The 142,319-nt window shown below is 46.2% G+C and overlaps 8 protein-coding genes across 12 annotated transcripts; 2 read left to right on the top strand and 6 right to left on the bottom strand.

The window, feature by feature from the left end:
* The first annotated feature begins 2,692 nt into the window (after positions 1–2,692).
* Positions 2,693–19,279, top strand: auts2a (activator of transcription and developmental regulator AUTS2 a). 2 transcript variants are annotated; one of them, XM_079738499.1, is made up of 13 exons: positions 2,693–3,479; positions 5,279–5,622; positions 8,665–8,900; positions 10,215–10,259; positions 11,326–11,421; positions 12,024–12,095; positions 12,431–12,460; positions 12,970–13,041; positions 13,539–13,680; positions 13,898–13,978; positions 15,745–15,828; positions 15,964–16,225; positions 16,518–19,279. In XM_079738499.1, exons 2-13 carry the CDS (start codon positions 5,526–5,528, stop codon positions 17,821–17,823), a joined length of 2,523 nt encoding a protein of 840 aa, XP_079594625.1. In that variant the 5' UTR covers positions 2,693–3,479; positions 5,279–5,525; the 3' UTR covers positions 17,824–19,279. The 2 variants fall into 2 exon arrangements, with proteins under 2 accessions (XP_079594625.1, XP_079594626.1); XM_079738500.1 differs by having other exon boundaries at positions 5,282–5,622.
* Positions 19,280–31,996: 12,717 nt separating this feature from the next.
* Positions 31,997–63,960, bottom strand: cxadr (CXADR Ig-like cell adhesion molecule). Its single transcript, XM_079738789.1, has 7 exons — positions 63,826–63,960; positions 45,313–45,482; positions 40,349–40,550; positions 36,766–36,921; positions 35,889–36,011; positions 34,891–35,029; positions 31,997–32,351 (listed from the first exon to the last, which is right to left on the bottom strand). Exons 1-7 carry the CDS (start codon positions 63,875–63,877, stop codon positions 32,042–32,044), a joined length of 1,152 nt encoding a protein of 383 aa, XP_079594915.1. The 5' UTR covers positions 63,878–63,960; the 3' UTR covers positions 31,997–32,041.
* A 559-nt stretch (positions 63,961–64,519) lies between these two features.
* Positions 64,520–67,738, bottom strand: btg3 (B-cell translocation gene 3). The gene is made up of 5 exons (XM_079738597.1): positions 67,673–67,738; positions 66,974–67,180; positions 66,713–66,850; positions 66,044–66,251; positions 64,520–65,507 (listed from the first exon to the last, which is right to left on the bottom strand). The coding sequence occupies exons 2-5, from the start codon at positions 67,144–67,146 to the stop codon at positions 65,301–65,303; spliced, it is 726 nt and encodes a 241-aa protein (XP_079594723.1). The 5' UTR covers positions 67,147–67,180; positions 67,673–67,738; the 3' UTR covers positions 64,520–65,300.
* Positions 67,739–68,438: 700 nt separating this feature from the next.
* Positions 68,439–82,648, bottom strand: cUnh21orf91 (chromosome Un C21orf91 homolog). The gene is made up of 5 exons (XM_079737743.1): positions 82,542–82,648; positions 81,508–81,639; positions 71,719–72,186; positions 71,467–71,529; positions 68,439–70,867 (listed from the first exon to the last, which is right to left on the bottom strand). The coding sequence occupies exons 2-5, from the start codon at positions 81,632–81,634 to the stop codon at positions 70,695–70,697; spliced, it is 831 nt and encodes a 276-aa protein (XP_079593869.1). The 5' UTR covers positions 81,635–81,639; positions 82,542–82,648; the 3' UTR covers positions 68,439–70,694.
* A 10,015-nt stretch (positions 82,649–92,663) lies between these two features.
* ripk4 (receptor-interacting serine-threonine kinase 4) lies at positions 92,664–104,109 on the bottom strand. 2 transcript variants are annotated; one of them, XM_079738909.1, is made up of 8 exons: positions 103,815–104,109; positions 100,449–100,740; positions 98,411–98,559; positions 98,075–98,124; positions 96,935–97,093; positions 96,521–96,627; positions 95,586–95,826; positions 92,664–95,226 (listed from the first exon to the last, which is right to left on the bottom strand). In XM_079738909.1, the coding sequence occupies exons 1-8, from the start codon at positions 103,994–103,996 to the stop codon at positions 93,767–93,769; spliced, it is 2,640 nt and encodes an 879-aa protein (XP_079595035.1). In that variant the 5' UTR covers positions 103,997–104,109; the 3' UTR covers positions 92,664–93,766. The 2 variants fall into 2 exon arrangements, with proteins under 2 accessions (XP_079595035.1, XP_079595034.1); XM_079738908.1 differs by having other exon boundaries at positions 95,586–95,829.
* A 4,705-nt stretch (positions 104,110–108,814) lies between these two features.
* Positions 108,815–122,080, bottom strand: prdm15 (PR domain containing 15). 2 transcript variants are annotated; one of them, XM_079737562.1, is made up of 24 exons: positions 122,032–122,080; positions 121,380–121,420; positions 121,199–121,292; positions 120,548–120,701; positions 119,852–120,004; positions 119,466–119,568; positions 118,998–119,081; positions 118,164–118,439; positions 117,589–117,798; positions 117,090–117,184; positions 116,909–116,996; positions 116,284–116,451; positions 115,639–115,733; positions 114,969–115,100; positions 114,036–114,176; positions 113,661–113,824; positions 113,247–113,326; positions 112,857–112,976; positions 112,345–112,476; positions 112,142–112,225; positions 111,237–111,412; positions 111,063–111,143; positions 110,376–110,606; positions 108,815–110,011 (listed from the first exon to the last, which is right to left on the bottom strand). In XM_079737562.1, exons 2-24 carry the CDS (start codon positions 121,411–121,413, stop codon positions 109,403–109,405), a joined length of 3,504 nt encoding a protein of 1,167 aa, XP_079593688.1. In that variant the 5' UTR covers positions 121,414–121,420; positions 122,032–122,080; the 3' UTR covers positions 108,815–109,402. The 2 variants fall into 2 exon arrangements, with proteins under 2 accessions (XP_079593688.1, XP_079593689.1); XM_079737563.1 differs by lacking the exon at positions 122,032–122,080 and having other exon boundaries at positions 121,380–121,632.
* A 276-nt stretch (positions 122,081–122,356) lies between these two features.
* c2cd2 (C2 calcium dependent domain containing 2) lies at positions 122,357–140,071 on the bottom strand. 2 transcript variants are annotated; one of them, XM_079738555.1, is made up of 13 exons: positions 139,231–140,071; positions 138,678–138,773; positions 137,268–137,381; positions 135,363–135,464; positions 134,915–135,031; positions 133,655–133,763; positions 131,900–132,008; positions 131,487–131,551; positions 130,150–130,265; positions 129,756–129,924; positions 128,136–128,383; positions 127,058–127,328; positions 122,357–125,182 (listed from the first exon to the last, which is right to left on the bottom strand). In XM_079738555.1, the coding sequence occupies exons 1-13, from the start codon at positions 139,510–139,512 to the stop codon at positions 124,956–124,958; spliced, it is 2,025 nt and encodes a 674-aa protein (XP_079594681.1). In that variant the 5' UTR covers positions 139,513–140,071; the 3' UTR covers positions 122,357–124,955. The 2 variants fall into 2 exon arrangements, with proteins under 2 accessions (XP_079594681.1, XP_079594680.1); XM_079738554.1 differs by having other exon boundaries at positions 133,655–133,766.
* A 124-nt stretch (positions 140,072–140,195) lies between these two features.
* On the top strand, positions 140,196–141,732 carry atg101 (autophagy related 101). Its single transcript, XM_079737653.1, has 2 exons — positions 140,196–140,946; positions 141,036–141,732. Exons 1-2 carry the CDS (start codon positions 140,695–140,697, stop codon positions 141,438–141,440), a joined length of 657 nt encoding a protein of 218 aa, XP_079593779.1. The 5' UTR covers positions 140,196–140,694; the 3' UTR covers positions 141,441–141,732.
* Positions 141,733–142,319: the final 587 nt, after the last annotated feature.

A 142,319-nucleotide genomic window follows, 5' to 3' on the forward strand; every position in this document is an offset into this window, starting at 1 on the left:
CCAACAAAGCTCACACACGCACACACACACACACACACACACACTTAGACTCACCGAGGCACCCAGCTGACCACCACAAAACGCGCCTGCTAGCCTTGAAACAAAAGAGGAGAAAAACACAAAACCGATGCCCAGCAGCCTACCACCGCTGCCCACCTTCGCTAACTTTGAGCTCGGCTCATTTCCCATTCAAATCCCCGGCAAGGGCTGTGTGTTCCCGTTGGAACCCAGCTGACAAGGCCATGCAGAAGAGGTCACAGGGGGGGGGGCTCTGGGTGGGGTAGCACAGATCAGAGCCTGGGGGGGAAGGAAACAGCCAGGATTTTCTTTTGGGATGGGGGGTGGGAGGGGATGTGTTTTTGTATTTGTTTTCAGGGATAAAGGAGACTGACAAATGACCCCCCGTGGGAGATGTGCAGAGTTCCTCTCCTGCACCTCCTCCTCCTCCCCCTCCCCCTCCACCTCCTCCTCCCCCTCCACCTCCTCCTGCTCCTCCCCCTCCACCTCCTCCTCCTCCTCCCCCTTCACCTCCCCCTCCACCTTCTCTCTGGGGGCTTCGTTATGGCCAGAACACACACTTTCCTTTTTTAGCATGTTAGCACATTTCTCAAAACAAGCTTGCCAACCTCTGCGATGCTACCTCCTAGCCACAGTGTGCAGTGTGTGTATTCAAGTGTCTGTGCGTGTGTGTGTGCGCGTGTGCTGCAGAAGGTGGTGGGGTTTGAAAATGTGCTATTTCTCTTCCACCCGCCTGTCAGGGCTGTCGTTCGGCCGCCCTGGCCAATGTCCGTCGGGGGGTAATGAGATTCATGAGCTCATGATTACTGCGTGACTGTGTGTGTCCATTACTTTTACTAACCATTACATATAGATGCCTCGCAGGCGGGGACTGCACACACTCAGTCCAGTAACCGACACTCTTCCAACCCACTTCAATCCGGCCGAGTGTGTGTTTTGTCTCCAGTGATGCGGGCAGATGTCTCGGTCCAATTCCCCTTCGAAGCACTGAGCCCGAGTCAATCGCTATTATTGTAGATATCGATCGTGATCTTGCACCAGGCCCGGCCTCCCCTGACCCCTGCTACTGCTGTATGGCATGCACTCCGGGAGGGCCCTGCCAATACCCACTTTGGCATTTGAATGCTAATGGTTAGTCTTGCAGTAGAGCACTGCTTTTCTCTCTCCGCCACTTCAGCTCCTACATCCCCCCCCAGCCCAGCTACTCCCAGTGGGGTTTCCACTCCAACCATCACCACCACCAATTCCCTTCCCCCCCAACCCATCCAGTCCCACTGGGGTTGGAACTGCTCGGAGCCACCCTGGGTCCCTCCGGGCCCTCCCAGGAGACGGGGAGCCGAGGTACCGCTGGGGCCCCCGTCCCCTTCCGAGAGGCCCCTCAGGGGGTGATGGGTTCCAGCTGAAGCCCAGGAGAGGGGGTGGACCCAGAGCCAGACCCGATATAGAGCTCGGTGCCACAGAGGATTATAGCTAGCTAGTCACACCCCCATTCCCTCCCAGGAGGTTTGGCAGAGAGTTAATCACAGCGTATGTATGAACTCATCATTCGGTCCCAGCCTCCCTCCCTCCCACTTTACACCCCAGAGCACGCATCCCTCTTCTGCCTCTGGAGAGCCACACAGGCCCACGGCCCCGGCTACAGCACCTAAAGCAGTGCCTAGGCGCTCCTCTGTGGTGATGGAGAGTCCCAGCAGAGAATACATCCACTTTGCGTGGAGCCTAATAAACATGTTGTTGTTGTTCATTGCGTGAGACTCACACGTCGTGGGTTTCTCTATTATAAGGCCTTAAGGGGGCATGTCGCCGTGTGATCTAGAGACCTCCTGCAGGATGGAGGGGATTGGTGCGATTCTCTGGTCTGCATTCGATTAGGAGGACGCTTTCACTGATCGTGATTTACTGTTTGAGTGTGTTGGTGTTCATGTGTGGTTTTATGAAGGAGTCCTCCGGGCAGGATTTGAATAGTTGGATTGTTTGTTATCCCACGGTGTCGACTATTCACGAATGGAGCTGGATGTACCCCTGACAAAAACAGCTGAAACTAAGCCAACAACAGGGTTTATAATTTTCCTTTCCTATAATTTTCCGGTTTGATTTTCCTTGAGGAAAGGGGCCGATAATGTTGGACGATGAACATTTTACTCCAGGGTCTATTTGTTGCAAATGCTGGAGGAGTTGGCACAGATGCTTCTCCTCACAAGATATGTACCACTATGTGCAATACCTCCCAGAAACACAAACACACCGTGAGAAATGGGAATAAGATGAGTTTTGAGTGTGTAACAGAAGGCCCATGAGGTCCAACTTGTTCATTCACAAGCAGCTCTGCAATTCCCCGCTGTGTACCGCTGCACCGTGTTCCTCTTCTGCGGTTGTTGTTGTTATTTACAGCTACTACTCGGCTCATTAGCACACTACGAACGTACACCGGGTACAACATCTGTGGCTGATGTCTGCACCGTTGATTCACAACTCTCACAAGTCTCGGATCGTTGATGAAGTTCACCGCTCCCGGTCCCCGTGTATGTAATCCTCATCGGGGCCCTAATCTCATTAAGGCCCCGATGATTAGAACCGATTGTTCTAGTCAACAAGGCCGCGAGTGACGAGTTGTTCTCAGAGGGATGCAACTCACTGATTGGTTTGTTGTTTCCCCTTGTCTTCCCCCTCACAGTTCCAGAGTTCGGCGTTGATGTGCTCTCCACCAATGGCAGCCAGGAGCCCCAGGGGCCGGCCCCTCTCAAGGTGTCAGGCCTAGAGCGCAGCCAGGAGCGCAGCCAGGACAGCTGCAGGGAGCCCCCGGCCCTCCCGCCCACCACCGCCACCGCCAAGCCCACCCCTCCAAGCCCACTCCCACCCCCGCCTCCACCACTGCCGCCGCCGCCGCCGCCGCCGCCGTCTAGGCTCCCCGTGGCCACGCCCACTCCCTCCCATCCCCACCCTCCGCTGCCACCGAGCCAGCCGCCCCCCTCACCCAGGCACGCACACGGCCACGCCCATCCCCACCCACACGCCCACCCCAAAGCCCACCCCCACCCCCACCCCCACCCCCACGGCCACTCCCACACCAACGGCCGCGTCCAGCCCCAGAGCTCCGCCTACTTGCCCCCGCGCTCAGAGGCTCCCCCAAAGCCTCAGACGCCCGCAGCCCTGCCTCTCGCCCAGGGTCCAGAGCCCTCGCTGGCCCCCCGGCCCCGGCTCCAGCACCAGGCGGACCCCCTCCTGCATCACCCCAGGCCTCCGCCCACGCCCAGCCTGCATCATCCCAACCCGCCGTCGCCTGCCCTCCCGGGGCACCATCCCCACCCCCACCACCACCACCACCACCACCACCACCACCAGCAGCAGCAGCAGCAGCAGCAGCAGCAGCACCCCAGCCAGGCGGGACCCCACCGCCCTCCTTCACGCTGCCACCCCAGGCCCCTGTCAGCCTACAACGGCCACAGCCTGAACGGACACAGGTAAGACCCCGGTGAAGGCGCGCTCCACCCCAGCTTCTCATGATCATTCAGGTGCAGCGCGGAACAGTTCAGACCTCAGGTTAGAAGCTGTCCGATGTTCACAAAAGGCGATACAATAGGTACTCGACATTAGCACATTTTAGATTTGCTATTCGCTGCACCATAACACCATCGTTGTTTTAAAATTGAAAATAAATCAAAATCATTCAGGCCGTGTTAAGATGACATTGCCAAGGTGTAGCTGCGAGTAAACAAATCTACATAAATATGCGAGACCTACTTCCGAGGTCTTGCGTTGTTTGTTTCAGCTGTTAATCAACTCAAACACGACTCGGTGGAAGGTACCCCGAGACGAGGGGGGGGGGGGGGGAAGTGGCTGATTGTCCACAGTGGGAGGTGAACAGCACCCTGGGACTTATTAACCACCTACACAATCACCATCGCACGCCATCCGCCGCGTCGTACTTTAGCATACGCTGCGGAATCAACACCCCGACTGCATAATTTCTAGTTCATCTGTTTTGTTTGTGTTGAGTTGTGTTATCGCAGTGCTTGTTGGGGCCTTGTCGAACAACGGTCCTCCAGGGGGAAAAGAAGTGTAAAATACTACTTCTAGAAATCAAGGGGTGGTTTCTGCTCCTCCGTTCATACAGTTTTCCTCAGTCACTATGTCTGCTTGTCTGATTAGGAATCATAGCAGCATTATCTTTTTTGTCTGACGTTTAAGGTGAAACACACTGGTTAATCATCAATACCACACTAGCCTAGCCAGGGGCACCAATTTAGAGCAAATGGGGTCCATAACAACAACACTAAACGGTGAAATGGTGACGGATGGGTCTGCAGCAGCTCTCTCTCTCTCTCTCTCTCTCTCCCGCTCTCTTCTTCATCGTCTCCCTCTTGGAGCCGTGAGGCTCTGGCCTCCTGTGGGCCCAGAAACACTCCTTGCCTCGCGGGGCCCCCAGCAGCTGGCTGCGCCTTGCGCTCCTGACGCCACGGCCCCTCCGGGGCCCCTGCCAGAGCTCCGCCGAGGCCCTGGCACCGGCGGAGAATAATCAGGCTTGGCCCGGTGACAGGGCTGGAGCGTAGCAGACGGGCTCCTCTTCCAGGGGAGCTTAGTGTGTAAAGATGCAGAACGACAAGCCTTTCCAAACAGCCTGCGGGAAAAAAAAACCCCCACACACACGTAAAAATACAAACACGCACACACGCACACCCTCGCTCTGTCCCTGTCTCGGCGTGTCTGGGTTTGTGGTGTTGTTGTTTTTTTTAACAAACATGCGCCGTGCCTTGGCGGAGGAGCAGGAAGTGGCGTGAAAGCAGGAGCCCTGCTCAAAGGCAGACGCTTGTGTCGTGAAGCCGGCCTGGCTGGCAGGCGGCGCCGTGTTTTGCGCGTGGAGGTGTCTCTGACAGTGGAGCCTCTGCGCTTGGTTAGGGAGCTCTCCGGTGGAGCGTGGGCCCCGGGGCGGGAGGCGTGTGTGTTTTGTGTGAACGCGGGAGCGCTAAGGCGTGAAAACGAGGTTCCCGGGCGGCGGCGGGGGGGACAGATGGAGGCGTGGAGACGAGCGTTAATCCCATCACACCTGGCCCCTAACCCCCCCCGCCTCTTCCTCCTTGTTTGCTTTCTCCCTCTACACTTTGCGCTCTCGTTCGCTCGCTCTCTTTCGCTCTCTCTCTTACTCGCTCTCTCTCTCTCCTCCCCATCTCTCCTCCTTCATCTCCTCCTCCTCCTCATCCTCAAACACCTCCTCCTCCTCCTCCTCCTCCTCCTCCTCCTCCTCCTGCTCTCGTCCCCACAGCAGCAGCCGGAGCAGCACACCGGGCTCCAAGATCCACGGGGCCCCGCCCGCCGCCGCCGGCCCCCTCCACCTGCCCCACCCCTCGCCGCCCCCCAGCGCAGCAGCAGCAGCAGCAGCAGCAACAGCAGCAGCAGCCTCCTCCGCGTCCTCCTCCCCCTTCCCGCTGCCCCTGGCGGCCCACCAGGGCGCCCCCCCCCACGGCTTCCCCCAGGCCCTGCAGTCCTCGCCGCTCCCACACCACCCCAATATGTTTGCACCTCCAGCTGCCTTGCCTCCACCACCGCCACTGACGTCTAGCGCCCTGCCCGTCGCCGGACACCCTCCTGCCGGCAGCCCCTACTCAGGTACAGGCGCTATACGACGCACACGCCCACACACACGCACGCACACATGCATGGAGTGCTATCCAGTGGTGAGGTAGATGCGTATATGTGTAGATATTATAAACACCCTGCTGCTGGGAGCCCCTACCCAGCTCAGGTACTATACAAACAACGCCATACGCACACACACACACAAAAAATACACACACACACACACACACACACACACCAGACACACATATATGTGTATATATTATAAACACCGTGCTCCTGGCAGCCCCTACCCAGCTCATGCACTATACAAAACAGCGATGGGGTAGCGCATGCATATACGCAGGGTGCGATTTGCCGGTGGGGATGGTGGGGATTATCCCCCCCTCTGGTTTACACGTCCTACCCTCTGCTGAATTATTTTTATCCTCTGTGGGAATAAAAATTATCCCCCCCACCCAAAGTATTTTCACCATTACATCGTAATAATTAACAACCAAAATACACAGGGTCCGTCTTCATTTTGAAACATTTTAAAATGTTTCTCAAAATTATCCCCCCCTCTGGTTTTTTCACAAATCGCACCCTGCGTATACGATATATAGTCGATATTTATATATGTAATACCTGTTGTGCAGAAGAATTGATGACAAATTATCACGTTATTTAAAGGTAATAAGAATACAATAATTCCAATCGTTGGAATGCGCTCGTTGAAACCCTTCGGCGTGTTTCAAAAGCGGACGTAAACAGTTCAAACCAACAAAAACTAAGCTCAGCTTAGTTCCGGGACAGTGAACTCAAATTGTTAAATGTGTTGCAAATGGTGAAGTTAGGGTGTTCTGTCATCTGTCCCACATCAGGCAGCCCACAAACGACCAATAAACAACCGCCACATAACTCCTTCCAAATCCCACATCTGTCGGATCGGGTCAAAACCGGGCTAATAATGTCGTCTGGGGGGTGGCGGCGGGGGATAAGGGCTTCCAGATGCTGGACACGGCCCCCGCAGTGTGTACAGACGGTCTGTCCACAACCCTGCTCACCGTCGCACTCTAACCGAAGCATACAGCTGTGAATGATCGACTCTGAATTAATAGTAAATATATATACACACCGTTTACCGTGGAGAAGATAGCCCTGTCGTTTTACATAAGCGATCACACACACACAGAGGAAATCACTCAGGCACCCTCGCACTCACGCACGCACACTCGCACAGACACACACACACACACACACACACACACAAAGCGTGCGGTACAACTGAATGTCAGAATTGGTTGGCCAGGGGGGAAATAGAAGAGGGGGGGGCGGTTAGTGGGTTGGTGGTTTAACTTAATTTCCAGGGCTTCCATTTTCACCTGGAACAGTGTTCATCTGAGAAATCAATTTGTTCAATACCACACGGACCCCAGTTGGATTCTGTTCAAAAGACACTAATGAAATTTTTATGAAGAGAAAATTCCATCTCTTGCTTCCAACCTAATAAAGCTTGAAATGAACGTAGGAAATTGTGCATTGAGTCACCGCGGAATAGAAATAATACGGTTACCCGGGAGAGAATACAATTTTTCCCCGGCAATTTAGCGGAGGATTTCTAAGAAAAGCAAATGATTAGATTTTTCTAGAAGACATCCGAGGTAGCAGCAAAGGGTTGAAGGGGTTGAAGGCTTCATCGCAACAACAGTGGCCGTCATTAAAAATAATAATTAAAGCGCAACGGAGATAGCGTGTTGCTGGCACGATGTCTCACCTTCAACCCTCGGCCACGCTTGGCCTGGAGAAGAGAGACGGAGTAACGGGACGCGCCGATCAGATCAAGAGTGGTTTCCTCTTTGCGTAAAAGTGTTGTCCTTTTTGGGAGGTTTTTGACATTGATATTGATCGCTGGATACTGGGGACTAAGTAGCGTTTTTAACACTCAGCCATCTGGATATGAACGCTGGCTTTCATCGCGACAGGCCAGATTCACTTTCAATTCTGCGGAAGCATTAAATATGGGCTTCGAGTAAATCGAGTCCACGATAAATAAGGTTTAAATGCTATTGAATTATGGTGAATGCATTGAAAACTAAATTATAACAATGAATTATGATAGGAAAAATTGGTTCTTTGTGTGTTTCTGGGAAAAAAGGAAAGAAAAAAATACAATGGGAATAAAAAGAGGCCAACAAATGTTCAAAGTCAGAAGAGTTTTATTATCAAATGTACTATGTACCGAAAAACACATGGTTGTCTGGACAATGAAACTCTTATGACAAATGCAGAAGTCTGCGAGCGGAGGAGCAAAGAAAAAGCAAACACAAAGCAATAACAAGAAGGAAATTAAAGGGAAGAACATTCTGTACTTCTAAAATTAATCACACACTATTAAATACTGTTCTTCCTTCTAAATAATTAAAGGCAATATATGCATAAAAATCATGACAACTGTAAATATTCACTCAAAAAACAATAAAAATAAAATTACCACGAAATACCCACACAGACAGAGTTGGCAGTCGAGCACGATGTACCTTGGGACCGTGAAAAAGTCCAACAACACTTGGACTAAAACTATTTCTTCCTCCTCTTCCTCCCTCTCCTCCCTCCCTCCCTCTCCTCCCTCTCCTCCCTCCCTCTCCTCCCTCTCCTCCCTCTCCTCCCTCTCCTCCTTCTCCTCTCCTCTCTCTCCCCCCTATCCTCTCCCTCTCCTCCCTCTCCTCCCTCCCTCTCCTCCCTCTCCTCCCTCTCCTCCCTACCCTCCCTCTCCTCCACCTCCCTCTCCCCCCTCTCCCTCCCCTCCCTCTCCTCCACCTCCCTCTCCTCCCTCTTCTCCCTCTCTTCCCTACCACCTCTCCCTCTCCTCCCTCTCCTCCACCACCCTCTCCTCCCTCTCTTCCGACTCTCCCTTTCCCTCTCCCCCCTCTCCCTCCCCTCCCTCTCCTCCACCTCCCTCTCCTCCCTCCCTTCCGACTCTCCCTTTCCCTCTCCCCCCTCTCCCTCCCCCCCCCTCTCCTCCACCTCCCTCTCCTCCCTCCCTTCCGACTCTCCCTTTCCCTCTCTTCCCTCCCCTCCTCCCCCTCACAGAACAAGACCTCCTACGGCAGGAGCTCAACACGCGCTTCCTGGCGTCGCAGAGTGCCGACCGCGGGGCCTCGCTGGGGCCGCCGCCCTACCTGCGCACCGAGTTCCACCAGCACCAGCACCAGCACCAGCACCAGCACACCCACCAGCACACCCACCAGCACACCTTCACGCCCTTCCCGCCCCACGGCATCATGCCCACGCCAGCACCGCCCATGGTGCGTACCCCCACCAGAAACGTGAGGATAAGTAGCTCGCCGTTCAGTGTCCCGGGTGTTGGGGTTGTGGGGTTGTGGGGCTGGTCGGGGTGTGGGGTGAGGGGGCGAGGGTTGATTCGACCGGACGAGGTCAATGTGCAGAGGTCGAGTCAAGGACATACACAGGGGGCTTTTAAGTTCTTGTTTCGTTGTTTATCGGGATGTGTTATGCAGCAACGACTTGTGTTTGGTTCCCAGCTAAGACCGGTTGGTAGGGAGATTGTTTCAGCGGGTTTTGGGACGCCTTCCTAGGTTGTTGCACTTTTGGGGATTGAGGCTTTTATAAAGCTCGCACACATACCCAAAGCTCTGGCAGCCGCGGGGAACCTTGTGGGGACTTTTATTGTGGCAGGGTTTGAACGATGACCATGTGTGCCCCCATACGCGCCTCAAAGATGCCTTTCTTCTCCCGGAATGCGTTCCCAGCGCTGTATTTAGGGACGACCGATTTAGCCCCGTCCACGCACGCACACACACACCCACCCAGCTCTGTAACCAAAAAGTGCTCATTTCCAGAATTAGCCATCGCTTGCCCCAGAGCACTTTGCATTTCAGAGCCAACTTTAAAAGCATAATACACTTAATTCCGTTTGAATTTAATGATATAATTTGGCCCAGTTGGGTAGTGGTGGTTGTGTTTTAGTTTTTTGTTTTTTTACTGCAGAATGCTTTGAATTAAAGGCTTGCTCTTTGTCAGGGCAGACCACAGGCAATGAGCAAGTTGAGGACCCGGGAGAGACTGCCTCACGCTCGCATTGCACGGCTTTTAGCCGTAACGCACCCCGGGGTTGTTTTGGGGTGTTTCTTCTCTCAGCCAGTGCTCTGATGGTTCCTCAAAGGCACCGCTGCAAGGCCCTTTCACAGCTAATGAGACTATAAAGTGTTTCTTTATGGCTTCAGTGTTCAGCCCTGACTGGGGAAATGGGCGCTCCAAGCCCGCATTCAACCACACACACACACACAAAAGGAAAGAACCCGAGCACTCACAAATGAGACACAGACACAAGGCCCCAAACTGGTCCTCAGACGGCCAGGAAAAAAGCGTACAAAAGTGTGTGAGAAAAGAAGGAAAGGTTACGAACGACCACTTTACCGAGGCGCTGAACTTTAAATTGTTTCCTATCCCCAACACGGGGGGGGGGGGGGCGATGTGTGGTGACTTCTTTTTTTATGTTGTTCCCCAGGGAACGGGGCCATTCAACCTGGAGCTGTAAATGTCTCGGTTACTGTGTTAAATCTTTCCCCGTACCCTTTTACCCCTCTGTACTGAGAACTCTTTCGTTTTCTCTCCCACAGTTTGAAAAATTCCCAACGAAGGTGGACCCCTTCTACAGACACAGCGTGAGTGATCCCACCTTGTTCACCGTGTCCGTCCCTCAGCGAACCCATGGCCCTTGCTTTTTGTTGTCGCTGTTCTGTCTGGGGCCGTGGCGCCGTCATGTGTTCCCCGCTTACGCTCATCTGCTACTTTAAATACAAACTGTAAGCCTTGTAGCTATAGTGCTGAAATGATTAGCTTGGCGGCTCATCACACGAGGCTAGCTAATCTAAGACATCACTTTTGGCTTTTGTAACTTATGGCGGGTTTTCAAAAGAAAATCATAATCATTGTCAAATTCATTTTACTCAGATTCTATTTTAAGAAAAGTAGCCCTTTCATCGTTTAATAGCAATGAAAAGTATGTATAAGATGTAAATAATACATGCCTATAATTTGGTGTGACGCAAACCCCCTGCAATCCTTGAATGTACCCCTAGGGAAACAAATAGCCCCATTTGAGAAACACTGGACCAAATGATTAATCAATAAAGAAACATCATCATTTGATTAATCAACAAGGAAAATAATCAATAGCTGCAGACCTCATTGTGACAGATTTCTACTGCTTGTAGCATAAGTTGTGTTGCGTGTCACATGAAAATGGCTGGGCACAGCAACTACTACAGTGTGTAGATAAGAGAGATGGGCTATACCCTTCAAGCCTCGCTGAAAGATTGTTTTGTTGCACCTCATCGATCACTCTATTTTGTATCAAACACGTAGTAGATTGTGACCTTTACACTGTACAGTTTACACACTTCAGCAAATACCAACATCTCCTCCAGAAACTCTTAAAACGTCAGAACGACAAACGTTTAGTCCGGCGTTCGGACGTTTAAAGGGTTTCTGAGAGAGATGTTAGGAATTGTGTAAACTTTACAGTTGAGAGATGTTAGAAGTGTGTAAACTTTACAGTTTACACTATACATTAACGACTAGAACCCCAGACCAGAAAGCCAGAGCTACCGCCTCCATAACCCCAGACAGAAAGTCCCGACCAAAGCCGCCTCCAATGAGCCCTCACCCATCCAAAACCACCAAACTCCTGATCCTCAATTTCCTGCTCTCTTGTTTTTCTCCCTTCAGCTGTTCCACTCCTACCCTCCGGCCATGTCTGGCCTCCCCCCGGTCATCCCTCCAACCGGCCCCTTCGGCTCACTGCAAGGAGCCTTTCAGCCCAAGGTGAGCTCCACATACAGGGGGCGACAAAACACAGCCCACCTTGGAGATGTATAGTGAACAAACCGCTGATTGTTGTTGATGTGCAGGGTACAGCGTCATCGCTGGTGAAAAGGTTGAGGATTGCAATTACCGGTTGCTGATTGGTGGTTGACGTTTTTGCACAGTGATGTCACCTGGCGCTTGCCTGAGCCAATCAGAAACAGAAATTGGGATAACCTGATCCTGATGCTCTACTTGTGGCTTGTTTTTGTTTCCTTGTTCATCGTGTTGTTGGAAGTTGAGGCCCCAAAGGTTTTTTAGAAGAGGATAATGGAAATAGTGTTCTCAGATGGCATGGATGTCCGTGCCAGCACCGGTCTGCATAAAACATAAAACAAAACAAAAGCACAGAAAAGAAACAGTAGGGTCAATGGAAAACACTGACCTGCTCATTTTGAATCGCAAGACCAAATCTCTGTATTGAGCGTGTATTGGCTGTGCTGCACTGGCCTAAACTTGTAAATTAACACTGCATATGTAAGAAACTTTACTTTCTCCTGAATTTCAACTTCTGGAGAGTCTTCTAAACGCTTGTCTCTCCCTGTGTTCCTCTGCTCTCTCAGACCTCCAACCCCCTGGACGTGTCCAACCGGCCTGGAGCAGTACCCCACACACTCCTACAGAAGGATCCCAGGGTAGGAGCAGCATCTAGAGCACTAGTTTGGGCTTGTTGGTTTACCCTTAGGTGGATTCAAATCTAACAGAGACATAACAACAATTATTATTCAGATTGAAAATATAATTTCGATTTTTTATGTTTTATGTAATAATTGGTATAATATTTTGTGTTCAAATTGATAGTTGTGTAGGTCTATTCCATTCCATTCACTTCAATGTTTCTTCTTTTTTGAGCATGAGCAAGTGTAACAAATCATTTCCTCTGGGATCAATAAAGTCTGTATCTGTATCTGTAATTTGAAACACTTGTGTGACAGAATTGTGATTCCTCTTTGTTCCTCCTTTCTGGCAGCTAACGGATCCATTTCGACCTATCCTCAGGGTAAGTGTTTCAGTGAATGCCATATACAAACAGAGAACCCACACAAAAATACAAACAAATATAAACACAGACACCCACCTAACAAAGACACACACCTACCTCTGACTCCAGCTGCACACATCAGGTGGTCTTGCTATCAAAGTAAATAGCGCCCTTATTTGAATAAGTTATGTCCTTGGAGGGAGAACATTCTCGAGTCTACCACATCAACAACAGCAACAACAACAAAGCCCATTTTATTTGAGAACAGGATGCAGCGTTCTCTGAAGGCTTCAAACCATTCCGATCCTTGCCAAACACTTTACAAATGTGTGCAGTGATACCTTCCAGACTTCATAACAAGCTTGGGAATTCCAAAAGCATCGCGCGCAAGCGATGTGTCCTTTCCAAAATAGACAGTACACACACACGCCATGGAGCGACATCGTGGTGGCAGGGTTAGAGTCTGCCGGACCATAAACAATGAGATTCACACTTGTTTTCTTCTCTTTTCTCTCGCTCCTGCGCAGAAACCAGGGAAGTGGTGCGCCATGCACGTCCACATCGCGTGGCAGATCTACCACCATCAACAGAAAGTGAAGGTGAGGACTCAGCCGTGGCGACAGTGGAAACAGGGCACGCAGCGCCACAGTGTCAACACCGTGGCGCGTTTCAGCCCCCTGGGGGCAGTGTCGCATCAGGACAGGCGGAACTAATTAGCATTTGTTTCACATGGACACAAGACGTTCTCGGTTGGTCAAGAGGGACATAATATTGATGTTGCTTTTACTGTGGCTTAACCGGCAGATTTATGAGATTCATAAACCGTTTTTCAATATATATATACTCTTCTATAACCAAAACAGAGAAACAATGAGCTTTCTAGTAATTGTTGTTTCACTAAAGTGAACGTCAGCACTAGACGGTGACCGTGCGTGTCTCCCAAACGCGTCCTGCAACAACTTAGCCCTGGGTGGTCCCGGTGGGGGTCGTTCTCCTGACCCGGCGTCACAGCCGGGGTCACTCTGCAACACGCTGCCCCTGTGTGTGTGTGAAGGTTTAACATGGTGTTTCCTCTGCTGTGCCTACCGTTCTCCAGCAGCAGATGCAGGTCGACCCTCATAAGCTGGACTTTGGCCTCAAACCCGAGTTCATGGGTCGGCCGCCGGGCCCCAACCTCTTTGGGGCCATCCACCACCCCCACGACCTGGCCCGCCCCGCCACGCTCTTCTCAGCCGCAGGTGGGTGGGTGTGTGTGTGTGTATGTGTGTGTGTGTGTGTGTGTGTGTGCGTGTGTGTGTGTGTGTGTGTGTGTGTGTGTGTTTGTGTGTGTGTGTGTGTGTGTGTGTGTGAGAGAGGATAGTTCATTTGATATAACTTTACCTTATTAATATTGAAATAGATTTTCATGTAGTGCGTTTCGTGTGATAAAGCTCTCTCTTTCTCTGTCGTTCCCAGGCCCCCCACACCCGGCAGCGGGCCCCTTTGGCCACCCTCCCCACCACCCCGGAAACTTCCTCAGCCCCGCCTCTCACCTCGGTAAGAGGGCAAGCAGCTTCAGAGTCTGTTTAAGAGTCTGCTTCAGAGTCTGTTTAAGAGTCTGCTTCAGAGTCTGCTTCAGAGTCTGCTTCAGAGTCAGCTTCAGAGTCTGCTTCAGAGTCTGTTTAAGAGTCTGCTTCAGAGTCTGCTTCAGAGTCTGCTTCAGAGTCTGCTTCAGAGTCTGCTTCAGAGTCTGCTTCAGATTCTGCTTCAGAGTCTGCTTCAGAGTCTGCTTCAGAGTCTGCTTCAGAGTCTGCTTCAGAGTCAGCTTCAGAGTCTGTTTAAGAGCCTGCTTCAGAGTCTGTTTAAGAGTCTGCTTCAGATTCTGCTTCAGAGTCTGCTTCAGAGTCTGCTTCAGAGTCTGCTTCAGAGTCAGCTTCAGGGTCAGCTTCAGGGTCAGCTTCAGAGTCTGCTTCAGAGTCTGTTTAAGAGTCTGCTTCAGATTCTGCTTCAGTCTGCTTCAGAGTCTGCTTCAGAGTATTCTTCAGAGTCTGCTTCAGAGTCTGCTTCAGAGTCTGCTTCAGATTCTGCTTCAGTCTGCTTCAGAGTATTCTTCAGAGTCTGCTTCAGAGTCTGCTTCAGAGTCTGCTTCAGAGTCAGCTTCAGAGTCTGCTTCAGAGTCTGTGTCAGAGTATTCTTCAGAGTCTGCTTCAGAGTTTGCTTCAGTGTCATAAGAGCGGTAACTGAAGCCAGGGGACCGGTGAAAGGGCCCCTTCAGCTAGATTTCCTGCCATCCCTGAGTGGGTCTCCAATGGCCAAGCAGGGAGGATAATAATTAAAGGTACTAGGTAGCCATGACAACAAGTGATAATCACAAAGAGTCTGCCGTAAGGAGCTGTTAGAAGGCAATAGAGGTGGACACATAAATAGCACTCAATCACTTGATCCCAGGGTGACTTTTAAAATAGATGAGGCGTTTGTGAGGGGAGCATTCGTTTGTATCGTAGTTGTTATTATTCTGTATGGGATGGGGTCGTGAGAAATATAACACTTACAAGTAGACTTGTAAGTGTTATATTTGGCTGCCATTTCCTGCCCATTGCAAAAGGGTGGAATGAGCAACAGTACACAATGACTCGTATCAAGACAGAAAATGTCATAATAGATAGCTGACATGGATGCCTTAGATAATAACACCTTTTGCAGGGGCTGTTTCAAAAGGAGCCTTTGAACTTGGATGTGCTGAAGACTATTTACAAAATACACATAAAAGCTCATTCCTAGATAACCACATAGCACAGAGGGCAGTTGAACAATGTCAATCATCACAAGAAACACTAAAGCGTTAAGTTGACCTCCAGGGTTGAAAGGAGTAATTCTTAAAAAAATAGCCTTAATCAGTGTTTCTCGTTTTTTCTGATCTTATTAGCCCTTTCATCATTTTAAAAAACTGGAGCAAAATTTTTTATGGGATATGAATAATACATGTGCATGTAATTTGGGGTAAACATGGGTGATGCAAATACTTTTAGTGAGAAACATGGGCTGTTTTTGTCATTCAATTTATTTGTTTGTTTATTCAGATTAGATTGGTATGCAGATTCACCATTTTATATTAAGGCTGTAGGCCTATTAAGATGACATTTCATGGTCAGATTATGATTTAGTACAGTACCCTTGTTACATATTGTGCCTATTTTAAAATGACCAATAGACGAAAAAACGCTGCAACCACCCTTTCCTTGTTAATGTCGGGCTACAAATATGAGACAAAACCCGCACTCTGTATGCTTGAGTTTTAATGTTTGCTTCTCTCCCGCCTCCAGAGCCTTTCAGCCGGCCTCCTTCATTCGGGGGACTGGGCACGCTCAGCTCCTCAGCCTTCGGCGGCCTGGGAAACCCAGCACTGAGTGAGTCTCCTCTTCATCGCCCTCCACCAGACACTCAACGCCAACCCTTGACATCTTGATTCGTATCGCATTCACACGCCTGCGTTTGATACAATCGACCTAACCGTTGGTGCCGTTGTCCTTCCCGTTGCGTAGAATCCCTCACGGCGGCCAACTCCATGTTCGGCCATAAGGAGGGCCCCGCCGGCCCACCGCAGCACTTCAACCCCAACGGGCCCAACAACGGCCAGCAGGAGCCCTGGAACCGGCTGCACCGAACGCCGCCCTCCTTCCCCACGCCGCCGCCCTGGCTCAAGCCCGGCGAATCGGAGAGGAGCGCCTCCGCCAGCTCCCACGAGAGGGACCGCGACTCGGACAAGCGGGCCCCGTCGGCCAGCAAGGACGACAAGGAGCCCAGGTGGGTGCCACGTCCCGCCCGCTCGCAACGACGGCTTTTACTCGGCGACCTTTTTCTTAAAGGGAAAGCTCTGTTGGACCGCGTCCTCAGACATGAAATAGCACTACGCAGCGCCATGGCTCTGCTCTGTAGCGCCCGAATGCAGGGATGATTATGGAGGAGCTTATTTCCTCAGGGAGGGGGTGATTACGACGAGTGAAATGAAAGAAGCGTGATTGTTTCCACAGCTGAGTTTGGGCGAGCCGCGGCGCCAGAGACGTGTGAACAACATACTTTTCTCTTCTCTTCCCAGGGAGTCCACGGAGAAGCGTCACTCCAGCCACCCCTCCCCGCAGGCAGTCAGGTCCCCAGTGGGCTTACTGGGCCACGGCCGGGCCCCTGAGCAGCACCACAGGAACCACCTGCTCCCCGGGGAGCCCCCCCGGGACAAGGAGCTCAAGGCCCCCAAGGAGAAGGAGCGGGAGCACGCCGACGTCTGGAAGGAGAACCACAGCGAGGAGCACAAGCTGAAGGAGAGCCACCACGGCGGCGACAAGGAGGCGCCCGTCATCCACGACGGGCGGCTGTCGGAGAACAAGACCCCCAGCCGGGCCACCCTGTCCCCCTACGTGCGTCAGGCCAGCCTGGAGCGGCCCCTGAACGGCAACCTGGGCCGGGACGTCCTGGAGAGGAAGGGCGAGCCGGCCTACGAGCACCAGAAGAAGAACAGCGAGGTGAAGGTGAAGGAGGAGCGGAAGGAGGAGCCCGAGGCCCCGGCCGCCGACCGGGGGAGCGGGCCCCCGGTCCAGGCGGCGCCGCCGCCGCCGCCGCAGCCGCCCGCTCCCACCCTCCACCCGCCCCCCGTCTCCATGGGGATCCCCATGGGCATGGCCGGCGTGCACCCCATGAACAGCATCGCCAGCCTGGACAGAACTCGCATGGTGGCGCCCTTCATGGGCATCAGCCCCATACCGGGCGCCGAGAGGTTCCCCTACCCGGCCTTCCACTGGGACCCCATGCGGGACCCCTACAGGGGCCTGGACATCCACAGGCGGGACCACCTGGCCCGGGACCTGCTGATGAGGAACGACCCGCTGCACCGGCTGCCGGGGCCCCGCCTCTACGAGGCCGAGCGCTCGTACCGGGACCGGGAGCCCCACGACTTTAACCGGGAGCACCAGCAGTCCACGGTGCACGCCCTGGCCCTGGAGCAGCGGCGGGAACAGGAGCGCGCCCACATGGAGGAGCGCGAGCGCCTGCATATGCTCAGAGAGGACTACGAGCACGGGCGCCTGCACGCCGCCATGCACCACCAGGTGATGGACGGGCACCTCCCCCACGGGGGTCCGGGGCTCCTCGCCCCCGGGCTACCCAGCATGCACTACCCCAGGGTCAACCCCTCGGCGGCGGCGGCGGCGGTGGCGGCGGCAGCAGCCGCCGCCGCGCATCAGAACAGCATGATGAACAAAACCCCGCCCACCGCCTCTCTCAGCGCCCCCCCGCCTCTCATCCCCACGCTCGGCACGCGAGCGGGCTCCCCCAGACGGACTACGCCCCTGGCCACTGACATCAGAGACAGACCCTCCTCGCACAACCACAAAGACATTGAGGCGCGCTGAGCAGATGGGACCCTCTCTCTCTCTCCCTCCACAGACTTGAAGGCGCGTGGAGTGCCGCCGCAGCCTTGTGTCCCAAACGCATTGAACTCACACCAAGCACTTAGCCTTGGGCGAACCACGACTGTACCATATCTGTGAATAACTTATGTAGGCAGAGTCATGCCTAGTAAAAATCATTGTTTTTGGTTGTTTTGTATAAAAAACACAAATAAGGGACAACATCTTATAACAACAACAACGGAAAAAAAACTTTTTTCAGGGTGGCTTTTTTGGCTTTTGTTTGCCCAGTTTTCTCTAGTGTTCTGTGTGCATTGGTTCTCTCAAAGAGTTGGGGTTATATGATGGAGACTGTATCCACCGATCCTCCACGCTGGAATGTGAAGGTACTTGGAAGGAGTGGCAGACAGAAGCATGTAGATACAGTGTACAGTCAATGTGCTCCCCTCTGTATGGATTACAACTGAGGTACAAAATATGCAACGGGGAGTTTTTGGAAAGCTTTACTTTAATTGTACATAGAGGAGTATAGTTTGGAGAATCAGAATGTGCTGTTTTGCAGACAGATATTTTTGTTTTTGTTTTTGGTTCGGTTGACAAACTAATTGAAATTGTACCATACGACATCACCACACCCGCCTCCCTTATCCCTGCCTTCAACTATGCAACACACATCTGGGCTCCCTCTCTGAAAGCTGGCCTTCTCCACACATCTGTACACACCGTGTAATGACCGAGGCATAAACTGCATTCTCTCCCCAACCCAAAAGACTCCACCCCTATGTGGAGATCTTATGAGTAAGGACAAGCTTTATCCGGGCCATGTGGGCTCTGTATTAAACACATCTTCTGATGAATCACATATCGATGTATTTCCAACAGTACATGCGACGCAAAAAGCGAAAATGCAAAAGTGTAATTCTTTGAGATAGAAATTCTATCTCGCAAGTCTAGTTCTGGAGAGAATGAGCAGTCAACAATACAGAAACAGCATACCGCTAGCCCTAATTGAAGGAATGTAAAGTACGTGTTTTCTCTGAGAAAATATTCTGTTGGTTCATGGGCAGTGTATTATTAAAAGTGCTCCACACCTTTAAGTTGTTGTACGTACTAATTGAAAAGACAAAAAAAGGCAGTTTGTTTTCCGATGAGCAGCAGAGATCTATTTTTAGTAGTTCACTGGAGGTTTAGTTTTGCGCTTCAAACTCTGTGAGACCATGTTGTGCAGTGAAGTTTTTTCTTTTTCAATCCAACATTCAAAATGTCCAACAGAGCCATAGTGGTTTTAGTCAAAGCGTATTGCAAAAAAAGATTGTTAAATAAGAAACTTTTTTTTGTGCTGTTAAACATGTACAAGGGAAAAATTAAGTCTTTATAGATCATGTACAAAAAATATGAAAAAATGAAGCGACTGAATCTTCAGCATGCTCCTCATGTAAACTTGTGTTATGTTAATTGTGCCATGTTATTAAAAAATGTGTACTAAACTTGTCTGATACTTACTCATACACAATGCTAATGCTTTGTGCCATGCCTCCTTTTTTATTATTTACAGTATGGGTGCTAATGATAAAAAAAACCCTAAGGATTGTTGGTACATATTTACGCATTAAAAACTAGGACCAATTCAGCCGTTCAGTTTTCCATGATGAATAAAAAACGTGTTTGATTGGAAAGACAGGGTGGTAACGTTGGAGCAGCTGGTTTTAAAATAATTCTTTAGACAATTAATTTAAACCAACAAACTACAACGGCTAGGCCTATTTACTTAACAAAGAATGGATACAGTTCAATAAAAAGCAACGTGCTTTATGAAAGAATAGAAACGTCTTCATTGATGATAGAAACACTAAGTTGTTGACATTCCCAGTATACCGCCACAGGAACGTGGTCATGACTCAGGGAGCATTATCAGTAATTAATGTTGGCTTATCTAACTTCTCACTGACCTATCAAATCAGTTTAACAGCCTTGTGTGCGGTTCTTTTTTAAGGCCAGCAGAGGGTGCTAAAGTCCACTTAAAATTAGTGGCAGGCTATTGGGCTATTGTCCGTATTGATGGTAAGTTTTATTTATGAATATTTCTACCCAGGCCTGTATTACTGTATCTACAGCGCAAATTAGGAAGGGGGACTTAACATAAAGGCCATTATTTATTATTTATAAATAAAATGGCTTTATGTATAAAAGGGCAACACTACCCTACATAACAAAGAAAGGGTGTGGTCCATCATGGGCATTAAGGAATACGTTAATTGAATTTAAATAAATTGAAGGATTCAATCCCAAAAAATGATAACTGTTATTCATATTCATATTAATAGTATTAATATTGTAATAACTATTATTAAAGTTAAATAATATTAATAACTAAGTATTAATAATAACAACGATAATAATAATAATAATAATAATAATAATAATAATAATAATAATAATAATAATAATACGTTTTTTAAATAACTGTAGAAACAAGAGTGAAATCGTTACTAATGTAATAAATGATTTATCTTCCAACTAGCAAAAAGGAAATACATTCTTTGTCCATGTATTAAAACAATCCGCCACTAGATGGCAACAAATCACAATTTTAGAATCGGAGAGGATGAAACTAGCAGGATACATCCAGCTCTCGTTTCGTCCATGATGGGATAAAACTCGTTTTTCAGGTTGAGCTGTTGTTGAACAAACTCATCATTCAAACAAAGCAAGCCTCATATTTGTCGTCAGCAAAAGAAATGCTTCTAAACAGGGTGAGCCACATAGCTAAGACGTTTGTAGCAGCCTAGCCCTCGTGTAGCCTATGTTTTGAATTCCGCAGAAAAAAAAACAAATGGATACAGAAGTAATTTAAGTGAATTCAACAACAATATCGAACAAAAAGTATAAAAGGCTACTTTATACTTTTTGGCTACTTCTCTCTATCTCTATGTGTCTCTCAGTGGCGGTTCAGGACTATTTTTGTTGGGGTGGCCAGAATGGGACCATAACACATCTGCTTCATTATGGATATGAAGAATTGTTTTGGTTCTAGGTTAAGGTTTCGGAGTTAGGGTTACAGGACGGACCCCTGCTCATGTACAGATTAATACATGATTGAAATGTATTAATTTTGTGTTTATTTGTATGTGTTAAATATTTTTTTAAAAGCAAATGCTATTAGTCTATGTATTGGGGACAATTTGGACATTTGTCGATATTATTGCATATCGCGATAACCCGAGCATTCACCAGTCGAACTGGATTCTACTTATTAAGGTAGCAGGTGATTATGAAGGGTAGTTCTTGTTACACAACCATCTGGGAAGTCGTAAGTGTTTGGAAAATCTAATGGAATTGCCTTTTTCTTTTTACAATAAAATGAACCATCTGCATTGGGTAAACCAATTACCGTCTATCACGTGGTTCCTCAGATGAGCTAATTGGTGCAGTACATTCTCGGTAGATCGTGATCTCGCGAAGCAAGCTGCCTCGCAAGGTAAGGTTAAGGTGTCTGTCAAGGTAAGAGTGTGTTTCTGTGTGAAGTTGTAGCTTTTTGTTAGATCCTTGTTTGTATTCATAGTTCCACGTGATCGAATTAGTAGGCTACGTTGTGTTTGCCTGTTGTCTTTTCCTACTTTCCGTTTGCCCTTTGTCTGATTGTTTCTATTGCCTGATGTTTTCTGTTACTGTTTGTCTTGTAGTTTCCAGTAAAAACCTTTTTTTGTTTTAACGTTAAACATGTATCTGAGTATATGCATTTAGGACTGATTTATGAAACCTTGCCACTTTCTCAATGGGGGCAAACTACAAAATGTACAGCTTTAATCTAAGCTAAAGTATTTCTATTTGTTAGTATTTTCTTCTAAGCAGCATTTTCAAACTGCTTTAATTGAGATGCTTGCTTTTAAACTGCCAGGGTTAGACAAAACATAACAGCTTATTAAACTAAGATCCAAGAAGGTCTCGTAAAAGGAAAAACGTCTAGTAAGGAATCATAGATCAGTTCAGCAAATTTTGGTATTAGGTTTGCCGAAACGAATTCTGCTTTTATATCTTGGGAAACTTCATTGGACAAGAGAGAGGACAGATGTTGTGTTCGAGATGCCTCGTACACCATCCGCACGAGTTGCAAAGTGGGAAATCTCCCAGTTTTCTAGCAGCATTTCACAGAGGCACACCCCCTTTTGGTCGTAATATCTTGGGATTCTGAGAGTCCATCGGGTTCACCAAGGTTAACCCTACGACTCGACAAACAAAGATGGCTGCGCCCATAGTGAGATTTATTTTCTTTGTATTTGTGCCACGTTGGTCATTTTAATTTCAAGGTGCATCCAGGGGTGATTTTCAACATAATATGCCATTAATTTAATTAATTTCATTCACATTGCTCATATACATCAAGCTCATATAAGTCGAGTATTAGCTTAAAAAAGCATCACAATGTTAGCGTGGGTCATAACCATGGGGTGAACAAGTACCCATCCTACAACACTCGGCCCAAAACACAATTTTTACGACCTCATTGTGTTTAAATTCCAGGTGAAACAGTAGGTGCATTGCCACTTTAACAGAGGCTAATACAATTTGTATCCCTCATTGCATTACTAACACTAACACTAACCCTTTTTATGGGTATCCTGGACGAAATATGCTTTATGTATGAACATTTGTGAATTTGCTGTAAATCCTTAGTTTTGCTGACGGTCCAACCTCTATACAAATATTCTGCGGGAAAACAAAGGAGAGAAAGTGGTGGTGAGTAGGCCAATGGGGGGGGCGGTAGAGTGGCTAGGCTTGAGTGCAACTCCCAGCTCTGCTATCTCGCACTCTCACTCTCTCTCACTCTCTCTCACTCCCTCTCTCTCACTCTCACATACCCACACACACACACACACACTGCTTAAACTCCATTGATCTAGACACCGTTACTGCGTTTGGTTCTCAGAGAGATGGATTAGGGGGACAAGCTGAATGCCTTTCTCCAAAAGAAACTACGCTCCTTCATGCAAAGTTCACACATCAATAGCAAAACTGGGATAACTGGAGAAAGAGAGAGAGAGAGAGATGAAAAGACCAATCGTTGGCCTTGATTGTTAAACATTGTTATTGGTGTACACTGTGAATACAGCCCTGGTAAATTATCCTAATCCCTGTAGACAACCGCTTATGCATGGACTGCTTCCAGAAATAAGACGCTAAGCCTTGAGGAAATAAATTATAACATGGACTCTGTTGGTTGGTAGGATCCACCAGTTCAGAGCAAACCGTACAAATCAATACACTGATTCAATGGTTGTCACGGTATCCAATTTTCATTCACGGATATCCTGGGAATAATAATCTCTTTATCTCTGACATGGTCATCAGACCTAAGGCAGCAGTGGCACATGCAGTAGCCTCTGGTTTTAGAGTTGTATTTTAGGGTTGGGGTTTGGTTTTAGTATTTGGTTTTTGTGGTTTAGTTTTAGGGTCATTTTCATGCTTAGGTTTTAGGGATTGGGTTTGGTCTTAGGGTTGTGTTTTAGGTTTGGTGATTGGTTATCGGGTTTGTTTTTAGGGATACTGTTTCCAATGGGTTTGGTTTTAGAGCTTGGTTTTTCAGTTTTAGGGTTTGGAATAAGGGTTGGGGTTTAAGGGTTGTTTTTTTGTTATAGGGTTGGTACAAAGGTTTGTTTTCCTTTTTACGGGCCAAACCCTAGAACTCGCGGACAGATGAAATAAATATGACATTTGACATTCAAATCCAGGTAGCACACACCAAGAATAGTTCAAAATAATGAGGCCTTTGATGGGGTCTGTGTCAAGTGTGTGTGTTCGCTGTAAACTTTTCCCTGTATGTTTCGCAAAGAGTATGTTTCTAAACTTCACCTTGGAAATATATATACACACGCACCAAAAATATCCTACAAATAATACAATTTCACCGAGCTGGGGACAGCCAAGTAGGACATCTGGGACAGCTATTTTTTATTCTCTCCATCATTTTCTATACCTCACTTTTTAGATTTTCTATTCTCTCCATCATTTTTCTAGGTCTCCTTCTCAGAGTTGTATATTCTTTATTCCCTTATAATTCATAACTTCTCTCACTTAAAAAACCAAAAAAATGGAGAGATTATTTTTGGGGGAAGAGGAATCAAAAAATGTGTGGAATCTTTTTTTTCATTTGCTGCATCCTTACCGTCTCCACGGAGAGGACTTGAACCCAGGTCTCCAGAGCCGAGGACCAACAGCTGTTTCTGCTGCGCCACTGATAGGATGTATGTGATATGGTGGGAGGTTCTAAAAGTTGTTACAATTTGACAAATAATTAAAAGAAGTGTACTTAAAATACAGTTGCATATTAAAGTATACTTTACATTTGAAGGAACATATACTGTGTGGTCAGATATATATATGCCATTGATAAAGCCCAGATGGACAGTTAACATTATTTATCCAACAGAGCTGGATTCTCATTGATACATGCACTTATAAAAAAGCTCTTACTTATTCGGAGCACATTCCACTTTAAAAATCTATTTTGGTTAGAAGACTGTGCTTGAAATGTTTGTTAGGCTTGCAGCCAAATACAATGCTGTTATTCTATAAAGTCTTTGCTTAGCCATGTCAATACAAAACTGTCCGATACCGTAATAGATGTTTTCAAGGTCTTCAAAGCCCGCATACAGCTATAGTGTTTTTAATAGAATCAAAGCCTGGATTAAATAGTTTACACTTTAAACTTAACCTGAAAATATAGATAGACTAAAAGAACAGATTTGTATTGTATTGCAATTCAACAATGCGTGAATAAAGTCCTCTCAATGTCGGCTTCAACATTGGCAGAGACATTTTGGCCAAGAGGCCTTCGCAAATTCATCTCCCAACAAGTGCTGTTGTTGTCACTGAAAAGATAATTCACATGTATAGAAAGGTGTCATCACACAAGCCTGTTTTCGTGACCTCCAACCACTGCAGCTGCAAAACCACAGGAGAGTCCGACTTCTCCATGATTCACTATGACCTTTTCCCTGTGAGTAGGAGAGCGGCCATAGCTTCGCTGATTCACACAGATGAACTTTAAATAATTAGCATAGCAGAATAGATTGGGCTGGGGGGGGTCTAAGGTTACCCAACTAACTGGGAATTAATAAACAGGGCACACACAGCACATGGACTGCCCATAATTAATTTAGTTTCGAAATACATTTAATTATAATGCAGTCTGCCAAGTTTCGTCAGCCCACTTTATTTGGCCATAAACTGTTAGCCAATGTCTGACCGTGTGCCATGAAACACACACACGTCCGCCAACCGCACACACACACACACACACACAATGATTGCAGTCCAGTATTCATAGTTTTCGATTGCCCTACATTAAATACAAAATAAATTCAATTTCCTACAATTTATTCCAATTTTCAACAGTGCCTTTTTTTTCTCTGGTTCTCACTGCAGGCCGTTCTATTCAACCTCAGCCATATTGGAACTCTCCGGCATTCCCTCCCTTTGCAATTGAGTTCAGGCGGTGATACGACTTCCGTCTGGGTCTCCAGCGTCGGTCCCAGTTAGGTGGAGTGAGGGGTGGGGGTGATGATTATTCCGGGGGTTGGAGGTTGGAATGGGGTGGGTGGGGTAGTAGGGAGGGAGAAGAGAGCAATGACCCCGATCCTGCTACAACCATCCCCATCCTGACCTCCATCTTCCTGGGGGGTGCGGTGCACAGATCCGGCACACGTCCCTGTGGTACCAAAATAAGACAGGAGTGTGTGTGTGTGTGTGTGTATGTGTGTGTGTGTGTCCGTCCTGCATGAGAGTATAGAAGTATGCAGGCCGGATTGGTTTCGACACACACACACACACTAACATTTATCACCAACGTCACTATCATCATGGGTGGAGATGACCCCAATCACAGAGCGGGAGGGGGGGGCAGGGGGGAGAGAGAGAGAAGGCGAGAGGGAGGGGAAAAGGGAAAACTTACCAAGGCTACCTTTTATTGCTGTCCTCTATTCTCCTGGACTGATGACATGGCATTGGAGGTTGATCAACTATAATGGAGTCGACAACGGGTGCAGATTAAAAGTACAAATCACAGTGTAAACGACTGCGCCTGCAGTGCCCTATCAACCCCGCAGCATCTGGACCCGCTCCGGCCGCGGCCCTGCTCACAACCACGTTTTACGTTAGGCTCTTAATCGGGAAAGAAACCCGGACTCGAGTTAAATGAACTCAGCTAACGCAACTCATTGTTTATGGCGTTTTTATTTGAAGGCGCTTCTAGTGCTGAGGAGGATGTTAAAGCAGAGGTTAGAGATCCTCTTAAACACATCTTGTTTAATATCCTTCTCGCACTGTTTGAGAGGTGCAGGAAGGATACTAAAGCAGATGTTAGATATCCTCCTAAACACTTGGTTGTGTGTGACTATTTGCTTCTAATCTCTCTGTTAGAGGGCTAGGGTCATCCCTGGCCACGATTCCGCCGGCCTCATAAGGATGCAGAGCGAGGAGATGGCCCGATACAACATACGGTGTCTCCAGATCGGTTTGACCCAAGCGTCTGCCTAAACCTCCAACACAACGCAATGTTCCCGGTCATAATTCAAATGACACATCCACCAGCGATGGGAGACGGCAAGCAATCCACCGTGAAGCTTGTCAGTCTCACAAGGAGCTAGCTAGCTCATGCACTGCTATCCCAAAGGTCTCCTGTCTCTTAGCATGAGCTGAGCTCATGAGCTGTGCGGGAAACATAGTCTCCTGCAAACCCCCCCCCACCCCCAAATGGAGCAATGATGAGGCAACATCTGCGGCTGAAGGTCGTACATCAAGAGACGGGCATGAGTCATCAAAATGTCTTGCTGTCAGCAGCGGAGAGGTCACCCAGATGACCACCGCGAGGAGCCCTGCCCGGAGCAGATGACTGCTGCGTGACAGGCTCGGAATGGAAGGAAGGGGCCCCCTGACGTGGTTATAAATGCCCTATCCAACCCGCCATCCCCCTGCCTCCACCCATCCATTCCTGCCTCCACCCATCCACCCCCCTGCCTCCACCAAACCATCCCTCTGCCTCCACCCATCCATTCCTGCCTCCACCCATCCAACCCCTGCTGATGAGACGAGATGAGATGAGATGAAATATGAGAGTGCGGCAGATGGGCAGGGCTCCAGAGAGGCCTGGGCTGTCTGGCGTCGTACCCACGCGTAGGCAGCTTGATTGGGGGGGGAGACGGGGCCTTGGACCCTGGGCCCTCTCCGCGGACGATCCGGCTGCGTGCGTTGCGTTCGAGAAAGAACGAACGGTTGTCTCAAGGCTACGGGCCAGCAAAGGCCCTTGGTGTTTTCTCCGGAGAGTTCTGGGACACTGTGGATGTGAAAAGGCTCCACGGTGCTTTGTTTCATAGGAGGTTGCAATTGTGTATTCTACCCCGACTTCTACACCGACGGGGGCTAACCGGCTGTGCTTGCTTCCATTGATTTCAGCTTACTCGGTCGAATGCTTATCGAAAAGCGCTGTGCTGAATAGAAATAGAAAAGACTACGGATAAGCAGAAATTAACCTTAATTTCCCCCAAAAGTCAGAGTATTCCTTTGACGGTTGGCTTTACAAATCCGATAAGGAGAGATGTATATCATTTTCTGTTGGGAATGTGTTGCAGAAAATCAAGATTTACGTTTTTCCCATGGCTTGCATTAAGACCGATAATTTCCAAAACACTGGACTCGGCATTATTTTTAGCAGTCTTAATTTTAGAAGCATGAAATGAAATCACCCCCAAAAACTAAACAGTTGTACACGCTTGTAGGGTTGGAGAGGGTACCCTTAACCTGCATTCCGTCTGAAGCCACAGGAGTCGAAGCGGTGCCCTTGGAGCTCCAGGTTCATTCATATTCCACCAACCTAGATAGAACGCCTTTGACTCAGTCTTCAACCCCAGTCTAAAAATGGAAAGTACTTCAGACACCATGCCGCCGGCGCCGGTGGGGAGCGGGGAGGCGTTTGTGACGAGACCAATGCTTTTAGAGGGGAACACCTTTTCGTTAGCGCCGAGATAATTCTGGTTACAAGATAAATCATCACCGTTAGAAGCAGCCAGCTTAGGCTGAGTACAACCAGATAAGGTTGCCAAGGAAACCCTCCAGGCGAACCAATGAGGCACCCCTCTGTCTCTCTCCCTCCCCCCCCCTTTTCTCATCCTGATCTGTGCAAACAATTAATACCTTACACAGGCACACTGGGAGAGAGGAAAGAGGTGGGAGGCATTCACAAATCCCCAGGTGCTTAGTGTATCTCCCCCTCTCCCCGTCTCTCTCTCGCTCGCTCTCTCCGTCTCGCTCCTTCTGTGGACGAGGACAAAGGGTGCAAAATGTGTCACAAATTGAGATAGCGCCGGAGCACACTGAGGGATGATGTATGACTCATTTTGCATTGATTCAATGAGACCAGAACAACAAAAGACCCATAAATCTCATTTCCCCCCACACCCGTCGTACCCAGTGCACGTGCTGTAAGAGCACGGGCAGTTATGGTCTTTTAATGATGGTTTACAATGCATGGCCATAAATATGCCATTACATCCCGGGTCCCACCCGTGATATTCTTCGCTGGATGTTCTACGACGCGAGATCCCACCGGCGCATCTGCAGCCAACCAATCCCCCGGGAGGTAGGCTCGCCAGAGTCATTACGATCCAGAGTGACTTCCAGCGGCCATAGATCAATGCTCTGGGGCCCTATCCGTTACCCAGTTCCAATTATAGCTGATAGCCTCCTTAGCACTGCTGCTAAGTGTTTTAGTCTTTTTTTATTGACAACCTGTCAACCGGCGTGCGTTGAGCTCGCTGTTGGCAACAGTTGAGGGCATCGAGCCTTCCAAACACACACGGACGTCGCTCTGCAAGGCTTATCAAGTGATGGAAATGTCGAGTGAGATGATCCGACATGATCTATCCTCAGGTTAAGAATTAAAAACTAACACGTATTGGTCCTTCCCATAACACATTCTGTGTAGTTAATTAGCCAGCCAATTCAGCACGGTGTTGATTACCCGTGGCCTGCAAAGCAAATAATTACCCAGCACATTAACTAAGGGATATTGGCTGTAATTGATGGGGAGACACCAAGCTAAATGTGAGGTCCCTTGTGCAAGGTCCACAAATAGCCGGTGGAAATAAGGGATTGTACGTGTGGTGTCTTACATGTGTCAGGAGGGTGAAAGCACATCAGGTTGAAAGAGCTAGCCTGGTCGATGCTCAGGTTGGGGGGGGGGGGGGGGGGAGGAAGAAGATGGCGGCTTTACGTCCGGGTCTGTCTGCATCATTGATTAATCGCAGTCATTAAGTGGTTGGAAAGCCAGCTCACCTGGTGTTGAGGGGGAGGTGGGTGAGATCACTGATTGAAATTAATCACAGTCATAGGAAGTAGTGGGTTGGAGGTGGAAGGAGGCAGGGATGGGGAGAGAGAAAATTGTTTTTTTTTATGGTTAGGCTGCCTGGGTATAAAAATAAACATTACCTTTCTTTCGTTTTTGTTTGTGGAATTTTATTATTCAAAAATACAGCACAAAAAAAGATCAAACACACAAAATAAAAAAAAAGATAAGCATAACAGTTTTCACATGGTGTGCAAACCTTCATGATCTTCATACTATATTAGTACGCTCATTTAGAAGCTACAGTTAATATCGCTAGGATTCCACCACTCTTTACCAGGTGGAAGGGAGAGAGGGAGGGTGGGGTTGTTGTCTATTCCCCAGGGCTCTGTTCAGCTATACAAAACCAAGATGCTACAGCAGTCGGCAGGTTTTACAGCACATCTGGGGCCGCAGTGTTGTGTAGGTGGAAATAGGGTTGGTTACGTGTAGAAAAACGGAGTGACGGTAAGTTAACAGGAAGGATTTCTACAGCCGTCACATTCCCAGTAAGGCAAACAACAAATCAGGGCCCCTTCCCGCTGTAGTCGGAGAGGCATCTGATCCAGGCTGACAGGACCCCCTCCCCTCGCTCCCTCCCTCCCCCTCCCTCCTAATGAGGGTTAGGGTGGGCACAGCACTGCAGAGCATGGTATATACACACAAACATTGATCATCTCATTAAGACTGTTGTCTGGGATTAGATATTATGTTATTTCCATTCCGCAGAATGAAACCTAGAGCCCAGAACCAATGTAGGTCATGGGGAAAAAAACACAGATATTAATGAACTTAAAAATAGGAGGAAATATTCATTTCTGAGGCAGGAGAGGGGGAAAATAAAAGACAATGCCCAAATAAGGCCCAGTGGACCGGAACCATGGACCAGCCGCAGCTGTGTACCGAATAAAATACACAAAAAAAAAAAATAGCATGGCAACGGGGGAAAAGGCACAATGGATATCGAAAAATATGGAAAATGAAAAAATGGTTTATGTGTGTTTGCATGTGTGTTTAGGTTGTGGGGGGGGGGGGGGAGAGATGAGGTGGACAATGTGCAGTGATTGGCCACCATTTTCTTATTGTCTGTGCAACAATACAAACTGATATGGTTTTCAAAGCGAGAATGGAACGAGCAACAGTTTTCTCTCTCTCTCTCTCTCTCCCTTCTGGTGACCACGCCTGCTTCAAACAACCTGAACCGTAGTGTAAACAAACTCAAAACGCCTTACTCGTTATGAAGAGTCTACACACACAGTACACACACGCATGCACAAAACACACAAAAACACTCTGCTGGGTCTCGGTTCACCTTCTTTTGTCAGGCGTCTTTTCTTTAACGTCGTCACGTGCGCTTTCGGTCGCGCTCTTTGTATTCCGCCTTACAAAGTCCAATTAGTGCCGCGGCGCCGGCATGGGGATTTGGTATTGACCGCGGGGAGGGAAGGTTAATCAAGATATTGGCTGCCTGTAATGCAAGTGCAAAAGGGAGGATTAAGTACGTCAGGCCTTTGGGCCGGGGTCGCGGGCGCCCCAGATGATAAATTAACACGGTCCGCGGAGCTCCTGCTAATAAGGTGTGTATCTGCGTGTCTCTGCATTCGCGTCAGATTGGATGGGGGTGGGGGGGGGGCGGGGTCTAGCTTCAGTCAAACCCGCTTAACTGTGATTGCCCAGTGAACCTTGCAGTCTACTTTGTCCCCACTAATTTCCAACGCACTGCCCTCTCTCCCTCTTGCACTGACCCCCACCCCCAACCTCGCGAGTTGCTCCACCTCGCGAGCGCCCAATCCCCTCGGCCTACCCCGCCCCCGTAGGGAACCTGAAACTGGACGAATCAAACTGCTGCTCTCTCATTCACAGCGAGCTGACCTCCATGTCCCAGGGGGTGGTAAACAATGCAAACGCCATCTATGTAGAGAGCGAGAACGTGATCCGACTCCATGTGTGGCTGCCTGGACTCCTTCAGATAGAACCGGTTCCTTCATTAGTAGTCTTACTGTGGCTCAAACCCCTTCATATATTTAAGCCTTCAGTGTTATAAATTGAAAATTTTATAATGCATGGAATAAAAAAAAAAAGATGAATTCCTATGGTTCACAGAGAACATGATGGTTAAAATAATAACATTAAGAGAGTCCTCCCAATGGGTATTTCATCATTGTGGGCAGCAAATCAATAGTTGCTTAAATACACCTAACCCCTCCACTGTGTGCTATTGACATTCCTGCACAAAGCACACAGTTGCAATCTGCATTCCTATACCTACATACATACATGCATAGAGCTGTATACATACGCCTGGCCAAAAGAGGGGCCACGGTCACTTCTGGAACCTGTCACCATAGAAAGGGCCATCTAGAATTGATAAAAATGACAACATGCGTTCCACTATATACAATAAAATCTGAAGGGTACGTTCATCACATCTCACGCCCCTTCCATTTAGTTTCATGTGAGAAAGGTCCCAGAAAGTAAAGAGTGATAAAAAGCAGTATCATTTGTGTTGTCGGTATAAAGTTAATGTGTTCCAATGTGGGTTGTTGTGTTTTTGGAGCTTCTGGCCGTGTTGCTTCTCCTTCACCAGAAAAACACAACGGAACCAGGCCTCCACAGAAGAAAGTCTCCCCGCATTTGGAAATAGACAAAAAAGAGCAACAAGTCAGTCCTAGATCGCCCGGCACTCCTTCTCCGGCTGTCCACATCGGATGGTGTCCCATTCAATCCCCTCTGCCCTCCCGCCCCTCCCATCCCTCCCATCCCAGTCCGTCAGCACATTCTCTCCCTCCCCCCCCGCCCCCCACCTCTGTCCCCGAGGCAGACAGTCGAGGACTCCGGGCCTGGCTACACGATGGAGCCGTCCCTGTTCTGGGCGGGGATCATCACGGCGATGCCTCCCATGCGACTGAGGTTGGGCCCGGCCACCCTGGGCGCAGGGGCCGGGGCCGGGGCGGTGAAGACGGGCGTGGCCATGGGGGCCCGGCTGGGCGGCCTGTCGAAGTCCTCGGACGAGGGGATCTTGTCGTACTGGGGCTTGAGGGCGTACTCGTGCAGGTTGGAGGGCGTCATGGAGCCCAGCGAGGAGCGGTGGCTGCCCACGCTGGTGAAGCTGCGGGCCGTCGACACGCGGCTCTTGGGCGGCGGCACGTCCTCCCTGGGGTGGTGGGTGGTGAGGATGGAGAGGAGGGAGGGGTGGAGGGTGGAGTGGGAAGGATGGAGGGACGGAGAGGTGGAGGATGGAGAGGGAAGGATGGGGGGACGGAGAGGTGGAGGATTGAGAGGGAAGGATGGAGGGACGGAGAGGTGGAGGATGGAGAGAGAAGGATGGAGGGACGGAGAGGTGGAGGATGGAGAGAGAAGGATGGAGGGACGGAGAGTTGGAGGATTGAGAGGGAAGGATGGAGGGACGGAGAGGTGGAGGATGGAGAGAGAAGGATGGAGGGACGGAGAGGTGGAGGATTGAGAGGGAAGGATGGAGGGACGGAGAGGTGGAGGATGGAGGGACGGAGAGGTGGAGGAGGGCCAATAGAGGGGAAAGGGGAGAGGATGGAGAGGGAGAATGGAGAGTAAGAGAGGGGAGAGGTGGAGATGGGGAGAGGATGGGGGGGCAGGGGAGGGCAGGCGGAGGAAAAGACAACAAGACGAAGGTCAGTCAACAAGACCGTGTTTGTTTTCCCTTAACGCTCACTTTGACATGCTCATACGGGAATCAAGAGCGATCGATAGAACAGCAGAATGAAAAATGTGTTGCCGTGAGAGTGAATCACAGGCGTCAACCTGATAAAAGAGAGCAGAGGACTGGCGACACGATTGGCATCTGCTACCAGGCAAGCAGGCAGTGACTGAGACGCAGCCTGCGGGAGGCCATTACAGCAGCACCCTGTACTCCCTCTGGCGGCCAAATTAGTAACCAATAAGCAGCAGTGATGGAGTTAAGAGCTGCACCACGATAGGCCAGAGGGGGCCGTTGGCCTCCGGTAGGTAGACTGGAGGTTCAGCGGTGTGCGCCGCTCTGTACTAAGCTCTGTGCATGTGCTAATCCTCTTTGTGTTACAGTATGAGCGAGCGGCATTGTGCTTTTGGTTCTGATCCAGCCCACAACAGGGCAGCCCATGGCCCGGAGGTGGGTGGGGAGAGAGATTAAGAGAAAGAGAGAGAGATAGAAAAAGAAACGGAGAGAGACACAGGTGTGTATTAATAAAAAGGTCAATGCGAACAAGTATATTAAATGATGATGTACAGAAATGCCTTGACTTAAGTGTCCCTCAGGCTACCGCGTGTATGCACACAATTGTTAAAATCTCTCGAATTCTAGTGTCTAGTGTGCTCTCATTTCGTCAAGCTTTCGTTTCCTTTATTTGATGTTTGACTGGTATAGACCTATGGGTACTCTATTAATTACATTGTCTTCTTCTAGCAGTGGTATAATGGCAGCTGACTGGAGAATTAGTGCAATCTACTGCTTATATCGCTGAATCAACTCCAAATATAAGCATTACAGCAGTGGATGAAAACGTTCAAACATTTTAATTTTCTTTCTGCAGATTTTCCGAAAACTGTAATACTGTGTGTTTCATTTGAATTAAAGCATTCCTCCAGACCGAGATAGACAGAGATAGAGAGTGCAAGAGACAGAGAGTAAGAGACAGATATAGAGACAGACAGACGGAGCTAGTGAAAGAGGTCATTTTGCAAAATAGATGGACGCGTTGCCCAGCCAGACTGAGCATGGGACGGGTGGGAGTGGGTTCACCGGACCAGGCGGTCAGCCACAGGACGCTCAGAGCAAACAAAGCTTTCAAACTGATTACCACAGCTGTTTCTATGAGGATGGAAGGGGGGTGGGGGGGAGGGAAACCGCTGATGGAGCGACAACCCTTTTCATTGCTATTGAAGCTCTGCGAGTATGCTTGGGTGAGAGACATAGAGAGAGGGAGACAGATACAGAGAGAGAGAGAGAGAGAGAGAGAGAGAGAGAGAGAGAGACAGAGAGAAATACTGGACATGTGTTGAACCCTTTTCACAGAAGGTCAAAGGGGTAAACACAGGTGAAGCTCATAAATGAATAGTGGATTTATGAGCGCCGTAAACTATGATTACTGTAATTTGGTTGATTTTTATTGTCTGGCTGTTCACATCCATTTGGTGTTTCAATGTGCCCGATTGCGGACGACATTGTGATCACTGATGGCTCTGCTAAACCAACCTGCATGGGAAAGAACAACAAGGAGGGCTATCACATCCGTCAATCTGTCGGTGCCGCGGGTGTGTTGTATTAATCTAAAGATAATGTGTTGCCACAGTGCAGGTCTTCTGTGAATGAGGCAACTGGTGCAAAACTGAGACAGTAACAAACGAGAGCCGAGGAGTCACCCTGGCCTTGAAGTATTTTGATACTTTAGTGGCTGAATCGCCGTTGGCTCCAGCAGTTCCTCTGTGATAGGACCGACTCTGAACGATAACGCTCGCAGATAAGGAACGAGGTTGAAGTCGGATTCCACATGACAAATCAGACGGCAAATCCGTGGCTTTATACATCAGAAAAGTGTTAATGCAGAAAAAAGAAATCTGCAGATTTTATCTTCTGTTTAATTTCAGATCCCGTTGGAACTATTTATAAAGGGTTCCACGCGCGCGTGTGTGTGTGTGTGTGTGTGTGTGTGTGTGTGTGCGCGTTTGTGCTGGGGTCTCACCTTATCTCGTTGCAGATCTCTTTCTCGTACTTCTTCTTCTGGCGTGCGCGGCAGCAGCAGACGAGGATGACTGCGAGGATGATGAGGAACAGCAGAACGCCGATGATAGCACCTGCGATGATGCCCGCGGTGTTGGGGGCTTCAAACAAAACAGAAAAACAATGTTAGTGTTAGTGATGATGTTTGTGGTGGGTTACAAGTTCTTTTTTTGATTCATTTTTGGTGTACTGGGTTGAGTGAGTTATTTTGAAACAAATCCTGAAAACATTTTTGCAGAGATTGTTTTTCGTTTTCATGCTCAAACATGCTCGAGGATAAAAATGATCAATAAAACCTTCAACTAGATAATACCCTACACATCCCTGAAAGGTAATGCCTGTTTTTAATGCTATGGATTTACAATCAATAACCTAACCTACCCTTGAAACCTTCATCGCTTAAAGGGCGTGTACATGACGTCACATCATAATGACGCCCGCCATATTGGGAGCATAAGATCACTGGAGTGATCGTTAATGTGTTGGTAGCAATGTTTTTTTAGGTCAATGTTTGGTTTATAAATCGTGAGGTGATTTGTCATTACGGGGGGGAGACAGAAGTGGATCATTGCCATCCTCAGCCCCTCTCTGCTCAGGCGACCGGCCAACCGAAGCGCCCGGCTGGTGGGCCACTTGGTGGGTGTTCAGTAGGGTCGGGGGGGGGGTCATTGGGGAGTCGGGGGTTGTGCTCATTAAAGGGGACATATTATACCACGGGTTAGTGATTAGCCATTACAAGCCGTTTTGAAAATGTGCAGGTTCTGACATCACAGGTGGGCGTGTCCACCTGTGATGTGTGCTGGATAGATCAGTCTACCAGCCTACCCAGTGGACCGAAGCAAACGTTGCTCATCTATCCGTCACACATTCAAAACGGCTTGTAATGGCTAATCACACTCACACCTGGTGGTATGATACGTCCCCTTTAAGGAGGGATAAGGGGGAGGTGTGGGTCCTTACGTGGGGTGACGCTGAGGTGCAGGATGCATTCCTCCGAGCCCACCAGGTTCTTGGCCCTGCAGCGGTACGTCCCAGACACGCTGGCCGACGCGTTCCTGACGTTGACGGTGCCTCCGACTGGGTCTGCGGAGAGGGATTTTTGTTATTTATTTAGCGAATGCAAATTTCTCAAGCCAAGCAGTAGGCCACTGATTGGCTTGATCTAAATTGTGGAGGGTGATTAGACCTCCTTTCAGTCTTTGGAGAGGGCAGGCTTCCCTCTTTGCAGAGAGGGAGAGAGAGGCAGACAACTCTGGTGTGAGAGAGAGCGAGCCATGTGACTATTTACATTATATATTTAACGTGTGTGTGAAGTCAACAGATGGCTCACACCCGGCAGCCAAAGGGGTGTTTATGCGGCTGGATGATTTTCCATCATATTTTTTATATTTTAAGTGTTGAAGTGATAAGAGAAAAAGTGTGTGTGTATGTTGAAGTAATAAAAGGGAAAGGGGTGTGTGTGTCATGAGGTTCTAAGAGAGAAAAATATGTGCCTGTGTGTTGAATACAAGAGAAAAAGTGTGTGTGTTTGTTGAAGTAATAAAAGGGAAAGGGGTGTGTGTGTCATGAGGTTCTAAGAGAGAAAAATATGTGCGTGTGTGTTGAATACAAGAGAAAAAGTGTGTGTGTTTGTTGAAGTAATAAAAGGGAAAGGTGTGTGTTTGCTGAGGTTCTAAGAGAGAAAAATGTGTGCGTGTGTGTGTTGAAGTAATAAGAGGGAAAATGTGTGAGTGTGTTGAAGGGATAAGAGATGAGAAGTGTGTGTTGAAGTTATACGAGAGAAAAAGTGTGTGTGTGTTGAAGGGGTTGGCCGATGAAAAGTGTGTGTGTGCGTTACCCAGCACGGCAGAGGCGGGGAGGAGCTTGCTGTCGCTGATCTTCTCCCAGATGTACTGCAGGGGGTTGGTTCCCTGGGCGGACACGCATCTCAGCATCACGTCCTTGCCCACCTCGGTGGGGCCCTCAGCGTAGCACCGGGGCCGGGAGGGCTTCTCTGTGGACACACGGAGGGAGGGAGGGCCGGTGAGTGGGGGCAGACGCCAGGTGGACAACACCAGGTGGTGTCCATATTAGACAACAAGACTCACAGACACATGCCCCAAAACACACACACACACACACGTTGTTAGCACACATGGTCTCTCGTCTCCCCTCCCCCCCCCCCCCCAACACCCACACCCAGTCCTCACAGTGCCGGTCATCAGGATAATGACAGCAGTAATCAGGGTAATTGATACAGCTGCTGTCATTACAGGTGCTGTCACTCAGGATAATGGCAGATTGGCGGTCATGGGACGGGAGACATAGCCAGCAACAAACACAAACACACACACACACACACACACACACACACACACACACACACACACACACACACACACACACACACACACACACACACACACACACACACACAAGAGGCAATATGGGGGAAGGGTTGTCGGTCAGAGTAAAACCTGTGCAAACAAACACACGGTTTCTGCTCTGGCAGGAGATGAAAAGGGAATTTGAAAAACTAACAAACATCCAGAGCCCTAAATTAAAGGCAGACTGACCCCGGCTGAGAGGGGCAGACCTGGGCTGAGCCAAGTTCTAATAGCAGGGGTGGATGGGGGTTGAAAGAGGTAGGAGAAATAGGCGTGGGGGTCGGGGGTGTAATTGATGCTGCGGTGATATTATCTAAACAAACCATACCCTGTGTTGGCGTGCATATCACACAGCACAAAAAAAATTCAATCCATAATGGCAGTGTGTGTGTGTGTGCGCACGCATGTGTGTGTTTGTGCAGGACTTTGGTTTGTGTGGTGTGTACATGTCCACAGAGCGTGAGGCGGTGACATCACGGTGCAGTAATGTGCACTGGATCCACAGACCCCTGGCCAAGTCTGACAGAGGCAGCCAGCCAGGACTGTGTCTGTCTGTCAGCAGTGGCGGCGTCGGTGATGGTGTTGGTGAGGCTGGGGGAGAGGAACTGCAGGGATTATCACCAGACAGACAGCTCCGTCCCCTCCAGTCTCTACCCCCTACCCGCCCCCACAACTAATCTAATCTACACCCGGGAGTGTGGATGGAAGGGCGTGGGTCAGAGTCGAGCGAAAAGAGGAGATATTAAAACAAGTGCCGATGGACGGATGGATGGGAGGGGGGGATATAAGAGGGAACCCCCCCCGGGTGAGCCGGGGGGGTTCAACATAGCAAGGCTGTGTAGCTCATCACTCAACGGCCCGTCATTTTATCATGAGAGGAGGGAGCGGTGGGGGATGTTTGCCACAGACACACACACACAACGGTAAATGTCAGCCGCGATGTTGACATTTTGAATGCTTCTTTTAAAAACGGTGAAAGTCAACTTCGGAGGGGCCATGACACGTGGCTCCTCGCATTAGCACCCCCGTCCACTAGTCCGAATTCTACATGAGATATGACAGCGAGAGGCGCGGGGGGGCGAGGTCAACCACCAGGGGGTCAGCGACCGGGCTTTGGGGTCCCTGGGCTGGGAGGGGGAGCGGAGAGAGAGAGAGACGGTGGGCCTTTCCGTCATCATAAGCTCTTCCGGAGCCATATAGAAATAAATAAATAAATAAATACATACATACATGAACACGAGATGTCCGGGGAGAGATTAACGAGGGGTACGAGGCTGCGGCGGGTGGCCGTGAGCGCCGGGGAGGCCGTGAGCGACGGTTTACCGCGGGCTGATGACCACCTCGAGTCCAATCAACTACCCCCCCTTTTCCTCTCCCTGCTGCTGAAAGAGGATTGGCTGAGTGGCCTGTGCTGCGGCGCAGAGCGTGCTCGCGATGAGCGTCGACCAGTAGAGACCTTAAGTGATTGTGTGGAGCGCACTCGGAATAAGGAAGAGAACCGAGTGTTTGTGAGAGGCTGCCGACGTGGCCCCTGAGTGAAACGTCACGCTGGTCAACAGGTGGGCCCTCGACCGAGGTTAACTTCTGTCTCAGCTCGACCGGCCCGGAATAAACAAACACACGGGGGGGTGGGGGGGGTCATCCCATCTCCCTGAAAGACCGCCGTCCCCCTCCTGCTGTCCCCTTGCCATTGGATCCAAGGGCACCTGACAACACTAGATCCTCACGCGGGTCCATGAGCGTGTCTAAGTGTGCAGCACCGCACGGCTCAGTGTGTGTGCGTCTCGGGGCTCCTGTTGTTGGAGGGTGTCCAACAGGATCAACGTGAAGGTGAACTGCAGAGCAGGCAGGATGTCCTCCCGTCTTCTTGTCACTGTTAATGAATACCTCCATCCCTGGGGTCAATTTCCTGCAGGCTGTCAGCCGCTGTGCCTTCCAGATATCAGCTCTCTCTCTGGCTCTCTAGCTCGCTCTCCCGCAAACACAAACTCTGCAGTGGCGCATGTTAGAGGTCAAACTCTCTCTATATATACACAGACAAATACGTGTCATCTATTATCAATATTAATTCGGCAGTTGAGCTCACCTTCCCCTAAAGGAAAAAAAAAAATCTTCAAGGTTGTATTCAATTTAAATGTGAACACAGATCTATATTGAGCTAAAGCATCAAAACAAGCAGGCTTTCAAAGTCCATTGGTTTTCTAGATTCCAATTGGTGGCTTTTTGCTAAACCCGTCAGTCGAATAGTACAACTTTTGGCACCCAGCACAAATATGAGATCAGGAAGTGCTGGCGTGCTCCATTTTGTGTGTCCAGCTATTGTTACCATATGCAAATGGTGGATGGTTTCAGGGGTTAGAGTGAGTGTACTTCTTTTACCGTCACGAGTCAGGAGATTGAACGAGGAAGTAAGAGAGAAAGAGTGTGTGCGCGCGCGTGCGTGTGTGTGTGCCTAGGGTGTTGAACTTGGTTACGTAACTTGATGATGCATAGCCTTCTCATGCTGCACGGTCCAAACACTAGCAGAGTGTCTCACTCAATGCAAAACATGTCATCATGTGTCACTTCATAAGTGAGCAGGCAAACAAGCCTGAGGAAAACCCAGGAGTGTGTGTGTGTGGTCAATACGCAAACTATGCTTGTGTCATCACCTCCGTCATACATCATAAACTCATTTAACACTCGCGCCTTTTATTTGGTACTAGTTTTGTTTCACATTTTATATCGAGCTTCCAAACGACGCTGAAGTAATTCCACTTGCGGAAGATTCCGGTATATTCAATTTATATCTACGCATGCCAAGTGTAGATACAAGGATAGAGTGTGCTCTACAAAACGTAAAGATGTGAACGATTTCGAGGAAGTTGTGGCGAATTGGACGTGGGAAATATTCTCGGTTGACCTTCCCCAGAAAGAGCGGAGGAGAGATGGCCTTCTCGTCCTCCGATAACAACGGAAAACAAACACAATAAATCGTGATAGGAGCGTAGCATTAAAACCCAGACGGTGAATCTGACTTCCGACGCCCTTCGGCGGGATACAGGCGGCACTCACCCATGACGGTGAGCAGGATCTTGCGGCTGCGGACCCCGGGGGCCTTTTTCACCTTGCACTGGTACGTGCCCGTGTCCGTCGAGCGCAGCCCCGTCAGGTTGATGGAGGCGTCGCCGTTCTTGGGGTCGGCCGAGTTGAAGTGGACGCGACCCTTCATGACAGGGTAGTCCTCGAAGGCCCGGTCGCCGGAATAAAGGATCACCTGCGGATCGAGACCCAGGGGAGAGATAGTGGGTGGATTTAAATAAACAACCTTCTTAAGAGATGCATACAGGTCCCAATGATGATTGGGACCTGATGCCTCGCAATGAACCAACCAAAAACCAACCAGACACAGCCGACCACAGCATGGATATGTATTAGTCTGGAACCGCTCAGTTAAACAAGCTGGACTAAGAGGCCTCTTGACGCTATTGGATAAACCCACAATCAATGCCTCAATGGTGCCCTTTGCAGTCATTGAATTATCCCCCCCCCCCCATATTCGAAAATATGGTTGTTATTGGCCTGACCGAGGCCAGGTATGCTAGTAATCTGTCAGAACGGGAGGGGACCCAGATACATATGCCGAGCAAATAAAACACAAGCTAGCAGTTTGGTTCCCAGGCTACCAAACAAATGCTTGGAGAGAGAAAGAGTAACCGGGGAGAAAAAGAAAGTTAGTATCTCCCCGGTGCCCTTCAGCTTGGCAGCCTGAACTTGTTAAAAGCCAATTCGTGCTGCCCAGGTATGGACATGGAACAAACAAAGCCACCACTGTTGGAGTCAAATCAACACCTGCTGTGTCAACAAAGAGTCATGCCCCACAGCCCCTGTCACTGCCCCGCACCCCCGTGCTCAACCCCCTCCACCAAAACCTGCTTGGCGCCGCTAGGCTACAAGGAAATGCCAGTAAACAAGTGCCAGGTTATCAGCCAACAAGGCCTCAGGACCATTACAAACACAAACACAAAAGGAGGAAAGACGAAAAGGATGAACAATTCCAAATCCTCCTCAGTCTGGCACATATTTCCTATCCATTTTGTTTCTGAAAAGCCCCCCCCCCTCCCCTCCCCCCTCTCCTCGCCGCACCATCATGCTGAGCTCCACGATCAGGAGCCCAAACCTCCACACCCGAGGGTAGGAGAAGAGGAGCAGGAAACCGAATGAATAGCAACTGAGACCTAGCCAAAATGAACATGAACACGCATAATCAACCGGCTGGGGGGGGAGGGAAGGGGCTTTATTAAAGTGAAGGAGGAAAACAGAACCAGCGGGGGGTCTCCTGTTGTGCAGAGGGCAGGAGCTGCCTTCTGCTGCTCCGCTCCCAACGGGAGCATCGGGCCTTTGTTTTGGAGCTCAAAAACAAATGGAGACTGGCAGGCGGTGTACATCTTGTACGTATTAGCCACATAAACAGGTAACAGGGGAAAATTCCACCTGGCTCCCAGAGGACACGGGGGGTGGGTGGGGGGGGGCGCATAATCTCCCAGGGCTGACTGGGAGAGCACGGCAGTATTAATGTCGAGACGAGGCCACGGGAGGAGGAAATGAAATTGCCCTGGAGGCGAGGAGACGACAAGAGCTCCTCCCCTCACTCAGAAGAAGAAATAAAACCCACAGTGAAAAAACAACCCCCGCGGACATGTACGCTGTTAACCGCACGCAGGGAGTCTCCGGTGGACAACATTGGATACCAACACATGCTTCATAAACACACACGCACACGGGTAATGAACAGCACAAGGGCGAGCGCCTGGGAGAGCAGACGTGTGTGGTAATGCAAGGACAGGGTCGGCGACCGCCACAGGTGTCACTGAGGTGGAAGCCCTGCGCTGCCGAGTTGGACCCAGCAGCACACAGCCTTGTGGGGAGAGGGAGTCATAAAGATGTCTCCTCTGGGCGCCTTGTGTCTGGCGCTGAGGACACAACGTGTACACAGACGGGGAATGGAAAGGGAGGCGGAGAGAGGTGGAGGGACACGAGAAATAGGGCGGGGACAATTTGAGAGGCAAAACAGACTGATAAGCCACACACACACACACACACTCTCAGAGAGACCTATTCTATTGACGTCCTGCCTCTTCCTACTTCACATATGACATAGCAGCTCTGCGCCTCCAAGGTTAAAGCGTGAACAGAAAATAAATAAAAGACTGGCTGCGAATGACTGCGGTGACCTCAACGGCAGCCGTGGCCGGTCGGAAACGCTGCAAAGCGCGGCGGGCGAGCCAATTCATCCCCCTGATATGTGACAGACGACAGAGAACAATTCACCCTCGACCGACGCCGTCTGTGCCCAAAACCCTCAGAGGCTCGTTGCATACAAATTTGTGTCGCCTCGTCCTGGGCAATGAAATGGCAGCAAGGCTTTATGTCAAAACACAGCAGCAGCAGCTGGAGGCATGACACATTGTTGTGGAAGTGTTGCCCCGCTGCAACCGACACCACCTCCTATTATTTACCGCATCAGATGGTGGGGGTTTTTTTGTACATTTTTTTCTGTTTGTTTTGATGCATGCCCTCTGTATTGTCCTCCCAGTGATGGTGAACGCCCTACTTTATAAAAGAGAAGTATGCAGCTCAGCCATGAGAACCAAATGCTAATGATGGCTACTGTAGGCATGCCTGGCATCCCGCATTGAAAAGCCCAAACAAAGCGGCCCGCATTAGCCGTGCTCTACTGGCCACCAAAAGACCCTCATGATATGTATGCCATGTCAGATGAAGAGCCCCGGTTATGAATAGACTGGGCGGTGGCTTCGTTCCCCACTGCAAACAAACACTTTCACTCTGATGTATGGCTATATGGTTGATTTTGTACATCTCGAAATGTCGGTGGTATTTTCTGGCTTTTGGACGTCATTTATCAAGTCTGTAGCAGAGACAGATATGTATAAGTTACAGTGAGCAAGCATATGCATTTGTCTGCAGCCCATGTCATTTATGTTAGGAGTTATGAGGCAAACGGCTTTGTTTACTGATGATGTTATTGAACCAGATCATCGCTACGAGTGTTGAACTGATCATAGCTCTGATCATAGCGCTTGCTTGGTCCCCAAAGGCATTTTGTTGTACAGATTAGTGGAATCTCACGCCCTGTGAACAACAGATCATCATCTTCGTCATCGTCATGTCTCTGGGCCTCCGGAACCCTCTGGGTCCTAAATTCAGTCATCCTCCTTATCTCTGTGTCCAGCCAAGAAGCTCTGTGTCCAAATCGTATTGAATGGCCGCTGTCACATGAACTAAGCCGCCACAGGAAATTAATAGGCGGCTAATTAGTTAAATTACTCTACATGGAACTCTGGACTGGGCAATGATTATGTAAATAATGTGTGTGTGAATAAAGTTCAAATCAATGAGCATGACAGTGCTCGGAGGATGATGTTTATCCAACGTGAAAGTCGGCCGTGGTTTTAGCCAGTCCGAGGGGCATCGCGGATGACCTTGAGGATGGAGAAATTAAGAATGCAAAACTCAACGTTATAGTAAATAAAACACACCATGATTAATAACATCTGCATGCATACTCAAAGAGCCTGTGGCAGGGAAATCGCCCATATTGCACTCTAATTAAATAATGAGCACAAACAAGGAGGGATATTACAATAGGGGACTTATTATAATTGATTACTGAATGAAGACCATAAATTAAAAAGCAGCCATGGTAACTCCCTCCCCTTGTAATCTCCCCTCCGCCTTCTCTCCCTGTTAACGTGTGCAGCTTCCTATTGTACGTACAACCAAGTAGGTCACAAGCAACAATAGTGGTGTAATTGGAATAGCCCCTGATTTCCTACCAGGATGGCACCCTGGGAATGAGCTGGACTGGGTCAGAGGGGGAAACATGGAATTAACGAGATATAGGTGTGACGATGAGAGAATCTCCCCCCATGATGGAATGCTGATCCATTTCCAGTTTGGGCCAAATAACTATTGGCCAGACAACCGTCCACCATTTGGGTGTGGGGAGTCCACAACAATCGGTGGTGTGAGGCAGGGATCCATGGGAGGGTCAATGAAGAGAACCGCTCTGTGACTGACGAGGCCACTAGGGGTCCAGAACCTGTAACAGGAGCCGCCAGCATTCCCACTGTGGGAGAGCAACCAAGGTGAACGCTCCCACACACACCCAAGTCAGGTTAGTGTTGCTCTGCATACACTTACGTTGAATGGTTTCTAGGAATCTGCCGTTTATTCATCATGTGAGAAATTAACATATTGTGAGGAAAAAAAGGCCTGTGTAGCCCTGGGGTTGTGTATGCAGAGGTTCCCAACTGGTGGGTCGCGGCCCATATGTTGGTCCCGCGGGACAGCAGAAAGAAGCCCATGAACTTGCAAATGTTTCAATGTTAATTCATGTTTCTATGGCTATTTAATTGATTTTAACCCCAATTCTTGCTGCTTTTTGTTGGTTCAATGTTTTTAACAATACACGATGGAAGTGTTGCTTACTGCAATATTAAGTACATTTCACATACAAGTACACATGTTCAGTCCTGAGGCTAGACCAGTTGAGAACCACAGGTGTGTATTATTTCAAACCAAAGACACTGCCAGAGGTAGTTTCATAACAAGCATGCGTGCAGAAGCATTTAAGACATTTGCCTTCCCTCGAAACATCATACAGTATCAAGTGGGAATTCAAGAACAAAGTCTGAAAAACAATCTTACACATCGTAATCTGTCCCATCCAAACAGACACACATTGAATCCACATGGGAGGATTTCAATTCTTCCTCTTAACAAAAGGAAAGTACACATCCTGGGCTGGTGTATCGAAAGGTTTCTTTTGTCAATTGACAAAAGAAACCTTTCTATAATTGACAAAAGAAACCTTTAAAAAAGGCATTCAGCACCACCATTTATTCGACTGATTGAAAATACTGATATTCATTCTGTTCCTGGAATCTGTTCCTGCACAACAAGACATTCAGGGAGAGAAAACACAACTTGATCATTGTCAACCACACCCGACTCACCACTTTGTCTTCCTTCTGGTTGTCGGAGGCCAGCAAGCTCCACTCGATGTCCAGGGGGGCCAGGTCTTCAGGGCCCAGGGTGAACTGGCACTCCAGCTTCACCGTTTGTCCACTGGCTCTTTCTATGGACGATGGGCCCGTGATGGCCAGCTCCAGACCAGAGGCCAGCCCTGAGTGGACAGAGACAGACGCACCGAATTATGAAATCTTCTTAACAGCCGCATATCGTGATAGATCCACATGTATCATGACAGATAGCAGAATAATACAGATATCTATCAAACATTGAATTACATGAAACATTTTTTCGGAGGATTTTTTTTTTTAAAAAAGAATTTCAGATTTAGCTCTGCAGCGACATCCATACAAAGCAAGCCAGTCTCAAAGAAGCAGATCGGAGCACTGTTCCACACAGCTCACAATTTTATTTTCCATAAAAAAATGAAATGATACCGCTGCTGTTAACAACAGCGTTAAACGAAAAAAGAATCAGAAAAATATATAATAGATATCCAAAAGGGACATAAGAGATATGCCAAGTATGCAGCCTTAGATTAAAGTTTCCTACATCGTAAAACCTGGAACCTGAAATACCCGTCACAGGTAACGATAGTTTATGAAAATATGTCATCCCCCTCTGTAGTATAATCTGCATGTTTCTTAGTTTGTTTTCTCATTAGTATTCATTTTGGCAGTCTGCCTTTGGAGTCCATTTTAGGATGGTCATGTTGATCTTTAACTTTATAGTCAGCCCAGCATAAAAATGTTAAGAGCAAAAGCATGTAATGGCCCCACATAACACATCACTGACAGATTCAGCTTAACGGAGCCGGCCCTGTTTGATTAGGAATGGCTTCATTGAATCCTGAGGCAATTGCTCAGCTAATGCCTCAGGTCTTTCAAGGATATTTAATTTATAACATTGAATGTTTAATGACACCCTTGCATAGCACTTCAAAATTGTGTCATTTTCAAATGTAATTTATACAGTCAGGGGGAAAATAAACCAAAATCAAGTGGAACATTCATGCATTTATCTATATTCAAATACATTTCTGTATGTATCTACATAAAGAGTGTGTCCAATCAACCAAACAGCAAACAGAGGACCCCTGCGCATTTATTCTTAGAAATGCATGCACATAATTTTCTTGTGACATCAACTGGCGCTAAGAGTCTCTATTGAATAAGAGATTTAGGCTGAGCCAAGCAACACTCCCCGAAGAGAATGGAGTTGTCACATGCTGGCTAGATGCACTAAAATCCTTATGACAGCCTGCCGCCATCCACTTAACCAGGGTGGGGGAATACATCATTGCTAAAGTAATGTCATCTTTCCCAAAAGATTGGCTACTGGAGGGGAGCACATACGCACGCACAGTAGCAGTCTAGGCGGGGAAAGACGCTTCAGGTGTCAGATTGTTCTATGTTTTGTCCTACCTCTTTCTCATAGCACAAAGCAGAAAACCAAATGGTATGTGGAAAGAAAACAGAGTTATCTAGAAATAATGATCCCCTCCCATACATTTTTTTTTATAGATGCACCAAAATCACTGAATTGTGCAATGTTTACTTCCTCTGCTAGCAGACTGCTTGAATAAAAAAAGTTGAATCTGCTTTTTAAAAACCAAGTGGAATATGGTGCTTCCAGAACCTGTTGGACTGGCCGTGAGGGGGGTGGACGATGCCGAGGCGGGGGGGCAGGGGGGTGAGGTGAAGGACCCTGCCTGCTCTCATGACCATCAGCCCGGTATACATGCCAGAAAAAAAGATGCAGCATTGCTCTGGGCCATGGCACGGACAGCTGTTTAAAAAACACACCCAAACCCACATACACAGAGTGACAATCTCGGTCACACCCGCCCCGATTTTTGAGGCCTCCCCCGAAGCCTTTGAGCATTTGATACAGTCGCCCAGAAGCTTTTTCCTGCGCCCACTATGAGTGAAACCACCGCTGGCGTCGCATCAGGTCCCGATGACAGACGCCCTTGATGGGAGCCATCCATCGCATTGAGGAACGTGCAGGCGAGCTAAGACGGCGAGAGAGTGAGAGCGAGTATCGTAGTGGAGGAGACAATCCGACATACGCATCCGTCAATGTCAGAAAGGAAGCCTGGGTTGGCATTCCGCGAGACACAGAGCCATGCGATGCATCAACAGGGTTTTTAGAAGGGGAGCTGGGGGAGATTTAGGGCGGCAGCGAACGGTTGTGGAGAAAGAAATAATGCGCCGCAAAAACTAGTGTGACGCTTAGGGTATTTATTTCTGTCACTTTCATCACCGACTTTCCCGTACAATCAAGGAAAGGGCAGGAGTGATCTCCTCCGCCATTTGTTTCCATTACCGGATAAGACGGAGCACCCTGCTCATATCCGAGGTGACATGAAATATGAACGGCATCTTCGGTCTGACTGGCTCACAAAATCTTGCCGTAGGGCTCAGGTAAAAAGGGTCACGATGAAGATAAGCCGTGTGCATGTGTGTCCAAGGGTTACGTTAGATCAAATAAATACCGTGACAATCAGTGATTTAAATATGGTTCACACCGAGTGCACATCAGCCCGTTTGAGACCATTAAAAGAAGGATGTGATATGCATACATTTCAATTCAGACAACAGGAAGAAAATACATGCAGAGGATGAGGCAACATCTGGAAGCAGGCCAACTCCTTGCCACAACACAGCCAAGGTCAACCAGTTCATCGCATGAATGTGTCTGTCTTAAGGTAGACTGGAAGGGATCGAAAATCTCTTTTTTTCCAGCATCAAAAATGGCAGCAGCTAATCCAGTACGTACTTAAGCAGGTAGAAACTAGGCTGGCCCTGATCATTTGAATGTCTAGTTATTCAAATATTGAGTCTCTGGTGGTTGCTATTTCGGTATTCTTGTTTAGTTATTAAATTACAGTGTTCCTTTTTTTTTTCAGTCACGTCTAACAAACAGAGGCTGGTAGAAGGTAAGCCACCTGCCAAAGAACATGACTTCATACAATTAATTTAAAAGAGGATTTTTTAACTTTACAATGTGAAAGCATACTTCATAAAATAAGCACATTGATTTCTACGGTCTAAACAAACCCGGAGACCTTGGTTCAAGTTCATTGAATAATTCATTGTTTAAAATAGCCGAAATTACCCAAAGCTTGAAATCCCACTAAATACAGCCTCCTATTAAATTCAGTAGAATTTTTTTATGAAAGGGATCTTCCTGAAATCGTATCAAGCTTATGGCAGGTAGAAGAAGACATATTAGACAATGCAATTCAGCATGCATGTTAAATATGTATCAGAGTGGGACAAGCAGGTTCTACAATGGTAAACCCCAAGGGTAATGAGAAGCATTTGAAGAGAAAGACAACACACTTTTACCACCTTTACATACAGGTGCACAGATGGCCGCCCATTGGTGTGCTGAATACAAATTGATGCAACAGAGGTTTCACCAAACCCTGAGACAACATTCCTTTAATCACTTTAACAAACTCGTCAAAAGAAGACAGCTGTACTATCTCTGGACAGAGGCAGTGCAGAGATAAAGAAAATAATGAATTCAAAAGATTACGATGTTTTTTCTCCCAACAATATCCGGGCAAAGGACCATCAGCGGTTGCTCTAAAGCGCCCGGTCGAGGAGGGGGCTTGTGTAGACTGATGGTTCTGCAGGAACAAGACAGTAGCACACAGGTATGACTCCCCCGCCTAGTTTTCAGGAAATAACCTTCGAACGTCAGCGGCTGACTCACAGCTGGACAAAAAAAAACATAAATTGAAATAGGAGCCTTAAAAAAAAGTTAATGATTAACGATCCAGGTAGTCTGGGAGAAAAACCGTCAGCCATTGCCTGTGTGGCTAGAATGCCTTCGCTCATAATCTGCAGCAGCCCATATAGCAGGGAGGGGATTTATTCAGAGTAAAAGGCACCACTGCCAAAGCAAACAGACCTTGGTCCCAGACGGTAGCACAGGCTGATACTAGTCATTATTGACCAGTCCAAGGGAATGTGGGACCAATATGAGAAACACGCTCCTGGTAAACAGTGGGCAGCCAGGCTGGGAGGGACATCGCAGTGGGACGGAAATAAATTCACACACAGCATTACAACACGCACACATGATTATACATCAACAGTGTGAGAACATCGAGTGTTTACACTGCTAGACACTACGCATGGGTGTTTAGTAGCAGAGCCGCGCTGCTTTGTGGGGGAGGCATGTGCATTTGTTAATTAAAAAGGTTTGCCTCAATACCCATTCACGGCGCTGTGTGTCTGTGTGTGCATTCCTTGGCCAGCGAGTCCTCTCCTGATCCCCGTCTGACACAGCACTTCCACCGTCAGCGACGCTGGCCCGCAGACCGGGAATGTGGGGGTGTCAGACCCCCAACCTAATGCCCTGCGCCTCATCACTCTTGGCCCATTCTCTCCCCCTCTCAAACCCGCCCCCCACACACACACACACACCCCTGATTGTGACGAGCGAGTCCCTTTGCCCCCAGTTCCCCTCCCCAGTCTTGCTGATGGTACGCCGCCACTCCACCAACCAGACCCCGTCTCCTTTTATCGCCATACAATGGGAAGTGAATCCCGTCTCCTAGCAACCGGATCTTTACACACAAAGACAGGGAGACAGGGAGAGAGAGGGAGAGAGAGAGAGACATAGAGAGCGAGAGATTCAGAAGAGAATAGGAAGAGATTGGTGTTTGGAGGTGTTCTTATGCCACTAGGAATAGACCAAGGACAGACCACTCAATGCAATATAAAGTAGCTCCAGTCAAAAGATGAATAAAGCAAAGACAGAAATATTCCCCAAACCTTAACAACTTAGACTTTCCATGGATAGAATCCGCTACTTGAAAGCCTGCTTGGATTAGTCTGAGTCAGTGAAGTGTGCACATGCCTCGAGATAAACACCTTTTCATACAGGAGTGATTTGTCACAAGGTTTCCAGGTGGACGGTAGGATAAGGCAGGCTGAGGAAGCTGTAGCTCCGTGGGGACGGCCACGACGACCCCACGTTGCGGGCCAGACAGCCACGGTGCTCAGGTCCCTCCAATGAACCCTCTGAGGCCAGGCCGAGGGGAAAGGCCATCCGAGCTCTTGGTTGTGGCAGCGCTGGATCGTAAGCCTCTTTCACCGGGGCTGACCTTTCACCGCAAGAGAGCACTCCTGGGGGTCAGGGGGGCTTGCGATAAAGCCAGGTTATACCAAAAGGAGGAGAGGGTTGGCTGTATCTATTTCTGTCTCGCATGGCCGAACCGTAGTGAACGAGATGAGAAAGGATGACTGAGTGCGCTGGGTCATGTGGGCGGTTTACGGGGCATCCACGCATTCATGACCCATTAACGGGTAAAAGCCTTTTGTCATCCGAGTTCTGACCCTTCAAACTAAAATGCTAGATGCAGCTTTCCAGTGCTTTGGGAGGTGACGAAACTTTAAGGGGGACAGGGTTTCAGTGGAGGGGTTACACTCCACAAATCCATGTGGAAGGGCTAATGAGGAGACCTGCTGAGCTCACATCCTGCCCTCAATAACACCTGAATGGAGAAAGGGAACCAACTAGTGACAGAGTGCAAGTTATTTTTGGGATGAGTGAAGAGAAGTCTGCCGATAAGCGCGTGGTTAGCCGGGCCACGATTCAGGAAAAAAAAGAAAGCAGGGGACTGCTGGTTAAAGGGTTTGAGTGAAACAGGGCTGAAAACACATGCAGTCATGCACCTTTATTGACAGGCGTGCCAGAGGCAGTGGTCACACAAGAACTACTTGATGTGCAAAGCATACCCTGAGAGCTGCGAAAGTAATACATAAATAAATGAATAAATGAATAAAATGGAAGCTGGAATGGAAGAAAAGCTCAATAAAGAAGCAATGAAAAGGGGATTTGGAACGCTCTTCTCAGGGTCCCCTCTGGGAGAACTATTCAATTTCCAACAATCTGCGAGCGCCGAGCTCCGAGGTTTATCAAGTGTTGCGGACGAGGCGGGGGCCCTTCAGCCACACTGATTGCGCTGTAATGCAGGCTGAGAGCTCTGGTCGCCATGTTGAGCCTCCCGTCAATTCCCGGAGCGCACGACCCGACGGCCGTTTGAAAACCCATTGTACATTAACTGAAGAGGACTTTCCCGCCTGAGCTTTAAACAGCCTTTTTTATTTTATTTTTTACAGGGAGCCGGGGAGATGTAAGGGGGGGGGGGGGGGGGGGGGGCTTTGGTTATTGGCGGTGTTATGAGCGTCTAGAGGCCAACCACACTAACCGTCATTATTCTAATCAGATTAGGTCAACATGAATCCCCTTCATAGCTAAATCCTTGACCTACCGGTGGCTTAGGAATCCCAATTTATAAATAAATACAGAGAGATTGTGGTGGCTGCTCATGCAGCGCGACAACAGACAAGGTCTGTTGATATGTGCAACTGCAGGGAATAATATATGGAATGAACATAACCACTGTTGTTTTCCCGGGCAAAGACTGTGTAATGAGCGACACGTGGCAGAGTATACAAGGAAGAGGCGGCAGGAAATGTTTCTATTCCTTAATACAGGTTAATCTGTTCATCAGAATTCATTTTGCGTGCAGTGTTCCTCACGGCTCAGCCTCTGGGAAGCGTACAGGTTTATTTATAGGCAGTGCATTACCATTTCACAAGGCGCAGGCCAGTGGATTGAAGCAGCTGCTGCTTGTCTAACCTCCCTCTCCACCCAAAAGCCACCATCCGGGAGCCTGACACAAACCATTGCCACCAACCTCCTCCCCACCCCCAAGAAGAAAGCTTCTTTATCTGAAAGCACCCTGAGGAGTGAGATAACAATGTCCCTGTTCCTGAGACTCTCACTTGTTACCCCCAGTTTGAGAAACTCAAACCCCGCCCACACAGTGCCCATCACTCACACACACACACACACACACACACGTCTGTGCGTCAAGACTCATGGGAGCTCAGGGATACATACTGTGCTGGCGATAATACAGGGCCTGTTCCCGTCATGAAGCTGATAGGCGAGAGGCCATCTCAGGCAGCAACGCAGATAGCACCTTATAAACAACCTGCTGATAGCAACCCCATAACAAACAGGAAGAAGAAGGAAAAACAACAGGGGGAAAAAACAAACAACAGCAGGAACAAAGAGCCAGTGTAGCAGTGCCAGGAGCAAATTAAAGAGTATAAAAGGGAGAATATGGAGGCGTTGCATAGGAGGTGTCCCCTGAGATGTGTTGCCTTGGCAAATGCACCTTGTAGATGTTGTGCGGCTGGAGGAGCGGCTTGCCAACGTGTTTTCATTTCAGAAAGCGAAGCCGGTTGTTTCATTACAAAAGCATGTCATCCACGCTTCCACGGGGGGGTTGCGTGTGTGTGTGAGGGTTTGCGTGCATGTTTGTGTGGAGAGGAGCTTGTAGTTTGCCCACAAACAATCCCATAAATGTTTATTAAACACGAAGCTGGATTTGTGAAGAATTATAAATAGAAGACGTTGAATCCCACCATATGCATGTCAACATGGACCCCAATCGAAGCCACTGTGTTTAGTTTGGCTCGTAGACCCGAAACCAAACAAGGTTTCAGTTCAGCTGGCTTTCATTAATGATTGACTACTGCTTGGAAAAGAGACATTCCATCTCAGCAGATGGAGTTCACAGCCTGGTGATCCAGTAAATATAAAAATGTACTTTACTTCGAACGGCACAATAATTGACAATGGGTTTTTGATTGGAAAGTGACTGATTGAATGTTTTGAAAAAAGTCTCAGAGCCATGAGGGCTCTGATTGCTCTTGGGGAGCAACCACCTGGCCCAAAGAAAATCCTTAGAGGAGCACTACAGTAGAGCTGGGCACGCTGAAGTGACTGTTGAGAGGGGGGAGTAGGGGGTTGGGACTGATGGGGTCGGGGGTGATGCTTTACGACATTGTATACCCTCCCATTTTCCCAGGGAACCCCTCCTAATCCCAGTGCACAGCACGGCAGCCGACTCAGCTGATCCCTCTCTCACACGGTGTTAAAGGACACTTTTAATGTCCCCTCTTAAAACAAGCGTCAAATAATAATGCAATTTGAGTAAAAACAATAATTAATCAATCAACACTCCACTGTGCATTTGCAAGTTTGTATTTTACAGCTGATTATTTTCTCTTTGGATGCTGAAGCGTGAGGAGGCACTTTAAGGGAAGGCAGATGGGTATTTCTGCACAGCGCTTTCCAAGTGTTCACTGTGAAGCAAGAAATTAAAGCCACATGTCTCACAGGGGTGTAGTCACAGGTCCGTTTTGCCCACCTCGACAAAGGCGGGTTGCTGAGGAAACCTGTCATACTCTATTCAATCCCCCCTCTCCCAAAGCAAATAAAGTCTGTGATATCCTGTCGGACAGACCCCCCGTTTATCACCCGGTTAGACCCCCAGAGTGAAAGCATCTACCCGGTAAATTTCAGCCAGCATGGCTGCACAGTAATCTACTTGGGTCATACACTACTCTGTCAGAGTCTGGCCTTTGCCCGGGCCCCCAGGAGCACAATGCCAGCTTTGATCTGGGGGGCCAGCTCCGCTGACCAAACACAGACAAGCCAACTGCTGCAGAGAGCTGCCACTTCATTCAAACTGCAAATAGACCCACATACACAGAGTATAACACACAATGACATTCGAATAGGGGAACATGAACACAGAGGAGAAGATTGTAGATATCAAATTCAAGTATTATAGGAAAAGGGGCTTCTCACAAAATGTACCAAAATCACTCCTGTATGCAAACAGAGCGATAACATCCCCACTTGAAAAACATTTTTATAAACCTACCTATTCAAGAGAAGATTACTAAAAGAAAGTGGGAGATAAAAACATACACCAAAAAAGATTTTTGACCTCGAAGCAATATGCTAGGCTTATTCTATTCTGAAATGTATCTAATGTAATATTCAGCTGAACTTTAGCTCACTAACATAGAATTGGGCCCGACCAGGAAATGTGAATAAACAGGGACAGGTATGTCCCTCACAAACAGATACCAAAAAACATTTCCTCATAGCATTTATGCAGGGTTTCAGTTGAAGAAACAACCAGATTTGGAATTGTATGTACACACGTACTCAACACAAAGAAGTTCTACTTAAAACCAAGGTGCCAGGGAGGTCGAATTGGCCACACATGGACAACTAATATAAACCAAATGTTGATAACAATGAAGTAAGAAGGCCGGTGGCGGTCGGCCAGAGCACTAAGAGGATTGAGGTGCGAGGGCAGCCTTTAGACATGTAGGCGTATGTGTAGACCGTCTTGTGCTCGGCACAAAATGCCTCCGATGCATTCCACCGTTCCTCCCTGCTGTTTGGAGGAAAGTGAGCTCTCCAAAAAAGGGGCGAATCAAAACAGTTGAAATGATTTTACCTGGAATACCCTTCGACTCCTGGATGCCCGGAAATTCTACCCTTGGTGGCTGTACTCCAACTACCCACTATCGAACCTCCAATAAATCATTGTCATACATAAGACCACATAAACCACAAACAAAAAGGGAAAGCTGGCATTGCAGTCGGGCTGACATATTTCTCTGCAATCTGTCATTGCCTTGGTGTTAACACAAAGCGGCTGTCAATTGATCCGATTATTTTGGTCGCAGCTGAATTCCCCACATTGTGTCAAATCACAAGCACATTTGCTGCACAAAACATTAATGTGCAGATCTAGATGCAGTTTTCACACAATTACCCATTTTCTGTGTAGTGCAGAACCTGTCAGTAGGAATGGCCTAGAGGCACTCAATGAGCTTGTCTTACTCATGTTGCTGTTGTAGTAGTAATAGTAGTCATTTATGCCTCCAAGGTTCTGGTCTAAATTTAGTTCTACTCCTTTCCTCCCAGACCGTAGCATGATGCTGGCACTATTGTCACTTGTAGTAGAAGTAGTTCTAGAAGTAGAGATGCACAATGGCATTGTGTGTCATTTCAAATGGGTTGCCCTTATGGAGACACTGACCCTAACAGACTCAACACAATTTCACTCACCAAATATTGAATTTTCTGATTAAAGTGTCATGGGGACAGTGCGCAAAGAACAAAAAATGATGTATTGATGAAGTACTTTGTAATAACTACAGAGGATCAATACCCCTTTTTAATGCATCTGTGCCATCCCTAAGCCCTTGCCTCCAGGCTGTGGATCTGACCACTGGGCAGAACTCAGCCTGTATGAAACACAGAACAACATAGACAACGCTCCTGTCCTCTGTGGAAGGGTCATGTTACAACAGGACATCAAGATAAGCTAGCTGTTAAAAGATAACACGTGGGATCAGCCCTGGACTCCTTTATCTATTTTCTCCCTCCTCTCCTGCCTTCTCAACAGGAAGTTATATCAGGCCTCTGTTTAAGACAAGTCTGTTTGATCCAATGTGCTTCACAGACGGCAGGTGGGGTAAATATACCTCAATGTTGTGCCCAGCGGGAAGTTAGCTGTGGCAAATGTCAGTTATCGTTAGCCCTCAACGACGACCAGCGGGCGAGGACCAGCCTCCGGCTCATGCTACCAGTGGCCACACAAAGAAGGCGAAGTGATGGCCACAAAGGCCAACGTATTTAATAAGTGGCGTGAAACCACCGTCAAACATTTATAAAAAAGAAAGAAAGAAACAACCCAATTCTAATCATTGCATGATTTTAACAATCATCAACAACAGGGATGCTACTGCAGCAGTACTCCACCCCACCCCAACCTCCAACATTTATTTTTCGTTTTTATTTTTGTCGCTGGGGAAGAGATGACACTTGTCAGGCTGATATAGACTATACGAGTGTCTGGGCGGCAGAGATAAATGTTGTAAGCCCTGACAGCCGCACTGCACAAATACAAGGAGTCTCTTGCTACTGGATGCAAACACTGCAAACCGTGATTTTCAACGCTGGGCTGACGTTCAAAAGGTTGGTGGATTCTGTCTGGCCAGCATGTAGAAGAGGAACTTTGATCACTTGAGCCCCGGAGACCAACCGGACCCTGACCTCCCTGAACAATATTGAGCGTAAATGTGCATCAATGCAGATTACTACCATGCTATATTTGACTTCAGAGCATTAATTGCATCTGCAAAGCTGTGCAGTAGCTGTGCCGTTCTGTACAGCTAAGCAAATCTGACACACGCATAGAAGACGGAATAAGCCACTGCTGAAAAAGAAAAAAACAGATCTGGTCTCAGTTTGTGATGTTGGAAAAAATTAACTCTACATCAACTGAACATAACTCAAAATTAATTCAGTTTAAATATGAATTATGTAAAGTTGCTGCACTCAGGCAATAGCAAGAATAGACATTTGATATGCCCCACAGAGAATGAGAAGATTATGTTAAAAAGGTTTCCAAGGTGGAGAAAACTATAGCATAACTCTTTTAATTCCCATCTTCAATTTGGCAACGTGTATTTGGCTCTTGAAATATATTTGGTTCACAAATCATGCTGTTGGATAGATGCTACAGCCTGTTGCAATACTATTTCAGCCAACACATTAAAGTCGCAATGTGTACCATTTCAACTAGCTCGTAGCTCATTATTTGGACATATCAGTGATCATGTTAATTTATGGAGATTTCAATAATTGTATAAAAAAACATCCTACAGTTAAAACCGCTCACAAAACCCAATCAGCTCGTGGTGTGTTAGTTTGCGTAACACAGTTGCACAGCCAGTTAGAGCTGAACGAACACAGTTATTGAGTTTGTTTTGATTCTGAAAATCTCCTTCTTACTCACAGGGAGGGGCTGAATTAAAAACATTTCAATTAATATTTGCTTCAACAAAGACAAACAGGAGGATTATCTACACATCTAAAAATAACCATGTCCCAAGTGGCTCGGAATCAGTTTTTACTACTTATGGACCTTCTTGAAACATCGGACTGAAATTATGTAATTTTGGTAAATACAGTCAAGCCCAGTTGGCCCAATTAATCACTTCAAGAAAGAGACAGTAAGCCTGAGTGGGTGTCTGCAAACGTATGGGTGCAGTGTACTTGGGAGCAGACATCCTAATAATTTGTCTCATCTCCCATGAATCAAACTTTAGAAATGGGTTTGTTTTCAACTCGGTTGGTATATTTGGGTCAGGTGTATCATAGCTACTGACCTCACTGCCAGAGGATCATGGAGCACCTATTATCGCCTGTAAAATCAAACAATGGTATTCATGCATTTTGAAAAGGTAGTTTGAGGTTGCATTCTGCCTCGGAGACATAACGACTTCTGTAAAGGAGCGTTTATAGGTTCAGAAAAGTGTGAATGGGTTCTCCCATAGGTGATTAAAAACTACAACTCTTTCAGTTTAACTATTTTAATGGGCTGTGCAGTGCGTGCCCAGCTCGAACGTGAGGGTACAGCCTCTTCTCACAAGGTGCTGGATTTCACAGGGAATAAATGTATAGTTAATGTTGTGCCAAAGCCTGCAAAACGATGGTGAAGCCATTTGGGCTAGTCTAGAGGGGAACGGGGACCTCCCTATGCAATTATCGTCCACTTGGAGGGAGCCAGCCAGCTTTGCAGCTCTGTGTGCGGCCATGAATTATACATGGTCTCCATTAAGACACTTAACAGCTGTTTCCTCGGGAGCCAACACACACACAGCAAGAGCTGCTGCAGTCAGGGTCCTTGTATGCTTTGCATGCTTATTAAAATGGGACTTCATGTGATTACGGTGGTGCAGTAATGGTCATGCTGACCACCATGAAACAGCCAGTGTCAGGGCTATTTTCAGTCCAATCCAATTTCTGCAGGAGTATGACAGGGAGCTCTGCAGGTTTCCACAGGTTCAGGAGATGTACCATGGTAATTAAACCGGTGTCAGTGGTGGCTTGTTGACCTTTCTATGCCTTTTGCAGAAGGGACTCTAGCAGATGTCCTGGTCATCGTACCACAGAGAAAGATCCTGCAATATCCCTGCGCAATAAACCAGGTGGTGAGGGGGATTGGCCATCTAGCGAAGGTTAAGGACCGTGATGGAAGGTGGCCGGACATAACACAGGTTTATATGACACCTGTCCGTGAGAGCAGGGCAATGGGAGAAGCCATTACAAACGTGGGACCGATAAGAGACAAGCTGTGTTAATGGACAACTACAGAGTTGTATGTTTGTCCGCTATGCCAAACCCAGCTGCTGTTTATTACTTCCTATATGTCTGCCTGTCTTGGTTAACATACCATATAGCAATACTTGACTTTGTATTCACAATTTTAATAAAAGGTTTGACACCACAACGAAACAATAAAACATTGAAAGACATTCATTGAGAAATATGATTTAGCTTTTTAGTAGATGATGTGTAATGTTTTACAATGAGGTAATGGCTCTATAAAATGCTCCTCCAACAGCTGCTACAACTTCCCCCTCCTCAGCCCTTTAAGTTGCCCACCACCTTCAGAAGAAAATACACAGGCCATTTTCAAGATTAGAAGTCTAATTAGCCATGGTGTTCAGGGGAAAAAGAAAGAAGTGGAAGCAGTAGTGGTGGTGGGCGTACCACAGGAGGAGACAAATTAAAACTGTATTCTTACAGAGCCATGTCAAGACAATGGCTGGATGTCAGCCGTTAATAACGCATTACAATAAATAAAACTTATCTCCGAGACAAGTGTAACAGCCTCAACTGGGAACAAAACATTGTCTTTCGGAGTAGCATAGGCTCTGACTTTGTTCAGTAGATAAAGTGAGACAATTACTCCCCCGGCGTAGCAATCTTGAGAACCTAATCCCTCACACATTGGTCCATAGACACGACTCGCAGTGCGGTTTAGTGTTGCATTAAGCTGAGCTGACACCCACCTAGCTGGTGGGGAGCGTCGGGCTTCGAACCAACACCTGCAGAGGCAGCACCCTGGGGACCAACCTGCCACATCGAGTACCCTCGCACAGGGATGGCTAGCTCGCATGCCGTGAGAATAATATGCAGGAAGAACCAGAATACATAGTCATGAAGATCAAAAACGGAAAGCAATTTAACCAAGGAGAAGAACTACTTGTCAGTGACTGATCTTCATGTCAGTTGAGGCCATTTCATTAGTCCATTTAAAAACTTGAAAATGGGGTGTAGTAGTGCTATGCATGTGTTATGCAAAACAAATTTTTACTCCATCTGTTACAAATCCGTACTTGATTGACGAAATGTTTCGGAGCTAAAAGAATTCTCCAGACATGCCTTCTCATTCAGTTCAGGGATGAACATTTCGGAGATGAATTGTCGGTTATGGTGTATGTAGAATCTAGGGCATGTGCAACGATCGTCGAATAGTTGAATAGTCGTCGTCACGTAGAAAATTGAATAATGAATGTTACTATCGTTATCTATTACACGGCACTTCTCAATGCTGTTGAACGCTCCGTTCACTTGCAGGAGCCTTCACAACTTCCGGTGGTGAATAATTTTTTGATAATTCAATGTTGCTAAGCATATAATGGCCGCTGTCAAGTAAAGTGGATTTCTTTTCTTTTTCTGTCGTATCACTCCGCAAGTAGTCCGGCAATTTATCGATCCCAGCGTCCTTGGTTGCTAAGCAACGTCAACGTCTTTGGCGGATTATTTCTCTGCTGATCAACACTATGAATGCTGGTAACAAATAAATTGTAAAAAGACACCGTGTGAAGTTATTTTTTGGCCATAGTTTCCATATGCTAAAGACGTGTCTAGTTCACCGTCATGCAGGTTGTGTTCGGTAAAATAAATAGCGATCTGTTTTTGGCGCATTTAGGCCTATCTGCCTAAGTCCACGTTGAAATAATGTTGATGTTAATGTTGATGGTGCAGTTGTTGAAATAAACAGATTGATTTCATACAAATCTTAAAGCCTCTCCCTGTGTCATTGTGTGTGCGTGTATACGAGTTGCGTGTGTGCGTGCGTTGGGGGTTCTTGATTGACCGGTTTTCGAAAATTATTCTTAATAGTTCTCAGCGAATATTGTATAGTATTTTTTGCCAGAAATGCACATCCCTAGTAGAAACCTCTAATGCCATCAGATTGAAGGGAAGGTGTCTATTTGTCACTGGGCCCATGATGCCTCATTAGGAGAAGAGGGTGTTAAGGGACTGAGCCGGGCACAGCGAGAGGCTAAATGATGAATGGGATATTTATCGTTCAAACAGAATGTTGCCTTGATGATGACCGATGGCTGAGAATCAACGCCATGGTGACCTTGTTTTAACTGATGGGTACACATGAGAGAGTGGGTGCAACAGACAGCGTTAAAGAGTAAGAGATTAGGAAAGACAAGACAACATTTTTAATTGCTAAAAGTGGAGGGTTAATGAATGGTAAATCAACATTGAGACTAGGACGGCCACCTCTGTCATTGCCGATCCATAGAAATAAAAAGCACATATCACACTTCTAAATTTGACTTCTTTAGGCAGAATTTTTTAATGAAGAAAGACTGCATTCAGCGGCATCATCACACAATTTATTAATTTCACTACTCAATACTGCACTCCTTCATACTATATGGAAGGCTAAAACACAGGAATACAGTTTGTACCTTATCAAACAAATTGTAAATAAGCCAAATGTAAAACACACATGTTGGGTTGTAGACTTGCTTTCATGAGTTTTGAGCCCCGATAGCAAGTTCCCAATATCTCTTATTCAGTGTTTTGGCTTCATTCCCACATCGGGCAGTAACAACTCTCTCAATCTGTGAATAAGAGATGGCCATGGAATACAGAGTGGACACACACTCATTAAAACCACCATGAAATTCCTTAATTAGATCTCTCGCCTGCAATTTGCTCATTCTCTAAATGAGATATGAGAAGGACAAAGCCGCTCACTGCGCGGCTGATGAGTTTAGGCACACTCTGCTAGGGGGGGAAACAGGAGCAGGCTTGTACATCTTCAGCATGCTAAAATATTGAAGGGAGGAGCCTCTGAATATTCATGGTCGGTCGTCCCCATCGTCAGATTGTGGAGGACAAAGTGGCGTCCCCAGAGTGTAATCTGATTCTACATGTTTTCACTTTATGTCCAAGGACAGGGGGCTCCGGGGCTGCGTGCAGCCGGGTGGGAGGTGATGATGCTGCCGTCAGGGTTGTTGGTAAGCCAACAGGAGGCCCGCTGGACCACTAAGCCAGCCATGCCATGACAAACTGAATGTTGAAATTGTGGTCCAAGAGCCGGGGCTGGATTAGAGCCTTGATGATGGCACATGTAGGACTGCTCATGTCTGAAGATTACTGTGAGCCTAAATAAATATCTGCAAGGAAACCCTCTCAATATTGATACATAAACATGGACTGGACTGTCTGCTTAAAATTGCAGAAGACCTGTGTATAGCTGGGCATTCGGCCATCCATGGAAAGGCTAACGCGTTAAAAACTGCAACACCTCAAATACACAGATCAGGTTTCAACACACAATAAAGAGCAGTTCTACTGAGAAGACAACACAATGAAGACTCTAAGGTGGGGGAGGGTAGCTTTATTTGAGCAACACCACACACACACACACACACACACACACACACACACACGCATGCACACACACGCACACACACGCACTGTGTTATCAAAAGGTATCCTAGCAACCAGCTCCCTGCCAGGGCTCTTGAAGTGTAGGATTACCAGGTAACAGCAGCCACTGCCTGCTATTGCCTTTCCTTAACCTCAACCAGTTGCTTCATTTCCCCCAATCAGCCACAGCTGAGAGGTTATAGGAGAAGATATGGGAGAAGTCTCGGACCAACTGCAGCAAGGATAGGGCTCGGGTGAAAAATAATCTGGCATCAAATCAAAACTCCCCCATCCAGAGCTAAGGGGATGGTGAGTTACAGCAGGCATCTGTTCCGGCACCGTTCAAAACGGACAGACGTGCCAGGCTGGGGAGTATGAGCAGCAATAGCTCAGGAATTTCCTTTTAAAACTGATGGAAACTGGGAGTGTGAGTGTAGCAGACTCGATATATGCACATAAACACAGATGATTTAACAAATTCTTTAAATAATCTGCCGCCTGGATTTCAAAGAACCACTTGATTTTATAAAAGTCGAATTCTACCAACTGTAGAGCAAGGGCTATGATCAAGATGTGTTTAGTCTGGCATATGGCGTTTTCATCCAATGGCACAACCTTAAGCATCCTTAAACATTTTATCTTTAAATAAATATGTATACATAATAAACATGCAAGTCATTATAGAGGTTATGCATGGTTAGCATTATTGTGTATTTGTAACTGGATGAAACCAAATACAAGTATCATTCACATTCTTGATGTCTGACAGCACTGTAAGGGTGGGAAACACATAAAGTCGACAAAAATACCACGCCCTAGACCCCAACTCTCTCTCGGGTTTACATAACTGGGAGGATTTGATTAAAGCAAGCATCTCATTATACAAATAAAACACGTCCTCTCATAACAATGCTGTAAGGTAAGTTAGGCAGGACCTGGTAGTTTCAATCAAGATTCCAGGGCACTAAAGGAACAACACACCCATATATAATAAGATAGGGATAATCATTTCCCGTTTTTAAGATTAAAGCAGTACCATATGTAGTTCATGAAAAACTTCTTAATCAATATCGTGTTAATCAACAAGCTTGTCTATTAACTACAACAGAGGATATTTTTCGTATAGGCCATTATTTTACACTGCGAATGGGTCAACATAAGGGGGTATCCCGCCATCCCAAACACACAACTGAAGACAGAACAAATCAAAGTGTAATCTAATTGGATCGACTTATAGTCGTACATCTTTGGCCCATCGGACTAGGGTCTTCTGCGGGAGGAGTGGGGGAGGGCTGCGCTGGCAGATGGCAGACACAAACGCAGGTCTTTGAAGTCCTTCTTCAGCTACAGGTTTTAAAGCGGATCAAGCCATTGTTGGCACAAACAAAAAAAACTGCCGACCCATTAACACGTTGAGTTTCTGTAACTTACATTGGCCAGTTTCTTCTAAACGTAAACTAACTTTACCACAAAGACACGATGAAGCAATAGTGTCGATCCTGAGTAAATCCACCTGAATGGCACTCTTTGCGAACCCCCGCTGTGACGGATAGCTAGGCGGTAGCCTATGTCCGTCTTAAATAATAGTCCTGGCACATAGCAAAGTCAATTTAAAAAGCATTTCCTTTTGTAGAAAACTGTCGACCTTGAAACAAGGCAACGAGGTAGTTAGTCGACCGAGATCCCACATCGTTGATTCGTTTTCCATCAAAAAAATGTTTTATCCTCGACTCTTTGCATTTACACTAACGTTGAGCCAACCAACACAACACAATTAGTTCAGAAACCAAACAATTAAAACGCCTGAGTTAGCCTATCTCTCCGTGGGGGAGTGATGCCTGGTAATAAAACTACGTAATATTTAACAGATTTCGCTCCCGTCGATCGCATCGAACACGAGTTATGTCCGTAAACAAGTGACCCTGTGGGGCTTGAGAGCCGCTGGCTCGTTGTCCGCGGGCCATGGAAGACTGCCGTTTTCCCAACGGGTTTCGCCTATAAATTCACACAGGGTCGCAAAAGTAGCTCCGTTCAAATTGTTAAGAAACACTTACCTGTCATTAGAGCAAATATCACACAGCAGAATCGGGGTACGACGAACTCCATAACTTTTGCTCTATTCCCAGACTCTCTCGAAACTTGGTCAGACGGACTTATGGTGAATTTGAAAGAGCAGCTCACTCCTCTGAAGCATCCGAAACTCCGCTCCCTCCCTCGGCAGGTGCACACAGGAGGGCGCATGAGTGTCACGTGACCTGTTTTCATATTAGACCCGCGGCTGCCCCCTCCTGTTTGTTTTGAACGAAGACAAGCTACATTTTCCCTTTCCATGTCATTATTTCGTAAATCCAGTGGGTGCCCCAACAATTTTAACGTTTTAAGTTTTTTTAAATATAAATATATTATATATAATTAGTTGTTTTTAAACTGTAACATTACAAACAGAAAAATATGATTATTTAATAGGTCAGAGCATAACTTCTCAATTTGTTTATGTAACTTTGATTTATCTTAATTAGCTAGTTCTGACTGAGAAACAACCAAACACAATTATTGAACTGTACATTGTCTGTTAGTCTCTGCAAGGCAATACAGTTTTATTATCAAAGGCACAGTATAACATCCCGTAGTACATCGGAATTCTTATGACAATGCAAGGGTATATCTGTTCTAGAAAAACACTTAAAAGTGAGGCAACCTCTAGTTCTATTCTATGTATAGTACGTGTACCTCCATTGTGAACGTTAGCCTGACAAACATTTAAAATGCCTACAGATAGGCTGCATAGACTGCCGCAAAAGCCACAACTATTCTGTCCTGCATATCAAATATTTGTCACATAATGAATGAAAGTTAGGACTACAGATTGAACTATAGAAATGTTTAATTGATACATGGAAACAAGTAAATATAGTATCCTTTTAAAAAGTCTATACATTTGATTAGCCAACACTGAATAAATAATAGCTGACTCAAAAAGGACGGAAGCATGTACAAAATTCGACCATAAAGAAAATTTACTCACTACCTAAATGCAATTAGCCTTTAAATACACCTAACATGTTCATTTTAATATTCAATCTAGGGCTGGCGATATGCAAACATTCATTATCCCAACTATTGTAGGTTTTTAACACCATATCAATAAAAATTACGACATGCTTAAGAATTCCAAAAAGGTATACGGCTATGTAAAGTATGGCATCAGTGTAAAACTAGTTTTCTTTTCTCTATGTTTTCCCTTGTCTCCGACACTTCAAACCTCATAGTGGATAATTTTAAAGGCATATCTTTTCATGCCAATTTATTTAGACTGAATTTAAACACCAAACTAAGATAAACAATACTATTGAATTGTTGCCCAGCACTAGTTCTAACTATTATAAATGGTCCAAAGTGCAGAAAACAGTTAATACAGATCAAAATTCTATCTAGAATAATTTATTAAAATAATTTGGTCAATCCTCTAGTTTGATGTTACTCCCTAAAAGATAGTCGTGATTCTCCCTTCTAAAAATCTCCACACTCACTAGCCGTAAGAGTGTGCCATTTTGTGCATTCCGCCCCAGTATCCATGCCCAGCTCTGTAGACCTCTGGAACCCAAACGTTGTGCCTTAAGGGGTGCTGGAGTCGGCCATTGGGTCGGACGCCGTAGTGAGGCCCAACAGGTGGGTGACCCTTACCCACCGCCATCTTTTTCTTGGGGTTCCATGTCGGAGCATTTGGGTTCATCACCTGTGAAATCGAAATAGCAATATTAGGTTCCTCAAAAACAGAGGCAGGCTGGTGTGTTGCGTTGCGTTTGACTCTCAGCTGGTGGGTTCAGGGTTCCCTATGTGTGCCCTCAGACACCCTTGAGCAATATGCCCAGGGCATACCTGCTTATACTCAGTAAGATCCTAACTAAATATTTGGAACAGGTAACCATTTAAGAAATGGTCTCCGATGGCCATTATTTCAACAATTTGGCAACTTCTCGATAACAAATCCTGGCTCCAAGCTGCAATTAGGTTGCAAATCGACCAGCTTGCACCAGCACTTCCTTGTTTAATCACTTGGTGATACAACAAATAGTGCTCTAAGTGCAACCAACAACCTTATGAACAGAATGTGTCCTTAATAAACCTTGTGCAGCAGATATTTTGTAGTCCAATATTGATTTTATGCTTCAAATGGTTCTCAGCCACACTGCGGAGCCACTCTGGATAAAAGCACCTGCTAAAGGACCGAAGTGTAAAATGCTCCCGTAAACAAGGGTCAATAGCGTTCACCTGGTGTGTGGTGCAGTCGAGGGGTACGGTGAGGGGGGAGGAGCCCGGAGTCTCCCTCAGGGTACAGTCTTCGTCAGAGGAGGACCCAGAGCTGTAGTCCGAGGTCACCCTCTCCAAGGCGCTGGTCACCTTCCTCGCGACCTCCTTTTCCTCGGCCTCTCCCTTAGAGAAACAGGCCACTGAGAAATAGGGGTTTGTCTCACCGTACCTAAGGAGGAAAACAAATCATCAAACAACCAATATTGGTCGCTAAATGAGCCAATAAGGCTAAACTAAAAGACAGAGATTATATTAATTGTTTGGCAACAAGGAATGTGGACATGCAAAAATGACAATGTTTACTGGTGGTTCTTTGAACATCCAGTATTTTCACAGCAAAATTCTATTTTTAGTGGGATGGTCAAATGATTGTTAAGGAACAAAAAAATTCATACCAAATTTGTTGTTCCCTCATACAAAAGAATAAGGTTAACTATTTAAAAAAATACAGCATCTTCTAATTGCAGGTGCTTTAATTCAAATTAAAAATAAAACATGGCAAGCAGGATTCTACAAAATACTAAAAGCTACTGCCATGTAGTAGCTTGTAGTATTTTTGTATACTATAAATGAGAGAAAACGATTGTAGCAGTTCTAAAAATAACAATGCACCAATCCCTCCAGACTCACCTACAACACACCTCTCCAGGATCCATCCACAAAGTGAGTTCTCTGGGCAGGCTCAAGTCAGAGTACTTAACCTCACTCTCCTGGCAGGCCCGCAACAACACTGGATCATGCATCTGGAACTGATTCACTCTGATGCATCTAGAGAGTGAAAAATAAAAGCTGTTATTTAGTCTACATTACTTCAGTGGTGTTTTGGTTAGTTTGAGCATCGTTTGAGACACCAGTTTCACGTGATTATATTTGAGCAGCAAAAAATATTACCTGAATGCTTGGCCCTGACTGGGGTTCTCTGGGTACCAGTGCCCTCTGAATTTCTCCTGCAGTCCAGCCGCCAGCCTCTCGACCACTTTCTCAATTTGAGCAGAATCCAACTTTTCCCCCTTTTTAATGAGCCTCTTCAGGAAGAAAACCACGGCAGCTATTTCTTTCTTCATGTTTCACATCAGCTTCTTAACAATTTGGCAATCTCTGTAAATGATAATAAAGATTTAGGCAAGTGACCACCAATCTATTATTTAGGATAACCCGAAAACTACAAAACATTGGAGTCTGGATGACGTCATCCGCCAACGGAATTCCAATGTGGCGGCAAGAAGTGATCCAGCGAGGCGGGCTGTGACGCACTACTTCCGTTTATCCATGTGGCACTTCAAATAGTTTACTGTACTCTGCCAGTTTGCTAAACATTGCATAAAGAGCTGTTAATAGCTTTCGGTTTCCATAAAAGTTACATTATATTACAACGTCATCAGCAACTATGTGACAAGTAAATCGCGTGAGGTCAGAACAGCGTTGATATAGCGCTAAGGCCCTAGCTCTGTCACAGCGTTAAGACAAAGCAAAGTCTATAATGAACATTTATCAACATAATAATTTGTTCGTCGCTTTAAGGCGGTGTTTAGGACAAAGAAATGCTAGCAAAAATATTACCGTCACGCAATTATAAGAAGACAAACTTACTTTTCCCTGAGTTATCCAGCATGTGGGCACGATAGGAAACGGTGAGGTCCTGGAAGCTCTTGCTAGGACCTCACGTTTGACGCTCCTCCGCCCACGAGGCTTTCATTCCTGCCCATAAAACGTACTGTGTATTTCCATTGGTTTAGAGGAAACACATGGATTACACCGATTTCTGTCGAAATAGATTTGCATAGTTAATCTGCTTTAGATAATTTGTTGTATTTTATCATGGTGGGTTCACACGAACAGCGTCGTATGTGTATTGATGAGGTCTATGTATAAGACTGGTGGTTATCTTGGATTTGGTTTGAGAGATGTAGATACATTAATTATTACGTTTCATTAAATCAGTTTTTGTGTTCAACGTAAATATTCCAGTATTTTTCTTCTAATCCCGCGTTCAGCCTGAAAAGAACAGGGTTTTTTTCAGTAGCAGGTTTATAGTTGTTCAAACCTTTCCCCACAAGAGGGCACTCTAGCTCCAGCTACTACCTAAATGAAACGAGTATGTTTAATGAAATGTTATAGTTTACTTTATTGTCATGTTACTTTACTCTAAAATGCTGCTCAGTTAAGTAAATTCAGTTGGTTTGAGCGTGTATATATGAATATTCAGGATTTAAAGATGGCATAATGGATTATAAAAGTGACTTTTGGAGGCCTTGCTGAATGAAATATTGTATATGCACATACACAGTATGTCCTTTTGGAAAGTTCTGCATTGTCATATTTAAATGGGTAACGATGAAATGAGACCGACTCTGAATCCATGTTAAAAAAAATATTTATTTAAATGGTTTAGAAAAATAATCGTATGAACAAGTCACGCAGGCTGCAAGCTCCATGAAACACACAATAAATACAATTTGTAATTCAATGCACAAGTAAAACCATACGCATCACAAGTAAAACAACAGGCTGTATAATCAGTTCAGAAGGAGTACAGGTGTAACCAGTATATGCAAACAAGAACTGCAGCTAATAAAAGGGATGCACCGCAGGCAACTGATGGTCACGATCTGAAATGTCCATATTTCCTCTGTAAACAAACCATAACAGCACTCAGATTCAAAACTAAAATGCAAGTCCCCAAAAAAATCAAGAATTTCATAAAGGATAAAAGCTAAAAAACTAAAAACTAAAATATAGATAACACAAACACACTGAATAAATCTCTCCAAACAGTTTAAAATTGACCAAAACAACCAGACGGAACCTCTTAAGACCCACAAAGGGTCAAACTTATTATATCTCTTATAAAGAGAACTTAATTTATACAGTGACAAATGCTATGCAAAGCATCGATTGGTATTCAACCCAAGGGTTTCCCTAACCTATTTCTTTCTGAAGTAGTTCATTGTTCTGCTTAAGGGAAAGCTAAAAAATATATATTGGCCTTTAATTCCATATGTTCTTCTTATATAATTTAGCTATATAAGGCCTTTCTTGCATAGGGGCACTACACGTTCCAAGCACAAATCTTTTTGGTTTCCTCCCCAGAACATCCTTCAAAACGAGACAGATGAAGATGGATGTTATGCAATCAAACTGGGAATATTTCCCCAACTGATCCTATGCTTGGCACACCGTAGTTTAATTGCATCCTGACAGTTTTACCGTCTTTTTTAATTGTAATTGGGAAAACGAGGCCAGGAAACTATTGCCCAACTTAATAGTATTGCTTAAGATTCAATTGAGCCCTCAATACAAATGATAGACATTTGACCAACCGCTTGTATAAAAATGACTTCTGATAATATTGCATGAATTACAGTTTCACGTGACAAAAACAAATAAAATTAAATAATCTGGTTGGTATTGCATGTGCATTTACACTGGATTCATCAAGCTTAAGCAAGGCGGGTGCTTATATTTCCAGACACAAATGTATCAACAACAGCTTTGGTTTGGTGAAGGGAAAGCACTAGTATTGATAGAATCCTTCCTCTGTCACTACAGCGTTACAGATATCCACATCATCTCAAAAGAATATGCCGCACAATTGAAATGAAAATAAACCATCACTTTCTATCTTAAGCTGCAGATGCTTTACCAATTCTGCATGAGCAATCCTGCAAATACTGCTTGCCAAGGTCACATGTGAACTCAGGGAGATCAAGTGTAAACCTTTTTTTAAACTGAAAATGTTCCAAATCGATCATGTGCTTTTTTTGGCTGACAATCACCACCAGCCTTTCAACCTCCAATTCCATCTTGAAGGCAACTCGATCCCTAATTTAATAGTTCTAGCCATTAAATAACAAAAACCGAGCAAACTGTGACTGCTCAGCAGTTTAGAACCGTATTAAAATGCATCACCATGTCAATCCAAAGGTTTAAAATACTCTTAGGCACTTCTTCATTCTCTATCCAATTGCTAAAGCAACAAAATGGGGAATTTAAAGCAAATATGTAAATATACAGATTTCATCTCCCGACCAAAGTTCTTTGAGATCAAATTAAATCTTAAGAAAAACAATTCCCAAAAGAAAGAATAAAAATTTCGGCAAACAATTCAATTGTAAAATGGAGACCGGATGAACAGATGTCCCCCATTAACACCGTCGACTGCATAGAGGGAAGCATTGCCTTTGAGGATATCACTTCATCTAGTAGCCAGACGACCCACCAAGGGTACTATTTACAGCAACATGTACAGCTCTCGTTGTACCACTTATGAAGGACAACAGGGCCTTACAAAAACTCTACAACCTCGTGGTGGTCCAAAACAATGGCCTTGTCTTTCTTTTCCAACCTGGTCCCACCGTGGCTGCCAAGATGCAGCCAGCTGCCGTTGCTGGGGGCAACCCAAACACGGCACAGCGTCGCCGTCTACCAAAGTCATTCAGCGTTCAACAGGAGGCGTGCTTCAGCCCGTTAAGTGGTGAGATGTAGGGGTAGAGCCCCCCGGCTCGCCAGGCTTCCCCTCTCACAGAGAGATGGAAACAAAGAAAGGGAGAGAGAGAGAGAGAGAGAGAGAGAGAGAGAGGGGGAGAACAAGGAGAGAAGGCGGTGTTGCGCCTCACTCCACGGGTGTGTTGCCGCTGCTGGCCTTGACCGCGGCCCTGCTGATGTGCAGCCAGGGCAGCTTGGCGCAGTTCTTGAAGAGCTGCTCGATGGCCACGTGACGCACGTGCAGCTCCGACGCCAGCGAGTCCTTCTCCTGCACGGCCGCCGTCAGCTCCTCAAACACCTCTGGGACGAGCGAACGAGAGAGAGAGTCAGTAAGAACAGAGTCCTTAGTACTTTCCTTTAGATACGTAAGGTCACACACACACACGCACACAATCGATCACTAAGTGAACTATAATGTGCCAGATGCCAACTTCCATTAAGGTGATTCAGGTGGGGATACACTCGAAAATGCCAGAGCTACTGTTCTGTCGAGACATGCTCGAGAAAATTGATAATCTTCATGCCTGAAGGGCCATTCTTGCTGAATGGGGAAGTAAACAAACAGGACTGGAATGTGTGTGTGTGTGTGTGTGTGTGTGTGTGTGTGTGTGTGTGTGTGTGTGTGTGTGTGTGTGTGTGTGTGTGTGTGTGTGTGTGTGTGCAGTCACATTGGGAAAGCTGACTTTCCAGTTATCATTCAGCTCCATCCCCCTTCAAATCGAGTGAGGCTACAAGCCACTACTTGCACAGTGTGTGACCTTGAACGTGCATACTTCAACAACAGTACATAATGCTCACCACAAAGCAATAATACATTTGGAAACTATAAACATAAAGGAGACGTTCATTGTTCGGACGGTTCAGATGGATGCGTCTCACAAAAGACAAAGACTTCTTACTTTGAATCTGCAGCAGTAGCTCGCCATTCAGTTGGTGCAGTTCATCCATGTTCATTTTAACCACTGAAAGACAAGAAAGACCACTCCCATGAGAACATGCAAGCTTTTAGGGAACAGATACTTGTACCACTAGGTGACATTCAAAAACAATACCATTGCCGTTTCTGTACAGCAGACAATGACCATCAATGAAAAAATATAACTACAGTAGATAATATTCTTATTCAGGGTGGCTAATTGTACTGTACTCACGTTCCTCGCTGCTGGGCCCATGGCTCCTTCCCCGCAGCACCTCCTCCCCGCCGGCCCGCTGCCCCCTGTGGCGCGGTTGACCGTGGGGCAGTGTCAGCCCCAGCTCCTCGGCGGCGTGGAACTCCAGCATGCCGGCGGCGTAGTCCGGCAGCCCGTGCTTCCCGCCGGCCCCGTCCCGGCGCGGCGCGTAGCGGGGCACCTGGGCGTCCGAGCGCAGCGTGGGCTGGCCCCGGTCGCCGCTCTGGCTGTAGCAGCAGTGCTTTGCCCCGGGCCGCTGGGCATCCTTGTTCTGGGCGTACTGGATGATGCGGCTCAGCTTCTGGCCCAGGGCCAGCTTCATGCCCTCGTAGGCGCTGCGCGTGGCCTTGGAGTGTGACAGCTTCTGGTCGGCGATGAGGTGGTACTTCTCGAAGCAGTCCCGGTGGCCGCGGAGCGACTTGGAGTGCAGAAGAGTGGCGGTGGACACGCCTGCGTTCACACACACACACACACACACAAGCAATGAGGTGAAGTAGTCAACAGAGATGAACCAACGGGTCGATGAATGGCCGGGGAGCGTATGTGTCTGAGGTAGGGGTGCTGTGTTTCTATTAAGATGAATCACTGGATTCTTTTTCAAATAACGTCAATAATTGCTTTGTCTGAAGCCACGAAAAGCTGTAGCTGTAGAAAGCATTTTCACTTGAAAATAACTTAATTAAAACCCATTCATTATGTCCATCCGACTAATCAGTTGATTCTTTCGGTACGCGTATGAGTCAAGCCACCTACTGATCCTTCCAGACTGTAATAAAGCCAGCACTCAGCTAAAACAGGCAGACTGACCTACAGTGTTTTCCTCTGTGAAAGCTGCTTAGCGTGAGGATTAAGCGCAAAGAGAGAGCAGTACATTAAACCAGTCTTAATACATACACGATTTCAATGCATTTTATTGAAAAACTAGGAACACGAAGAGAGGAACTCGAGTTCACTAGATGGAATTAGATATTCACAAAGCGAATACACATAGGGGGTTTGTTTTTTGTTTTTTTTCCACAACAAAAGACGCCATTATCAGAGCATTCTACGTCATAGCTATCTTCTTTAGACTAATGAAAATGACTTGCAAGTCATTGTAACATGTGGTTTGTCAGTCGGCTGCAGAATAATTGTCCAGGAAAAACACACACATCAAACATCATCCATTATTAAGCATGTCTGAGATTTAGCCAAAAGCCATCCTGGGTCTAGCACGAAAGATTTCCCTACAGCTACAATATGGTCTTCCAGGAACTTCCACTGCCGTGAGTGGAACAGAAATGGTTACGGCCACAGCTGTAGTGGTTGGGAACCGCCACCACAAAACTAAGTTAGAATGAGGTCTTACACCGAGAGGCCACTAAACGACACACTCCGAGGAAGATAGAGCACAGCTGGTCAGACCAAAAGTAAAAAGACCTTAGAGCAAGGTCGGACAAACTTTTGGAAGGAATGGGGCCTTCAGTATTATTCAAAGGTTTGATTAACGCTGGAGAACTGAAAGGGCAAAAGAGAAAGTAAGTGTGTGTGGGTGTGTGTTAAGAATCAGGTTCAAACAAGTCAGAGGCTGTGTTTATGCAAGTCTTTGTTCCCCACGTCATGGCTTTCTTCTAATGGTCCATGTCTCACACAGGCAGGGACGTAAACTATGGAGCTGAGCTATAGGGATTAGTCATTCTCCTCTACCTACACTACAAAGACTGCAACTGAGCACTGGTTTAACCAATACGCGCAAAACTGGCCAAATTGCTCAGGGAGGCACCCAGGCATATACTTATTGCATCGCTAAAAATATATATTAGGATAGGAAAATAGCCGGTTAGCTGGATTGCCGTTGGCCCCCCTGGGCCATTTCCTCCCATTGAACATTGATGTCAGGGCCAACAACAGGAAGCTGATACTTGTTCTCGCTCTACTGTGACAATCTGATCCGCCTCCTGCACTGACCCCCCACCACCAAACCCCACAGGCACACAAGATACGCTTTATGTTTGGTCATCTCTTTATCGTTTAAGTGAGGAAGTCTGTGGTATCACGCTCTCTATACATCTTGGAAAATGGAAATAAGGTCATGGAAGCTGAGTGTGTGGGTTAAGTCCAAGCCCAGGTTTAGAAATACGGTTTTTTTCCCTCTCGTGCCACTAATGCGGGAGTAAGATCAAATCACTACATGCATCTTATAAAATGTACCTGACACAACTAAAACCCTCAGTGGAGCCAACGGTTTTCAAGGTTCAAAAGGTTGACTCTAGGTAAAACAGGCGGTTTAATGACTGCCTGCCACAGCCAACAATTCACCAGGATTAAGTGTGAGGCTGGTGTTCATTTCCTTACCCTTGTATTTTATAGCACCTCTAAAGGGAATATGGCTGAGATGTTTTTTCCTGAGCTTAGCTAGAGTGTTGGCATAACCAATTTAGATAAATGGATCACCAGTCAGGCTTGCAATATAATACATTTTCCAACCTCACTGCATTACTAGCCTCCTATTTATGGTGTAAGAATATTGAGTCGGGGGATCTTTGGTCCTTCCTCGCTCCATGAATGGGTTTCAGGCCCTGGGCTCATTGCATAGCATGAAAGCATCTATTTTAAGCTCTTCAGTGTCTTCACATGCTTGCAACAAATGGCAATGCATACAAAGGCTTCTCACACACACACACACACACACACACACACACACACACACACACACACACACACACACACACACACACACACACACGAAAGTGGATCAGTGTGAACTCACACACCACCTCGCAGGCTCCATTAAAAAATAAAGACCCCACAAGCCCAGCAGACACGATCACAATCCCTTGACCGGGGATGTTTACTACTATCACCACCACCAGCAGCAGCAGCATCAACAGCAGCAGCAGCCAAAGACCTCACCCAGGCTAAACAGCTCATCACTGCAGTTCTTTCACCGTCGAAAGCCGTAGCAGACGCGTGCACAACAGGCCACTCTCCAACCATTTAACAGAGCTGAATTCACATTGTCTCAAACAGCAGAAAGGGGACGTGAATCATCACGATGCTGGTGCGCCACAAACAACCAGTCCCCCCCCCCATCTCCGAGCCTTTTGTTACGATTTACGGTTGTAACGGCCCCTCAGTAAACAACAACACCACCCAAACAAAGAGCATTCTTCTCGTAGCGGCACAGTTTGGCATCATCACATTACGTGTCGAGGCAACGGGACGTGGCTCAGACATGGTAAATGAGACTAGAGATAGACCCATATGGTTTTTTCAGGGCCGATACCGATTATTAGTGGTCAAGGGGGCCGATAACCGATATTTGGAGCCGATATTAATTTACAGAAAAAGGGAAAAGATTGGCGTCAAAATAATACAAACTCCAACACCTAACTCCATTTAAATGCCTTTAAGCATATGTTAAATAAACACAACAGTTTATCAGATTTGCAACATAACACAATTTAAACAAATAAATGGCTCACTAAAGTTTTCCTGAACTGAAATGTTAATCTTTTACTTGTCTTTCTTTTAAGTTCAAACAAAAACAAAAAGTGCAGGGTGTTCTAATGAAGTTAACTGAAAATTGAAATAAATAAATAGTTCCCTAGTTAAACAGCCATTATTGCCCGACAGTTTTCTCTCCGACAGACGGTGCTTTGCTGTCAGTTTCTGCAGCTTCTCATGTGGCTTACACACACACACACACACATATTCTCTAGCCATCCCCTCATCGTGCTTCCCTGCAATCAAAACTGAATTTCTCTCTCTCTCTCTCTCTCTCTCACTTCTTACTTTTACCACTGACTATTTCCCTATCAATTTTATCAATAACCTTGTTTGAAGTGATTAAACCGTTAAAAAACACTAAATAGCCTACAGCATCTTCACTTTAATAATCAGTGTTAATCATAGGAACAGACAGCTGCTGCTTACGTATTGGGCCTCACAGTAACGTTAGTAGTCGTGAGTTGTAGTTTCGCTACAGTCTGCTGAGCGTCTAGAGCCAGAGAAGGAGAAAGCGGACCGCTGGGCTAACGTTACGCTAGCTAATCAGCCTTCACCTTAAAGCCTAAGGGCTCGAGGGGCTCCGTGGTTACGCAGTTGGATAGTGCATTACGCAGTTGTAGAAGTATAACCACCGCTTAACGTGCTTCCCTGCAACAAAACTGGACTGAATTGAGTTTATTACGTTTTTACTCTCACTCACACACAGACTTCTACTATCACAGACTATTTCCATATCGATATTATCAACAAACCTTGTTTCAAGTGATTAACAGGCATGCCTGGACGCCGGTCTGTAAGCAGAGCTGCCGCTTATGTTTATATAACGTTAATGGGCTCACACTAATGTTACTAGTAGTTGTGAGTTGTAGAGGACTGGGATGTTTATTACAATTTCGGGAGAGTCTGCTGCCTTAACTTACCTCGAAACCAAACCAGAGAAAACCTTTTCTCCTCTCCGCCGTGTGTGTGTGAGCACTGTGCATGCACAGCTTTCACTGCTGATTGGCTGTTACCCGGCGTGTAACCAGAGCGTGTAACCAATCAGATGGTGCTGTGGGTGGGACAATGCTGAAGACAGCGTAGTGACAAAAGACAGAGAGGCGCGGCTGCATCAGAGCCAAAATAACCCAGTTTTAAATTGATCTCTTAACGGCCGAAATGTGTATTGCATGACAGGGACCCCTGTTGAAATGGATAACTTAGGGCACCATAAGGGCTGATTTCATAGGTACCCTCTTTTCAATGTATTCAGTCTTTCATGCAGTGGTTAAGACTAAAACAATTTGAAAAAAAAAAGATTTTTCCTGGCCTCTTGGGTGCCGTCGTGCAAACAGATTAATCTTATCTTCGAATCTGGTCTGAGGCTGCTCGCTATTCACTGCTCTGCGTCATGAGTGAAGCTACTGCTCAGCTTAGTTCACTTACTACGCTGGAGGCAACAAACGAGAGCTAATATAGTTAGAGGCTGCCTTTAGTGTCTGAGGATCAATGCGCGCACACACACACACACACACACACACACACCAGAATTAGTTTTCTCTCTGAGCTCTGTACCAATATGCTTAGTACTCTTATTTGCTCCTTTTTTAACTGGTACTCCAGTCTATTAAATATACTAACTTTTACTCCAACAGGCATTTTCCGACCCATTACCATTGCTTAAATGGTAATGTGCCTTAGCACATTTCCATTGGAGCTGGCAGCAGGGAAGAGTAGGACAGAGGTGACAGGGGGCAGAATGTCCACATGCAGCAAGGCTCAGTATGGAGTTCCATCAACAGCTGCGTGGCTCCAAGTGGGACACCAGACACAGCTCGCGTGACCTGTGGTGCACCTCTATGGTCTAGTCAACTTGACTGGAGACTTAACCTATTTAAGGGAGGTATAACCTAAAGGACGTGACTCATTGCTTTGTTTCCTTTAAATAGCAATACTGCTGGGGCTGCTCGATTATGGAAAAAAATGAGTCACGATTATTTTGGTCAATATTGAAATCACGATTATTCAAACAATTTTTGAGTTTGAAATCATGATGCCTTTATTCAGCATTTCTCTCCAACAAAATAAATGTTTCAAATCAATTACATTTGTATGGAGATCGACATAAATATTGAAATCACGATAAATTTGATTAATTGCACAGCCTGCTGCCAGACTCTGCGAGGGTTCGAGGTATTGCGAGCACAATCAGCAAATACCTGGACCAACAGAGTGCTGGAACAGAAGAGCTGCCAGCACCGTCGACGCCATTGGCTCGCCTCAACCTGCATTGTGACTGGTTCAGCCGGAATACACATGCCCTATATGGTAACTCTGCGTCAGAAACAATGGCTTTCCAAATAATAGCACTGATCCGCTTTAGAATCAGCCCTGTGGTTTTGTGTCGCTGTTGGGAGTTTCCCTTACTTCCTCCATTGGGTTTTTCAGCTGGGTCTGATCTCAACCTAGCAAGCCTGAAATAATCCAGACCTCCGGTGCAGAAGTCAGTCAGTGGTAATAGGAAAAATGTATTGCGGTCGAGATTGGCTGAACCTGATCCTAAAGGTACCGAAGTAGGTCTTTAAGGTCATCTGCACAACAAAGGCAGGCTCAAGATGAGACTGGCCAGTTCAACTACCTGAACCACCACACCCTACAATGTCACATTCTGAAAGAAGAATCATAATCCTACAAAACTTCTGTTCAATGAGATACATTTCTTTAGAAGTGTCTGACTCCCTTAGATGTGTCATCAGTTCTGCTTTCGATACAGTCTGCACTAGGGCTGCAACAACAAATCGATAAAAATCGATTACTAAAAGCGTTGGCAATGAATTTGGTCATCGATTCGTTGAGTCGCGTGATTAATACGTCACTCATAGGCGCGGCACTGTTTACAGCCAGCCGCCGACAGGTTGGTTCATGGTTCATGCACGCCCACAGCGAGCTTTAGTGTGAGGGACCACAGCTTGTATTTTGGTCATATCTTAACACTGGACTGTAGGCCTATATAAAAGTTATAAAAACGATATAAAACGGTTAAAAATCGTATCGGTTAACCGGTTAACCATGGACATCCCTTATATACTGTATATATATATATAAATTTATATCATACATTGTATGTTTTTTTTGTGTTATCCCAGTTATGTTTTTTTATTTTTTTATCATTTAATATTACTTATAATAGTTCCGGGACGTTGGAGCAATAACCTGGTGTATTTACACTTCAGTCTGCACTGTGAATTTGAAGTAATGTTCAGTTTTTGAAAAAAGATGCGACAATTACAAATGTTTCTTTTTTTATCAGATTCATTGATTAATCGAAAAAATAATCGACAGAATAATCGACTATTAAAATAATCAGTTGCAGCCCTGGGTATTGAAGCCGTGCCTTGGACATAAACTAAACGTATTGGGTAGGTCCTCACATTCGCGAGACATTTAATGGCTATCCTGAATTCCATTGAAATATTATATTACTATTGCGACTTTGCTTCTATACAGTCACAAGTAAAACCCATCGAACCCCTAATATTCCATTTGGATTGACAGTGTGTGGTGTGGAAATTTCACATTTGTGCTTGCCGCATCGAGTTGACAGTCAAGGCCATAAGAGCATGTGCAAGAAGTAATTTGCCGTGCTCCAACAAAGGGGAGAAAATGCCCACCTACGTGTATCAGGCTGACATCAAAAACCCTGTGTGTTGGGCTGCTTATTATTGAAACGCTCCACAGACGGCCTCAAGGGGTCTCTTCCAGGAAACCAGCTGCTTCAGCTAAAACTAAAGCCTGCCCTTCCTGTTGAGACTAAATCCATCCGACGCTATCGGCCATAAGTACATGCAACAAATGCTGTTTGGGGGACCTGAGTGCATATTGATGTGTGTGAACCCTTGCCTCAACATGAGCAGGGCAGGTGAGGCCTGGCGAGAGGAGCTCATTAGATGCGTTGAGACTGGCATTAGGAATCACCTAAGCAGGCAGCTCCTAGATATTGTAGACTGCAGTCTGCAAAGCCCTGAAAAGCTTGCAAATGAGTGTCTGGTTTGTGAGTAGAGTTGCATGACAGCATTGGCTTCAGCTTGACCTCTGGTATAACACACTGATTTTAGTGTCCCGTGTCTGTCCATCGCTGGCCAGGAGGGCAGTGAATGTGTAAACATTCCAACCATGGCATTGTATTGCTTAGTTCTGAGGCAGCGCTTGATGTTGGATGGTTAATCATCTCTCTTTTAAGAATTTGCTTATGGAGCACCAAAGTAAAGAATAAGAATGTGTGTACGAAACAACCACAGTTGCCAGTAGCTTGACACTCGTTCTCAGGCAATTTAACTCAGAATGCTTGCAAAAAGAAGATGAATATGTAAATTAATATTCATAGCAGCAGCCCGATATATTATTCAGAAAGCATGAATATTCAGTTTTCGACAGACGCAATTCACCTCCAAGCAACGATGATACGCCATTGGATCCAAAGGCACAAAGCACGTGTTTGGTTATAAAAGTGAGCATGTGTGTGTTTATTTATGAGATTGGGGGACATTCTTTCTCCATGGTTTCCTGGCTAGTGAGCAGGCTTTTGTATCCCTCTCCTCTGATGAAGCCATGCGGACGGCGATGATGTTGACTCGGGAGCATAGAGCATAGTGATTTGTCTGTTAGGACTCATAGCCTGGCCTAGGAATCCAATCGTAAGACCTAAGGCAGGCGCAATCCGTACATCGACTGAGCACTTTATTCCTTCTCACCAATTTAAATTCAACAACTGACCCCCACTACAACCCTAGGCACAAATTACAAAGCAGACAATTTGATTGCCCCACACACACTACATCAATGATCATGGCAGTAAAACTATTCTGTCATCAATTGACCACAGCCATACCAAATGTTTGACCATAACAAACCCCTACTTGTCGACATACATACACATGCCAAGCATGGATACGTTTTTTAATGCGGCTTGTTTCTTCACAGTGTGTTGAACATCAAAACACTTGTGTTGTGTTTGGCCTACAAATCTTCTGTTTATACCCCTGCTTATATTCTTGTATTAACCTTACTAACAAAGAATTACTCTTGCCCTCCAACACACAAGGAACAGGTGAGGAAGGACAGGTTTTTCTTAATCTTTCTGTTTCTTCTGCGGCGAGTGCATCCAGACAGTTACCCTGTCTGTACTGGCAGGCTCAGCATTTTCCAATAATTATCCTGCTTTTCAAATAAAGTCATCCTGCTTCCGCTATAAAAAACCTACAAGCAAGGCAAGACACACTTATCTTGGGCAAAGATACAAAAGATTGTTCCCCATTAAAAAAGGAGAAGAGAGGAGCCTGTGTGCATGTAGGAGCCGATCTGAAAGGGAACCATATCAAATCCTGTGGTAGATGTAGGAGCCGATCTGAAAGGGAACCATATCAAATCCTGTGGTAGATGTAGGAGCCGATCTGAAAGGGGACCATATCAAATCCTGTGGTAGATGTAGGAGCCGATCTGAAAGGAAACCATATCAAATCCTGTGGTAGATGTAGGAGCCGATCTGAAAGGGGACCATATCAAATCCTTTAGCAGACGTCTGCACGCTGCCTGACCGTCTTCCTCCAATAGGAGGCTCATCAATTAAGTGCTATGGAAAGAAATCCCATTTTAAACATGGCCACTTATGCATGACCGAAATGGGGAGGCAGCTTAGCAGCCTGCCCTGGTAAGGAGGTAAGCCCTTCACAGCCATTAACGCTGCACAAAACTGACACACTTGGGTGCTGGACGGCATCCGTCACGAAACATTTACAGGCTATATTTTTCAGCCAATCTTGTTTACACCTTTGTGATCGGATTCTGCTCTGATGGATGCTCTGAATAATGGATTGAGACATTATCTGGTCTACAGCTGTGGCAAGCAATAGGCTATACTAATTGTATATTCACTATATTTCCTAACATATCATCTCTCCTTATCAAATAATTTGGAAGCAGGACAGAAAGAAAGGACTAAATTATCTGACTGTGTATCAAATTAATGTTTAAATATTCTAAATCGTTCATATTTCAATTTTTTGCAGTAAAAGGTATCTCAAGCTTTTCTTGAGTGTATTTAGAATTGCAGAAACTTTTTTGGAGTGGAAAGTACTTTGAAGAGCTTAATTGAAAACATTCCTTCTTTACAGAAAACAGACAAAGGCAATGCATCATGTGTCTGTTTGAGTGCCACGACAGACCTTGAGATTTTTGTGTTTGCTCTTCAACACACCGTGAGCAAACATTCTCCTTAGAAAGAGCAGATAATTGTCACTATCTTACCTTCAATAGTGAGTTCAAAGCAGACATGGCAGAAAGACATGGTCCCGGTGTCGGTCTCCAGCTTGCAGACACTGCAGATGTTGTCATCGTTCAGGTCAATGTTCACAAACTGCTCCTCTTCATACATAGTGCCTATGGGAGCAAGGGTCGGGGTATCAGTTACATAGTTAGAATCAAAAACAAGGCAAAACGGACTACCAGAAATGGTGGATGCTTCTTAGATTACCCCTAATGATTGTTGGATTGGAGCCTAACTGTGGGCCGAAGATTATGACATAACTGGTAGGAGCCTCATGAATCGAGTTGAGGATTTAGTGATCATCCTCCAAGGACAATAACAATGATGAGACCTTAACCATCTGTAATGGATCCATCTTTTCGGTGGCGTTACTCCATGCAAATATTAAAATAAAGATGTCCATTCATTCATGTAATATTTTACTATCGATGCCTTTAAAAATGTAGCTTAAATATCATTATAGTGCAACCTAAACAGGAAATGTTATAAAGGGTTTGATTGAAAAGTTATTGTACAACAATAGTTTGGACGAGTTGTTTTGAGTTATTCTAATGAACATGTATCTTGACTAGAATCTAGAAAATGTTGTTGCTCCACGAATGGCCATGCCCGTATATGTGCCCGCACATAAAAAATGCTCCACTAACTCAAGGGCATTTCTAGACAAAGCTAGAAACTCCACATGCTTTGTTTTTTAAAAGTTGAACTCAGTTTAAGGAAGGCTCTTTGACTCACACTCAAATATATTTCCTCTCGGTACATCTTTTTGTACATAGATTTGGTTATTCTACTATATGGCTTATTTACAGTCGTAATACCTCTATTTGATGACTTTCCCATAGCGTTTGGTGTCACAGCAGCTGCTAACGTTGAGCAAATGCATGACAAGCTAGCGAGTTAGTGCCATGAAGCCTCTATAGGTGGCTGTGGACCGTTATTTGACGCTTGTTTCAGGAACAAACAACATTTGACTCGAAAAAACAAAACAATAACGGTAATATAGTGTGTAACTTACCGAGACAGTGAAAACCGTTTGCCTCCTTCTACAGTTGTGTCTCTCTTCACCGACCCCTTCCTCCCGCCGTACAGCTGATACCCAAATATTAGCCTCGCTGCGCGTCACGGACGACAGAGCGAAGGAAACTCTGGGGTTGGAATGAACCATTAGCGTCCTCTGAGGGGGGATGAGCAAACTGACAAACTCAATTACCGGTACAAAATAACACGTAAATTATCTATTGCATGTTTCTCAAAAGTAATACTGCTACCTTTTGAATGGTTAAATTTCACATTTTTTGACAAATATGTATTTAGTATCCGTTACCTTAAGGAATATATCCGCACTGAACTCCAATGGTCCGAAAATAGTTTATCCTTACTACGTCATCAAAACAAAACATTTCTACAGAAAATGTGATGCTTTCGATTTAAGAATAGTTACTGTGAATGAGAATGATTGACATTATAATTTAAAACGTATCTATTCTAATCGAAACACTATGGTTTGGAACCGCAAAGCAAACAGAGATAAATGGCACTCGATTCCCGCAGAGGCACACTCATTTAAATAACCACACGTTGGAATTCCCCGCGTAATCGGGAATCATGTTCCTCTGCGTGCATGACATATTTTCCCCTAGATATTGTCATATAGAAATAGATATGTACGACGTCATAAAAGTTAACCAATAGACCAACAGCGTTTTGTTGGATGATGTAGTCTTAGTTCAGAAACGATGGTTGGCTAAAGAGTTGCACAAAGTGTGAACACTCTACCAGGCCCAATAGAAAATGCTACAAAACAGCTAATCTTATCCATAAACAAATCGGTTGGCTCGTACTCTTTTTTTTTATTGGAGTACAAAAATATTCTAGTGGACCCGGTTGCTATATGGAGGGGCCATGGGACGCCTTCATCAGGCTGTTCTGAACCAGAAATCCCCCAGCTGGGACAAGGCAGACGCCGTTAATTCTCCTCAAGGTCACTCATCTGGGAGAGCGGAAGGTTAGAGTGGAAACGAACGGGAGGTCAAATAAAATCGGAGAGGATAAGAATTAAGGTGGAGAAAGTAGCAAGGTGTAGTAGCCCCTCACCAGCAGGTGAACGACTCGTACACTTTATATTTATTTAAAATCTTGTGCCTTAATAAGAACCATCCTTTGGGAATTACTATGTATCACGACATGTGTTCAATCATAGTATTTATAATGACTTGCAGAGCCACCTGGTGGCCAAAGGACACTAATACATTTGCTGTCAACACGATCGAGTGTTTAGTGCCCCAAATAATAGAGCTGTGGTATAATTAACATTTAGCCGAAAACGATGTGAAATAAAATATGAAATGTATGTCAAAGCATTTCATCAATATTCTTCTGATATGAACAATATAATGATCAATTGATAACTAGGATTGGGCCTATTCATAACACTAATTCACACAACTGCTCCTAGAGAAATGCAAAATATCAATAATGAGGGTTTTCTTTTGAGTTCTGCGAGTCTGGGTCATTTGTATTAGTATTTTATAAATGAGCATAACGATTGCAATCTCCCGTTGTGCAGACTATACACTCCATAGAAGCTGAAGGTTGCACAGTGGAACGGTTCCTTCGGGGTGGGAGGTATATGTAGCCGAGCTAAATTTAATTTGATTTTGTTTTAATTTTGGTCAATGTTCATATTTTTTTGTTTTATTGTGAACTTCTCCAAAGATTGGATCCTGTGTAAGTTGGTTCCACATTGTCGTTTCTATGGCATGCCTTTTGTTTCCCTGGGGAGTGGTTTGGCGTTACAGCTGTGTGTCAAGCTTCAGTGGGTGCTGCACGGGGCTGTTTAGTTGTGTTTGTGTCTCTCTCCCTTTGATTTTTTTGTAAAACTTTTGTTTGTTGCCCATGGACGGTTGTGGTGGTTCACACTGCTTTGCGATGTGCTTTTGGGCACGTGGGTGAAATTCCCTGGTGTGTAGACAATTTTCAGTCATTTAATTGTTGGAAGGGCAGATTTTTAATTTGTTTAGCTTTTAGGGGTTTTGTGAACTAGCTTGAGCCGGTGGTAGTTTGATACGGGGTTTCATGGCCCCGTGAGATTTAGCATGGGAGGAGGATCGTTGCATGTCCTGTGTTGACGTTTCAAATGCAGTTGTGTGATTCCCTATGTGCGGTCAATTGTTTGTTTCCTTTGTTTTGTAGAGTGGAGAGAGATATCTTGGATTGTGTGTGACGCCCGTATTTCTTTTGTCTCCTATAAAAGGTATGCCTGTGATGTGTTTTTTTTGCTTATTGTATGATGTAAAATGAGTGTGAGAGGAAAATGACAATTCTTTATTATATGTTATTACCTTATTAGTGTATATATTTTATATACTGTTTTTTATTTAATTTCTTTGAGATCGTTTTATGCTTTGTTTACATTTTTATAATTTATCTACATGTATTCATTATAAGTCACTGGATATGTTTAGCTTCAGTAGGTGCTGATGCACGGAGCTGAGTGGAGAGAGATATCTTGAATTGTGTGTGACGCCCGTGTTTCTTTTGTCTCCTTTAAAAGAAATAAACCTCCATAACTCGACTCCTGTGTGTGCCTCACTCAACGAATACCAGACACATCGCAGAAACCCATCGGTTACAAATGGTGCCGTGACCCAGATTCTGTAGATCGCCGAGGTTATGCTGTGAGCAAGTAAGCGTATCATACCGCAAGCAGGAAGGATCCGTTGATCGTTGAGACCTTTCATAAAAAGTGTTTTTTGTTTTTATTCTGGCTGTATTTTCCCACAATTTATCATTATTTTTCCTCAAATACAGTGTCTCTGTACAGTTAAATATTATTTTAACATCATATTTCCACTGTTATATTCCACCATATTCATTGTGTTTGAATTATAATGGATTTTACACCATTCAGAGCAAACTAGGAAGCCAGGCATCAGCAGCCCTCAGAGTACAGATAATGGTACGCCTGTAGCAAGGCAGATGTTTTCTACTCCCGCCACTGCTAGTAATGACACTCTGGCACAACTGCATGACCTTTTAGGGGAGCTAGGAACCCACATTGGTGACACTGTTGTGAGTCGCATATTAGCCAGCCAAACGCCTACCCCCACACTCAGTAGCCCACCCCCATGACTCCCCCTCCATTCGATCCCATGCCCTCCCCAGTTGATATGTCTCAACTGAACATCATGGTAAAGGCAGCCGTCAAGGAACTAGTGATGTATAGAGGAGATGGCTTGGACAAATACACAGTACAAGAGTGGAAAGACGTGATGGACACTTACCTGCATAAAAAGAACTGTCCAACTTCAGAGCAGGCCGATGAAATCCTCAGTCACCTTTTGGGACGAGCAAAGAGTATCGTTAAAGTGGGGCTGAAGAGTAGTGCTGATATCAACACACACCCTGAAGTGGTATACAACATACTCTCAAGATACTTCAGTGACTCTCCCATGTCCAGCTTACCGATGGCTGATTTCTATTCTACACAGCCTGATGCAAATGAGAACCCAGTGGATTACTGGGTCCGGCTCAATACAGCAGCTGAGCACACTGACCAGCATCTGCAGAAAAGTGGAGAAAAGATGGAGAACATGTCAGCGCAAATTGCTATGATGTTCATCAGGAACTGCCCCAACCCTGAACTCTCCGGTGTGTTCCGGTGTAAGCCGGTCAGCAAATGGTCAGCCGTGGAAGTGCAAGAGGCTATCGATGAGCACCAGAGGGAGCATCAGGCAAGGAGGAGGCCCATTAAAGCAGAGAAGTTCAAAATGGTGACAGCAGCTGCCACTACCTGTTTACCTGTAGTTGAGGAGCTGACTGCAATGAGAGCTGGAGTTCAAGAACCTCCTACACAGCCAAAGGTGAGTGCAGTCACCACTTCAGAAGCAGGGGCCTTAGAACGAGTATTGAGCATGTTGGAAGGCGTTCTGGCCAGGGCAGCTTCACCAGTCCAACAGCCGACCCAGTGGACACGCCCCACTTCTTGCCGTGTATGTGGTGACAAAACTCACATCACACGTGAACACTGCATGAAAGAAAAGAGGTGCTTCGGGTGCCTGGAACCTGGCCACGCAAGGAGAGATTGCACACGAGCCGTACCACGCCAAACCCAAGCAGAGAACCACACACCCAACCAGGGAAATTGGTCGCTCACACTACGGAGGGCAAAGTGTGAGTACGTCGTGTCAGACCCTCAAAACCGAAGAAGACTTACGCTCAATATATGAAGAGAGCTGCAAGGCTGCACCGAATGGCAGCGTCATGATTTTCCAGAATATACACAAGCTTGAGAGGGCAGATGATCTATTCTATACTGATGTGCGGGTGAATGACCAAGTTGCACTGCACGCAATGCTAGACACTGGTTCAATGGCTTGTACAATGAGTGAAGAAGCAGAGGAGGAGCTCCACAAGGCAGGGTTGTTGTCAGAGGGTGCTCAGCCCAGCGAAGACATCTTTCTGGTGGGTTGTGGTGGTGTGCATGTGCGGCCCAAGTGCATTCACCAGTTAAAGTTGAAAATCTATGGACAAGAAGCAATCGTGCCCACATTAGTCGTGCCAGGCCAGAGTGACCAAATGATAGTCGGCACCAATTTGCTGAAACACCTGCTACGCCAATTCAAGCAAGATCCCAGCTATTGGCGCATGATGAGTAAAGCTGACTCCACTGGTGAACCAGGCATCGAACAGTTCTTGAGCATGCTCTCGGGCATAACAAGATGGAAAGGTGACATTATCCCAGACGTCATTGGAACTGTGAAACTTACTAATGCTGTGACACTGATGCCCAAACAGGAGCACATAGTGTGGGGAAAGCTTCCTGGAAAGGCTCCTATCTCAGAGGGAAGTACCATACTGGTGGAACCTTCAAAGTCCCACTCAAACCGGAAAAGCATCATGGTAGGGAGAACTGTGGCATCAATGAATGGAGACAGGTGGGTTCCTGTGAAGGTTGTGAACCCAAGTGACAAGCCTGTAACACTGAGGAGGAACATGAAGTTAGCTGATGTTTCACCATGTGTGGCGCTTGAAGACTTCGAGGTTGGAGTGGACTATGTCGCCGACAAAGAGCTAAAAGTACAAGGCCAAAGTGTAAGAGTAAACACTGACCATGTCCCTGTTACTCCCACCCTTCAGGATAAGCTTGCTGATCTTGGATTGGACGATATAGATATCAACTCTTCTGAAGTGACCCCTTATTGGAAGAGTCAACTCGTGGAACTCATACAGCGGCATGGAGATGTTTTCTCCAAGGACAAGCTAGACTGTGGCCTGGCCAAAGACTTTGTACACAGGATCCATCTGACCGATGAGCGCCCCTTCCGTCTAGCATACCGCCGTGTCCCACCAAGCCAATACCAGAAACTAAGGGAAGTCCTCTCTGATATGGAGGAGAAGAACATCATACGCAAGTCATCAAGTGAGTGGGCCTCGCCATTAGTATTGGTTTGGAAAAAGAATGGAAAGCTACGCATCTGTGTGGACTACCGGTGGCTTAATGCACGCACAGTGAAGGGTGCCTATCCAGTACCCCACCAAGCTGACTGTTTGGCTGCGTTAGGGGGAAATGCCATATTCAGCGCCATGGACTTGACATCGGGGTTCTACAATGTCCTCATGCATGAACAGGACAAAAAGTTTACTGCCTTCACTGCACCAGTAGGCCTCCATGAGTTCAACCGACTACCCCAAGGCCTGTGCAATAGCCCGGCGAGTTTCATGCGCCTCATGATGAGTGTCTTGCATGCGTGGTCGTCACGTATAAGGTGGTTGGCTTCGTAAAGGCACTTGAGGAATTTAACAATGAGGAGAGGCAAGCGCACGCAGGGCAGCAGCTGGGCCAGATGCTGCCGCCTCTCGGCCACGTCGTACTTGATCCAGGACTCCAGCGCGAAGAACACTGACTCCTCCGCGACCACCTTCAGACGGTCGTTGGATACAATCTCGTGCAGCTCAGCCCGCATCAGCTCGAAAAACTCTTCTGTTTTGCACACTTTCTCAAAGTTCTGACAGATGAAATTGGTGGCGGCCAAACACACGTCGTGGCAGACGTACGTCTCGGCAAAGCGAGAGATGCCGATGCAGTTCCCAACGTCCAGCTGGCTGTCAGGGAAGGAGCAGCACTCCTTGAGCACAACTTTCACCTGGAGCAGGTTGGCGGCAGGCAGGAGTAACTCCACCGTCTCCTGGGAGATGAACACTGTGGCCGTGTAGGCATACTCCACGATGGCCTGAAGCGCATCCTCGTCGATACACTGTAATTCAACTTCCGACGTTTCCTTTTCGGACAGGTTCCCAGTGAACATGGCTTTGAAGTAGGGGCTGATGCTGGCCAGCACTACTTTATGGGCATGGATCTTAGCATCATCCACACGCAGTACAATGTCACACAGTTCATGATCCTGCCGCAGAAGCTGTAGGCCCTGCAGCAACTGCTCCGAGTGAGGCCGTGTTAAATTGGCAAGCATATAGGACTGGGCCTGCTGGTCCATCAAAATCAGCGAGTCTGAACTTTGAGGAAGTGTGCAAAATGGAAGAGTTTGTGTGATTCGGTATGTGTGGTCAATTGTTTGTTTCCTTAGTTTTGTAGAGTGGAGAGAGATATCTTGGATTTTGTGTGAGGCCCGTGTTTCTTTTGTCTCCTTTAAAAGGTATGCCTGTGATGTGTTTTTTTTGCTTATTGTATAATGTAAAATGAGTGTGAGAGGAAATTGACAATTCTTTATTATATCTTATTACCTTATTAGTGTATATATTTTATATACTGTTTTTTATTTAATTAATTTCTTTGAGATCGTTTTATGCTTTGTTTACATTTTTATAATTTATCTACATGTATTCATTATAAGTCACAGGATATGTTTAGCTTCAGTGGGTGCTGATGCACGGAGCTGAGTGGAGAGAGATATCTTGGATTGTGTGTGACGCCCGTGTTTCTTTTGTCTCCTTTAAAAGAAATAAACCTCCATAACTCGACTCCTGTGTGTGCCTCACTCAACGAATACCAGACCCATCGGTTACATATATACAGGAGTGGGCGGATTTTATAACCAACCTTGGGAGACAAAGTTTAGTGGCCTGTATTTATGGTTGTTGTGATTGCTTTTAAATTGTTGTATTTGACACTATGTTAAGCAATTTCAACCAATTGTTATGAAACATACGTAGAACATTAAAATGGTAACATTATAACACGCCTGAACTGCATCTTCTCCCACACACACTGACTTTAGTTCATTGAATGTACTAAAACATTTGTACTAATATACTTGTACAAGAAACACCAAATATAAGCTTTTCTGTCAACATGTGCAAAGTTTCCAAACCCACCCTTTTTCTTTTTCTTTCTTTTCCGTGAACCAGAAACTTTATGTTATCGTTATCTTCACCATTATACATTAGCCAGCCATTAATCTCATGAATCCATCTCTGCTAAAGAACAAACACACAACAAACATACACCCACACACACTACAAACCACACACAAACACACACCCCCACACTACAAACCACACACACACACACACACACACACACACACACACACACACAAACACACACCCACACACACACACACACCCCCACACTACAAACCACACACACACAAACTCCCCACACACACGCACACACATGCCCTGGGGCTATATCCACAGGTTGCTGCTTGCCTCGTGTCTTCGGAGGCCTCTCGGATCTTGTTCGACAAGTTTAGTAAGGTTCAACTGAGTGGAGGAAAACAGCCCGTAGCATCGTCATTACACCACAAAGCCAGCTAGTCATAGGGTTGTACAACAGCTGTGGTTACTAAGGTGTTGCTGCTGCTGCTGTTGGAACATTTCATCAGCAAAACTCTTAGATCATCCATGCATCCGGGCCTGTCTGTATACCGGTTATGTGTCCGATACGTGACCAACAGGCTTTGTTTTCAGTAGTAGTATGTGTTTAGGATACAGAGTTGGTATTGAGGACGGTTGGTTGGTTACGTGGATTAGGTATGACTAAGCCTAAAGAAAGGCGAAGTACCTGTCGAATAGGAAGGAAACGTTCAAAAGCTTGATACAGTCACTGCTTAGAGAGCGACACATTGTTTTTGTTGTACATCATTCTTTTTCGAAGAGTTCCTAATTTATAGGCCTGCAGTGAAGTTTGGTTATGAAATGTAATCATGCAGATTATGAAACAGGCCTCAAGTAGTCCTGTTTAATTTTATTATTGCCCAGTTCAGAATATAATCTAGGATTCATAGGATTTGTATGTTCATTTCAAGAAGTAGTAGTAAAAGTAGAAACATCATTTCTATTTTCCCATGCCGTATATACACAAATGTTTCTTTGACTATCCAGAACACTAGAACTAAACGCAATGGACCATAGAGAAATACAACAAGAAGTACAACCAAACTATGAGTCAGCATCTCTCAAATCAGCTGGTGTATTCAGGTTTGCGTCCATCTTTGCTAATATTCCATGTTTACACTTTCGTTTGTTTTAAAGGTTACTATATGCTCGGACTTCATGATATACATACAGCATGATGCATTGCTTCATTGCAGCCTATAACATGTGACAAAGCAGCTTGTCCGCCCCAAATACGTGACCCAAGTTCCAGAACTCTCCGGCCCTCACAGCCTCCATGTAGGGTTACTCACTTGCTGACATGGAGGACATGAGGGCCAGTTTCAGCCTTCTCTGGCCATCACGGCAACCATGCAGGGTTACGCCCCTTTTATTCACACATGCCCATCATCCCCACCCCCCTTCAGTCCCCTAGGCCCCCATGGGTAGTTAACTGTACAGGGCCCCGAGAGGTACAGCATGAACCCTGGAAGAACCTAGATGCTGTGGGTTGTGGTGGATAACAGCATCTATTAACACCTCCTGGTTCTTAAACCACCAGCACCCACACACAGGCCTGCTTTCCCCCAGGTTCGGGATGGCATGTGTCAGGCTGTACACCAGCACCCTAGGGGTGGGGCTCAAGATGAACCCCTTTGCTGTCAGGGCTGCCACCTCTGCGGTGGCATGTTTGACAGAGGTCCCGGCCAGAGTAATGGTGCCCATGGGGGGAGGGTGCCGCAGGCTTCCAGAGGCGTTGGCCCTGAGGAGGCTATGAGAATCTGAAACTGTGGGCCTAAGGCCACAAATCAGGCTGAGCCTGGAGGTCGGAAGCCTGGCTCTCGTTCTACGCTATCGGAAGGTGGGTATCTAGTATCTTCGTACATTAAAGTTAGTTGATTTTTACAGGCTTGAAGACCTGTGCAAAAGACCTACTGTTTATACAAGACAAGGCTGAGTCTATCTCACCCGCCTATCCATCAGACGGTTCACCACCATGACAAGAAGATTGGGCATCAGCGCCATGCTATCCGAGCCTCCACATAGCAGTGGTGAATCAGTGAGGGATCACTGGGAAGCAGGTAACATGGCCCACTACTCTACTGTGTACACAAACCCAAGCGCCCAGGCTTCTAATTACACATTTCACCAGTTAGTTAGTCAGTTCACCGGTTCCATCCACAAACATGAGTGATCTTACTACACCCTCAGAGCACCGCCGCAGCCCGGCTTAAGAGCACAAGAGGGCTCGGGTTACAGGGAGCTGAGCCCTTAAGGCGTCAGCTATGGCATGTTGGTTTTTTTAGCGGCTGATGAAAACTTCAAGTGGTCTTCTAAAGAATTAGCCAACAGGCTGGAATTGCAGGTCTTGCACTGCCCGCCCGCCCCCCGCCCCCTCAACTCTCTTCTCACAAACCTTCCCTGCGATCCCCCTGCAGGGCCGTTCCCATGGTCTTTGCCAACCTAAGCGTGCTGATAGGGGTCTGGGGCAGCCAGAGACGTAACATTTGACTCTACAAAACAGATGCAGACATGTCCGCCTCTGGCACCAAGAATACTGCCCTGATGTGAAGTGAGCCTAGGAGGCGTCTCGGTGAGCATTTTGGCGATGTATCCGAGATTGTATCCTAGGAGGTGATGATTGAATGACATTACATTTGTTTATCCGTTTTTTGAATGAATGTCGAATGATAGAATTATGGGAATCTATATTTCAAGAAATATTTACGAGGTGGTGATCATCCGGGAGGGGCGATTTTCAGGGTTGAGACTTCTAAATAATGAGATAAATAGTTCTTTATAATGATTGTAAAAAAACATTTAATGTTTAACAATGCACAGCAAGAATGCATGGACAAAACAAGAGTTTGGAAATCGGCAAATATGGCTTTTACATTTCTTTGGATGTAGAGGATAAATGAATGCATGTTTCAAATCGATCATAACTGCATTGGAAGCGGTAAATGATCAACTTGACAGTGTTTAAACAAAGCTACCTTCCTTGTCATTAGGTTGTTTCTTTAAATTTGAATGAATTGACCTGTAGAGTTAGATCAGACATTTGTAGCAATGTGATAATAAAACCTTACTGAATACATGTTCTATTTGATCAGGCACAACAGACAGTAAAAAAAAAACAATGATAGAATACAATAATTCAAACCCATTATCTTATTTTTCTTCACTAATTAATGCAAAACATGTGTTTTTACAAAATGTGTCATTACTTTAGGTCAATGATATTTAAGAAGTCTGGTTATCTAGATTAGCATTGAATGATGCTTTTTAGATTTATCCATGTGAAAAAATAAAGAAATGGTAGTAGGTGAGAAAGTAATATTCCACATTCTTAGATGGATTTTTAGAAGACCATCTTTGTAGTTTAGACTTATTTTGGCAATGATGCGGTACAAATTCATCTAACACCAGCAGTCAAAGGTAAGATATGTCAAAATCCTTTGGCCCATATCATCCACAGTATTGGGCTTTGTATTTATACCTTATGGACATACTGTTTAAGAAACACTGAAGAAAGGGGTGTATAGGAGGGAAAAATACTACTGGAAAATATCCAAATACTTTCTGATTACAAATGCACTTCTTTAGGTGAAAAAAGAGGGACTAAACTCAAAATATTTTGGACTATATACACATTGTATTTACATTGTACATATTTACATTAAAAAGTTTCCCACTGATAAAAAAAAACTAAATACAAATCTGAAGCCTTAAAACACCAGAGAATCAACCCCTTTGGCCACAACTATTTTCCAGATGCTTTTGACAGCAATAAAAAATGCGTCCATCAAAGACGTGATCTTTTCAACCGAGTGATGTGGGATCCTAGCAAAAAAAAAAAAAAGTTCCGATCTATACAGTCCTGTACAACGACGCGTCACACGGCCATCAGAGCTCCGTGGACCACCGATGGACGGACGTGTCCGGGGACGTTTCCTTGCGGTCGTGCTCCGTCAGTTTGAGTATCACCACCTTCCTCAGGAGCGGCTTGGCGGCCCGCGTCTTGCGGGGGCTCTCCGTCGGCGGAGGCGTCGCCGGCATCTCCTCCTCCAACTCCTCCTCAGAGTCCCGCCGCGCCACCGGCCCCGGCGCCACCGGCCCCGGGGCCCGTGGTGCGGCGGGACTCTGAGGAGGTGGTGGAGGAGAGGCCGGCGACGGCCTCTCCTCCACCACCTCCTCAGAGTCCCGCCGCGCCACCGGCCTCTCCTCCACCACCTCCTCAGAGTCCCGCCGTGCCACGGGCCCTGGCGCCAGCGCCAGCGCCTCACCCTCCGGCAGCAGCAGCGTGATGACGTCTGTGTAGCCCCCCTGCAGGGCGAGGTGCAGCGGGGTGAGGCCCTGGTGGTCCGACAGGCCGGCGCCATCCGGGCAGCAGCTCAGCAGCTCCTTCACCACCTCGCAGTGCCCGCCCTCGGACGCCAGGTGGCAGGGTGTGCGCAGGGCCTTGTCCTCGACGCGGGGATCCGCCCCTTCCTCCATCAGCATCTTCACCGTGGCCAGGTGCCCCCGCTGGGCGGCCAGGTGCAGGGCGGTGCGCCCCTGCGCGTTGCGGCCCCGCAGGTCGGCCCCGTGCTTGACCAGGAGGCGCGAGGTGCTGGTGTGGCCCGTCTGCGCCGCCACGTGCAGCGGCGCGTTGGCGCCGTCCGCCGCCACGTGGATGTCGGCGCCCAGCTCGATGAGGATGCGCGCCACGCGGTACTGCCCCCGCTGCGACGCCAGGTGCAGCGGCGTGCGCCCGTCCGCCGTCTGCCCGTCCACGTCGGCGCCGGCCTGCTTGACCAGCAGCTTGCTGATGCCCAGGTGGCCCTGCCAGGCCGCCAGGTGCAGCGCCGTCCAGTTGTCCCGGCCGCGCACGTGCACGTCGGCGCCGCGGCTCAGCAGCACGCGCACAACGTTCTCCTGGCCGTGCTGGCACGCCACGTAGGTGGGCGTGCGGCCCTGGCCGTCCGTCTCGTTGAGGGCGGCGCCGCGCTCCAGCAGCAGGCGGGCGACGGCCTCGTCACCGTTCTGCGCGGCGCAGTGCAGCGCCGTGTGCTGGTCCTCGTCCTTGGCGTTGACGTTGGTGCAGCGGCGGTTCAGCAGGAGCTCCGCCAGGGGCTTCAGGTGCTTCTCGGTGGCCAGGTGCAGCGGTGTGGAGCCCCGGCCGTCGGCCAGGTTGGGGTCGGCGTTGTTGAGCAGGAGGAACTTGAGCGCCTCCTCGTTGGCCAGAGCCACGGCGTGGTGCAGCAGGCCGCCCCCGCCCTCCAGCTGCAGGTCCACGTCCTGGGGCTGCAGGATCTTCATGAGCCGGGCCGTGTCGTTGGTGCGGATGGCGTCGCACAGCTTCCGCTTGTGGGTCTCTGTTGACTCTGGAGGGGGGGGGGGGAGCAGGACAGATGATCAGAAACAACTAATATGTACATTATATTATATATATACAATATATACATAAATTAAGGCCCCCGCTGGAAAAGGCACTGTTAATGATGCTTTAAAAACAGAACTACCAGTTAAATATATAGATGTTTAATAGCCGTTTGCCCGCATGCCAATTTGCATACGTGCTCATAATTAACGATGCTCGGAATTTAGAACGTGGCGTCTCCATAGCAGTAAAAGCATTTTAATTATTGAGCTGATTTAATTGCCGTGTCATTAAAGGGTCGTTAATCTAACCGGGGCGCGCTGAACATAGTGGATGACACGCCCGGTTCTAAAACACACGCACCACACGTGCTCTCCTTCTCGAAGGACAGGGAGATGGAGTCCTGGGAGGAGAAGGCAGAGTCCACGGAGGAGATGCCTGACAGCCTCTTGCAGGTGTCCTCCTTGCAGTGGCCGCCCTCCTCCTTCACCCGGTCGAAGCTCCGGGAGATCCCCGAGTCCACCTGGCTCAGCAGCTCTGACAGGCTGAAGTCCTTCTCCGGGAGCATGGCCGACTTGGGCCGCACCGGCCTGTTGTCCTTCACCTGCTGGAACACAACAAAACGACACGTTAGCAAAGATAAAATTAATAAATATGTTTTGATAAAATGTAAAAAAAACGACCCTGTGGTAGCCGGAAGAGATTTGGGGGAAAAGTAAGACATTGAAATATGTAAGCACAAGTGATGCTAATAATTTGACGCATCTTGTGCTCTGAGATTTGATCTGAGGAGGTACAGAAATAGTTTGACGCATTTTAAAAAGTGCATTGTTGATGGATGATTACGGTTCAGTTAAAACATTAGCCCCTTACCGGAAAATGCATTCCCAGTTCTTGTAATGAACAACAAATATGCGATGACAAAGCAAAGACGACAGGTCAAACAATGTCAACGGCCTACATTCTTGGCTACCAATGTAACTGTTTGCCAGGATCAAATATTTACACAGCACATGTTTACCATGTCTAGGGCGTTTCACAGATGACAGATGGAAAAATTTGATCAGCTCTTCTCTGTGAAAAAATTCATGATGCTTAATGTAAAGCTGGTTAAGTGGCCAGGTTAGCATTTTTGAATGAATTTGTTGATGATGTTGTCTCCCCTCAGTCTCATAAGGTCTATTGCGTGTTAACACAATGCACATGCTTTCATGTGAAAACTTCTTTCAGGTGGTGGCTATGTTTGAACAGTCAAGTAATGTGCAGCCATCCAGGGGTAATGCCTTGTGGTCTTCTACCTTATCTGTGAGGAATTCGTTACAGGAGGCCTGCTCCGATTCTGTGGTGGGGCTCTTTGGTTCCTCCTGAGGTTTGGAGCAGAGGTCTTCAGCTTCTGATGTGATTTCTGTGGAGAGGATACAGTTTCCCGTCAGGTTTTCAACAGGGATTGTGATCCATAAACAATAGCAAAAAGAGCAGCGAGTACGTCCACATTGGAAAGAAATATTAAAATTCTTAATTTAAATGTAATATTTGGCGTTACAATTTAAAGCAACGACTCCAACTCCAATCACACATTTGCTGCGTCTCCGACACTGATCAACAACACACATTCACCCTGAACATTGAAAACCAGTTTGAATATTTTCAAATCGAGCCTTGACAGCAACAAGAACAAGCAGAAGAAGAAGAAGACAGACTGCTGCACCCACCCTGAAAAGTGGGCCTGGCCCCGGGGGAGGTGGCCCAGCAGCGCTGCATGAGGCCCAGGAACCCCGTGCAGGCCTGGGGTCGACTGCGTGGCACGCACCCCAGGTCGGGACGCACCCCTTTCACCACCTTCACCATGATCTGGAGGATGTTGTTCTCTCCTAGGGAACAAAAAAAACAAACAAAAACGTTGTTAATAAATCGCAAAATTGGATAATGCTGATGATCTATTCCGAACAAAATGTCCCTTGTTGATCAAATTGGATTCCCTTGAGAGGCGCTAAGGCCCGCATGGAAACAAAGCACTTGCCAAGAATCTAAACTCAGATAAAAAAAAAAGAAAGTGCATTCCAGCGAGCTGGCATGCAGGTATTGGAAGTGCATTAGCGGCTGGCTTTATCACAAACTCCCTGGGCACCCAGATAAGCCTGAAAGGGCTGAGGTGATTTCCCACAGAAGTAAGAAGAAGCAAAGGAGGCGGTGAAGACTTACTGGGTAAGACCCAGTGTGTGTCAGCATGAGCAATCAGCAGCGTCAGGGGTTCAAGGCAAATGGGTACAGGCCCTCCGGCCCTTACTGTAGCCTGTAATCCTCCCAGTACTAATCCCAAAGTGTGTGCGCGTGTATGTGTGGGGCCCTATAGCCGACCCATTGTTGTTTTTTAATTAAGTCGGTGTTTGGGAACGTATGGGTTGCCGATACGATGGCGGTGGAGACGCCATTCCCCTGCGCTGGTACCTGATACGCCTGAGAAAAAAAAACAATAACCTCCACCTGTCCCTTCCACCTGCTCCTTCCTGAAATTCCTCAGGTAAACACACACACACGCACACACACGGTTTCTATGCACCCCACTGCAGAGGCTTGACACATTTACTCACATGCACTGAAAACACACACACACACACACACACACACACACACACACGCACACACACACACACACAAATAGGAATAGGATGTGGGTGTGTGTGTCTGCGGGTGCTTGCATTAAAAGGTATCGTCGTATCTAGACAGTGTTTTAAGGACAAGGGCCTGTGTTTGTGTAACAACTTGTTCCCGATCCATTTTGTGTCAACAACAACAGTGGGAAATATGCATCCAGTTGAAATCATTTACAACAACAGCCACGTCGGTCTCACCTTGGTAGGGCTTCTTCTGCGTGAGAACTCCCCAGATGACAATGGAGAAGCTGGAAGAGGAAGCATAGGAGAACAGGTCAATTACGCAGGGACTCTATAATCCACCTTTTGCACACTTTAGTTCACCTCCATTCGGCGTGAGCGTCCACAATGGAGGTTTAATGGTGACTCAGTATGAGTAAATTGCCGTGGAAGAAATAAATCCCAAAAAATGGCTTGTACACAGAGGGTGATGGTGGTAAACGCCTATGCCAAGAAAAACAGCCACACCTGTGCGTGTGTTCCCACACACACACACACACACACACACACACACACACACACACACACACACACCTGTAGACGTCGTGCTTGGTGTCCGACACCCGGTCCTTCTCAATGATCCTCTCCGGAGGGAGGTACGCGATGGTCCCGCAAAACCCGTCCCTGCTGATGTCATCAGCCCGCGACAGCCCGTTCCAGCGGGCCAGGCCGAAGTCTGATATCTGGAACACGGAGATTAGATTTATTAGTTCAATAATGAGTTCACTGTGTTACGGGAATGTCAAAAGTGCTGTGGCAACAATGATGAATGTGGCCCTTTTCTACGAACAGAGCCTGCGAAAGCCCTTATTGTATACATTTTTCATAAAGCAGGGCAGGCCATGTCAAGTCCTGACCCGTCATTCTTCTTCTTCTAAAAAAAAGGAGAGTCTCTCTCCTGCTTGTGTGAAGAGCACACACACCCACTGGCTCAGTCACATGCGTGTACAGGGAGGGCGGGATCGAGGGAGGGAGGTGACGGAGTGAATGACAGGATCTGGATGGGTCCTGTCTGAACAGGCCCGGCGGAGCTGTTTACATCAAGGTATTAAGCCAGAGACGCGATGTTTCCCACCCTATTTCCCTACAGTGATCTACAGTTAAGTGATTTTAAAGGGCCCCCATCGGTGCCCCCAGCTTGTCAGGAGCAAAGCTGTCATTAGGAAGAAGAGATGAGAGTTGAAGGATCAGCAGCTGGCAGCAGAAAGTCTGATGAAAGGATTTAACAGATGGGTTGAGACGATAATGGCCCATGTGCTACAGCAGAAATTTACAACGTGCTTTAGGGTAATCATTGTACCACGCTACGCAATTTATGAACCCATAAAATAACATGATTTATGCCGCTGACCGAATTTAATTCACTTTGACACAGGGAACCAACCAAAAGTGAAACAAACATTTGTCAGTCGTTTATGATCTGTGTACGAGAAGTATGCCTTAGTACTGCATGTGTGTCTTGAAGGGCCGTTCCTAATAAACATTTAGCCAGTTCCTTCAATTTGACAAACTGTAATTTACAATGCTTCCCATTGGATCAGGGCATGTGTGTGTGTGTGTGTTTGTGTGTGGGGGGGGGGGGGCAATGGTTGTTAGCCTTACCATACTAGGACTTTAAATTGTCTGTGAACTTTGGTTTACTTGTATCTAGCTGGCCTAACACTGTGACTCAGCACAACATAGCGTGCTATAATCTACCTCGCACACAGATGCAAGGCTAGACACAGACACGAACACACCTGTTTATAAGCCAGTGAGTAAGGACTAAGTCACTGATTAGGTACGTCTTTAATCAACAGGTTTTGTTTTGGAATTTTTCCAATTATGCTCCTTAATAAAGAACAGCCACCAACAACAACAACACGTTCTTGGGAAAATAAGAATTTCATTTAAAAGGGGTAGTGTATAAAGGGATAAGGATGTAGGAGTATGCTAACTGTTGGTTAGATAAAATTTGATATAGTTTAACTTGACAAGTCAATTTCAAACTATTTTGACCTAAATAAAGCACATTCAGATCAAGTAGTATAGAAAATATTAGGGATATGCTGTGCCATTCTCAGCCCAAACACATGTCTGTGTCTGGACTGACACAAGATAATGTTTGGGCGTTTCTGTGAAAACAACTGATTAAATCTATCTGGCCAGGTTTGGTGACAGAATTTTTTTTAACTTCTAAATCAATAATTTGAGACAACATCAAAAGAACGAACAATGGCTGGCTGGCAACCTCTTCCTCATAGTCATATAATTTTACACACATACCAGAAATGTCACAACCTCAATGGAAGCACAAGGGTCTAAAAGTTGTATCCAGTTTCCTATATAAAAAACAACATTCAGGTCATAATCCCAAAGCAAGTATTGTATCTCAACAAGAGAAATTATGAGGTGTTGTTACCCAAAAAATGGTGGTGTTTATTTATTCTGTGTATTGATTCGAGTGTTGCCCTCTTGTAAAAATAACATTCCGTTTTAAAGGGGAATCGATGACAGCATGAGGATGTATTCGAATGCTAACTGCTGGTCAGCTACCATCATCACGAGACGCCTCCATCGCCACCAGACCTACCTTGACGTGGTAGTGCGCGTCCAACAGGATGTTGGCGGGCTTCAGGTCCAGGTGCAGAAGGGGCGGGCTCATGCAGTGCAGGAAGTTCATTCCCACCGCCGTCTCGTGGATGATGCGGAAGCGCAGCTCCCAGGGCAGTGGCTCGTCGGCCAGCAGGGTCTCCAGGGAGCCCGTCTCCATGTACTCCATCACAAGGCCCTGGGGGTCCTCGCAAATACCGTACACGGGCAGTATGTAGCGGAACTTGGCCGCCTCCATCTTCTTGGCCTCCGCGAGCAGCTCGGCCCGTTCCCTACGAGCAGAAGAGTGAATGTGGGGTTATATTCGGGACTACGACAGCACGGGTGTGCCTGCTTTTTGATGATGGGCTGATTAAAATCATACTAAAGTCCTTGGGATGGTGAGATTGCCATCGTTGATAATAAAAGCAAAACAACAATACACATTCAATGTACCTTTCTTAATCACTGAACACCAGAATTCTAGGAGTAAATATTCATGCTGATTCGTATTCAAAAGTGTTTTTTGTCAACCAAAGTAGCAGTCTTGGCCTGTAGTTTAAATGTCCTTTTTGGACAATGGCGGAAATCTATTCCAATTACGTGCCACCTTTCACGTGTCACCTTTTATCAACATGCAGAAGCTGCAGGCGTGCATACCTCAAACACCAACGCACCGTGTACCACAAATGACCTCCACGCAACACATCTTACAAGGAAGTAGCCGGAATCGCTGCCAGACTTTAGCTCAGGTCAGATGGGTTACCGGACACACAAACATAGAGGTTGAACAAGGAGGCGGGTGTTAGCTCATTACAGACTCCTGGGTGATAAACCAGACACTCTGCTTTTTCAGCACAGCTTACGTAATGTGCTTAGATCCTTATTCCTTTACATTTTGATGCATGTTGAAATATCACTAAGGGTACAAAATGTTCCACCACAAGTGTGAGGAGTAAGGGGACACTCGCTTTGCCCCATTCCCCTAAACTTTACACAGCCAAACAATTGTCCTTTGCTCGGCAGACACGGGGCCGGTGAGACCGGTTCCACAACATCTGCATTGTCTGAAGCACACGGCGGCAGCCTGAACCCAGTCGGACAAAAGGTGGCTTTGACCCACGGAGATGGACGAACGGATGTGATGTATGTTTGTATGTGTGCTTGTGTGGGTGGGTGGCTGGCTGTGTGTGTAGGTTGAAGGACTATTGATATGCTCTGCAGATGTGGGCTGCTGATAACATCACTGGCCTTTGTTTATCTAAGGAAAGTGGAGCAACAGGTTGAGAGACAACCGGTGGGAGACAATACGGTGCCTTTACCATCTTCCCCCCCTGCCCCCCCCCCCCCGTTAGCCATTGAGTCACCCAAGACGTGGTTGGTGGCGTGTGTTGGCTTGGAGCGTTTACATTCAGGGTCCAATTGTTGGATTGAGTAAGCTGAGCTAGTAGTTACCCAGCTACTGAAAAGTGGCTAGCTACTGTCAGTCATCTCCGATCAACTGCTCAGTCAATCAAATCCTGTCGCTCCTACAATTGGCTCCACGTTAATATTCCCTTATGTTATTGTAATGAACAAACATACACTCTGATCTTCGCTTCTCAATCGACCAATGACGGAGGACGGTAATGGAGAAAACATACACATTTTGCGTGCACACACACACACACACACACACACACACACAATAGGGGTGAATTACAGGTTTACATAATCGGATAGGAGAACAAAATGCCCTTCCCCCCCTACACTAGAGTCAGGTGTTGGAAAGCAGAGCTGCACGTATGACATAGGCTTTACATCACCTGGAGTGAGAAAACAACTCAATCCCCAGGTTGCTTCATTTCAATTATGTCAAAGGGTCTCTTACACCGGGGGGGTTAAGCCATTTAAGAAATTGATTGTGAAAATCAGAATTACACAGCCCCCCCCCCCCCCCCCCCCCCGCCCGGGCATTGTCTACCACAACAAAAGAAGAAGGAGGTGAAGAGGTTTATGTAGAGCTTGAATGCATGCAGCGATGTGCCCTGTGATTTTATTCTATTTCCAAGAGTAGGGTAGTTTATCTTGTAAATGTAAAGGGAGAGCAGCTACAATAGATTGCATGCAAAGAGAGGGAAGAAAGAAAATGGAGGGCATTCATTCTTGCACGTCTAGTTTTTAATGATGAGTTTAATGACCCTCATTCGGCCCTCATTAAAAGGGAACAATCTAGGTCCAGCACAGAAGTGGAAGAAGTGTGAAACAGTGAGATAATTGAAGGTGTTTTTGTCACTATGATGGAAGTAACTCCCTGGGTTTGCCTTTTCAGACCCAGACTCATTTTTTAGGGGGAAATGCAACAAACACAGAAAGGCCATTATTGCCTAAATCGACCCTGAGGTTATGGTCAAAGATGCATTTGGCTCCAGGGCTGAAATGTCCTTAAGAGGTCATGATTGGATATTCGTCTGTGACCCCTTGGGCTTGTCAGACAGAGTGGAGTTCTCCATGTGGTGAAACAGGTTCTGAGGCCTAGCCTGAAGTGTTTGTATTGATTCAGCTTCTGGTTCACAAATATTCAACACGCATGAACAAGCAGCCATGATAAAACACACACACATGCACCTGCACAACCCATGAACAAATTACCAACACATACACACACTGGCGGGATCGAATGGAGTCCAACAAATCAAAAACAATCTTCTTTTTCGACACACACACACACACGTTTTTTATGCATAACATCATGGCGCATCAATACAATACATCACCTATTGCAATACACCGGAGCATTCCAGAGCACTGTGTAACATGCCCAGGGGTGCGTGGGAAGGCGAAGGAAATGGCATTAACTGCCCCCCCCCCCCTCACAAATGGCTCTTTATTAAAAACCTGCCACTACCGGCACACTGGGCCAGGGGTGAGGCTGATTGTGGGGGGGTGAAAGTGGCTTTGAACTGCTCTTGGGTCCCTTTGGAATGTAAATAAGCAGCAAAGGACTGGAGGGCCACGACTGGTCGCATATAAAAACTGTCTAACAGAGGACTCTGTGTCTCCCAACAGGCTTTTAATTGCAGGTAATGGGAGCTGGAAAACGAGCGTAGGTAATTAGAAGTAGTGGACATCTAAATGTTGAACTTGTTAACCCGTAAAACAACAACCAAGAACGTCTATCTTGATGAGAACTAGACCAGAAGCCACCAATGGAGCAGGCCTATCTGTCCTAAACACAGAGACAACTGAGTTAAGATGTGGTGACTTCTCCACTCCAAACACTTAACAAAAGCCTCCTGCTCCACTTCACAAACTGCAACACAAAACAAAACCTCAGCACACATGTAAAGATACAGTCGCTCTAGATGAAATCTCTCCCAACACTTACTTGTCGTCCATGTGAAGGCAGGGAGGGCACTTGATGGCCAGCCATGTTTTCCACTGTACATGACGGACTTTGTATACTTGTCCAAAGCCACCCGAGCCAATCTTCTCCCAGCTGCCAAACTCGGGGGAATCAAAGTTCCTCAACAGCCCCATATTCCCATGGGGAGCGTCGGTAAGGTCCATATCCAGGTCTGGAGAAACCTTTCAGTTGAGTGTGAGGGAGAACAAAAAACTCTTCCTTCAAATGTTTCTGCTACAATCCTGAGAGCTGAACACACACACACCGACACGCAGACGAGAACTCCTCAGTATGACTTCTTCCTTGTTTTTGCTCCTGGTCTATCTTTGCTTGCATGGCTCCACCCATAATATAGCTCTGCCCCCAACCACCGATTACCTCAGGTAAAGAAATATGTGGGCTGGGCTTACAGTGTGACATCATTTCCTGGATGTTGCCAAACCAGGAAGAATCTCACCAGAATCTGCACGGTGTACACTACCGGTATTATACTCATATATTATACTCTCTCCACAAAGCCTACCTCCAAGCAAGAGGCTGGCTCACGTTTCTCCTCACAATGAGGGAGAAACGTCTTTGCACTGACACAGAATATAAGAACCCAGGAATGTGATGTATCACAACACACTCCTTTGTTCCTCTGGGGAACGATATTCTGAAAATGCCCCCTAAGGAAAGAGAGAAAATGGTTCTTAACAAGAACAGCCAGTTATGTGATATTGACCAAATGGTTTGGCCTTTGGCTAGTATAGTGGATTCAATAACACAGCATCAGCTATGTCAGTATATCTGGTGTGTCCACCTGCCTGTGGGGAGAAAATGTGACTAGGTGTATCAATTAAACTGACCACAAAAATCACCCCACAGACAGGAGAATGCCTTAAAAACCTGGATAAGATGTTTTCTTAGGCCTAGAAACAAACCAAACGGAGCTAAGCAAATGCAATGTCAATATAGATTAGGTATCAGGATGCACTTTACTCTTTTACAACACTGTAATGTATTATTTGGTGATTATGAAACTAAATTATGAACCTTGGGCTATGCTGATATCTTCTTAAACATGAGTTAATCAGAGATGCAGCTTCGATGAAGGCATCAAAGTAAACAAGCACATCACACCTCTGTCGAAAAAACGATTAACGTTATGATTTCAGCAGCCACTTTTATCAACAGTCTTTCAAGTGGGCTGACAGTCCCAAGCGTATTGGAGTAACCCAAGCCAACATATATTATGACACATTGCAACCTCAACATACGCTGGTTAAGCTAATAATTTCCAAACACATTTTTTGCTATCGGGGGCCTGAATGAACGTATTTCTTCCACTCTGCTTCATTCCTTAACACTTAATAATTGTAATAATAGTAGGCCTCTCAGCACACTTAAACAAAATGTTCCAAAGGCCTCTGTGAGACTACCTGCGCCGTGCGCCAGCCGGAACCACCTGCTCGAGGACTGTGGTTGAAGCGGGGATGAACATGCATCGACGTCACCTCCGGGTCCTGTTTTGGTGATGCGATTCACTCGTCAGTTCCGGACCAATGGTTCTCCTCAATCATTATACATGGCGGTTAGGTACTACTACTTTTCGATACTTTTTCAAATGCAATTTGAAACGAGATGTTTGTCATGCAACATATTTTATAATTATTCTACCAAAGCAAGTGGCCAAATTACCAGTTCATGTCGAATGGATTACACTTGTATCAATCTTAATATACATGGCTAATTGATCTAACCAGAATAGAGTGGCGAAGTCGCCCCCCTTCCGGTAGAGCCATGAGATCGAAAAATATGAATGGGTTTCAATGGAGAGAAAGTAATAATCTTCTGGTCCCATTCATTATATGCCCCGGATTACACATATGTGTATGTTTGTGAATTTAAATTATAATTTTTCATGTCAAGAGTGTGACCGTTTATTGTGCAATTGTTCAGTTAAAGGCTGTAGAGAAAACATAATGAGAAAGACTACATGTCTCGTATGTGCCGTCACGCTCCCTGCGACTGGCGTGGACAAGACCGACAATCTCCCCATCGGCATAACTGAAACTCTCCACATGCCCCGACTTATAATGGTTTTCACCTCTTTTGATGCTTTTATCCTCCCCTTGGAAAAAAACTAACATTATCAAACTTCTTCACGATAATGTTTAGTTTTCTTAATTTTCCATATAGATTCCACTTAGGTTTTGGATTGTCGGTGCCGTTAAAGTAGTTAACTATCCGTTAAAGTATTTAACTATTATGAAGAAGCATTAACGGCACCGACAATCCAAAACCCAAGTGGAATCTAGATGGAAAAAATGTGTGGTTCAAAAAGTGAGCAGCTTTTACTTCTTCGCCACCTACAGAGTTTGAACAATCATGTACAATCATTCAAAAACACCATTTTATTTCCCATAGACATTTGACCGATGGAACTTGAGCCTCGGAGGCGGGACTTATTCTTCAGAGGTCTATGTACAGCAACGCAGATGGGTGATGTCGGGTTGATGACACAAGTCATCCAACTAGCTGTACATAACGCCAACGTTGGGGATTTGCTTCTATATTATGGAACTAAATCTGTGCCATCGGATTTTGAAAATAAAAAGCCATTGAATATCTCTTGAATGCCTCTGAATTTGACTCTTTAAATTTTCAACAAATCATTTTCACCGTTATTTTTCAGTGTTAAAAAATTCAAAAACAAATATTCAACGTTAAATAATTAAACTTAAATATTGACAACGTTCCCAAATTCAATATGCCAAAGTAACCTGCAAAATTCTATGTATGAAATTCAATGTTTACATCCGGGGACCCAAGGAAGAGCAATTGATCCTAGATGCTAGATCACGGTCAAGCAAGGAGAGCTGGAATAAGAGCGTCAATCGCTGGTTCTTTCTTTCTTGATACAAACGTTAATTCTAAACAGCATTTTACACAGTAGCCTATAATAGGAAATGCTCAAAGGTAAATCAACGTCATGAAATAAACGATGAACTAATGCCTTATGTGAATAGAGATGGGCGATATGGCCTAAAATCCATATTGCTATATACATTGCAGCCTCTTGCGATAACGATATATATCACGATATAAAATCATAAAATAACCGTTTCAGAACAGGTTACATAGACCCTAAGGAAAGCCAAACTGCTAAATGTATTTAAAAAAAGAGAAATATAGTATGTCATTTCGAGAACATTTATTGTGAAACACTGTAATCATACAACATAATGTTGCAGATAAATACAATTTGTATTGGGTTTCTTTCCTTTAGTGCAAACCATTCTAAAAGGCACTACACTTAGTTTAAGTCCTTGGTTCTTAAATGCCACCCAAGATGCAGAGAACAGGAAAAACGGGTGTCTTTCTAGATAAGGAACAGACACTGTACTGACAATTAGGGATGAGCATGATTAATTGATGATCGATAATTGATTGTTAAGATTTTTGTCGATTACGTGATATTTTTAACCATCAAAAGGAGTCAGGATGAGGATGAGGGAGAAGGAGTTGGACCAGTCCGCAGATCAATGTATATCACGCTGGATATCCATGATTGTTTACTTTCACCGGTGCTTCCCCCCCCCCCTTTTTCTTTAACGCTTTACAACGCCCCAGACCTTTTTGTCCAATGATTTAACCCATTCAGACCGGATCACGCATCTGTGCGTGTTTACCTTTAAGACCGGATTGCGCATCAATGCGTGTTTACCATTAATCCATTTGTACCGGCTGCGCGGAGCAACATTGTATCTACTTTGTATCTACTAGATACAATGTTGTGCCGCACAGCAGCCGGTACAAATGGGTTAAGTTCTTTGCACACATGCAGGTTTGTTGACGAATTCTGGCACTGTTGCGAAAATTGCAATGTGAAAAGGAATTGCACCAAACCAAAAATTAAACATTGTATTTTGCGTCATCAACATGCATTATCGCGATAGAGCGATAGAATTAAAATCTCTATCGTAGGCCATTTTTAAATATCGTTTGTATCGTATATCGTTTATATCGCGCATTACTATATGTGAGGTGTGTGCGTGATTGCAGTGACTTGGCTGGATTTACATGCAGCGTAATTGTAGTGGGTTATGGAGCCCGATTTATTAGGGCACTAATCTGGGGCGATCCGAGGTCCCTTTGCCTTCGTTTGGTTTGATGCAGGGGCGATCTGAAGCCCGCAGCCCACTGTGTAATGACAGCGCAGAGCCGACAGTATTGCGCAACTGAAGCGGCAGCATCCTGTAGTTCCAGTGGAAGCACGACGTTCCTCGGGAAGAAGCGCCAGATAGCGACCTGCTTTTAATTTGTCATCCTCATATCTGTATCATGTCACTCGGTGCGGAATAGTGTTGGCTCTGCGCGCTCGTTGCGCTCTTGTTGTGCTACGACAGAGGCATATCAACCGTTTTGCTCCAGCCACTTAACGTGCGCCCGGCGTCACCAAACGAATATCCCCCCAATCCGAGTGATCAATGACGATACAAACGTTACGTTTTAAGCTCGTGCATGTTTCCGCACGTGAACGACTTCATGACTGCTATGCTTCAAACTCGTGCATATTGCAGGAAATATGCAACAACCCTAACAACCCTGGGGTCACACTATTCGGTGGGTCGCAGAATTCTGTGTAACACCCGCTCGCTCTCCTTGCTTGACCGCAATCTAGCATCTAGAATCGATTGCTCTTCCTTGGGTCCCTCGATGTTAACGCTGAATTTCATACATTGAATTTTGCAGCTGACTTTGGCATGTGGAATTTGGCGACGTTGAAAATATTTAAGTTGAATTTTTTAACGTTGAATATTTGATTTTGAATTTTTTAACATTGAAAAATGAAACTGAAAATCATTTATTGATAATTTAAAGTTAAATTCAGAGGCAAAAAATCCAGACACGTTATTTCAATGCATACATATTCAGTGCTTAGTATTCAATGGCTTTTTATTTTCAAAATCCGATGGCACAGATTTAGTTCCATAATTTAGTACTACCTATTTCAAGAAAGTGTTCTGAAAAAAAAAGAAAAAAAAAAGAAATGCAAAATATTTTTGGGTGAGATTTCTTGAAAAATAATCAATGCAAAATAACTTCAAAGATTTCAAGTACAGTAATTCCCAATGATTAGATAATAAACATTATATATACACACGCTAAATAGAAAATACAAACTTAACGGCTTTCTTCTGTATCCTAATTGTCCATCAGACTTTTTTTTTGTTTTCTGTAGAAACAGTGGAACAGGAGGCAAAGCTGTTTCTATTTCTATGAAGGTACCATGTTGAGTGAATCAAAAGTAGTATTATATTACATGCAGCCGATTCAGTCATCTTGCAAACGTGCGTCTTTTCCCCCTTCAGTTTAAAAAGGTTCATACATTTAAGAGCTTCAACAAAACAATATAAAAAAAGGCAAACATTCATGAGCTTCTTCCAACGTCCATAGGGCTTGACAGGCATCAGGGTGACCATGTTCATACTTCTATAAAAAGTAATTACAAATAACAAGAAAAAAATGACTAAACCTTGATACTAATGAATGTGAGGGGTGACCGGCACCCCCTTCGCTCTTCATCAGTAGCTGTACATCTGCTGACCCGATCCACTCTGCTGCTGGTCCGAAGGTTGGTCCACTCCCCCGCCCTGGCCCTGCTCCGTGTCTTGGCCCCCGGCTGCCTCTTGGCTCTCCCCATGCCCCGTCTCCCCCCCTGGGTCCCCCTGACTCCCCTCCGTCGCCTCCACCGCCGGCATGGGCCTCCACGCCAGGCTGGGGCTCTCCATCTGGTGGCCCATGGGATTGACGAAGGTGGTGAGGTTGATGAAGTGCGTCACCGGCTGTGGGGCGACGGCGCCGGCGCCGCCCGTGGCTCCCGCCCCGATCCCTACGCCGCCCCCGCCCCCCACCACTGCCACCTCCGAGCCCAGCTCCCCGGGGCGGTTGTGGAGCACCGCCGAGCCGCTGACGGCGTCGAAGGTGACGGTGAGGATGGAGTTGTCCAGTGTGAGGGGGCGGTCCCCGCCGGCGGAGGTCAGGTGGCCGACGGCCACGGGCTGCAGGCTGGTGAACTGGGCGCCGGCCGCGTGGGTGCTGATGGGCGTCACCGTGATGTTGGTCAGCGCCACGGAGTTGCTCGGTGAGGAGGAGGAGACGGCGGGGGCGCTGGGGTCGGCCAGGACCACCACCTGTGAAGGGTAATAAGGAAACCTTCATAGATGCCATGCCAAAATAAATACATTTTTGGCCTTCTTAAAGCCACAGAATGTAAAGGTTCTCCAGGGTAAAATGAAACGCAGCGAGTGAAGACACACGGATAAACAGCTGCACCAGATTAAGAGCGAATCAGTGGTCATTTCCTTTATTAATTCAAAACGCCCTTAGCGGTTAATGCAAAGCGGTTTGCTTCACAGATCCCTCTGATCACCAATCAACTCGGTCCTCCACCGAGAATACTCCTCCCTCAGTCGGCTTCATGACCTCAGCTCGGCCGTCTTCACACAGGATTGGTGGGAGAGAGGAATATAAGAGCTGTAACAGGTGAGGGCTAACCTGCTGGATGCTCTGTACCGCCGAGCTGGTCTCCCGCTCGTCTCCGCCCAGGGCGGAGGTGAACTCGGCGATGGGCCCGTCGTGCTGCCGCTGTTCGGGGAAGTCGCCGTACTCGTCTGACGAGGAGAGCTCCGGCTCGGCGGCAGCACGCTTCTGTTTCTTCCGGGCGTGGCGGGACGTGCTGCCCGGCCGCTCCTGGGGCATGCCGTCCTTGTCCAGGCTCAGGGTGGGCTGTGGGGTACGAGACGCTCAGGGTTTATTCAGAGTTCACCTGGACTCAGTATAACTGTGTTGGCAACCAATTTCCATTCTACCTTTCACTATCGTTGGTTTATGACTCATACAGAACTCAAGCACTAGTTTCTCATCAAAGCCCTCAGTAGGGCAAGTTAACTACGGCCTTCTGGGTAATTGAAAGCAAACAGAATTGGAGGAATGAAGCCGTAAATCTCTCTGAGTTTATTTTCAGACTGCAGGCATTAGCTAGGATGAGCCCCTTGACACCTTGGCGCTATGTGGTCTGGCGGAAATTGCCAAAGAATATACTGACTGACCAACCCTGAAGTGTTGCTACAGAAGGCGTTAGCTTGTGTTAATCTAAACAACAACGACAACAAAGTGCTTTGGAACCCTGTTGTGTGTTCTGTGTCACGGCCTGTGTATTAAAAGTACAAAATAAGCAATAACCTGCACAATACTGATCGCAGACTCGTCAATCGTCGGAGGTTCCTGAAGATCGTCAAACTCGTCAATTCTTACGAAAACCACCTGGACACAAAGAAAATTTATTTTATATTCAAGCCGATGACTGTGACCTAACACAGGCTTTCCATGGTCAGACTTGACGGGGGTCCCCCTCACCTCTGGGTGCTTGCGGCGTATGTGGCGGTTCATGGAGGCGCGCGTGGACACCTTGGTGCCACACAGGTGGCAGGACTGGGCCTCCACCCTCTCGTGGGTCAGGTGCACGTGCTTCTGCAGCATGTACTCCGTCAGGTACTTCTTGTCGCACGTGCCGCACGTCCACGTCTTGCCCACTGGGGACGGAGAGGGGCAGCGGAGGGTCACGTGGGTGGGAATAATGAGGAAATAATAATAATAATAATAATAATAAATAACGTTTGTTTGGAATAATTAGGAATATTTGAGTTATTAATAAGGAACATTTGAGGTAATAATAAGGAACATTTGAGGTAATAATAAGGAACATTTGAGGTAATAATGAAGAACATCTGAGGTAATAATAAGGAACATTTGAGGTAATAATAAGGAACATTTGAGGTAATAATAAGGAACATTTGAGGTAATAATAAGGAACATTTGAGGTAATAATGAAGAACATTTGAGGTAATAATGAAGAACATTTGAGGTAATAATAAGGAACATTTGAGGTAATAATGAAGAACATTTGAGGTAATAATAAGGAACATCTGAGGTAATAATAAGGAATATTTGTATCAATAATAAGGAAAGAATTTGTAATAATAAGGAACATTTTCAGTAATGAACATTTGGGGAGGGAAACAAACTAATAATAAAATAATCAATAATGCTTCCTCACTCAGTCTAGTTCTTACATCTTAAGCCTATTCTATTGAACTTCAAGCCTCCGCATCCATCGACTCCTTTTTGGAGGGGAGGGGTTACCAAGGTGTGTGTGCTGTGATGCATGTACTTTTTCCTCATTGATCGACTGATACAGAGCCTGCAGAAACAAACCCTGCGTGTATTGTGAGTCTACCATGCATGGTGAGGGGGATGCTTGCCTGTGTGGATGAGTTTGTGCGTCTCCAGGGTGGTCCTCTCGCTGAACGTCTTCCCACAGAGCTCACACATGAAGTCCTTTATACCTGTGAGGGAACACACACACAAATATCAGAAACATTGTTTCAATGCGTTTGAGCATGGACGGTCTCACACACACACACACACACACACACACACACACACACACAGTGGCCTGACTCACCCGTGTGTCTCTTGTAGTGCTTCAGCATGTTCACCTTCTGGGCGAACTTGCGGTTGCACTCCTTACACTCGTACTCCTTGATGCCCTTGTGGAGCTTCATGTGGTGACGAAGCGCATGCTTCGTCTTCATGCCTGTACACGGGGGGGGGGGGGGGGGGGGGAGGGGACAAGCAAACCAACAGTTGGCGTGGCTTCTGGGTCCCGGGTTCAATCCCCACGTCTAGCCTTAAGCAAAGGCCCAGCCCCTACCCGCTCCTGAATGACAGGTATCTCAAAATAAAATAAAACTCCCTGTAAAGGAGTCCACTAAATAACTAAATAGTAACTCAACTCTCATTTTTGTGTTAGAATAGAATTATCTTCATGTCATTGCATAGTACAGCGAAATTTAAATGTCATCCAGATGAAGCGATTCACAACAGCAAAATGTTAAATATACAAGAACGGTACAAAAATATATGTATTTCAAATAAAGATAAAATTAGGCAAGGTTCTCCGACAGTGAGCCAAACCTTTTCCGCACTCGGCACACAGGAAGTCCCGGATGTCGTCGTGGACCCTGAGGTGTTCCTTCAGCATGTCCTTCCTGGCGAACGACTTGCTGCACTGGTTGCAGGCGTGACTCTTCACCCCTGAGACCACCCAGAATGTTGGCAGCATAGCATTAGCATTAGAGGGTACAGGGAAATACACTGAGTGGTGGTGGCACGAATGCCATTTGTTGGAATGTATGAAATATGGTGTGCATTTATCTAATTCCACACACACCAACATTAATTGGAATTAACTCTGTAATTACTGTACCAGAGAACATAAAAAAAAGTTTTGTCTGTCATGCGTTTCCAATGATTTACTCGTAATAGGTATTGTAAAATAGGATCATTTTATGGATTAGGGTTCACCTGTGTGGATGATCTTATGCCTCTCCAGGTTTCCGATGCTGTTAAATATCCGGCCACAAATCTCACACGGATGAATGTACCTTTAAGATACACAGTAATATTGTTAATATAACACCTTTGCAATCATTAAAAATACCTTGCTATTACTCTACAATAAACAGCTTCATCAGCATTCAGTTTTTCTACGTCTAGTAATATCCATTTACATAATATCTATATATTTAATATAGTAATTATACATTGATTGCCTGGAGGATTCCCAGGAGCAATAAGCCCTAATCCAGCGATCCATAACGAAACTCAATCAGCCCCTGTTCCCGGTAGTAACGCATCCACAGCGTTTCCCAGTCGTAACCCCACCCCTCCAAGTGACCCCCCAGGGCTCCGCCCCAGACCTCGGGCCCCCGCTCTTACTTCTGGACGGCGGGGTCGGGGAGCTGCTCGCGGTGGATGACCAGGTGGGCGTTGTACGTGGCCTTCAGGGCGAAGCGCCGGTTGCAGATGGCGCAGCCGTAGCCGCGTTCCTTATGCTGCTCCATGATGTGCTTCAGGTAGTGCCGGCCCTTGGCGAAGGACATCTGGCACACGGAGACACACACACACACACACACACACACACACACACCGTACAGTGAATTCGGATACCTGCAACATCCTGCTCTAGGATGCATACAGGAAGGACCCATATATGACCCATATTCATACCGAAATAACAAGCTCAACAGGATTCCTGAAAGTTTCCATTACAGTCACTGCAGCCGGTGGCGTTTGGGTCAGGTATAACCTTACTTGACACTTCTTGCAGTTGTATTTGTGGTGCTCTGGCTCATCCTCGTCTTCGTCTTCGTCCGAGTCGTCGCTGTCATCAGCGGAGATTCCAATCTTCTTGATGAAGCCCTGTCTCTCCTGCTCGTCCATCAATGCTATGTCCTGAAAGAAATACCTTTAGTTATTCAGTCTCATCCTCCTTTACCAATCCGTTCCTCTCAATCATGTGGCCTTGCCCCCAAGTACAAAACATATAGACTTACAAAAGCATGTTATTATTATTAACTTTGAAATAATTATTAAATAATTTAGTCAGATATATCGATATTTTGAGACCTGAAATGCACCAAGGTAACGTGAAGGTACTTGAGACAAGACTAACATGTTTCATGGCGCTGCTGGGATATTTGTCTAGAGAGGAAATGTGTTTGACATATTGCTGTGATATTTGTCACAAGAGAATATGTGTTTGACATACTGCTGTGATATTGGTCATAACCTTACATATGTTTGATTTATTGCTGTGAACTTTACCACAAGAGAACATGGTAAAAAAAAAAAGAGGTAAAATGGACTGAATTTATATAGCACTTTTATCCAAAGTGCTTTACAATATTGTCTGACATTCACCCATTCATGCACACATTCACACACCGACGGCGGAGTCAACCATGCAAGGCGACAGCAAGCTCGTCGGGAGCAGTTAGGGTTAGGTGCTTTGCTCAGGGACACCTCGACACGCTAGGAGGAGCCAGGGATCAAACTAGCAACCTTGCGGTTACCAGCTTATCCGCTCTACATCCTGAGCTAGTGGCGCCAACAGAACATGTGTTTGATGTATTGCCGTGATATTTGCCTTAAGACCAGCTTCATGATTGGATAAGATCAAGTGAACTGAGAACTGAAGGGCCTCCTTTCAGTGTGGGGGGCCCCAGGGGGGACCCCGCGGCTCACCTTGAAGTGAACGTGGATGTGGTCTCTGAGGACGTCCACGCGGAAGAACTTGCGGCCGCAGATCTCGCAGGTGTACTTCTTATCTCCGTGGGTCAACAGATGCTTGTTCATGTTGCTGCGGCAGGAGAACACCTGAACACACAGACATACACACACACACACACATATGTATGTATGTACACACACACACACACACGTATATGCATGCACACACACACACACACACATACGTACAGACACACACACAAGGACGAATATTTTAGAGCATTTGTATGAAAATATTTATTTTCAATCAGTTATATTTAGCAATGTTTGCATGCATGTTTGTCTTATAACCTAGCTTAATGTTGTCTGCATACGACTGTAGGTAAACACGGTTTGTGCAAATAATATACATTTTATATATTGTTATCAAAAGAAGGGAGCCTTTTGATTCGATATTCTGTATCGGACAAATTTTGGGACTTGGTTGTCAATAAGTTGTGAGTGTTTTAACTTAAAAACACCTGTAATTTGAACAAAGATACCTAGCATTGGTGAGCAGCTAGAGGTTAGATATCTTGCCCCAGAACGCCTACAAGCAGGGCTGCAGATATGGGGGGAGAAATGGACCCAGGACCTGACGGCTGGAAGTCAAACCCGCCAGCCAGATATACGGTACGTTCCTCACCTTGCCGCAGACGGGACAGGGCGAAGGCTCCTTCCTGTACTTGGTGGCCTCCTCGCCGCTCACCTCCAGCTCCTCTCTCTTCATGTGCTTGGGGCCTGGGCAGAGACACAGGGAGGAGGTCACACCCCAGAGGAGAGATGAACGCACGGTGGGGTTGAACCACAACAGTAGCACTGAACCGTCACTCTGTGGGGGGATCTTGAGGACAGACATGGTGGCCACAGCTCATGGAGAGATTTAAAAATGTACTGATGATAACATTTGCATTTAGGGCATCAAGCAGATGCTTTTATCCAAAGCTACTTATAACCATTCATACACACATTCACACACCCACGGCCGAGTCAACCATTCACTGCGACAGCCAGCTCGTCGGAAGCAGTTAGGGTTTGTTGTCTTGCTCGGAGACAACTCGACACTCATCTAGGAGGAGCCGGGGACCGAACTAGCAACCTTTGGTTTACATGTCAAACTGCTTCCTGTTGTAAATATAGTACATCATTCAGCTTCAAAGAACACATTGGTTCCGATACAATTCTCTACCCTACTAAAAGGCCGTTATTCGAGGTTAATCGTCTATACCGACATGTGCAGCGTGACCCTTCGAGGAAACACTGCATTGTGGGTTAAAAACCAGCGACCGACCCATGCCGTGGCGCCGGTGGTGCTCCTGCATGACGTCCTTGCGGTAGAACATCTTGTTGCAGATCTGGCAGGAGTACAGCTTCTCGCCGTGCTTCTTCTTGTGCTTGGACAGGTTGCTGTTGGTGGAGAAGAAGCGCGAGCAGATGTCGCACTGGAACGTTTTGTCGTCTGCGGGAGAGGAAGAGGAGGAGGGTTGAAGTGTTTGCACAGTTAAAATACACTGATATACACCAGGGTCCAGGCGCGCTGGTTCTAAATTGACTGCAGTTATATAGAGCTCTTCCGACCTGTGGCCACTCAAGAGGTTTTACAATTAGTTTCCAACTCATCGGGAGCAGTTGGGGTTAGTGGTCTTGCTCAGGACCACCTTGACAATTGGCTGATTGGCTGAGCTGGGTATCGAACCGGCTGCTCTACAACCTGAGCTACTGCATCGATATGCCACATTTAATTCTTGACATGAAAACTATGGAACATAAAAATTCAGAATTATTGATAAAAAGAAATGCCCTGAAAGAGACATTTTGAAAACATTGAAGTTTATGACCTGTTATGCAGTTGGGTTAACAACATAAAATGGTTCTCTTAAAAGAGAAGACGTTAAATAAACTTTGAAGACGAGGACCTGTTCTGCAGTTGTGAAACTTCAAGGCGTTCTCCAGGCGGAAGGACTTGTCACACATGTTGCAGATGTACTTGTAGTCGACGTCCGGCTGTGGGACACAACGATAATTCATGAAGGACTTCAGCAATGTGTGTGTGTGTGTGTTGAGGAGCGGCGGGGGGCCCCTGGGGGCCACACTTACCATGTTCTTGCTGTGCTTGTACGAGATGTGCTGCTTCAGGCTCTCCTTGCGGCTGAACAGCTTGTCGCACTCGTCACACTTGTAGAGTTTATCACCTGGGGAAGGGCAGCAGAATGGGTCCTGCTCTACAAACTATATAGTTCACAGGAACATAGTTTCATCCAATCTCACTGCAACATATACCTGTATTAGGCAACAGAGTGATACCATCGTAAGTCATTATAATTATGAGCATTGTGATAACACCAGTTGTAACCTTTTACAGACTTGCTTTGGAGGGTAATTCAAAATCATCACGATTATATCTTTAACAAATGCTTTTTAATCCACTTTAACAGGAACCCACGGACCTGACAGCACCACCCACAACCCCCACCCCTTTACTTAACCACAGCCAATGGGAGCGGGGGAGGGGGGGGGGGGCGGGGCAATGTCTGCCATGGGATCATAAGGACGCCATGGGAGGCGGGCGGGCGGACTTGGCGGCGCTAGGTCCTACCGTGGGACCGGATGTGTCTGTTGAGGTTGCTGCTGTTCTGGAACACCTTGCTGCAGAGGCTGCAGCGGTACACACGCTTGTGCTCCCGGGTCTTGTGTCTCTTGAGGAGGGGGACGCTGCCCGCGCCCGTGCCCGTGGGCAGGCTGCCCCCGCTCTCCGGGTCCGCCTCCACGCCCTCGGGGGCCGCGGCCTCCATCAGGGGCTTCACGTCTGGGAGGAGAGGGCCGGGGATGTGGGATATGGTTCTTTGATTATCTTATGTCTGGCTCCTTGTTATGCTTTTAAGCATTTGTTTGGGGAAAGGAACCTCATTCCTGACTTTGGCTCATGATCATGGCGCATCAAAGTGTTATGTTATGGCTTTCTTGATAACGTGGAGTGCCAAGCACAGTATTCATATTACGTTAATGTTAAATGGCTGTATGTGCTTGCTAACCAACATATAAAATTGCGTACATAAGGTAAATACATGATTTGGCTGCGTGGATGTTCAACAATCAAATATGTAATTTTATAGATATAACAAAATGTAATACTGAAGATGGATTCCTGTGAGGAGACGCGCGCAGACCTACGGTATCGGTTACCGCTGTGGGCGCCGGTGGAGGAGGAAGAGGAGGTGGAGGAGGAAGAGGAGGACACGGTGCCCGCCCTGCGGCCCCGGCCCCTCCTCCCGCGGGCCCCGGCTCTCTTGGGGGCCACGCGGACGCGGGTGGCCGTGGTCACCGTGGTGGTGGCGGTGGTCAGGGCCTCCTCCTCCTCCACGGTGCTGCTGAGCGCCATGAGGGCGTCCTCGCGGGGCAGGAGCTGGTCCACCGCCTTCCCGTCGGGGAGCTGACTCAGCAGCTGGCCTGGGGGAGGCCGGAGACACAACACTGTTAGGATGGGTTTCTCAGCTCTTTCTATTTGGAGGTATTCTTTTCTATTTGGGAGGTGTTTTATTTCATTTTTTCAAATGCAGTTTCCCAGGTGATAAACTTTCAACTGCTGTCTTCAAAGTACAGTTTGATAATGGGTGGGTGGATAAATAGATAAGACAGCTTCTTAATTCATTCCCAGTTTTAGTTTATTAATCTTTTGTCATAACAGCCTATAGAAAATGTAATATCTATGTATTCATAAGTATGTATGAAGCATCACTATAATATATAAGATAGAAAATAGAGTAAGATGAAGATAGGACCTTATTTGTATTTACATTGACAGTATTATACGTACAATAATATTTTCTATATTAAACAATACATCAACACATTTGAAACAGATAACATGTTTTCTATAATACCTCCACAGTTGATATTCCACAATATATCTGTTCAACTCAATAAAATACTTAGAATAAAATAATCGCTATAAATTAACTTGATGGGTTGACGATTGGTGAGACATTATGGAGAGAGGAAACTCACCTGCGCTCATGTTTTCATCACCGCCGGCCATTGTGGGGGATACGGCATCCATTAGGGTTTCTGCCTTGGCTGATGGAATCACATCTATTTGATGGACCGAGAAAGAGACCTGTGATTTCAGTAGCCATTAGACTTATTGTGAATGACCCCAGCTGCATGGAGCCAACCCTCACAGGGTTGCTATGTTTTTTGTCAAGATTAATTAATGAAAATGTGTATGTGTAATACAAATTACTAAAGCTATACCTAAATATCATGATAGTAAGGTAGGAATTGTTTTTAGAAAAAAATATGACATGGCACATTGCTCCCAGTTATAATGGATTTCAAACAAACAGCCAGTATCTTCAATTAAAGTGCATTGTGACTTTTTTTCGTCACAGATGTAAAGCTTTATATACGATTTATTCAGCCATATTGAGTGAGACAGGGCCATCCCTTGGCTGCTCTCTAGCTCCCCCTGCTGACCTGCTGGTGTCGGCAGCATGGGGGGCCGGAGCATCGGCTTGTCCAGCTTCTTGGCATAGAAGGCCCCGTACCAAACCCGAAGCTCGGTCCCCGGCAGCACGTCCTGCAGGGGCCACAAAACACACGGCGGGTTGACGCAGGGAAACCCACCAGACTGGACCATACTGATGTGTGTTAAGAGGGTGTTTTAACCAACCATGTTCTGATTCTGATTACCAGGGTTAAAAGTGCACCACTCTTATAAGAAGAGTTAAATATTTTATTATATTAATTGGTGACTACAAACCCAATGTGGACTATACAAATGAAAAAGGAAATAAAGTAATTAAAAAGGGAAATAAAGTAATTTAAAAGCCAACATATGGAGAGAAATTGGGGCTTGCTACCTGGGAGGTGTTGAAGTACACGTCATCGTCCTGCTGGTAGGCGCTCAGGTTCTGGTGGGCATGGTCACCGGCCGGCCTCACCAGCATCATCCAGTTACAGTCCTCCTCGCTGGACGAGTCAAGACACACCACGGCCCCGTCCCTCTGGAAGATCTGATCCCACAAACACACCAGAGCCGGTGAGAATCTTCACTCCACCTCTGACACATTGTTGTCTAAAGTTACTGGTTTGTAATGAAGACTTTGGCTGAGGTGGACGGCTGTGTAGCAGACATCTCGGGTAGACTCATCTGACTTAAAACACATCTGCTGAAATTAAATCCAAACTTCTGAAGCACAGAAAATATTTTTATCCAAAGATCACAGGGAGCATTGAACAATACTGATATACAGTCAAGATATGCTTGCTTATACATGCCAAAAACCCATTTCAATATATAACCCATATTCCAATACCATATCTATACATTCCAGGTTGATTTAGGGTTAACTAAACAAAAATTGTATTAAACCTGAACATGTGTGTAATATTTAACATTTGTGTTTTTTTTAACTTATTTTAAATAATTGGTACCTCTTACCTTGGCAGATTGCCAAATGCACAAATGCATTTCCGTGCTGTTCAATTAATTACATTTCTCATGAGCAGTAAAGGACAGAGTCAAGGAATCTGCTTCTGTCATGTCATGTCCGCACCTTCAGAGGGAAGGGCCCATCTCTCTCCAAGTGGGGCGCCCTCTTGGCCTCGAACGGCCCAAACCGTGTCCTCTTGACCAGCTGTCGCAGTACGAACACCCCCTCCACGCCGACGGACACCTCTCTGATCTCCAGACTGCTTGGCAGTGAAGACCTTTTATAATGGAAAAAAGCAGCATACTCCTGTTTACCTTGTGATGGACCAGAAGGAAGCCAAACTACAACTCCCAAAATGTTGAGAACAACCAGCAGCGGAACTGCAGTTTTATTCTACTAATGTCATCGTCTCCCTGACTGGAAAATGGATAGCTAAAAAAATAAAAACTTCCTGTAAGGCAGCATTACTTCCTGTCCCATCCAGTAAACTGACAGCTTTATAACAACATCCAGACTTGATAAGACAGTTCCTTTCCTATGATACATTTGTCTTTCCAATTGAGGTTCATACAAATATTTACATAATAACATTTCTTTATAACCATGGAATAACTTCAGTCAACCAAAAATAGGTTTTAGGGATGAAAATTGAAAAGCAAGATACATTGTTCATAACAACACAACCATAACATCCCTGAGGGATAAAACAATTGTCAATATCCTAGTAGTGTGTGTGTGTGTGTGTGTGTGTGTGTGTGTGTGATAGTGGCTCACCTGGCCCGACTAAGGACAAACGAGTCCTCCACGGTCACCAACGGGCCCAGCTCTGGACACTCAGAGTCATGGTACTGACTACAGTCCTCGCACCCTGGGCAAAAACACCACAAGACATTGAGGACGACATGTAAATAGGCTCCCTCTCCCTGTCATAGCCATCAGTTTAAAATATACTCACAGATGAATTCATCCGGTGCCTGGTCAGTCATCATGGCAATCCTGAAAATCAAGAATAAGGTTCATTGCAATGAGTAACAGAGACGCAAGAATACGAGCTAAGATTCAATATGTATTTAACAATTATTTATACACAAACGTCAACTCATTTTAAACAAATTATTAGTTGTAACAGTGTTCACGTGTGCAATGTGTGTTCTTCTGAGCAAGGAATTCATTTAATGTGGGACAATATCAATGGCATTATCCTTGTAGTGCAGAACCTTTTTGGTAACCACAGTGAACAACATGACAGCGGCATCCACCATTCACGAAAACACAGCAGAGCGGCATAATCAAGAGAAAGTATAATGTATGCAATCCATGGCAGCATGAGATCCAGGATTTCGGTGGATTCCCTCTCTTGCCGGGTTTTAACTCCGATCTCGGAGGGCTCAGTGCTCCCCTGTATGTAACAAAGAACAATCGGCATGGCGGATGGAATGGACACGCAAACGGCAACCGGAGCCTGTACACTTCAATGTCAATACCCCGGGGCTAAAAGACACCCAGGGAAATTCGGCGTGGCCCATTTCAATGAGCTGCACATCTTCTACGGACGTGCGTTGCTGTAATGTTAAAAAACGACTCACATAAGTGTTAAAACAGTTTACCTTTACTGTGAAGACTACTCATTTATTGAATCCTGACTCCGGGTTCCAATCCGCTCCAGAGAAGGCGCAGGACCGGAAACAATAGTCGCATGGAAGGCATTCTGGGTAATGTAGGCATATTGCGATCTTCACAAACGCTCACATGTTTTTGTGCGCACTACAAAACTGTTTGCAAGTAGTTGGGATTTCAGTTTATCCCGACGGAGCCGGTTTGTTGATGGCTTTAAAACAAAACAAAAACGAATGATCGTTAGGCCTATATATGGAAATGAACAGGGAATCATGTGTGATCTGTGATAAGCACTGCAAGTGAAACAGGTTCTTGAGTCAATGTTTATTGCTGAATATAAATACAATACAATAACATGTTAGTTATGGGAAGGAAGTTTATTAATCACATAAAAGCTCATTGCTTGAATGTATTACAATTGCATAGCTTACAGGCTGCCATTTCCTAAGGGACAATGAAAGTTTGCATGTATAAAGCAATCCATTTATTTCTCCATTATTTAATCCTTAATGTTGGTAATAGCATAATCGTGTTCACCCTGCTACTTTGCTATAAATTAGGACCTTAGTTTAGTGACAAAAAAAAAAATTCACCCACACTGTAAAGAGGATTTGCTTTGGTTGGGCAGCAGTCCCTTGTAAATGCCTCTTTTGGTACGATAAGAAAAAAGGAAAACAAACATGTCTGCAGAATAGGCCACCTTGAACGACAGGCACGTTTGGGCCACAACGTCCTGGCAGGCAGACGTTATCAGTCTGAGTCAGGTTTCTGATTATGTTCCCGGCCTTCTTATTAAGAAGTCGACCGATTGTGAGGAAAGAGCGCTGGCCGATCAAACGCGTTAATTCAGGTCCGGTCCATACAGTGTCCATAGAGCTTGGGCACGGAGGGGTGAGCTCCAGCTTCCCCCGAATTGAACCGAGCGGAACATCCTTTTGACATCGAGGAGCATCCCGCTTTTGTCTGTTGTGGTGCATCGGTCGTCGCTCCCAGTCAAACGTGTGGTCCCGTTGGAGAAAACGGGACGGACAGTAGTTAGAAGCAGGGGCGTAGGAATGAGTTTAACATTGGGGGGATATCGGAAACCTGACAGATCCGGTATAATTTTTAGGTGGGACAAATGCGCCTGTCTCCGATATTGGAGGGGACACGTCCCCTCCGTCCCCCCCGGTTCCTACGCCCTTGGTTAAAAGTAACAGATTTTCATGAAGAACATCGCTCGACGAGATGTCCACGAAACTAATACATTCATTAGCTGGGTTAAAAACAAACAAAATAAAAATAAGTTCAAACCGTTCAACTGTTACCAAAAAAAGGTTTTCACTATCGATGCTCGTTCAAAGCCACGATACAATTGTTTTAAAAAGAAAGAAAACCACATATTCAAAGAAATTGACATTTCAAATCAATGGAAATATACACAATGCAAATGAGCACAGAACCGGTTTCATTAACAAGCACTGCAATTTGTATGGCTTAAGAGTAGTGTCAAAGTCTCCATTCTGGCCTGTTTGGTTCCCTTTGACACACCGAAAAACCCATCTACAAGAGTAGTGTCCGAGAGAGCATCCTGGAAGACTAAAGAAGTGGATAACCATTTTGAAAACACCGCAAATAAGAAATAAAACATTCAAATGACAATGACAGCCACACTGCGATATTCCCCACAGTAAGAAACAGTAACAATTTCATGTATTGCAATTACGCTTTTTTTGTATTAAAGTTCTTGGGTGACATTTACGACTCATCAATATTGCAAAATATCTTAGCCCATGCCCATGAATAATTAATGAATAATAATTATGAATTCGGATAAAGGTTTAATATTAGTCCTTGCTGCTCAGGTTTCAATAGTTATCATCTTTTTTAAATGTTCTTATATTGTATTACATATGGAATTTGCCACATTAACAATCAAGCAGTACAATCTGATATTCATGTACTTGAATTCCTTATTTCATAAAATGCCAACACAACTAGTGTTTGAGATTATTTCAATACGATAATTTTCTCCTTATCTTGCAATAAAAGATCGAGTCAACGGTCTCCCTTTATGCCCCATTTACACATAAAATCACTAGGTGAATCTGAGCAAAACATTCCCAACTAATACGAGTCTCTTTCACCATTGCACTCTTACATCAAGTTCATGAATGACAAAAAGAAGTCATGGCTGATGTGCAAATCATACCCATTTCACTCCTCGTCACTGGCCTACAATAGCCCGTGAGAATCACGATTATTTCCACCCTCCCGAGTCAGTGGGGTACACAGTGAAGACGTGCACGTCCGCCATATTGCGTAGCACAAGGCCGCTGAACTGCTAAAAGATGACTTGTTGTCGTTGCATACGGTCCAAATAAAATCAAACATGCATAAGACTACGCTTCTGCATTTCCATGAATCTCAAGACCCTCTTCGCAACACAGGGTCGACCAAACCATGCAGCGCCTGTATGTCTCTCTTTGCGCCACGTCTACAAGGCTGGGTTTAAGAAGGGTACTTCAGCAGGGTGGAGTGGATTGGTGGTGGGGGAGTGGGACGCCTGATAACACCGCGTTCACACTGCACACGTCCGTCGACGGATCTCCTTCACTTTGCACGGGGCGCTCTCAAAATGTATCTATACATCAGATCGCGTTACCCATATGTCAGACACGCCCTTGCCGTCCGTCGACGGACGTGTACAGTGTGAACGCAGCGTAAGCGATCGCATTCATTCCCAAAATGTTCATGTCCCATATGTTCAAAAACACCTCTCTATCCCGGCACGTGGAGCACACAGAAGGGGGAGGGGTAGGGGAGGTCAAGGTTGAGGCGCTGATAGTGAAAGGGGGTGGGGGGGGGTGGGCTGTAGGGTCGCGGTGGGCTTTGGAGTAGCGGTGCTGTAGTGGGCATGGGGTGTGTGAGGGGGTCACTGCGTAGGCCCCCCCGGCGGCGAGGTAGAACCGTTGGCTTTGCTCTTGTGCTTGGGGAGCAGCTTGCTGCGCATGCGGCTGAGCGTGGCGGTGTGGCGGGCGCGGTCCACGGCCGCCGGCTGCTCCAGGTACACCAGGTCGTTATGGGACTGGCTCATCCCCGGCTCCTTGCGCTGGTGCCGCCGGCGGAAGAACAGCTTGGCGCTCTTCTGGAGGAAGCTGCCTGCGTCCCGAAGGAAGGGAGAATTGGTTAATAGTGACGCTAGCAGAGAGAGGGAGACTTGAAAGGCAACCGACACCCAGCCCGTCCAGTAAAGGTTGTTCACGTCCTCGGGGGAACGGTTGCCTTCTGTTTGGTGCTGTGTTTATGTGAGTTGAAGCTTAATCTAGGTCAAGACTGAATCCCACAAGACCTGAAGCTGGTCTTCAGAATCAATGGAATTGGTAACAAACCTTTCAGGGGATAACAGCCCGACGTGTATGCCTGTTTATGTTAGACGTAATTGACAGGCCATTGTTGTCTGACTGTCCATTACTTATCACGCTAGATCTGTGGTGAGTCATTTTATGTTACCCTGTTGGAAATGTCCCACAGAATATTCCCCTTCATCCACAGATGCATGCTATTGAAGAGATAGTTGGCCTTTTATTGTCAGATTGTTGTATATGAATCTGGAGTACCTTAAAAGGCCGTTTTTTCTTTTGAGACGTGGGTGGCATAGCAATATATCTTGGCTGTTTGTCCCTGCTATAACATCTTCATTTCGAGAAAACAGGTGTAAAATCCTATGTTTGGGTCAGTCTCCCCCTAGCAATTTATGAACTTTCTACTCTGCTCCGAACTCAAGTTGCTTTGTATTTGTGAAGTCGAAGTTCCTTTTCTAAGGTACATCAACGTTACGATGAAGGGACACCCTTGACGAGGTGTATGGATGGGTGAAACTCCATGTAGGCAGCGGAGTGTTGATGTCTGAGTCGGAGAGAGGTTTAGCTTCTCGGGCCCTTATGGTATAACACCGCGGTGTATGCCACATTTCATTCACAACTTATATTCGCTCCTTATTAAGCTCATACACAAATAAGGTACTAAAAGAGCTTAAAAAAGTAGAAATTGGATCAATCCATGAGAAAACACGCCCCCCTCCTTTCTACAACTCTAAGCCCAAAACACATACTTATACATCTGGGTTTTGGAATATGAGCTGAAACAGGGGGGGTTCACTTTAAAGGGAATATGTAAACTAGTGTTCACTTATGTACAAAAGTTTAAGTAATACCCCATACTACACAATTTTATGTCATTTTGGAGAAATATACTTGTGCACAAATTCCTATGCATTAAATCCCAATTAAAGTAAAATCTTTCATCTGTATATGATTGTATGAATCCATGCCATGATTTCATTCATGAAACCATATCATAGTGCACAAACAAGTAGAAGAGTGTTGCTTGTCCTTAAAAATTAAATTATTAAAATGAAATGTGTGAATAAAAAAACACCTCAGTGCAACATACTACTAAATAAGACTATCATATTCTACCTACCATCTTTCATCTACTTTCTACATACTAGAGAGCCTACTAGCCAGGGCTGAAAAATATATGATTTTTTTTTTTACATTTTAATGTACTTTTAGCAGTAACTCGCCATGTTTAGAAACTGGATGACGATGCATATGACAAACGACCTACAATTTAATCCTCAACAATGTCAAGATGCATATGAACTTTACAAGACAGGAAATTAAATTGTTAAATGAATAATCCAAATCATGTTCATATCATGTCTACATTGTTCAGCCCCGCTTCAATGTGTCAGTGCCGATACAGAGGAATCATTTCATGTCACCACAAAAGGTTCTTTCATACTCTCGCACACACACGTTTTCTAATCTACAAAGTAACTTACTGGTCTGGGCAAAATGGCGGCTTAGTAGCGCCGTTTTCCTCTAAGATGGCATGGTAGAAAAAAAAAAATCAAAGAAGCAAGGTTTGACGAGCATTAGAGGTACACCAAGACCAGGTCAATAACACCATCCATGCATAGCCCCCCCCCCCCAAAAAACCCCAGGCGAACCCAGTCCCTCCGTGGTTCACCTCTGCTTTTCTTGCAGCTGGCCTCAGACACACACATGGACAGGGACAGGTTCTCCATCTCGTCGCCCGCCTGGCTCTCCCAGTCCTGCGGGGGGCGCCCCAGTGCACCGGGGCCGACCGCCTGGGCCTCTGACAGAGGTGGAGGGCTGCTGGAGCCAGAGGCGATGGCAACGGTCATGTCCTGGCTGGAGCTGCCCTCAGACATGGAGGCGTCCATGGCGGCGGCGTAGTCCGCCATCAGGGCCAGCTCGTCGTCCTGGGACAGGGGGGCCTGGGGGGGAGAGAGAGGCCAGCAGAGCTTTAGGAAACAAATGGTTTTACGGGCCTTTGATTTCTATGTAAAATATAAACTTTAAAGGATAAATACACTTTTTGTAATTTCCTTATGTAAAACGACTATACATTGTATGAGCACAGTGAAAGGCTGGTGGCACAGACTATAGAAAATGTATATTTAAGCCTAAAAACTATAAAAAGTGGATAAATTAATGTTCAGTGAAAGACAATTCTGAGGTGGAAAAGGCTGTGGAAAGTTACTAACACATTGTCATTCGTTCTGCAGCACATAAAAGATAATGATCTAGCTCTTCCCAGTAAAAGGAGTCATGCCACAACCAGCCCTGAAAGTGCTGCTGCATGTCCTCGTTGGACAACACAAGGGGGGAAAACCGGCCAACTATTTGGCCTGATCTACCCCTGTTGACTCATAAACTCAGGGACTCTGTGTGAATGGAGTGGTATAGAAGTCCACAAACAGAGACTCTCTATACCCCGTCCTGGGTTATATCACGATCCATTCCACAATCCGTTTGTATACCTTGGCTGTCACTGATTGATGAAAAGCTGCTTTAGAGGAGAGCCATGCCTTATATAATATGACATGGTCATGGCTGCGTAGTTCAAGTTATGTTAGTTATTTTTACCAGTAGACAAAACTGCTAAATAGTTATTGTTCACCACATAAACCCAGAGACTCCCGTCCAAACCGTAGCTCCTGAAGAGCTACGGTTCAAGACTCAAACAACTGTTATTACATTTTAAGTACCACCCCCCCCCCCGCCGGGACCGACCCCGTTACCTTGGTAATGCCGGATATGATGATGGTGCTCTTCTTGACCGGGGACTTGAGCTTCTGCTTGGCGGACTGGTGCAGCTGGCGGATGGCGGCCTCCGCCACCGGGTCCGTGCCGTTGAGCATGAGCAGCTCTGTGTCCGACGACGACAGCGTCTTGTTCACCATGGCGCCCGCCGACCCCGCCACCGGCAGTTCAGAGACGCGGCGCTCCGACAGCTTGGACTTTGTGGGCGTGGCCTTCTGGGTTGACTCTGAGGGGGACGGAGGATGGAATGACTTCCTGTGTGGTTTGACACTGTAACCCCTGCAGAAACTGGGAGCTTTTGGCGCGATTATGTTTCACTTCTGCCCGAGGCGTGACAGAAACTGTAATCGCTTTTCGCCAACTTTCCCGGTGTCCCACCAGGCATATGGGCCATGTCATCCAAAGATAGGAGCTGGTATTCTTTGCCTTTCTTATTTTTAGGAAAACATGTCGTTTTGATTAAACGCTTTGAGAAGACAAGTTATTTTTTTGTCCTAGTGAGAGGGATTCTAAGAGCTTTTTCTGCCAAGTCATGTTTATCAGCGATTGCATAAATAGCATTCAACAAAGAATGCATAGCAGCAACCGTGTCATGAATGCAATGCACCAGGGAGTTCCATCAGGAGCCAAGCATGAACAGACCTCGGCATAATGTACCGGCATCAAAGTGACCTATAAAAACAGCATGAACGTGTTCAGAAAGGTATGTGGAAAATCCAGTTCGAAGTGATTGGCAGACGTTGCATTGCAAAAACAATATCTACAGGTCTGTAATTCTTTGTTTACATGCAGACCAAAATCTAACTTCCAGCGTAACTGAATGTATGCTGGGAATGTCCGCTATACTCCGTGACTTGCTACTCCCTGACTAATTAGGAACCCATCAGCCGCTCACCTAAATTATGATGTCTGCTGTCCTGGCTCCACAACGTTGGAACGAGCCCCCCACTGACATCAGTACAGCTGAGACCCCACTGATCTTCTGCCGCAGGATGAGAACTAATCTTTTCTGACTGCGTCTTGGCCCGTGATGAAAAATAAATACAAAAGAAAGGAACAACTCTCCCCATCTCTTGTTTCTATATTGTAGCACTTACAGCAGTTAGCTTATTTGAACCTGTAGTGAATTGGAATTGTATGTGCTCCAATGAGTCATGAACTTTTTGGGTTGTATCTTCATTTATGAATTTACTTATTCCAATTTACTTTGGACAAAGGATTCAGCTAAATAAATGTTATGCAAGCCAACACTAGAGCAAGAGTTGATTATCAAATCTCAATGATGAGCATTCAAACCTTGAGACGGATGAGGTTTGACCTGCGCCTAACATCCCACCAGCTAATGACGGGCGGCAGCACCATCACGTCGTTATAATATAACAAGTCGGGGAGCGCAAATTACTGCAAACCACGGAGACCCTTAAAAAACACTTAAAAATAAATCGGTCGAAAGGCTCGAGGTGCGGCTCTAAACTTGGAGATTAATCTTGTTTTCGAGCCTTTAAAACCCTATGCTGCCTACTTTCCCCCACACAGGGTTAACCTGCAGGCTAATCTCTGGGCCTCAGGCTACTGCGATGGACCCGGAGAACATGTACCTGTGCTGATTGAGGTGGAGAGCGCTCGGCCCGGCTTGCTCTTCACCGCCGTGATGGTGGTGACCACCGTGCCGCAGGGCATCACCGTGCGGTCCATCTCCACACGCTTGGTCGGGGCCGGGGTGGGGGGCAGCCAGGTGCGCACCTCGCTGGGCTCCAGGTACGTAAACTGGAACAGAAAGGAGGGTCGGTTATTAATAAGCTGCTCATACATCACTTCATGGTTATTATGGAAATCGGAAGCAAGAGTTCAATGATTGGGGATAATTGCCCTACATAGAAAATAAAAAGATGCAGAAAAAGAATATATGTGATGAACGTGCACAATAACTTTATTTCACCCGACATGTCAGGTAAGAAGCGCATCGTGATTAATCATTGCACATCAACTTACCTCAGTAGTCAGTGACCCAGTCACTTGGTCTTTGGTCATGAGTGCAAATGTTTGTTGTCCTTTGGGTTGCATCTTGACCAGATGGAAAGGCACAGACACCTGACCTAGTAAAGAATCTGGAAACACAAGCAGCACATTTTTCAGTCTGATCGCACACTCGGATCCCACTGAAACTGAGCAGCAAGAACTGCGATTAAAGTAGGATTATAGGACAGGATGGATACGCCACTGTTCACTCTCACTATCCAACAGCCTCAATAGGCTGCCAGCTAGTATGGCCATCGCATGGCAATTATGGGTGTCATTTAACAACCAACCCTCTAGCAACACGGGCTTTGTTGACCAATTCAGCACTTGTTAAACAAATGCTCTATGTAAATAAAGCGATGATAGATTTGCGATTCTTTGGCTAAGGTGACAATTGTCATGTCAATGAAAGATCAGGACAGGACAGATATATGGCAGTTACTGCAGTGCAAACACCTCTGATTTATGATCAGACCTCTTACAATGAGTGACTTTGCGTCAAGTATACACAACAGTGTGTCTGCAATCTTTAGGTTACACTTACAGTCGCAAAATGTGTTAACAGATTATAGTTCTTTATGCATCCGCAGCATCTAGGGAAAGGGGATGTACACAGTCAAAACTTGTGCTACACGGGAAGTGGTTTTACCAGGGTTTCAAACTTTTACAGGAGGTAGGAAGATGACTTCAGTTGGTGAACAGATTTTGGCCTACTTCGCCCTGCACCTGTTCATTTGCAGAGCTGCACTTTCTCAAAAAAAGGGTTTGTGATGACGATATGGGCCCTGTGGAGTGTGAACGGCTCACTTCCATCTCCCAGGCTGAGCTGGCTCATCTGACCAAGCAACGACCTCGATGGGACTTTAAAGCCACTGGAGACTTTTTGCGCAATCCGACTGGATGCTAATGAGTGAGAAACACCAAATGTAACCCAAGCCTCGGGACAAATGTACCAACTCATCATGACAAAAACCTCCACTACATTATACAAGTTGTACAATCCATTGGTTTTCCTACTAAACACAGAGCAACAGTAAGAGTAATCCATGCCTACTGACTTTGTGGAACATTACTGCAGTCATTTAATACTGATTGTGTTACTCTGGGATTGCCATAAGTCCTTCACTCAGAGAGAGTCTTTAAAATCGAATGCATTACTATTATTTGTATAAGAGTAGACTGCTATTCATCCAAGGCTACTCATGCACTAGTGGTTCTGCAGTTTGAAGCAGCCTGTAGAATTAACACCGGATGCTAAGCGCCACTCTGTCTCATGCAAAACAGACATACAGACAGAAATTCCGCCTTACCCTCTTGAGGTTGCCCATCATTCAGTAGCTGGATGTTGAGCTCTTTCGAACGCCCATTCAGCTCACTAAGTAAGACAGAGAGAAGATAGACGGACGGGATGTAGTCAAGATTATGAAGAAAATACTACAAATGTAAATACAATTTCAGTAAGATGCATGATGTTGCAGCTATCGTCGAACATACCTTGGCTAGCCAGACGTGGTACCACAGCTATAAATATAACAATAATAGACCTGTAGATCGATTGATTGATAGACTGTCCTTGTTAATGCATCCCTGCCTTTGATTGATCTACTGCTTTTAATTGTGGGGGTTTTAACAGTCTTTACTGAGTGAATGTCAAAGCACCTTTAGTGATTAGGATTATTTTTCTACACTATTCCGTAGTACAATACTATAGAGGTGGACCTACAATATGAAAGGCTGGTCCCAGGAGGGCGAGGTGGAGTTCTTCTGGACCGAGGTAGAGAACCTTTGTGGAGGGTCGTCCATCTGCATGACGCACACAGGATTCATGCTGCCTGCGGATACCACAGACACAGACCCAGTTTAAAACAAAGGGCTTCTCTCCGTCGCTTCACAGGAAACACACAGGGTAAAATCATGTCACAGGGACCTGTAGGAATAAAGGACGAGTTAGGTAGATAAACAAGGGGAATCATGAAATGGAGGGAGGGGAGAGAAGGGAAGGAAGTCAACTGATGACACAAGCTTGAACGTCCCTTTTAAAACGTTCAGACTGTTCCACGTAACCATGAGCCATGTAGCAATTCCGCAACAAAAGATCCCCCCAGACACAGACCGATCCCATATATAAATAAATAACCCCCGCCAGCTCTCAGGACAAAACTAGGGCAGGTCAGGATGACATAAGGAGGAGCAGTTAATGATCTTCAGCAGCAGATCTCCGGTCAAACCGCTTATGCAGGGGGACATCACAAATCGCTGCGACCACTTGCACGTCGTTTGGAAAAGGGAGAGGTCAGCCAAAAGCGTATCCGGGATCGTGAATTATACAACGATTTACCGGGACGGCCAACCGCCCTGGTCTTTACGATTGAACAATTTGCTCGCCTCGGTAGAAAGGGATCATTTATGTCGGACGGGGGGGGGGGTAGGGGTAGGGTTTAGCAGCCGAGAGCCAAGTATCTCTTTGGGCAAAGTGGGCCCAGGCATCTATTCTGCTGAGAGAGATGTGAGCAAGGACCGGAACACAGGAAGGAGTCGCTGTGAGGAAGACTCAGCCCCTGGTGCCGGGCCACGAGCTCATCAGTAACATCCCCATCAGGGTGATTGTCTTCTTCCTTTTAGAGTACATGGCTTAGCTTGGTCAGCCTTTCAGGATTCAGCTTTTTTTCCCGTGATTGTCATGCCCAAAAGAAAACATAATTTCCGGAGGAATATGCAATGCTTTTTGTGGGTTTACTGCGATAAATGTTGCGGGAATACAATTGAAAGAAAATATCCAAATCCAAATCCTTCATCAAAAGTAATTAAACGCGGGACTACGTAGACATCCTTGCTTATTCATGAGCACAGAGATGGAAGGGAGTTTGTTGTTGGACGTGATATTTTTTGTTGGAAGCAAAATAATTGGTCCAACTCGAGGGGAAGCGTGAATAATGTCCATTTCATGCAGAAAGTTGCGGTGAGTGAGCAAATATGTAAGCTTGTGCAATGTTATAGGTGAATATACCCCCCCCCCATATGACATATTAGTTACTAGTAACAAGGACTTAATCAACAGAAAATCACATGATAACTCAATATTAAACTTATGTAATCTGGGTGTTAGGCCCACATCACAAGTAAAGGTTGAGCTTTAACTTTAAGTGTCAAGGCTGTGAAGAGGCGTTTTCTAGGAGCTCCAAATAGAGCAAGAGGCGTTCTGTAAGTCATGTGATATGTTTGTACATCTACAGACCAATAAAAAATAATGCAAGTCAGAGTGATGCCCAAACGTGGAGGTGAAGGATGGGACAGATCTACTTGGTCCTTGGTCCTGCCTTGTTGTAATTAATTTTAAAACAAAACCCAACTACATATTTAACTTGGACACATCAATAGGTTAAGTCATAGCAGTCACTGGGATAAACATGTCAAAAGAAACACTTAGTCACAAAATACAACACAAAAGCCCACAAAAACAAAAACAAATGGGCCCCACCTGCAGATGCTCCGTCCTGATTTAGAGTGACCCGGAAGTTCTTGACCAGCAGCTTCCATTCGTGTGCCCGGGGTGGTTTGGGGGGAGACAACACCTTGTTGCATGACTCCTGCTTTCCAGAAACACAACAGGGAAGAGAGGAGGTCACGTGACCGCCAACACGGATGATAAACCTCTACTTCTTCATCCGGGCAAGGCTGCGTTCATTGTCAAAACTGAAAACTTTAAAACGGTAGGATGCATTGGATATTGGTTAGGTTTCCAAACGAATTCTGAATATTCTGTGAAGAAAATATAAAGAAAGAAATCCCTTCATAGGGAGTCTCTTTCACTGCCTGTAAACGTCGCAGGCGGACATTATTCGAATATTGAATTGAGATTCGAATACCTTCCTAACAAACGAATATCCGGGTATTGAAATATAGGGGCTCAGCCCTACAGCATTCAGACAAATTTAAAACCCAGCCCACTAAAGGGAGTAGCAACATGCTTTTTAGTCCAGCGAGGTCAACATGGCTGACGGCGCAGGCGATGCAGGGCCTTTGACAGCTGAATCTGAATGAAAAACACACTCATTGTGCCCTGTTTGTTTTGACTGTAATTACGGCCCGGGGCTGCAAACGCCTTCGATAGACAAGGGCTTTATTTACGCAATGCACACATAGATTGCAGACGCGTGCAGTTTGTCATTACCCCCTTCGAAAAACTACGTACGTCAGAGTGTGGATCACCAGATATGAACGGCTTGGAAACTATAATGATGGTTCCAACACAGACACAACATCGGAACTATATAATCAAGAAGACTCAACATTTGAAAGTCATGCTTCATAGATATCAGAGAGATATCAACAGCTCGCATCCCCGGGGCAAAATGGCCCTGAGCGAAACACCCAGCCCCAACGGCTCCAAACAGGCAGGGCTGTTCCAAACGGGCAGGGCTGTTCCCAACGGGCAGGGCTGTTCCCAACGGGCAGGGCTGTTCCCAACGGGCAGGGCTGTTCCCAACGGGCAGGGCTGTTCCCAACGGGCAGGGCTGTTCCCAACGGGCAGGGCTGTTACCTCACATGTTGGCACAATAATGGGAAGCTATAAGAGTACAGGGCCGATTGGCCACAGTTTAAAAAAAAAAAAAATGTAAAAAAAAAAAAAATCGCTATATAAACACAGGCCAGGCATTCCCCATTCATGGACCCCTAGCGGCGGGTCACAGGCCCGGCTTCAGACCTGGCCTTGTGGCTCGCTGGTGGCTGGGCTCACCTTGAGCCCCGGGGGCTGAGCGGGCCTGCAGCTCAGCGACACGGAGGGCCGTGCGGCACACAGCAGCCTCCTGATCCGGTCCTTCAGCTCGCCACCGCCGGGGGACGTGCCGTTGTCCTGAAGAGGAGAAGAGAACATGTCTGTGCCACGTGTGCTGTGGTGATACACATGTAGGTAAACTGCAGTCAAAAGGAAAGGCTGCAGAATGGTTTGGTCGCTATTCGTTGGACTCGTATTCGGTCACTATGCTCCAAACCGTCAATTCGGACACAAGGAGACTTCTTGCTCGAGGACGTCCACAGGTGAGGTGGAGGACATGTGGGGATTGAACCCGGTAGCTCTCGGCTGAGAGTCGAACCCCTCCGCCGCTACAATAACCACCTGACCCACTTGGCTTCAAAGCGTTCCTAAAGTCGCGCTACAGTCACAGTGCTCAGAGCAGCGTTACCTGGGTGAGGCTCGGGGTGAGCCGTAGGTCCCGTGTGTCCATGTAGGACACGCCCCATCCCACCTTGACCTGCTCACCGGCCTCCTGGAGGTCAAGGTCCAGCTGGGGGAACACAAAGCACACAACATGCGAAGGGTCAGGGTCATTACTATGGTTCTTTACTCAAAAGGATTCAGGTGAAGGGTGAACCCAACTGCATGCTGGATTCTTTCGCATTAAGGTCATTTTTGTCACACATGACTTTTTCATTCCACATTTTATGTCTTGAAAAGCCCAGATTTGGCTTTCTTACAATAAGACCATGAAATGATACCACTGGGAAAGGCACAAAAAACATTGACAATGAAATCAAGCTGGCTTAAAAACCTCTCAACTCCTTTCCAAAGAAAGACATACTGTTGGCCGGAGCAACAAGAACGTATTAAGGGAACTGACGAACAATGAACCACCTCTGTGGACAAAGCGAAACAAAAAGGGAATTATTTATTGGCCACAATTGGTTGTGAAACAACAAGCACACACAAACACACACCTCCTGCGCCAGCATGCCTGGATTCCACCGGCAGTGTACTACAGTCGCCTCTGTGCTACCAAACAAAGGCCTCATCAGATCCCAATGCCTACATGGATATAATATAACCACACCGATGGCCCTACACTGGGCGGCTGGGCTTGGTCAAATATCTACCAGAGAAGTTACTTCTAAGTTTAGTTCTAGTGAGATTGTACCCTTAAAGCCATGACATAGGGCGGAGGCCATACTCTGGTTTGTTCCGGTTCAAAAGTAGAAAATGTGCGCGGTTGGCAGGAATGTCTGTGTTATTAGCATCCCCTGCAGTGAGGCCTCATGACGCGATACAGTAGCACGGCACAACGCTGTTTGAAAACAAAGTGAGAGCGAGAGCGGCTGGCCGCCCTCATTGTGTGTGTTCATTATTCACGTGGAATAACAGCAGGGGTTCAGGGTTCACAGGCACAGGCCTGGGACACCAGCCCCTGCACCGGCCAGGACTGTTCTAGCAGGGGCATGAGTCAGAGCCTAACAAACTGGAACCTCTGGTGTGATCACAGATGCTCAGGAGTAAAAAGGGGGGTGGGCGTGTTGAATGCTCCAGACAGAGGGGGAAAGCACTGCATGGAAGGCTTTCACCAATCAATCAACAGCTAAAACAAGAAAGCCCCGCCCCCAATCCAGAGCTGAGCCTTCAAGCGGCTCACTGCCATTGTATTTACAGCACAGGGAGATTAGGCCAACGGCCGGGCCAGCAAGCACCTTATTGGCTTATAAATAGCTGTCATTCAACTGGGACGCCAGCTATGCGTGCCCTTCATGAGGACTCGATTCAAATGCAGGTCTGAATCAAACATTTTTGAAAAAAAGCACATAGGTTAATTATACATTACATCATTGTTTTTGGTCCCACGGTACTTGAACCCTGAAATCAGCAATACGATGCTTGAGCCTTTTAAAGCTGGTTTGATCCAGACAACACCTGCCCAGTAGCATGTCGGATTTTCAGAGAGTAACCTCAGCTCTTACCTATACGTGATTGAACAATTTCTTTGGGTGAAAGGACAGAACAGGCGAGCAAAGCCATCCTTTGCCAAAAGCCCACTTTATGGGTCTGGCAGCAATCTAAATGGAGCTCTTACGGGCATTTGCCTAGGGCAAGCATTTTTATGTTTTTTCTCCTGCCAACAGTGAGACAAGACGAGATTGCCACTGTTCAATGAATCAGCAGTAGTAGCAGCAACAGCACAGCCCTGCCAATTAAAAGAAGCTCCCAGTGACTTCAGAGTGGCCCAGCCCCGCTGTTAAGGTGACCCTCTGTTTAGGAGCCGTGACGTCAAAGACCCAAATGAGCGCGTTCGGGCTGCTAAATGGATGGTTGGTGGTGTGTTTACCTGTATCTGGAGGGGAGCGATCTCAACGGTGTAGGGGCGTGGTTCTGCCGAGGACGGGGACTTTGTATTGAGGCTGAACTGAAGCTTGTCCCCCACCAGCTTGCAGCGAGCGGTCTGTTGAACGAAACAAGGCCTTTTAGAACAACGCTTCTCCTACCTAGCTACATGAGAGGCCCATGTCAACATGAACTGTTTACTGTTTAGCAATGTAAGCATGATTTGGCTGATACGGGTTATTTCAAGCCATGCGAAAACAAAAAAAGGTAAGATATGTAGTCTTACCCATTACACACACTTTCCGACAGTACATGATAATACAGAACAATACCAAAGGGGCACTGTTCATTTTGTTTCTATGCAAGAAGATGATATTGTATCTTAACAAAAAAGACCAATGATTTTGACTGTAGTGGGGTTGCGTAAGCATGCATTTTGGAGCATACAAAGTAGGTGTCAGGTGATATTTCCCCTTCTCACGAGTGCTGTTTTGGACAACAATTCAGAATACTTGATACACACAAGGGTCTAGAGGGTTGCTACTTATTAAACCCCATTTAACTAATAACAAAGCCCCAGGTGTCTGAATTCAGGTTACATCATAAACCACATTAACTCAGCAAGTAAAACAAGCCCAAGTTCGTGCAACAATCCCCGGCAGCCACAACTCTAAAGCTGTCAGCCTACTGTCATGTTCTCTGTGTCTGAATAAGTCATGTAAAAGAAAAAGTTCAACCTTCCACATTGAAGCCTTACATTAAATTCTATGTACCAACACAAACATCGAATGGATGAAATATCTAGATTATTATAGATTCAAAATAATTCTCAATGAAACTGCAATTTACAACTGTGGCCTCCATAAACGGAAAAAAAATAAAATGTGTTAACTGAGAACTGAGCTTACTCCAATATGTATCCTCGCATGTGGTTTTGATTAGGATTTAATGCCTTGATAAAATGTGAAAAAAGTGACAAAATAGCAACCTCTTACAAAAGGAAACTGCAAAACAGCTAATTTCCCAATTCATTATTGAACAATAGGAGTAGATTACCTTAAGGGGCCATGATATGACAAAAGCATGCATACGGGAAGAAACGGGAACCATCAGTCTTGAGTGGTTGCTTTTATAAACATGCTTAATGTTAACGAGAACAAAACTGTCCTTGAAAAACTAATGCTAACTTTATGTGGGCCTGGAAGGAGGAGGGGAACGTGGCACTGGCATTCAACAATGGCTCAATTGATCCAGAAATCTCCTCCGACCTTCTGCAATATTTGATGAAGGATAGTGGCTCATAAATGATCACATCAATCAAATGAAAGCATTGAAATACCCCCAACAAGGCTGTTTTAAGTACTACATATATAACACGGCTAACTTTAACCTTAAGAAAATAGGGTAAGCTTACCTTGTGTCCAGAAGACTTCTGGAAGCTACAGACTTGACTGACCACCAGGTCTGCTGAATGGAGGCCATCCTCATCAAATAACATCAACAAATTACCCTGGGAGGCAATGATTGGCAAACATACTGCAGTCAGGAGCAAGGACGCATGGGCAACATATTAAATAGCAGTAAATGCCATTAGTTTGGTCGTCCAATCGTAAAAAAGGTCACAAGCCTAGGATGTAACATTTACAAAATAAAGAAAACGTAAAGCTGCGTTGCAATCACTACGCAACAAGAATACCAAAGTACTAGGAAACGACATATGCGAGTGGACTCAACATTTCTGGATCTTTACATCATTCCAGAGATACACAAGCATGAGACCAACCTTAAAAAAAAACTAGGGTTTTAAAAAGATATGCAACATTTTAAATGGCCTATTACACGGACATTGTAACTTGGACTGAATTCAGTCTCCAGCAGTAAAGGGGCTAGTAGTGACAATATTGTGGTTATTCTTGCAGAGCTCAGAACGACATACGCAGAGCACCTATTTGCACAGGTCCACATACCCCAGACCTCCGTGACTCGTTGTTCAGCGCCCTGCACCAAGCTTCTTTCCATTGACTTTTCCAGCTTTGCAATGACAGCATCCATTCCAACAGTGCGTCCGCTTCTTCCTTTGACGCATTGTTTTGCGCCGGTCTCGGTCCGTTCGCTAGATAACCGTGTTGGACATATTGCACTAGGTACAACAGTAACGTAACCAACGATGCAATAAAAAGTGTGACCATGCAGAGCCACATTGGATCTCCCAAGCCAAAAAAAAAATCGGAGCTCTCCGTGTCAGACATGCTTGGGGAAATGGTCCGTAGCGCAACACGCTTATGATAAATGACCTGGCATTCTACAGTACTTTCCTAAGAAGGTGAGCGACATCGTCGATGAAGGCAGTTCGTCTCATCCTGTGTGATCCCCATTCAATGACTGACAGCTAAAAACATGCGCTCCCAAAAAGTTTGAAGTATTTTTTCCCATCTTATGGTACTGTAAGGTGCCCGTAACGAGCTCCATGAACATCACATATTATTCCAGTCTGTTAGAGAGTGACCGAAACGTGCAAAAAAATTACTTAGTTGGAAAAAACCGGAGCACAGGAATTGCACCTACAGGCTATTTACTAACCGTGTATATGTGACGAATTGAGTTGTTAGCTTAGCTAACAAAGCTAGACAGCGTTTAGCCATCTACTATACATTTTACAAATCAGCTTAATCAAAGTTCCTCAACCGGAAAACATTCCAATGCTCACGACTGTGTCCAGATTCAGCTATCCAAGGAAACGGGAAGTCAGAAAGGGAAACCATTTGATGGAGAGCCTCTAGAAGTCCCCAGTGCAGGTTTGTTGCTCGGCTTCTATTCTATCGTGAGATCGTAAACTCGCCTTCCTCTGAAACGGATATGTGGCACTAACTGTGTTTCCCACAACCCACCGCGGCCCCCTTAAAGGGGACGCCAAAGCGTTATTTACTGGCATTGGAAATGTATTTGCCCTTAGATATTATACCGATAGTTGTGTCCACCGAGCGATTTTTTTTACCGAGTAAAAATAATTGTTGTACTTAATTTGGTGTGTTTTTCAGTTAAACGTATTGAATGTCGATCGTGACTGGACTGCACCCAAATGATTAATTTTGATCTACTCCGTTTCCCGTAGAGTGTCGTCATCGTTTTATTCGCGGAGTAAGGCGACTCTCGCCTCGCTGCTGTTGTTATTTTGTTCTATGCTTCGTTAAGCGTTGATTTTCAACCATCGAATACATTCGGTAACGTATGATAGAGTGGGTTGATGTAGCTCGTCAACAAGGTAAACGTTACAAAACGACAACGCGGTACCCATAGGCCACGCCTATTCACAGAGGTAAACAAACCGTGTTTTGTCCGTTCCGTATTTAGGGACAGGTTGCATATATCTGTCAACGCAGAATACTGCTAACCTTAAATAATCAGTCAATGGCAATATAAAGTTGTTGACAATGAATTGCCGTTCGGAAGTGCTTGAGTTGACGGTGGAGTCAAGACAAGTGGAAGAAGCGATGCTGGCTCTGCTGCACACTATCCTTTTGCACCGCAGCACTGGAAAATTTCACTACAAAAAGGAAGGAACTTACTCCATCGGCACCGTTGGTACCCAAGACATTGACTGCGATTTCATTGATTTCACCTTTGTCAGAGTGTCATCGGATGAACTTGACAGGGTGATCAGTAAGGCTGTGACCGAATTTAAGGTAAGCAGGCCTATGTGAAAATGGATTTGGCTAGCCTACAAGTTCGACGTTTCAACTAACTTGGCTTGATTTTAATTTCAACATTTCAGGATGCCTTGGGAAACACGGGTAGCGATGGCATGGGACGCATATCACTGGAGTTCTACCAGAAGAAAAAGTCCCGCTGGCCATTTTCTGACGAGTGCATTCCCTGGGAGGTGTGGAGCATTAAGGTGAACGTTGTCCACCTGGCCAATGAGCAGGAGAGGCAGATCTGTCGGGAGAAAGTGGGGGAGAAGCTTGGTGAGAAGGTGATCAACGTCGTTGAGGTCATCAACCGCCACGAATACCTGCCAAAAATGCCAACCCAATCCGAAGTGGACAACGTGTTTGACACCAGCCTCAAGGACGTCCAGCCCTACCTTTACAAAATCTCATTTCAGATCACTGACACGCTGGGCACGTCTGTAAGCACAACCATGAGGAGGCTTATCAAAGACACACTGGCGCTGTGAAAGAAGACCCCAGTCAAAGACATATATGGGCCTTATTGGCGACATTTGAAGCTGCATCTTTTGATCTCTGACAAATGTGTCTCTGTATTAGAATAACAGCTGTTGTTCCATGTTCAACATTGAGTTTTCCGTCTACCTGTAGCTTACGTTTTTTGTTGCAAGATTACATTCATCTCCCTGATTTATCTACAATAACCTTTGTTTAAGTCATGCACCATTTTGAAGTAGAACCAAGTATGAAATGTTATTGTCATAATATAGTGTATAAAGATTGTGTAAATTCCTGAAAATAAACACGGATTACTGCGATCCATTTTTGACAGGTGATTTTGCTTTGTAGTTTAATTTATATGGATGTCACCTACAGTCTCCTAAACTGATCAAAAACCGTCCGAGGACCAAATTTACCTGTCCCTATTGTGGGAAAGCGTTTCTGTTCCAGTCACAGTACAAACAGCATCTGAGGACCCACCCCGACGAAAATGACGAGGGGAACGCATCGAGCGACCGGGACCTTTATCAGGAACAGGACGCCCCCGTCCCGGAGAAGGCGGACCACCTGCCCGCCAACGTGTACGCCTGTAGACTCTGCAACGTCAAGCTGTCGTCCCTGTCGGAGCAGGGCGACCACGAGCGAGGCCCTTCAACCAAGGAAACATCGATCTGTAATATAAGGCTTTGTGACCTCAAATCATGAGGTCATGTGAAATTTTGCACGGTAAGAACAACCTAACTTTTAGCATGCAAGAGGATATCCTCATCTAAGGGAAAACTTCCTCTCAGCATATTTTCAGTGAGGCTGTGACCTGACACATGAAGAACACAGGATTTCCAGTTTTATCATTTCCCAGATGAAACTGGTCCTTCCTAAATTTACCA

Source organism: Pollachius pollachius (genome assembly GCF_949987615.1).
Source record: "Pollachius pollachius genome assembly, chromosome: 6".
Lineage (NCBI taxonomy): Eukaryota > Metazoa > Chordata > Actinopteri > Gadiformes > Gadidae > Pollachius > Pollachius pollachius.

Bases quoted from the DNA above. Each gene is read 5' to 3' on its own strand.
- auts2a (XM_079738499.1), top strand. From the start codon at position 5,526: ATGTTTGCACCTCCAGCTGCCTTGCCTCCACCACCGCCACTGACGTCT. The intron at 10,260-11,325 runs GTGAGTGATCCC...TTCTCCCTTCAG, and splicing joins ACCCCTTCTACAGACACAGC to CTGTTCCACTCCTACCCTCC. The intron at 12,096-12,430 runs GTAGGAGCAGCA...CCTTTCTGGCAG, and splicing joins TCCTACAGAAGGATCCCAGG to CTAACGGATCCATTTCGACC.
- cxadr (XM_079738789.1), bottom strand. From the start codon at position 63,877: ATGGAGTTCGTCGTACCCCGATTCTGCTGTGTGATATTTGCTCTAATG. The intron at 36,922-40,348 runs GTGAGTGCCGCC...GTGTGTCCACAG, and splicing joins GATCCTGCTCACCGTCATGG to AGAAGCCCTCCCGGCCCCGG. The intron at 36,012-36,765 runs GTAACGCACACA...CCCTCTCCGCAG, and splicing joins CCCCGCCTCTGCCGTGCTGG to ACCCAGTCGGAGGCACCGTC.
- btg3 (XM_079738597.1), bottom strand. From the start codon at position 67,146: ATGAAGAAAGAAATAGCTGCCGTGGTTTTCTTCCTGAAGAGGCTCATT. The intron at 66,851-66,973 runs GTAATATTTTTT...TTCACTCTCTAG, and splicing joins AGTCAGGGCCAAGCATTCAG to ATGCATCAGAGTGAATCAGT. The intron at 66,252-66,712 runs GTGAGTCTGGAG...TTTCCTCCTTAG, and splicing joins CCTGGAGAGGTGTGTTGTAG to GTACGGTGAGACAAACCCCT.
- cUnh21orf91 (XM_079737743.1), bottom strand. From the start codon at position 81,634: ATGTATGAAGAGGAGCAGTTTGTGAACATTGACCTGAACGATGACAAC. The intron at 72,187-81,507 runs GTAAGATAGTGA...GTGTGAACGCAG, and splicing joins CTTTGAACTCACTATTGAAG to GCGTGTCCACCGCCACTCTT. The intron at 70,868-71,466 runs GTAAGAAGTCTT...CGCTCGTCCCAG, and splicing joins GCTACTGCTGCAGATTCAAA to AGGTGTTTGAGGAGCTGACG.
- ripk4 (XM_079738908.1), bottom strand. From the start codon at position 103,996: ATGGACCTTACCGACGCTCCCCATGGGAATATGGGGCTGTTGAGGAAC. The intron at 98,560-100,448 runs GTAGGTCTGGTG...TCCGTGTTCCAG, and splicing joins ACGCGCACTACCACGTCAAG to ATATCAGACTTCGGCCTGGC. The intron at 95,830-96,520 runs GTAGAAGACCAC...GTTGTGTTCCAG, and splicing joins ACGAATTCCTCACAGATAAG to CAGGTGAAGGACAACAGGCC.
- prdm15 (XM_079737562.1), bottom strand. From the start codon at position 121,413: ATGATGACTGACCAGGCACCGGATGAATTCATCT. The intron at 117,185-117,588 runs GTAGGACCTAGC...GCCCTTCCCCAG, and splicing joins CAGACACATCCGGTCCCACG to GTGATAAACTCTACAAGTGT. The intron at 112,226-112,344 runs GTGAGTCAGGCC...GTTCCCTCACAG, and splicing joins GCACTACAAGAGACACACGG to GTATAAAGGACTTCATGTGT.
- c2cd2 (XM_079738554.1), bottom strand. From the start codon at position 139,512: ATGTCTGACACGGAGAGCTCCGATTTTTTTTTTGGCTTGGGAGATCCA. The intron at 138,774-139,230 runs GTATGTGGACCT...ATTGCCTCCCAG, and splicing joins ACGAGTCACGGAGGTCTGGG to GGTAATTTGTTGATGTTATT. The intron at 127,329-128,135 runs GTAACGGGGTCG...TCTCCCCCCCAG, and splicing joins TCATATCCGGCATTACCAAG to GCCCCCCTGTCCCAGGACGA.
- atg101 (XM_079737653.1), top strand. From the start codon at position 140,695: ATGAATTGCCGTTCGGAAGTGCTTGAGTTGACGGTGGAGTCAAGACAA. The intron at 140,947-141,035 runs GTAAGCAGGCCT...TCAACATTTCAG, and splicing joins AGGCTGTGACCGAATTTAAG to GATGCCTTGGGAAACACGGG.